This window comes from Gouania willdenowi, chromosome 3, assembly GCF_900634775.1.
Source record: "Gouania willdenowi chromosome 3, fGouWil2.1, whole genome shotgun sequence".
NCBI lineage: Eukaryota > Metazoa > Chordata > Actinopteri > Blenniiformes > Gobiesocidae > Gouania > Gouania willdenowi.
This window is the reverse complement of record NC_041046.1, coordinates 35,674,445-35,796,340: the sequence shown is the minus strand read 5'-3', so window position 1 is coordinate 35,796,340 and position 121,896 is coordinate 35,674,445. Positions and strand designations below refer to the sequence as shown.

General features: G+C 38.1%; 7 protein-coding genes and 1 long non-coding RNA gene across 13 annotated transcripts in view; 4 read left to right on the top strand and 4 right to left on the bottom strand.

Annotated features, from left to right (window-relative positions):
• The first annotated feature begins 11,704 nt into the window (after positions 1-11,704).
• Positions 11,705-16,300, top strand: fgf7 (fibroblast growth factor 7). Of its 2 annotated transcripts, none has more exons than XM_028438411.1 (4): positions 11,705-11,978; positions 12,165-12,778; positions 15,484-15,590; positions 15,716-16,300. In XM_028438411.1, the coding sequence occupies exons 2-4, from the start codon at positions 12,493-12,495 to the stop codon at positions 15,929-15,931; spliced, it is 609 nt and encodes a 202-aa protein (XP_028294212.1). In that variant the 5' UTR covers positions 11,705-11,978; positions 12,165-12,492; the 3' UTR covers positions 15,932-16,300. The 2 variants fall into 2 exon arrangements, with proteins under 2 accessions (XP_028294212.1, XP_028294219.1); XM_028438418.1 differs by having other exon boundaries at positions 11,705-12,001.
• An 8,139-nt stretch (positions 16,301-24,439) lies between these two features.
• Positions 24,440-31,553, top strand: dtwd1 (DTW domain containing 1). Of its 2 annotated transcripts, XM_028438397.1 has the most exons (6): positions 24,513-24,556; positions 27,543-27,680; positions 28,101-28,412; positions 28,562-28,699; positions 29,964-30,243; positions 30,397-31,553. In XM_028438397.1, the coding sequence occupies exons 3-6, from the start codon at positions 28,158-28,160 to the stop codon at positions 30,624-30,626; spliced, it is 903 nt and encodes a 300-aa protein (XP_028294198.1). In that variant the 5' UTR covers positions 24,513-24,556; positions 27,543-27,680; positions 28,101-28,157; the 3' UTR covers positions 30,627-31,553. The 2 variants fall into 2 exon arrangements, with proteins under 2 accessions (XP_028294192.1, XP_028294198.1); XM_028438391.1 differs by lacking the exon at positions 27,543-27,680 and having other exon boundaries at positions 24,440-24,556; positions 30,397-31,551.
• Positions 31,554-31,998: 445 nt separating this feature from the next.
• Positions 31,999-59,252, bottom strand: nnt2 (nicotinamide nucleotide transhydrogenase 2). Of its 2 annotated transcripts, XM_028438329.1 has the most exons (22): positions 59,138-59,252; positions 58,510-58,672; positions 56,351-56,580; positions 55,090-55,289; positions 54,890-54,977; positions 54,714-54,802; positions 54,444-54,631; positions 52,373-52,506; positions 50,465-50,656; positions 49,432-49,582; positions 48,415-48,576; positions 48,202-48,312; positions 47,966-48,111; positions 45,976-46,171; positions 42,419-42,652; positions 40,727-40,887; positions 38,271-38,450; positions 38,037-38,196; positions 33,077-33,158; positions 32,826-32,944; positions 32,423-32,538; positions 32,196-32,342 (listed from the first exon to the last, which is right to left on the bottom strand). In XM_028438329.1, the coding sequence occupies exons 2-22, from the start codon at positions 58,637-58,639 to the stop codon at positions 32,196-32,198; spliced, it is 3,216 nt and encodes a 1,071-aa protein (XP_028294130.1). In that variant the 5' UTR covers positions 58,640-58,672; positions 59,138-59,252. The 2 variants fall into 2 exon arrangements, with proteins under 2 accessions (XP_028294139.1, XP_028294130.1); XM_028438338.1 differs by lacking the exon at positions 59,138-59,252 and having other exon boundaries at positions 31,999-32,342; positions 58,510-58,870.
• A 428-nt stretch (positions 59,253-59,680) lies between these two features.
• On the bottom strand, positions 59,681-71,882 carry LOC114456569 (uncharacterized). Its single transcript, XR_003672845.1, has 3 exons — positions 71,597-71,882; positions 70,203-70,209; positions 59,681-59,690 (listed from the first exon to the last, which is right to left on the bottom strand). It is a non-coding gene; the product is annotated as an uncharacterized LOC114456569 (long non-coding RNA).
• afg2b (AFG2 AAA ATPase homolog B) lies at positions 60,436-68,532 on the top strand. Its single transcript, XM_028438352.1, has 10 exons — positions 60,436-61,211; positions 63,516-63,701; positions 63,800-64,084; positions 64,983-65,168; positions 65,251-65,409; positions 65,977-66,186; positions 66,262-66,489; positions 67,952-68,086; positions 68,157-68,282; positions 68,363-68,532. The coding sequence occupies exons 1-10, from the start codon at positions 60,618-60,620 to the stop codon at positions 68,498-68,500; spliced, it is 2,247 nt and encodes a 748-aa protein (XP_028294153.1). The 5' UTR covers positions 60,436-60,617; the 3' UTR covers positions 68,501-68,532.
• A 702-nt stretch (positions 71,883-72,584) lies between the features above and the next one.
• LOC114456535 (cell surface A33 antigen-like) lies at positions 72,585-83,420 on the bottom strand. The gene is made up of 7 exons (XM_028438377.1): positions 83,244-83,420; positions 80,143-80,309; positions 79,842-80,058; positions 78,733-78,897; positions 76,487-76,603; positions 76,287-76,416; positions 72,585-75,297 (listed from the first exon to the last, which is right to left on the bottom strand). Exons 1-7 carry the CDS (start codon positions 83,278-83,280, stop codon positions 74,859-74,861), a joined length of 1,272 nt encoding a protein of 423 aa, XP_028294178.1. The 5' UTR covers positions 83,281-83,420; the 3' UTR covers positions 72,585-74,858.
• Positions 83,421-91,312: 7,892 nt separating this feature from the next.
• Positions 91,313-104,776, top strand: grpr (gastrin-releasing peptide receptor). Its single transcript, XM_028475357.1, has 4 exons — positions 91,313-91,676; positions 100,831-101,179; positions 101,254-101,367; positions 104,403-104,776. The coding sequence occupies exons 1-4, from the start codon at positions 91,369-91,371 to the stop codon at positions 104,685-104,687; spliced, it is 1,056 nt and encodes a 351-aa protein (XP_028331158.1). The 5' UTR covers positions 91,313-91,368; the 3' UTR covers positions 104,688-104,776.
• Positions 104,777-112,442: 7,666 nt separating this feature from the next.
• vegfd (vascular endothelial growth factor D) overlaps positions 112,443-121,896 on the bottom strand; it is a 10,802-nt gene continuing 1,348 nt past the window's right edge. Inside the window, exons 2-8 of one of the 3 annotated variants that reach the window (XM_028475371.1) lie at positions 118,407-118,623; positions 118,210-118,330; positions 116,822-116,891; positions 116,609-116,736; positions 116,410-116,525; positions 114,685-114,850; positions 112,443-112,730 (exon numbers count right to left, since the gene is read on the bottom strand). In XM_028475371.1, the coding sequence (XP_028331172.1) occupies positions 112,712-112,730; positions 114,685-114,850; positions 116,410-116,525; positions 116,609-116,736; positions 116,822-116,891; positions 118,210-118,330; positions 118,407-118,623 (837 nt within the window). In that variant the 3' untranslated portion in view covers positions 112,443-112,711. The remainder of the gene's footprint in view (positions 112,731-114,684; positions 114,851-116,409; positions 116,526-116,608; positions 116,737-116,821; positions 116,892-118,209; positions 118,331-118,406; positions 118,624-121,896) is intronic. The other 2 variants (XM_028475390.1, XM_028475381.1) reach the window with 2 other exon arrangements.

Sequence of the window (121,896 nt, the reverse complement as noted above, 5' to 3'; positions counted from 1 at the left end):
AACAAAAAAACAAAACAATATTTATACAAAAAGTACACAAAATGATAACAGAAATGCACAAAAATGTCCCCCACAGTACAGCGGCGCATGGACAGCTTTGTCCAGACAGGTTCCTCATGCACCATGGATGAAGCTGCAGGTCTTACTAGATGGTTTTAGAGACGTGGCTACATCTGTTTTATTTATTTTTTATAATGATAAACCTAAGGAAATAGGTAGTATATATTTTTTTCCCTGGTATTTGTTTACTGTTAAGTTGAAGTTTTGAAAAATAATTCTGAATAAAATTTTGAGGAATAACTGACAATTGCTTGCTCATTTTAAGAGGTCATATTCCGTAACACGCTATTGATACAGTTGTTTACAAACACAAAAGTGTAACTTATCTGATTACTCGATTAATCGATGAAAAAATTGACAGAATACTCCAATACAAAAATATTCGACAGCTGCAGCACTAATTAGCACCTCTGAATAATTGCAGTCATAACATTAGGCAGAGAGAAAAACATTGGCTGTCTAAGAACATGATTTAGGAATTGAATGCATGCAAATATAAACATGTAAAGCATGCATTTCATTAAAAGCAGAACTTGTCATTCTTATCAAACAAACAATGTGCATGCTCCAGCACAAAGTAAACAATGCATTTAATTTGATCTTATCATCAATCTTTCAAGACACTTGTTTTAACAGCAGCACCATGTAACACAGCAAAACTGTTTTAAATTAAAGACTGAGCAGAAATGCTGGCACATCTTTTGACATTCTTATGTTTTGCTTTTGCTGCTCAAACAGTACTGTGTGACGGAGACCAAAATGTGCTGCTGCTGCACACAAAAGATAGGGATCCCTTTGCTTATTCCATACCAAAAATGCCTTGATGAGGGGCAGGGCTCCTGGAGCAGTTAAGACACCCAGTCTATACAAAAAAAACCCTCAGAAGAACAATCTATGCTATGATAACTAGCCACTCAATACTCACTATACCTCTCTATTCACAATTCTCTCAATCCAACCTACTCACCACATGTTGCAGTCCACAGGTGCTAGTTTTTCAATAGGAGGGGAGGGGCTAATAGTGACATAAGCCACCAAAACATCACAAATCACCATTCTTAGCTAATAGCAAAATTTGACTGTAGCTGGGTTTCAACCCAGCTACAGCTACAGCTACAACCCAGCTACAGCCACTCTTACATTTTTACAACAAAATACCCCAAACTGAAATACTTTCACTAAAATGTCAAGAGTTGGACGACAATCAACCAACAACACTACATTTGTTATCAGCAGAAAAATTGGAAATTACATAAAAAACATTCACTGTATATGAAAAAGTTGTCTTACAACAATTTTGACTTACAAGACCTGTGTGTGTCTGTGTGTGTGTGCACTGTAATTATTTTTAGATAGTCCTAATGTTGTGAGGCTCCATCCCAAGAGATCCCCAATTATTATGGAATCTAAAAAGCAAAAGCTAAAATCAAACATTGCTAAGAATAGCCTGACCTTAGAGATGAGCCATTCTACGAACATAAATGCACTGTCATGTCACTGGAAGACAGAGTAAAGTGAGCATACAAACAGAGACAGAGAGAAATGCAAAGACACTTCTCTCTCCAGGAATGCTTTTAGAGTGCCGAGAGTCGACACTGTGTGTAGGCAGATGTCCTTGCAGTAATGGTGGAAACTATCATAAATTGTGGCTCTCGCCTCATTGCTTGCACTCAATGAGGTTCTTGAGATACAAGAGAGGAATAAATCAAATTGCAACATTTCCGTCTGGCATGGAAGGAACTGGAAACAACTAATTGTACTACAGGAGATCCCAGAAGTTTTTAAGTTACTGTAACGGAAAATCCCTAGAACCCATGTTGACAGTGCAAAACTGGCATAGAGCATGATAGGTGTTATTTGATTGCTTGCAGTCCAGCTTTCTGTCATGCAAACATGTCATGTTGCTTCTTATTTTTCCACTACCTCTGTGAGTGATAGCCGAGAAACGCGGTGTGGTCAGGCACATTTTTTTGGTCCTTCATTGCAAGTCACAATATTGATTGCAGTGGTTTGAAGCACAAAGATAAAGCCCAAATTATTCTGTGCAAAGTGCACCAACACAGTGTATACTGATAGAAAGCTTCCTGAGGCACAAAGAGTGATGTTCATTCATCTTCTGTATCCACAATGCAATGTTTAAGTCTACTGATGCCTATCAGGCAGAACACGCCATGGGTGAGATGCAAACTCCACACAGAGTAAGCTCAAGTCAACCCCAGGAGTCAAATCAGGGCCGGCTGTAGGCTGGCATATATGAGGGGGCAGTCAGAAATGTTAAGGGGCATCATATGTCCATAAGTCAAAGAGTGTCGGACCTGTTTCTGTTACTGTGATATAACCTGGAACTAAGCATATCAACCCTGGAACAACCTTGTCACTGTGAATGTTCATGGACATAATTTTTTCATTTAAATGTTCACCTATTTGCACTACTCATCAATGCACTACTGCACTATTATCTTATTATTATTATTATTGTATTCTTATTTTATTCATTATTATTATTATTATTATTATTATTATTATTACTATTATTATTATCTTGTTATTTTTATTTAGTTTGCACATATTAGTCTAACTACTCTTATATTTATGTTTATACTTCTTTTTTCTTTTTATTTTTCTTTATTTTATTTCTTTTTCTTTATTCTAGTTGATTGTTATTATTTAATGTTATACTACCTGAAAGAGCACAGGTCACCAAAAGAAATTCCTCGTGTGTATTCATACACCCCTGGCCAATAAAGTTGATTCTGATTCTGATTCTGATGTACACATCATGCTTCAGCACTTTGTTTACCCTGTGCTTATAGTAACAGTGTTTTTTTCATTGGATTGGGTTGTTAGTTATGTGTCCAACCCCAACCTAGAGAAGTGGATTGCACTTAGTCAGGCCTCTACCTTCAGACCTGTCCAACTTAGGTGTCCCACCTGAAGACTAAGCTTCTGCTGGTATAGCTCTTAAGGTCACTGTGGCACACGAACCCCCTGACCACAATAAAGAGGTAATCCGTCAAGGGGGAAACTGAAAAATAAAAATAAAACAAATGAAATATTCCACAATGTATACACAATACATTCATGGTCTTACCTTTACTCTTAGTGTCTTACACATTGATAAAACTCAATTATGTTCTCAGTTTAGCCAACAACAGCAGAAAGGCAATTTTAATGGAAGATTATTCAAATTAAATGTAAATTTCACAGACAATGGAATTTGTATTCATCATCAAATTCTATTAAATTTGTAATAATTACATTTGAATATTTTAGTTAACTACAGCTTGCAGAATTAACCTTATTTTTTACCCCTCCAGCAAAGGGGATTCAACTAATGCAACTGCTACAAAAGTTGGCAACACATTAAATTCTACGGTAGCACTTCCAATGATGAGATGGCTAAAAACAGGAAACCTGTGTGTGCGGTGCTTGGTGCCTCATGGAGCAGTGCCACGGCACTTTCACCCACAAAAAATTGTGGCTGAAAGCCTGGCTCTCCGGTCTGTGACGGACACATAGGTGCGCCGCTCGCGGCTGTCATAGAAGTGGTCTGAGGAATGCGGTGGCGGCTTGATGGGGCCGCAGCAATGTTTGTCACGGTCCCGACGGTAGGAGACCACCGTCCACCCGCCCTCATATCCCTGTTTATCCATAAAAAAACAAGCCGGTAACATGTTTTGGTCCTTAAAAGAACCTTCTTCAGACAGGCTTGCTTGCTAATACACAGCTGATCAGTTGTCATGATTAGTGAGTCAGCTTTGGCTCGGTGTTGGGAAGTCTTTCTACAGATACTGAATAGGTAGTCCCTCCCAATTCTTTGCCACATGCTTTGCTTACTGCCCGTAAACCTCTTGTTTGTTGTCACTCGGTATTTGGCCATAAATGCAGGTACACAGTTTGTGGACAGACCACCATGTTCAACAAAAACAACACAACATAAACAAGTCAAATACTCTAAATAAACAACTTGTGAAACTTCACTTTGATTATCTCTAAACAAAAGTTATTTCACATTGAGAAGATTGGCTTGAGATTAGTAAGGTATGAAAAATAAAACAGCAGATCATGGAATGTCGCTTCTCAGGATCATGTAGCCAAATACAAATCTTGGCTTTGAAACTGGAGCTGCTAGTTAGCCTACTTTTGAGTTAGAGTGGGACTTAAGATCATGGTAAGTCTGCACATTTGCGTGTTAGACAGCAATCATCTAAACCCTTGCATATTTTTTTGCCAAGCATTCATCATACAATTTTACAATGGAATAAAAAAGGAAATAAAAAGGAGTTATATGATATTCAAGGAGAGACTTCCATTTGTCATGACAGCAGACAACTGAGACAAAAAGTAGGAAGGCAAACAGATGTGAGTGAAGGCATTCTGTCATTGAGATTTAAAGAGGTTCACTCACGCAGGTGTAGTATGCCCTGCCTCACGGCCACTGTACTTCCTATGCTACTGTAAACCCCAGACAGCTCTGGGCCTTTGATCCTTGTAGCAGCTATTTGCCCTTTAAAACACACCCTCCAACACACATACTGTACACACACAGGCTAAAAAAAACCAACACATTTCTGAGTGCAGTATATAGGGTACACACTATTCATAATTAAATTTAGGAGCCGAACAACCACTACTCGGACTACCAACAAAAATCAGAAAACTAGTTTTGAATTATAATAATAAGATTAAGAAGCTACATTACCTGTACATTATTGCACTGAGAAATGGTTTTAGTATTTCACAAAAGAAGACTTCCACAGATATACTGTAGCAATATGACATCATTGTTGGAGATGAGGAAACCCCCAAAAAGATAATAAATAAAAATAATGGCGGGTAATAATTTTATAGAGTTATGTAATACTTTGACAGTAAGGATTATAAATAAATAAAAGTCCAAAGCCTCTGTGGAAACTGTAGGACCAAACGTACAAGCTCAAGTGTTCTAACTGAACAGACAACTTGTTGTTTTGTTTTAGCAACAAGGAAAGAAAAACACAATCCCCTCAAAAGCTCTTTGTCAAAGCAAAGGTCATACCAGTAGGCCCATAAAATATGTTCAAAAAAGATAAAAATCTGTCAAGTCCACACAACTTTTTTCGTCTCCACTTTATTATCACATAAGGTTCAGTGATGCAGTACTTAACCTGAAACCTCTGAGCTTCTTGGATATCACTTCACCATGGGGTACGTGTAGCTACTGACTGTTTAACCATCAACACTCAAAATCGTTTTTAGTGACCATAAGCTTTTAATTGGTACACAATTTCATATTTTCAACATTGTGGTTAAATTGAAGATTACTACTTATGTTAAAATACATTTTTTAGCAATACTCTCTTTGCTAGAAGAAAGTGCTTCAAATTCACCTCATCCCTAGTTGAGGATGAGGTGCAGATGGGATGCACTCCCATCTGCAGCCCTCAGGAGCATTTTTCTCAATCTGCCAATCCTGATTGGCTGGTGAAACGTGTACGTCCGCCAGGGACACTCCCACCTCCTATAAGAGGAAGAGGCGGACGGGCACACATCATTCAAAATAAGCATCTCTTCTCACTCGCCAAAGCAAGAAGGGTAGTCTGGTGCTCCTTCACCCTGGACAGAGTGGGGGTATCTGGGACAACAGGGGGAATGCGTAAAAGAAAACACACGGCTAACTGTGCACTAGTGCACCTACGCCGAGGGGAGCATCTGTGCTGCGCAGGGAGAAAATTATTGTGCACTGCAAGTTTTCCCCCCATGGCAAACAGATCCACCTCGGCCCGTCTGTAACGGGCCAACAACTGTTGCATCACCTTCGAGTGTAACATCCATTGCATGTGTACCAGCTTGCCCCAGGACAACAGGTCCGCACCCATGTTCAGGGCCCCCAGGACGTGCGTCGCCCTCAGTGAGAGGAGACGACCACAGTGCTAGAGGATCAGTTTGCATGATAGGATATGCAACCAATGGAAGCGCAACCCGCCCTGGCGGTTGACGTATGCTACGGTCATGTTATTGTCTGTCCTCATCAGGACATGATGTCCCATGAAAGACTCAAGGAAGCGCATCAGCAAGAAGAACATCGTTGAGAGCTCAGAATAATTTATGGCCGCTGGAGGTCCGCATTCCAGCGGCCCTCTTGAACCACACCCCAGCCCATCAGGCTGGCATCTGTGGAGACCACCTCCCTACACGTAATGGTGCCCATGGGTACACCATACGTCAGGAAACCCGAGGCCCGCCATTGGTGCAGAGCTGTGCCAAACTCTGGTGTCCAAAACACTCCGTGCGCCATGACGCACAGGACTCTGCACATGTATGGCCACCCACAGCTGGATATCCCTCATGTGGAGGCGTCCGTGTTTACCACTTTCCTGGATGTGACGGTGCCCATAGGCATCCCTTGCACCAGGAAAAACAGGGTGGCGCCCTCCTTTGGTGGAACAGTGTCATTACCTCCGGGGCGAGCATCGTTTGTTTGACCGGGGGGAGACAGCATGACAAAGGGGGCCCTGCTGCTCCCAACCCAAGGAAGGCAATCCTCCCACCACGGGGAAACAGTGTGAGCAGTCACCGTGCTGCTTATGTGGCAGAGTTTGCTTTCATTTGCTGCGCCTTCGGCCTGGGTGCGACAGTGGGACACACTTTATTATCTCTTATAAAACATGTGTGTGTGCGTGCTTGTGGGCATGAAAAGAAGGGGGGAGACTTCCCAGCTTCACGGCTCGCCGTGAAGGGAGCGCCGTGAAGAGGAAGGAAGGGGTCCTGCTCAGACAGGCTTGACGCACTATCCTCCTGTGGAGGCTCTTGGTAGTGAATGCCGCACAGTATCGACATGAGCAAGGGGCCGTTGACAGCCAGCCTGACATGCTGGTGTGTGTCTTTGGTGGAGATTTTATTGCCACATTGGCAAAGGCGTGTCTCAGAGCCTCCAAGCTTGTCGGTGAGAGGGGTCTTTACCTCCATTTCTTGGTTGAGGCAGGCAGGGAGAACAGGTGGATAGCTTGATGCTACCACATGGCGGCTAGCAGATGTGCTAGTTGGGACATGCGCCAACTTGCACCGAAGAGTCGAAGGACATTGGGGACAGCTTTCGGTCCAAGCAGCCAGCTGGTGTGCCCGGGAGCTCGAATACCGTGGAGTGGCGTTGAGTGTGGAGACAGGCCGTCCACTGGTGTGTAAACGTGAGGAGGCCCAACGTGCACCGAGCACGGGAAGCGTCGAGGGCAGCGCTGGGCTGAAGACGAGAGGTGGTGAGCTTACGTCTGGAAGCTCGGGACCGTGGTGTGGTGTTGAGTGTGGACCTGGGCGTTCCACTGGTGTGTGAGCGTCCGCAAGGTGAGGTGAGCCATCGCGCGCCGGACCGTCAGGGACGTCGGTGGCAGCGTTGAAAGCCGAGCCGTCAGCTGGTGTGCTAATGCCCGGAGCTTCAAGACCGTGGTGTGGCGTCAAACCGGGACAGCACCAATCAAGTGGAAGCAAGGTAAGCGCTGGCTTCTTTTGACCTGGTGTGGTCTACAAAAAAGCAAATGCGTCCAGTCCTATCAGCGTCCATTGACGGAGGCTAAAAAAGATCAGTCTTTGAGCTGGTAGCAGACGCGAGACAGCCTTGAGAGTGAGATTAGGTGTTTGAATGATGTGTGATTCCACCTACTCTTTTTATAGGAGGTGGGAGTGTCCCTGGCAGACGGACACGTTTCACCAGCCAATCAGGATTGGCAGATTGATAAAAATGCTTTTGAGGGCTGCAGATGAGAGTGCATCCCATATTGAGACGTCTCACGAAATATTATGAAATAGAACTAAGCTAGATTAGTCAATGTGCCTTTCCGTCATTGACTTGACAGTGTGTTAACCATGACTTTGTGGGGTGACTTGTCCTTTGTGTCTACTGTCTTACGCCCTGTCTGAGGAAAGCAATGAATGACTCTAGACAGGATGGATGGAATAATGGATGAAAGATGTAATGTTTTTCGATCATTCAGTCCTCCCTTTACTTCTACATTTGGACCAACCAAATGTGAGAACAGGAATCACTGATAATCACTGAGGCTTTGTTTTTTTTATCATTCTGTAAATTGTGATTGAGGGTTGAGAAAGTGCTTTTAAATAAAATGTATTAATATTATCAACTACCTGTACATAATCTAGCTAAATCTATATAGCCGCCATTCAACATGAATACTATCAAAGAATTTGTGTGAAGGGGGACATTTCTTTACCAAAGACAAGCTTGGTTTGTGGTCTAGTAGTGCACAGAGAACATCAAACTGCATCAAACAGGCGGATATGTAAAAACATGTTAACAAAGTCAAGGACCTCTAACCTCCTTTTTCAAGGTGCCAATAATTTAAATGTGGCAGAGCCTTAGGGTTGTTAAAGCAAACTTATGTCCTTTTCCACTAGTAGATCAGAGTCTAGCATCTTGAGAACAGTATAGTGAGTATAATAAGGCAAAAGAAAAAATCCTGCTCAGAGAGCAATAGAAATTAAACAGCTGACTTGATTTAGGCTCACTCATAAAATGAAAATGAGTACAGTTGTTCTGTTTGTGCGGTTGTTCCTAAGCTGGAGCTAACCACAACTACATGAGCATGGTCAATTTACAACACAACACACCCACTCAAGCTCAAAGACGCAGTGTTTCAAAGCTGAGGTCCAATTTGGCAGCAACCTAAATTTGTGGTCCAAATGACATGGTACTTACAACTCATACAGAAAACTCAGTTTACATCAAGTCGAGCTTTGTTCAACACGATAAACTGAGGTCCTCCTGCTTATTTCAGTGATGAGCCAAGTTTCAAATGTGAGCCCAACTAATCATTTCATTTATGTTAAGGCCATTCCATGTGGTTCCTGGTATCACCAAGTCTGGCATTTTTTCTGAAAGCAGCCTGCTTTTCCCGTAAATATCCCATATTTTAATGTAATAATAATGAAAAGATGCCTTACTAAACTGAACGCCGTCACTAGCCTCGCGAGAACTGCCACCTGAAATGGCCTGGCTTGGTGGCAGTTCTCGCGAGATTAGTGACGACAGCAGCAACAAACCCGGAAACAACTCAGAAAAGAGATATGAAGGAAGACGTTCCGCTGAAAAAAACAAAGAACTTGTGTAAATATGTTATGAAATGTGACAGAGAGTTTATCTTCCTAAAGAGCAGTAGGATGGGACACAGTTACACGTTCTGTTAGATTAATAACTGAGATTTTAGTGTCTACCACAGCGGAAGGAACCACGTAAGTCACCATGAAAAATCAGCCAATCACAAGCACCACAATTATACACTGCTTTCAAAAAGTGTTAAAGAATGTAAAGTCTGTAATAAATGTGTCTAATAAGTCATTAGTGAATACCAGAGAACCACATGAGTGAGCATGAGAAACTAAAAGAAAATATGTAATGAAAATAAAATGTTAATGTCTTACATAAAGACAAGCAATGTGAAATTAACAGTAAATATACAACATGTTGACTTGTATATGAACTGTAAGTATATTAAATAAACACATGTGCTTCATATACACATTTATGTTTTTATTTAGGCTGTTTTATAATTTAGGAATTAGGGCTGGGCGATATATCGAGATTCAAGATGTATCGAGTTTTCTATTTTAGTGATATAGAGAACTAGAATATTTAATATATCAATATATATAAATAATAGCTTATTATGTATCAAAATACTAGTTTTAGGAGTCACTGCATTTACTTCTCAGAACAGCATATAAAGGGATTTCTGAGTGCACATATTGTGCAGCTGTTAATAAAGGTTGACCTACCAGATTCTAATCACATAATTGTACTTAATAAGTGGTTGACAAGTGGGTATTTAGATTTATTATACACCTATTTTAAAATACAAGGGATACTGGAGCTTAGTTGGGCGGGTGGGACGGCTCGAAGTGGGCACCAGAAAATTTCCCACATTTTCAAATCCAAAACTTGACAGGTATGCTCTGGGTCAATACAAATCCCTTCACTAAGACAACTAGCTGATTTAAAGATTGTCAAATTGAAAATGTTTAATTTCTAGTAAACCTGAAATTAATATCGACCTGATTAAACTGTGTCTAACAAGATGCAATAGGTCATAAATGTGTCTTGAACTTAAGTTCAAATAGAATAAAAATTTCTGGGGGTTAGATTATTTTTTCCTGGCATCTGCTATTTATGGTGGTTGTCTGCAGTGATATGTTAGGTTTTGTTTCTTTGGCCTGTGCATTTAGAATAACAGAGTGTGAAGTCGTTTTGAGGTGATAGAAGGGACAGATGAGCAGGCCAGAGTGACACCTAATAGATCAGGTCTTTACGACCACCAGTTTAGAGATGAGAAGGAGACCTGCTGCGTCCAGAAGTCCCTCGCTCTCAGGCCTGCAGCCCTAACCTCCCCAGGGTAGCGCGCCATTAGGGCCCATATAAACTTTTGAAGTAGTGAGTCCAAGAAGAGGCCAGGTATGTAAGGCAATAAATTGTGACTTTAAATACAAACACAAAAAGTGAAAGAGTGCATGGCCTCTGACACAAAGATGACTACTTTTGAGCAGTTATGTCCTCTGTATTTTTCCACGTGGATGGATACCTGCCAGCCGTAACTTATTGCTTCCCACTATATCCCAATAACGATGAAAACCCCAAAACCTCTTTCAAGTTCCTGTTTTTACTGAGTTAATAAATCCATACCAAAGATTCAGTGCCACCATGAGCTACTAATTACTAGTGACATTTACAATGATAAGGAGAACATCTTTAAAGGTTTTGCGATAAAAGTAAACGTCCCAACTGTTTGCATGTCAAAACGAGAGTCTAAGGGTACGTTCACACCGATTAATCTAAAAAGGGTTAAAATACTATAGGATTCATTTGTCTGGAAAGTCTCCAGCGTTTGTGCCAGTATGAACATGCAATCTAAGTCTAGAGCGGCTCAGGCATGAAAATTCTAGAGCGTATGTTTTGACCGAACTCAGAGCATTTTACAGTCTAGACCGATTCGGGTGCACTGTAAACATAAATGCTCTCGGCTTGGAACAAACACAGGAAGTACTGAGGGTGAGCAGGAGAACCTGCCACGGTGTGAAACAAGTGAACACAATTTACTGAGATTAAAACTTACTTGGAACAACATGAAGGGGAGGCCACTGATCAACATCTGGGCTGACGAGCATACTTCACGAATGCTAGTCGCGACACACAAGGCAGAATTTCCACGGGCTATTAAACGCTAGCATTGACCAATAGACGAATGATGTTTGTCTGCCCAGAAGTCTCTATTCCAGTAACGGAACCCCACACAAGTAGCTAATGCAACTGAATTGGAGGCTGTTTAGTGCGGATCAAAAGTGTGATGTGAACAAGCCAAATCAAGGTGATAAAATTTACAGCTGTTCTCCATCCAAGTCTGTGAATATCCCGGTGTGAAATCAGTCTAAATGAGATGTGTGTCATGAACAACTTGCGTTAAAGTGCAAGATGTTTCTCTGAAAATGTGCAAGCTTGTAGTAAGTTTTGCAAGTGCATGAAAACATTCTCAAAGTGCTTCAGAGTGCATACCAAGAAGAGCCTGGTATTCCAAGTGTTTATAGCTCCCTCTCATGTCTGGTGAGTGAGTGACAGTGTGAGGCAGGCGGAGGGTGTTCCTCCAATGCATCTCAACCAGGGACAGCTGACTGGTTGGGATATAATTGCTCTCAAGTGAGGTCAGCAGGAGGCATTTATCTAAGCGGAGTGCACAGCGACAGTGGAAGATGCACAGAGTCAGTCTGCCAGAATCAGGCAAACATGCATGGGATTTCAAAGAAGCTCCTATCTTGTGCCTAACTCTCCTGCTTTCCTGGGATTGGTTTGCAACTGAAACTCCAGTTGTTGATGAAAAGAGGCTTCAAATTAAAAGTTCCGACCAAAGAGAACACAAGCGGTGTCAACACTCAGAGCCCACGTAAGTCGTTAAACAGCCTACTGGTAAATTTATTTTCTAAACATTCTATATGTTTGTCAATGTTGAATATGTCTGTCTAAATATTTGTTGAGATTACAACAAGTAATACGTTTTTATTAAATCAAGGTATGCTGTCAGGCACAAAAATCTGCTCAAATAAACTGAACTAAATTTTTCCCCCCTCAGTAACGTCCAGAGCTGCATTCCCTGAACTGGATTATCATGACCCTCATCAACCTAAGAGGATAAAGTATATAGTTTGGTTTCATTGAGGACTAATCATACGGCTTTATCTCTTCCTTCTTTCAATTTTTTTTGACCTACCAACCAACCAATACAACCAGCCACTTGAAGTCACTTTCACTTCAGTCACACCAGGACTTCCAGCAAAAGGAGCAAGGAGCTAAAGTTCAAAAGTCAGGGGCCAGGGGGTCGCTGGGCTGAGAGAGAGCACCAAGATCTTGAACTCGCATTTCAGTATGATTTTCATTGACCCCTCCTGTATTGTTTTATAATGCTCAAATGGATGTTGACATGGAACCTTCAGAATCTTTTCTCGGGACTGTACCTGCACGTGGTCTTTCTGTTTGGCAGTGTGTGTGTGGTCTCCAGTGACTGCACTCCAGGGCAACTGGCCGCTATCATGAACTGCTCCAAACACGAGCACCACACCAGAAACTATGACTACATGGAGGGAGGAGATGTGCGCATCCGACAGCTGTTCAGCCGCACGCAGTGGTTCCTTACGATTGATGACTCTGGCAACATCAACGGGACTCAAGATTCCACTAACTGCTACAGTAAGGATCTCCCTTTTTGTAAAAAAAAAATGATACCTTTAAGTTCATTAAATGTACTTTAAAATGTGTTTCACATTTGAATCACTTGATCATTTTTATTTCAAATTCTGATTCAGTAGAGATTTGTGAAGGTGACAGAAGCACATGAGATGTGTTTTCACACAGAATATAAACACAGCCTGTGTCTCTGTTAGTGCAGCCAGAGTAAGATAAACTAAAGCAGCTGCTGCTGGTGGTGGGGGCTTCAGCTTGTTAAAAGTATAACACCATTTAAATAGGCTTTAATAAACTTAACCCTCCTGGTGACTTATAGGTGCCGAGTCCTTTTAACCCCAAACTCACACCTGCACAGATTCCCATTTGCTGAGTGACCCACCCTTCATCACACTTGAAAAATCAGATGTTTAACGTTAAAATATAAATGAAAAAACCTCAAATGATATTCCCAGAAAATTTAGTTTTGGATTAGCATCTCCATAGTCCAGAATAACTAACTCAACTAAAAAAAAGCAATTTGTAAATTACACCCTCTAGGCACAGTAAACACTGATAGAAAATGCTGCAACAAAGTGTAAAATATAACGTTTTTAGATTGTTTGCATGATCACTGTGCAGCCTGCACTTTTCCAACTTAGTTTATTTAATACCACTGAAAGTTTGCGATTTTTTCCTGATGTTTTAAATTTTGGAGTTAACATTTCCTATCAAACGGCCTGTGGCTGGAATGTTGACTTGAAAGTGAAATGGAGAAAATGCTTGTGCAATAATTGGCAATGAAAGACTGAAAAATTGATACACCCAGTCCCACATGTGGCTGACAACCACACGCTAAAAGCTCACACAAATTTAACAAAAAAATCCTCTGATGAGACCGAGTGCAGATTGGATTAATCAAATAGATAAAAACTATTTTTATTTTACAAATTTGAGTTAAAAAAAAAAAATATATATATATATATATATATATATATATATATTTATATATATGTAAGCTACCGTGTGCTGTGTGCTGCTTAAACCTGGGTTAAAGCTTGAAATTGTTGAATGACAGAGACTCATTTACTTTGTTATTTTGGAATTGTTCTATGCATTATAACTCTTGAGGACAATCACAGCAATAAAGTTGCCCTTTTGACAATATATCTGATGTCTGCAGTCATTTTTAAGCGCATTAAAAAAAAAAAAAAAAACGAAAATCGAATCGAAACTCGAATTTTTTTTTAAAAAATCGGAGATTTCTTTTTTAGGCAAAATCGCCCAGCCCTAATACAGATGTTTACGCAGGAAATCAGTGGCTCATATTTCTGACTGGTGTGAAGAATGAGTGCCAAATTGCGAGTGTAAAGACTTTATAGAAGGAAAAAGCCTAATTTTATTTTAAACGATGACGCTCACGTTTTCAGTCCCAAAATAGAGCAAGTAACACCAGACTAATAATCTGTCCAACAATTTCTGTTAGTATCAGTGGACAGGAAGAGAGAATGAACTCCCTCTTGGGGATAAAGCAGATAAAGTCTTACTTGTGTAGACAAACAAGCACTGTGTGTGTGTATGTAAGTGCACGTGCAGGACTGCATATGCTTCTTATCGCTTTTTGTCCCCACACAGACCACTACATGGCTATGGATCACATAAAAGTTGTTATAACACTCCTTTACTATCAAGTGTTAAAATGCATCTGCAGTCAAATATTCTTCATGAGAAAAGAGATGGTTGGATGAACTGAAATTTTTCAGTAGCCATACTAATTTCAACTTCTAAAATAAGTTGTGGAAATATCAAAACTTGGCGGAGACAGCATTGAAAAGGAAAAAAACCCAAAAAAAACAGCATTCCACATTTGGGTGACTGCCATCTGTTTGTAGTTTAAAAAAACACAAAAATGCAACATGCTCAATGTCACTCTAAGGAGCTCTGATAGAGCCTTCCATTTTTCAGCACCATCTGTCAAATAAAAGAATTTTAAATATGTGAAAAGCATTGTCCTTTCATTTGAATTGTTTACATCTTTGAACCATGCACGCTAATGTGATGGCTTTAACTTGAGATTTAGTAGCAGCAATTTGTTTATTTCTTAAATATTGTGTTGTGTTAGTCATCTAATTGGAGGTGCATCTGTTGCCTAAGTAAGACATACAATTTTATTATAATAATATTCAACTCCTCATCCATTTCAAGTTATATGAAACTGCAGAGAAATATTATTCATTGATAAAGGAGCATAAAGGTGTATGTTGTTTTGAATAATGCACATTACACTTTTTCAATATTTTCTACCAATCAAAACAAACCTCTAAAATGCCTAATGTATGTCATTCTTTTGACCAAACAAGAGCTGTTTGCATTGATAAAGTTTTCTTACAAATTTGAAATTACGTCTTTTTTTTTTTCCTTTATGGTTTGTTTTCCCAATTCCCCAAATTTGAAAGACGTGCCTAAAATGTAGCATGCAAAGTGCATTTTCTCAGTGCCAGGGATGAGAGGCCTAATCTGTCTCCCATATGTGCAATGGTATTGGCTGTGATTTGTGTAATGGCCACCCAGGCCAGTTAACAAGGCTTGAATAAAGCTAGAGAGACCACGGGAACTTCCTTCTTGTTTCTTAATAGAGATGGATGATGAGTGTAGTTTAGAGTGCATTTGAAGGCTAAATGTGTTGACAGTGTTGTGTGTCTCACGTTTCCAATCCTTTCACTGCCTTCCAGGTATCTTGGAGATCAAGACAGTGTCAGAAGGGGGAATCCTGGCCATTAAAGGTGTCAAAAGCCAGTATTACATCTCGATGAGCAAATCTGGGCAGCTCCAAGGCAAGGTAACACTAAGAAATTAGTTGTTGAATGTTTTAAACCAAATGTAAACACTACAATTCGCATCATCATCACATTAAAGACCTCAAAAATAAATTGTAATAATGACTCGAGGACCTATTTGTTCCAGAGGAACTACAATGAAAACTGCAACTTCAAGGAGGTTTTCCTAGAAAACTACTTTAACGCGTACTCCTCTGCAAAGTGGACTAAAAATGGCAGAGAAATGTTCATCGCTCTGACTCAGAAAGGGAAGCCAATGAGAGGAAAGAAGACGAGGAGGCAGCACATAGCATCTCACTTCATCCCCATGAAATGCAGGGAGGAGGAGAGGCGAGTGGACTGAGATAGCAAACGACTTCATTGTGTATGTTTTTTTTTTTTATCCACATAATATATATATATATATATATATATATATATACTGGTATATGTTATCAGACACATATAAGCGTCCCAATCACACGCCAACATTTTATATTTTTTATAACGAGAAGAAACAAGTATCAAAGGAACACAGTAAACAGTCTTCAACCTCGAATATGTTGTTGAAAATATGGATTGGCTACTAAAACTATTCAACGTTTTTATGTTTTGAGTTAACTGTTGTTTTTTTGTGTAAATTGTGTGTAAAGTTTTTGCAAAGCAGGAAATTGTGCCAAAGTCAGGACTGCACCATTTTTCCCCAAAAAAAAAAAAAAAAAAAAAAAAAAAAGCAAGCGGGACTTGTTTTTTCTTCATGGTAGAAGTTCTCAGACCACTGGAAAGGCGGAAGCATTACTAATTTTAACAGCATGTCCAGATAAACAGAGGACAATTGATTTGTGACTGGCCCATTTTAATTTGTATGTCCTTCATGCATTGACGACAAGACTGTGGTTAGACGCACTGTAGCTGCTCTTTAATTCCCTTTTTAATAATAATAATGTGTGATGTTGGAATGCAAGGATATTCTGCTGCTGTAGAGATTAATGGAATGAAATACAGAGTGAATGACATTGAATGCGAATACCATGCAATCTCTTAACTGTTGGAAGTAAATAATCCTGTTCAAGAATTTTTTTTAATTTATTTTTAAGTTTTTTTTTTTGTGTGTGTTTGTTCCTGTAAATGCATTCACATTATCAGATAACAAATATGTCCCAGGGGACACATTCTCTTGTATACCATTCCCCGCCATATGGTAAGGCTGAAACAGTACCTTCCCTTCCATCACAGTAAACTTACATTTATGGTTGTGAGATGTTTGTTTTCTGTATATAAAACAAATATGTTAAGTGACCCTTTTGTGCCTGGTGACTGTTTGATATGCTGGTATATTCTGGGTTCAGTGTCATTATCCATGTGAGCTTTGTTAACTATAGAAAAGCTCCTAAAAATGAACTCAAGACTTTATTCCTCATTATTTTGGCAAACAGGTCAACAGGAGGGGGTAATTAAAAAAACATACTGTAGAGTGTTTGGAATTGGTATTTAAACCTGCCTCATACATTTTAGACAACGAAAAATTGCTTAACCGGGAATTCATAATGTATTTGTATTTTTCATTTTTATCCTCGTTTTATTCCACCACAGATCAACATAATATAAATGAATAAAATAACGAATTACAAAATATATTCATGATTGCTTTGGGTGCCTGGAGGCTGTAGATAACCTATGTTTTCCCCATACAGCAAGCATGTTGAGAAGAGGCAAATTACATAGAAAATGACCAACATTGCTTGTAACGATATAATTCTACTATATAAGATAAATAGATTGATGCCTGATTTGTTAATAATAATAACTATCTTATGCTTTATACTAGAGCTATATATCAATAATTATTTTTTTATAGCTTATTTTATTTTAAGATACTCATTTTAGGAGTCACCGCTTTTGCTACTTCTCAGAACAGCATGAAAAGCACAGTTAGATGGATTGCTGAGTGCGTCTTAACTCAGACCTTCTTCTAAACAAGCCACACTACAGAACTCACTCACATGTGCTGTCTCTTATAGGAGAAAAAGCCAAAAGTGGCACATATTGTACAGCTGGTTGTTAACAAATGTGCCTCTGCAGCATTTTGCATCAGCAAATTTAACCCAGAGTCTGATTTTTATTTTAATTAAAAAAAAAAACAAATCAAGATTTATATCGCTTATCGCCATTTTGAGAAAAGATATTAAGATATGAGTTTTGGTCGATATCACCCAGCCCTAACTCAGTGTCTTTTTCAAAGACATTTTGGCACATAGCCTGAGATTGAAATCCCCAATCATCCAATCAGTAAATGCTGACACTTGAGCAACTTTTTAAAGTCAGTTGTGCTGAAAAAAAAAGGGAATTGGCCCATTGGATTTCAAATTTTAAAGGTCTTCTCCACTTTATTTCCCAGTTTATCTGATTTATTTACAGAGTGATGAAAGATTTTGTCACAGTTTGGGGAAGTTAAATACCGTGATAAAACATTTGAGACATGTTTAGTGTTTTACAACAATCCTGTCAACATTTTCAGATCATTCAATATGATAAGAGATATAATCCAACCTCAAAATATGTGGACTTAATTTAAGCTCCACGTGACTGAACGTTGTGTTGATATTTGTGGAAGTTTACACAATGCAGGAAAAAAAAAAAAAGTGCAGTCTTGTCTAAACAGAAAAAAAAATACTTCAGACATTTTGGTCGAGTGCCTGCACTATACATTCATCCATGAACTCGTACATGTGCAGGCGTGCAACATCACAGTCATGAGCTTTACCCCTTGCCAGGGTTCACATCTGGCTTGGAGAACCCCTGTCAGATAAAGACAGTCAATTTCAGAGTGCAAACCTCTGAAATACATTTGACCCAAACAACATCTGAGCAAGGTGAAGGCTTCTGCCAAGTCACGCAAAGTTAGTCTCAGCAGATAATTTGTAACATGCACAAAATGTAAACACGTTTCAGACTCAAGGCTGTGTATTCCCAGTAGGATGGGGAGCAGTCAAAGCCAACCAGAATGAGGGAGAATTGTCACAGACATGAAGCCGATACTTCAAAGAAAAAAAAAAAAAGACAAAACACAAGGGTGTTAAAATTCATTTTAACTTTTTGCAGCTTTTAAGGGTTTCCAAAAATTCCCAAAACTAAAATTAGCTTGAATACCATCAACCATCATCTCTTAACAAGTATTTTAGCGTAGGTCTTGAAGATAGAGGCTAAACGGAGTTTTGTCAACAATGATTGTGAAAACAGTTGATTTTCTATCCTTTCTATTGTCCTGGTGGGTTAAACCTGCAGTGAATTGTCTCAACTCAACTCAACTTTATTTATATAGCGCTAATAACAAAATCATCCCAGCGTGCTTAACAAAATATATAGTCCATAGTAAAAAAGAAAGAAAGAACCCAACAAGATCCACATGAACAAGCATTTAGCGACAGTGGGAAGAAAAAACTCCCTCTTTTTATGGGAAGAAATCTCAAGTGGAACCAGGTTCAGAGGTGGCAGCCATCCGCTTTGACTGGTCAGTCCATCCGAGTTTCTTCATATGCATGGGACCGCGTTCAAACCGACTGCCTTCTTGCACTGAGGCAGCATTGCAAACCTCTATTCTACTGACTCGTTGTACAATAATTCACAAAAAGTGAATTGGATACAAATAAAAATACTTAATTTTAGGGGTGTTTTTTTAATGTCACAACTTTACAAGTTGAATTCAACCCTTGGGAGTGACTGGCTATTGGATAATAATTTCAGAATAGCTGTTTGAAACCCATCAAAAGACTCACGAGTCCTGTGCTATGAACATGTGTGCACACGTGCAGCATCTACAAGGTGTTTGAAGCTTGTCTCAAACTGTGACCAGCGCAGCGTAGGGGAGGGGTGTTGTGGGAAAATGAAGTGCGTGAAGACAAACAGAACTTGAAGCTGTGGAGTCTCGTGCGATGTGGAGAGGTGGTCTTGGGGCAGCCGGAGAAAGGGGGAGGACCCAAGGGAATGAAGGAACTCGGAAATGAAATTGATACGTCTCAGTGCCGTTACCCTTCATTACCCTGCGGAAAGTCTGTTGTTATGCAATCTGGGGAACTCTGTGTTTGTGTCCTTTAGCACGGAAATGGCAGAACATCAGACCATTAGCAAAACGCTACACCATCAAACTTCTACAGACAGAAGAATAATAACAAACCAAGAGAAAATATGAGCTATGTGACTAAGGAAAGATTTTTGTTATTGCCATAGAGACTATAACAGCCCAGATAAGTTAAGAGAAATATTTCAGATATTTCTGGAATCAACATGCCACTTAAAAGATATGCATAAGGAAACTATCAGAGACCACCAACAAGTAAAACACAAAACATGATTGCCAAATTATAACACAGCTTGAGCACATAAATTTGATAAATGTTCTTGTTTCTACATTAGTGGTAAACCACTTTAGAAGACACAAACATGAACAAAACAAATCCATCTGAGTTTAGGACGGCGCTTAGCTCATTATTGTTTAAAATAGCCAGGGCAGGAATGTCTCAGCTGGGGCCAATGATTGTCTGACTACATGTTGCACTGCTGATGAACTGGTAACACTATAATTATATCCAACATCTCATTGAAAAAATGAATACAATAAGATAGTTATAGACACAAAAGCTGTTTATTAATTTTGTCTTTAAGTATAACGGTACTCAGATTTATGACTTGAATGATGTTTTTGTTGCCCATTTTGTTGATAGTAACAGGATCCTATGAGTGTCAATGATTTGTGCATGATAAATGTTACAGTGGGCATTGACATGTCAAACACATGCATTGTGACTATCCATTAAAATATAGGTCGTTGCACTTTTATTTCTGAAAACTAAAATACATCAACAAATGTAACTTTTTTCAATTTTTGCCTGTAAGAGTAAGTGGGTGTTTAAATAAATATATGCTCTATTAGAGTTAAGATAAGCACCAGCAGTCCACCGTGACCCTGTGAATAGCTGGGCTATTTACTTTTATTCTCAGATGGTCCAACTTTTAACTCAAACAAACTTGAGCAGGGTGAAACATTGATGTGTTATTAAGAAAATAAAATAAAAAATAATAATCTTTAACATTACAAAATTAAAGCAAATGTACTTTTCACAACTTAAAAAAAAAAAATCAATAAAATAACACTTTGGTCATGTTAATAATAATGGCTTGGATTTAAAAAGATCTTTTCATGACACTCAAAGTGCTTTACAGAAACCATTATTCATTCACACCAGTCACACCAGTGGTGGAAAGCTACATTTTAGCCACAGTGGCCATGGGACCTACTGTCAGAAGCATGGTTGCCAATTTGCGCCCCCACAGCCCGTCTAACCATCACCAACATTAAAGCACAATTCATACTCATTCATAGCTGTGGCAGGCACAACAAAATGAAAATGCTACTTTGTTATCATTTAAATTTAAAACTTCAAACTTAATCAAATTCAAAACTCCTGCCTGTAAAATACCAAATACATGTGCAAAGCCATGTATTTATACCTTCCATGGCCTGTACTACGGAGCTGGATACGTTTATCTGGGATATCTCTCCGTTAGCAGGCATCACCTACCCAAACATTCTCTGTCACAGAGCAGCTGTACTACAAAGCAGGTTATAAACACGTTCACTTAACCCAGGTAATTTCAAAGTCGCTATGGGCGCACTCGCATTAAAGGTGCAATATGCGAGATTTGCAAGCAATTTCTGCCACCACAAGGTGGCACATTACTGAGTAAAACCGACACTTCCGCCATATCCGGTTTTTTTTTTTTTAAGTCAAATTTGTTAAGGCACAAAATACATTTTCAGTTGCACTTAAAAAAAAAAAAAAAAGTAACTATTATGCAGTTTTGCATTGTTTACTATAGAACCAGAATTTAAATTAATATGCTTCTTTATTTGTATTATTCCTTTATTTATTTCATTCAAGATTTATTTTTAGTTAAATTGCATTGTTTGAATAGTTTATCAAGGGATTCTTTTGACAAATAAATAAAAAAGGAAAAAAGTACAGTATTTTATTTCCCCCAAAAAATTGAGGAATATTTGTCTACATTCCCATTTTGTAAAATAAATCGTGATAGAATCGTATCGTGAACCCAGTATCGTGAATTGAATCGTATCGAGAGTTGAGTGAATCATTACATCCCTAATGGATACACATCTGTCTGCCATAGTGTGCAACTAGTGTGTGTGAGATATTGTCTGTTTGAGAAGAATTATACCTCAGTGCCAGATACTTTATGAAATTTGATATAAAACACCAGAGTTTACGAAACATTAAACACATCAGGCAATGAACTCAAGTGGCTAAGATAAATTGACTTTTGTAATATCAGCGAAACGGCAAAACACTGTTTAGGAGAAGAAAAAGACCTAAACCTTTTACCACCCAACCATCAATTTAGAGACTTCAAGCAATGTCACATATGCAAAGGACCCAACATGTTCAAGCCTGAAACTTGAGGGGCTGGCAATGCATGTCCACCAGATAGGATGTATAGCAGATGTTATTGTATATTCTTAGGTGGAGCTGTATTACTATACGTACTAAATTTCAGTTTCATATGTGGTGTAGTTTCTGAGATATTGGAAGCTGAAAATGGAAGAAAAATACGAATGCACAAAAATCGACACACCCCCCTTCACTAAATTGACCATATCTAAAAAAATGTACAGTATGTCCATTGAATAATTAAGGAACAGTTTTTTGAGACCAAAGTCCTGGGATGTCCTGAAAATGTGTTGAAATGACATGGAATGATCCTATAGTTTTATTTACGTGACACTGTGTAATATTGATTTATTATTGCAATATTATCAAAAGCAGTTGTGTTTACCTACATATGTATAATATCATGTATCACATTATGAATGATAACATGTACACATATGTAATAAGATTAATAGTTTATTATATTTTCCATTTTTATCATGTAACAATTTAAATATTTATTAATAATGTTCAATGTTGCAGTAGGTCATTAAGTATATAATAAGTGTATAATTGTATCTATTTTATATCACTTGTTGAATTACATGATTTGCTTCTTAAAATAGGGGGCTAAATAATTCATAAAATATCTACTTAATATTTAATTTACAGAATAATTTCATCTTCATTCATATAACAGCCTGACCGTTTGGCGTAAGTTACCATGGAGATTTGCCTCGATAAAAAGTTAAACAGTGTGGTAGTACAGCACACACGAAATAAATCACACAAGTGTGCGTGATAAGAGGAAATCCATCTTCGTAGTACAGGCCTCCAGTGATAAACAGGCAGATTTTGATGCCAACTATGGAAGAGCTCACTGGATACACATCTGTCTGCCATGGTGTGCAACACTGATATAAAACACCAGAGTGTAGAAAACATTAAACACATCAGGCTATGAACTCAACTGGCTAAGATAAATTGACTTTAACATTACTTCCCTCAGTCAGTTTGTAATATCAACGAAGCTGCAAAACTCTATGTTTAGAAGAAGAAAAACACGTAAACCTATTTCCACCCATCCACCAATTTAGAGACTTCAAGCAATGTCACATCCAGTAATACAATATAAAACAATAACATGTAGAACACACTGATGTATTATGTCAACTAAAAGTTCTGAAGGATCAGAATATTAACACGTGTGACACATTTTAATCAGATTAACAAACAGGTGAGACAATGTCGGGAAGAGTCAGTAAACAGCTGTAGCCATGATAATACAGTGAAGAATGGACATATTATAAATATTGTTAGTAAATAAAAAAAACAAGCACATAATTGTATTTACGTGACATCATATAATATTGATATATTATTGCAATATGATCAAAAGTAGTGGTGTTTAGTAGTACATATGATAATATATTGTATGTATTGTATAACAGGGGTTCCCAACTGGTCTCACGCTGGGACCCACATTTTGCCATGGTCATTAAATCGTAACCCACTTTTTTTTCTTTTTTTTTGAGAATTCAACCAACCAAATTTAGTTTTTCAAAAATTGCTGTTGAAAACATACATGTAATCTTTTTAAAAGCATAAATCTATGTATTTTGCTGTGCAACATGCATTTCACAGCATGCCTGTCGAAAGAAAAGTTTCTTTTAAAATAAAAGACAAGTCCAACATGAGACATTAAGTAAGCTATTTATTTATTTTTGACCAGCTGTCCGTGACCCACCAGTTGAGAATCAATGGTATAATATATGATAATCTGCCCAAATGTGTAATGAGATTAACAACAATAATGGTATTCATTTCTTTATCCTATATCAATTGATATTTAATAATGTATTATAATACAGTTTATGCCATAAACAAAATATTAATATAAGTGAATGGTAGTATATATTTTATAGCACAAAAATGAATTTTAAAAAATGTTTCATATTTATTTATATAACAGCCTGACATTTCTATTAGTGACACTTTTGTGTTCCAATAGAACAACACGGAATCGTTTTATTATTATTATTATTATTATTGTGAGTCCTGTTTATTTACAAATTGACAAAAAACAGCTAGCGAGCGTTTTGGCTAAATTGAGCCATTATATTACTATTGCTCAACTCCGGAGGTCTGTCTTAACTTTTACATTTCATTAATTTCCCCCCTTGGTCCAAACACATGACCATATTAGCTATAGCATAGCGTGGCTAAAAGAGCCAGACACATTCATTTTGATTCGTGCTATATTTAATAAAATTTAAAGTCTAAACACTTGGTTTATTGCCCTATTTAAATCACAACATGTGAGTGAAAGAACGCGTACAAGTCCCTTTTCAATTTATTTATTTTTTCCAATGTTTAAAATAGTGTTGCAACGTATGTTAACGTTTTAAAACGTTTTGCTGAGTAAAATACTTACATTAACTGTCCACAGAAACACCGCCGTCAGTGCCTGTCGACGCGTGACGTAAAAGCACTTCCGGTGTAGAAGAAGAAGAAGAGCTGGAGACAACGTGCATCCGTAAACACTGGTACGTGCATTCACAGAAATAAATACATAGACTGCTGTGGGTGAAACTAGTTCAGATTTATATTAATATTTATGAATACAATAGCTCCGTGCTTGGTCCGTTTTTACTCAAGTACATACGTTTGCGCATGTGTGGTTTGAAGAGGCAAAACACAACGTGATGAAGGACTATATTACGTTCAAGTCTACAGAAATGTGATATAAAGGATTAGCCGTATGATTTTTGTTGTATTCACAAACGTATAGGTATCTCCATGCCAGTGTTTAGCTCGTTTTACAACTATTAGGAAGACACTCGAGATGACTACTTATCACAGTGGGGCCACTAAAATGTAATTGTCTATAATCCGAGAGCCACATTATCAATATTCATGTCAGCATTTAGAATATTGACCAATCTGAGCATTAATACAGCAAATAAATGTTTTATTGTGTTTTTCTTGTCGTGTTTTGTGTATTTTTCTATAACTATGTATTTAGTTGTCTTTGCGTGTGTTTCTAGAGTCACTTAGTGTATTTTAGTTGTTGTTAATGCTATTAATCTGTTTATTTTATTTGAGTAGGAGTTGTTAGTCATTACAGCTCAGATAAAGTGCAAAGGAAAAAAAAAGACAACACACAGAATACTAGGGATGTCCTGATACAACTTTTCCCACTTCCGATACGATACCGATATTGAAGCTTTGAATATTGACCGATATCAGCACAAATCATACATACTTTTATTACATATTTTGTAGTGTGGAATGTTCGAAAATGCTTGATCAAGTGATGTTACTCAAACAGACAAAACTGACCCATTTATTATTAACCAATTGGTTACATACATTTTAATCTTCAACATTATATCTACTGTATTCTACATTTTAATAAAATATAATATGTTTTGAAGATTTTAGATGCTGTCTGATAAAATCCGATATTCGTTTTCTGGCTGATATCGGATTCTGGACACCCCTACAGAATACCTTAAAGACACCTGGAAAAATAGTTCAATTAAGGAGATAAAATACAATACAATAATAGAGGCTATACAGTATATAAATAGAAAAAGTATAAAGAATATAAATATATATTATTATCCTATAAGAATACAGATATATACATATTAACAGGCAGGGGCAAGGAGAGATTAGACTGTTTTGTTGTACAGTCGACAACGAGAATTTCCTGACTAAATAAAGATTATTGAAGTCTATTTGATTACAACCCGATTTTTGATTCATTACGATTCAATTTTCAATTATTAATCTTCCATCATAAGTCAGTTGCTGATTTTCTTGACTTCTCTTGTGTGTAACACTTCAGAGCGCCTTCAATATTATCAAATATTCAAATTAGTAAGATTCACACCTGGTTTTTTATTACAATATGAAAAATGTAAATAGATTTTTGGAAATTTAAGGATCAATTAGAAATCGTGATTAACCAATCATCAATTTAGGGGTATTTTTGTAGTCTTGTGTATTTTGATTGTCCAAGTCTTGTGTATTTTTCTGTGGTTTTGTATGTTTATTGGAGTCATTTTTGTGTGTTTACTTTAGGGGCCCCACAAAATTAGACATGTCTACTATGCACTAAACAATAACAGTAGGGATCTCCACATAGTTATTATTTTCTGTTATTTCTTTATTTTTCTTCTCCCCAAACCTTTAACGTAAATGTGTTTAACCCATCTTGATTAGGATGCCACAATGATCAGTCAGTCTGAGTGGATTGGCTCATCATTGTGGCAATCCCCTGTTCTAAATGATGAGGGCCTTAAAGGTGCTTTTTGGTATTTAGGCTACCTAGGGTATATTGTTATTCTCAGGTACATGAAACTATTACTCGTGTCAGTGCCTGTAATCTGCGCATAAAATGCAGCAAACCAGTATATTGTTGACATGAAATATCTTATTTGTATTTTGTCCCTGTATTCCTTACTATACAGTGATTCATCCAGCTTCTATTGCTGCTTTTTCCATGCAGTGTCACCAGGTTTGGGTGGGAGAAAGGTTCAAGTACTGCTATCACTCAGAAAAAGCAACCTGAGTAAACCAAACCGATGCACACTCAAAGAGCACATGTAAACTCTGCACAAAGACACAGAGGCCAGTACAGCTTGAACTCAACATCTCCAACCTGAAGGAGAGAGACACACGTCATTGGACCACAGAGCAGTTCTTTTCAACAATTTCAGAAAATTCTATGTGTAGGGGTGTCCAAATCCGATATTATCGGTTCGTTTTCAGCCAGTAAACGAATATCAGATTTTATCTCCGATATACAGTATATTATTTTATATTTAATAAATTGTAGAATATTGTCGATCCTATGTTCCCAAAGTGGGGTACACAAATTGTCAAAGGGGGTACATGAATCAAAATACAAATTGGAAACTACCGTAGAATATAAATAAATCAGCAGTCAGGAGCCTCTGTGCATTGCCACAAATTACACATTAATCGATGTAAGACTACCCATGGTTACGGATTTTTTTTTTTTTCAATTATCATCATTATATATTATTCCTCAACAGGATAGGTAAAATTCATAGACAAATTTCACTGTCGGAATACATTGTATGTGACATTACATCAGTGGTTCCTAAACTCTTTTGGGTTGTGACCCCATTTTAATATCACAAATCATTATTTTTTTCTCTAGAATTTTCAGCATTTTATTTGAACTAGATTTGTATTTGAGAAAGTCAAAGTATAGAATACAGTTATTTAAGATTTGAGTGTGAATTGAAAACCTCATTCTTTTTCTCAAAGAAATTGCATATTTACGTTTGTTTTAGTGGTAAGCACTACTTTTATTAACTGTTTTGTTAACATCAGATCAGTGCACGGGTAACAAACGAAAGTGAAGGAAACGGGCTCAGTGCAATCAAGAGACCCATTTGATCTATTTACATAATTCATGTGTCAAAAATGAGGATAATCCATGTTATTGTGTAGAAAAAGAAATGTTTCAATGGTGTATTCCTTCCTTTCCTGCAGCTGCAGCAGGAAATGAAGAACGCTGCGCGCAAACAACACTATGTGATCGAACCTGAACACCAGTTCTAAATATCTGTCCAAACCCGTCGGGTCACGTCAGGCTATCCATCCTCTATCCACAGTATCAGCTGTGCTCCGGTAATTAACAGTTGATGAACCCCCACGGTGGCTTGGTTGATGGCTGCAGTTACACTAACCTCCGTGGTGTCACTATGGAGTCTGATTTCTAGATCCTGCCTTATGCTCCTTTAAAGAAGGAAAAATACACAATAGTCACTTAAATAACTTGAAACTGATCAAAGTAATAATAAATAAAAATAAGAAAATTGAAGGCCAGTTTCATTATTTTGTTTTTGAAAATAATTCTGTTGATTTCTGTTTGATTTTCATTTGTGAATTTTCAGTACATTTTTATTTATTACATTTGTCAATTTTAACATGAGTTTTTCTTTCTTAAATGGAAGGGTACCATTATTTTGTCCACGTGTGTAAATTGTGACCTTTTTATTTTAATGTTCTTTAAACATTAATGCTAATTGTCCACGTCTTACCTTATAGATCCTGTTTATCAATAACGGGCCTCAAAAGGAACCCGTCAACCTTTCTTCTGCAAGCATGAGCACTCTGGATAAAGACCAGCATTTCTCTCTTTGTTGCCGTGACAAAACAACAGCCTCCTGTGATGCAACCAATGGGGAACTGGCCAAGCCGCCTCTCCAAGGGCTGCAGTTGGCATCACACGCAGCACTGGAGGAAGCACAGCAGAAGGGCAGGATGAAATGCTCAAAATGTGGAGGATCAAGGATGTTTTTCTGCTACACATGCTGCTCATTAGTGGGTGTGAGCCAGCAAGACGTCCCTTTAATCAAGGTCAGTTAGAGGTCAGAGCTCACCTTATGTGTGATATTATTAACAGAAGCTTCCGAGCAGTGAAGCAATCCTGTTAACAGCTCGTAGTGTTCTTTTTAGTATATGATCTATGCCTTTGTTGCTCATCACATGCTGTGTGTTTGGAACAGCTTCCTGTGAAGATAGACATCATCAAACATCCCAACGAGACGGACGGCAAGAGCACAGCCATCCACGCCAAGATACTTGCACCCAGTGATGTCACCATATACACGTATCCCTGCATACCAGAGTTTGAAACAGATGCGGTTAGTTTTTAAATTTCGTTTTACTGTTTAACAATAACTGTAATCACACTGACCCCCCCCCAACCCCCAACCCAGTTCTCTATTGTCATTTGCACATTTGTTGTTTTTCTTTCTGCTGTGTTCTAATTATTTATTTGTGTCCTACATTTTACAATTTGCACTACTATTCTATGTTAGTATTTTTTTTGGTTTGTTTTTATACAGTGTTGCTGCAAATGTGAATTTCCCCTCTGGGGATCAATAAGGGTGTATTCTATTTTATTCTGAATCATAGTAGACTGTACTGAATATACTGGATCAGTTAATAGAGATAGTTGTTGCCCAATGTTCCCGTCAGCATGAGGCTGAATTTATTCAGGCACTTAAACTCCAGTTATTTTTATGAGCTGAAAGTCCTTCTTCCTGTAAGGCAGCCAGGTACAAGTCAACAATAATCATTTATATATTCTTAAATCTTATGTTCCAATATTTGTTTTTCTATCTACCGCTCGTCTTTTCTCTCCTGAATTAAAGTTGCTGGACACACTTTTTTTGATCCAATAAATCCCAGATAAATAACTAAGATTACTTGCTTGAAAGTTTCTTTCGAGCTCCACTGTTTATTGACATTGGAGGAAAAGTTTTTGCGCATTGCATTGTGGGATGTCGCAGAGACGAATGCATAGAAGTGTTTTTCCTTAATTTCAATATCACGAATACCGGGAACTAAGTAGAACATCTTCTTTGTCTGGCAAAGAAATCACAGTAAGAATGAAGTAAAAACACTTCTATGCATTCGTCTCCGCGACATCCCACAATGCAATGTGCAAAAATTTGTTTACGGTGCTTTTGAGCGGCATTTTCAACCATTTACATCTTATTTCAAGCAAATGATCTTTGATTTATTGAACTACAAGGCCTACACAGTCTTTATCCGATTAAAAAAAAAAAAAAAAAAACTTTAAGGCATCATCTCATCCTAATCTAAAATGCAGTCATGAATTGTTTTTATTGGTGATATTTCTAAGCAACAACTTTCTTTGTCATCTACACAATTAAAGAATTGTTCAGTTGTTTTTTCTTTTTTAGCTCAGATTGAATTCTGCCATTTACCTTTTACATTATGAATTACATGCTGGAGCTTTAGTGTCCTATTTGTGAATTATTTCCATTCCACCTCAGTGTTGGGCAATAATGACTGCACTGTAATAATAACAGACGTGTATTTGTATTCTGGCCCTTATGGGTATGATAGTGTTTCACTTTGTTTTTGTGCTCTCTCCAGGTGGTGTTGGTGTTCCCCGGTCCAGGGTCTGTCTCAGTTCAAGACATGATGCAGTGCTTACGTGACAGGGGGTCAGATGGCGGCTGCCATGAACCCTGCGCAAAGAGGCTAAAAAGTGAGCATGTTCAAGGTGCCACAAACACTGTTGCATCTCTGGAGTCTGGAACGCAGAATGAAACAAAGGGCTGCGAGTCAAAGGTGTATCCCCTACAGAGGGTGGTCTTCATTGACAGCACATGGAACCAGACCAACAAGATCAGAACAGATGAGAGACTGCAGGGTAATTTTGACAGATTGCATTTGTGCTCTTCTTCCAGAGCTCCGAGCTCTGTTTTTCATTAGCTACAACTTGACCTTACCCCTGCCTAATGCTGTTTAACATCTTGCCACTCTGTACTCATGCAATATTCTTGATGTGTTTTTGTTCCTCCAGATTTGCTACAGGTGGAGCTGAAGACGAGAAAAACATGTTTCTGGCGTCACCAAAAGGGAAAGCCAGACACCTACCTCTCCACGATTGAGGCCATTTACTACTTTCTCAGGGACTACCATGAGCATTGGCTTTCTCAAGAGTACGATGGAGAATATGACAACCTTCTCTACTTCTACTCCTACCTGCACACCGTTATCAACAAAGCTAAAACATTAGCAGGAAAAACCTGAGTAGAGAAAACTGAAATATAAAATGACAAGACATTTGTTTTCAATACTCCTAAATTCATTTTTGTGGTAGGTTTTTTTTCGTAAATATTATTTTTGTAATTTACATTTAAAAAGGGTAGAAACCTTTTTTTTTCCTGGAAAAGTTCAAACCTGTTTGATGGCAATGTACATGAATATGGGTTAGAAAGTTTGCTTGTTCTGGTTGTGTTTAATGTTATGTAACACACTTCAGGCACACTTAAGGTTTCAAAATAAAAGCCAGTGCTGATCCCCTAGCTAGCTCTTAAAATGTTCTTGTGGCCCAGTGGTTTGTGAACAACATGTCAAGGAATGTAGAGTTGTTTTGAAAACTTGACTAATAATCCAAGGCTTTGAAAAAGCAACAAACTATTATTTCTAAGATATTCTATAATTTTATTAAAACTGCTAAATGTTTCAGATTTTCACCACTGAAAATAAATGCATGTGATATTAATCATTTCCCATCGTGTTTGGCCAAACAAATCTTTAATTGCCTGTACTAACGAAGCTGGAATTCCTCTTATCGCGCTAACTTCCACGATTTATTCTGTGTGTATTGTACTCATTAACTTCTTACCGTGCTGAATTACCATGGTAACTTAGGCTGATGACTAACCTGGTCGGGAGGAGGTTTTGTTCTGGATAGGATATGAGCGAGTCCAAACATGTTTAGCGTCGGCTGTGTTAAGGAAAGAAAGAACATTAATGGATAAATGCAATCAATCATTTACTTTAATTCATTCATTCAAACATATGCTATGGTCACACTGACATTCTCAGCAGGAACATACTACAGTAAAACAATGCGCTCCCATCCCAGTGTGTGATAAATTGAGGACTACCTGAATAGAAACATGTCTGTGCCTTAATAAAGTAAAACTGATCAGAGCGCTGTCCGTTTATCATCAAATGGATTCATATAATCTCACGATTTTACGCATTAATAGTGTCAACAGCTTTCCGCCTACACTTTTGTTGTTTCTGCTTTTTCTGCAGCAACAATGTTGTTTTTGGTCTGAATTATGGATTTTAATTCGTATTTTTCAAGAATTATTTCTCAATTGTGACGTAAGTTGCTTCTCACCATTTCTCCGTAATTGTGGTTGGTCAGATGCTGCAAACTCCACCCGTATCATGTGAACGCGAATGTTGCCAGGCTGAAATGACTTGGCTTAAGAAGTCAACGTGTTAATAACCAGCTTCGTAGTACAGCAGTTCTGTGATAGAAAATGTTTAGTTAGGTGAAGCCTGCTCATGAAATATATCCCATAAATACTTATGCATCTTCATAGTACAGGCCCTAAAATAATCTGATCAGATAAGGTAAAATGATGCACAATAAAAACCAATGTATATTTTGATCTAAATACTTTTATTTACAAATCAGTGGATCCTCAATTTGTTAACCATATTAGGTTTTTTCCCTCAGAAAAAAGGAAAAAGAAAACCACCTCTACTTCTTTTCAAATGATTAACTCACATGTTTACCTAAAGCATATGCTGCAGATGTCACTGTGAGCCATCTTTAGTGTAAAATGCTATTGGGTCTTAGTAATAGTGCTCCCTGATCTTAGATTGCAGACTGTCGCAGGTCTTCTTGGCATCTCCCAGCAGCATTGATGTGTTAGGCTTGTAGAAAATGGGGTTATCAACTGCTGCGTAGCCCACGCCCAGGGTGCGTTTCATCACTATCACCTGGTCCAAAAACAGTGTTTCAGTTTATTTTGTGTAGCATGCAACAAAAAAGAGAGACTAAAGACCTAACTTGGGCAAACCTGTTTAGACTTCCAAACCTCCAGAACAGGCATTCCGGCTATTATGGAGTTTGGATCTTCCTGTGCTGCAGAATTTACTGTGTCGTTGGCTCCAATGACCAGTGTCAGGTCTGTCTCTGTGGGTCAAAGACATTAACAAGTTTATATACACCGCTAGTGAGCACACATCAAGCAGCGGATAAACTTTTCCTTAAGAAAACAAAATGTGTCTCACATGTCCGGTTGCTAAGAAAACAAAGCCTGTTTCCCTATTAACACTGATGGTCTAAACATGTGCTCGCTGCTCCGCTCTCAGATCAAGGCGTGTGTGTCCATTACAGATAATTGATGTAGTAAAGTCCTTTCGTCTGCCAACACCTGCCCACCCAGCTCATGGTGGAGCAGCAAATAAAGTAAAGCTTGCCTGGAAAGTCGTCATTGATCTCATCCATCTCCAGAACCACATCATAGGGAACACCAGCCTCAGCCAGAAGGACGTTCAACTGGCCGGGCATACGACCAGCAACTGGGTGGATACCAAACCTGTTAAAAGGATGGATGTGAAAATATTACTATTATTATTATGCTTCTGTGTCAGATACAAGTAGAAATATACTTGAGGAAAAAGGCAGTGAATATAAAAAACATCCAGGGAAATAATGAGTAGACCATTACCTGACGGCCTTTCCCTGCTCTTTCAGCATCTTCACCATGTCTGCGATAGGATATTGAGCTTTGGCTGCACACAGACCCCATCCTAATACACAAAAATATAAACACCACATTTATCTTAAAAGGGATGCTTTTTATCCAGGTAAAAGAAAAACAAATTTATGAAGGCCAGTAATGTATTACTTAATGACTAATTCAGAAAAGCAATAGCAAAAAGGTTTTCAGACAAACTTACAACCAGAATGTAATGTACTGAAAGACTTTGCCATGGTGCTTATAATTTATTGCTGTTGGCTTTTATTGTGGAACACTGTTAATGTTCTGCCCCAGACAAAGTTGACATGCATATTTAGTCATCAGACTTTACAAAAAACAAGTCTATAAATACAGTTAACTATTAGTCACTGTATTCAATGACGACCTTCTCCAACACACATTTCTACCAACTGTGTCATAATGCAGAAATCTGAACAACACTAACACCACTGTGCTGAAACATTGAAACTACGTCCCCCAGGACAGGAGCAGGAGACCCTCGCATTAACGCTGGGCTGTGCAGTTGTGTCCTCCATTATAAATTGGGTACATCTCAACTTCTTTCATGTTTTTCTTCAGAAAACTACAAAGGTTTTGAAAAATAAGTGTTGTACTCATGACCAGAATGCACCGAGACAAAGACTTTTAGGAGTCCATAAAAATCCATTTTAAAAACCATGACAAGGTTGAACAGTTAAAGAACGTTTCTTCTAAATAAATTTGACACACAAAAACAAGGAGTCTACAACACTTTCAAAGCTCAGCATGTAAAAATCTCACATCTTGAAAAATTTGTTCAACTAAATTCTTGCAAAAAATAAATCGTTGTACTTGTACTTTAAAGCCACTGATAGTGATAAATGATTTCACATATCTGAAAATAAGATGTTTATTTGTCGGGTGAATGAGGTCAGTCAGTGTTCAGAAGTAAGTTTTCTGTTAAAAAATAACATGGAGTAAAGTCAGAGTTTTTGCAGGTTTTTCACACACAAATTACTAGAAATTATTTCCAAGAAGAACAATCAGTGAGTGAAATTACATTAAATAACAGGAACAGTTCCAAGTACTTCTCATTATTATTACATTAATGAAGTTGAAGAATAGCAGATGGCCTCGACCGGTCTTTATGGGAAATCCCGAGTCAGGCCAGTCCGAGATTGAGACAAAACTTAATAAAAATGCTCTCGAGTCAGAGACGAGACCAAGACCTTCAAAATACGGTCTCAAGACCAAAACTGGTTTTAAATACTACAACACTATAAAAAAAAAGCCACTTGGAGGACCTGGAGGATGAGGCGACTTTCCCACACACCAGTGAACCAGATTTTGTTATCTTTGTCTTTTTTGCCTGTCCTGTCTATTCAGATCTTTGTTTCCCATGTGAACCACCATCAAAATAAAATGCATACATCAATCCATTTTCCTTTTCAGGGTTGCAGGGGCCTGCTGATGCCGATCTCCAGCCGTCAATCAGGCGCTAGGTGGGGGTACACCCCGGACAGGACGACATTCCAAGGAGGGACACACACAGCAGACAACCACTCACACACAATCCCATTCACCTCTACGGGCAATCAATAGACCTATGGGTCCTGTTTTTGGATTGTGGGAGGAAGCTGGAGTACCCAGAGAAAACCCAAGCAAGCACAGGAGAACATACAAACTTCAAACAGAAAGGACCAGAACGTTTCCACCCAAGACCTTCTTGCTGTGAGGCGGATGTGCTAATCATTCCACCACCAACAACTTGGCAGTCAACAAAAATCGAAATATATCAATTTAGAAATAAAACTTGATTGATTGATTGACAAAGTGGTCAACTTCGGTTGTTGTAAAGCAAAGTGCTGTAAACAATAAAATACAATTTAAAAAAGACAATACATAATTAAAAACAGGCCATTATCACATTTACAACAAAAAATACAATTAGAAAATAAAAATAATAAAAAAGGCATAATACAAAATTTGTCATAATACCACATTTTAATAGTCCATAAAATCTCACTATAAATCATTGACAGTGTTTCACGTTTCCACTTCAGAAAAATCAAAGAAAAAAAATCTCTTTCCTCAGTGCCTTGTTCTTTCCTTCCTGTGTCCTCATCTACCACAAATCTCCCTTCTGCATTAGATTATTGTTCTTCAGTGGTGAAAGAAACATTTTTCTAAGGAAAACTTGCATGTATGGTGTGCATTTAGTTACCCTGCGTGCAAAGAGCTCTTTTCCCTGATTCTGGATACCCTCTATTCAACCCTTGTGGTCTGATAGCTCGTTGAGTTCAGTATTGGCCTTAATAGAGTTTCTTAAAGCCTGTCACTTGTATCTTCTAATTCCCCAGACAACTTCTGTTTTCTCGCTGCCGCACTTAGCTGTTGACAATGCCTGGAGTCCTGATTGAGTCTGGACTCAATCGATCTTCAGACATTTCACTAATTCCCTAATCAAACCAGCATGTCAGTCCACACAGCTGTCCACTCATTGGTTTGGAGCCATCCAAAACTTTAGCAATCCAAAAAAAATGCAAGTCACTCAAAGTAGTTTTCATTCTTCTTCTTTTTTTTTTTTTTTTTTTTAAACCACCCAACGACTACTTGTCACACAAGTCTGTCTTTCCCAAGTTTATAAATCACGATGTGGTCAATGTCTCACACTCAGATTAAAGACACCATCTCTTTTTAGTGGCTACAGATCATTTGTGAACAAACTACACCCTCTTGTGGTTTTTGGGATTTAGGATTTCACTTCAAACCAGTTGGACTTTTTATGAGGTAGCACACGCTCAGTTCCTGTATTTCCACAGTCCAGCATGTTTTGGATTGTATAAGGAATGTTTCATTACGCAAATCTGCAAAAGACCCATTAACAATGCCCAAACTATGATCGGGTGTTGAATTTACCACTTGATGTGACAGATGGTAACAATGCAGCTGCATCTCTGTTAGGAAGATTTTGGTTGTCTTTTTGCTCCTATAGTGCAAAATCAAGTAGGTTAGTGGGAGTGCGTGCACGCGTGCATCCCCTTATTCAGGGTTTATTCTTAGTTATCAGAATAAAAACTTCACAGTGTGAAAAATAATTCTCAGATTATCAAATGTTTTGTTCCATATTGTTTGCAGATCAGGTATTTTTTCCAAATGTGCCTGAAAGATGTAGACATAAAAGATGAAAGTTGGAATTCCTCAACAAAATAAAACAAACCACATTTATTTTTTTTTATGTCCTCATTGCAATTAAAGGGCCCATGATAAGCTAAATCTTCTTTCTGAGCTTTAAACATCATAAAGTGCTATTAGGGCTTCATACACATGCCCAAAGTGTTTTTTCATTGATTCCCTCAATCGTTAGTTAGAGGGTGATGTTCTCCTTTCTTACTGCAGGGTGAGCCCAAACACCTCGCTCCAATTTGATGACGCGTTCCCACTTTGATGACAAATTTGAAGTAGAGAATTTGAGCTGGAGAAGCCGCGCCTCCAGGAAGCTCTCTGCCGTGATTGACATGTAAACAAACACGCCCACGAAGGTGAGCATTTCAGCGTCCTTCGCACAGTGCTATGTATGTATTTTCAACAGTCTATGTATGTACCAGCTAAAGCCCCGCCCCCTTGCTCTGTCTCGTGTTTATAAAGCAGCATGAGCTCGGCTACGAAGTGGGTGGGAGGAGGGCGGGCCGTCCTCTGATCCTACGTCACCGTGCAGGGAGGAGGAAGTCAGTGTCCTGTCTATAGACACGCCCACTCATGCATAAGTAGGACGCAAATCAGCCTGTTTGTGTAGAGTTGCTCAGAAAGTGACTTTTCAGAGGCTAAAACTCTGGAACACAGGCGAGTTTGGGAAAATAAACCTCAAATACTATGTTTTTGGGGTTCTTAAAACAAATGGAGATGGAAAAAATAGCAACTGCCCAATGGTTTATCTCTCAAGCTAAACTTCTCCTACTACATTTATATAACATTAGTACATTACAATTACATCTGATATTATCACATGTTGGACATGAACTGTAAGCCTCATCTTTGTCCAATGACAGCGAGAGACCTCACTAGCAGCCACACCTGCCTGTTGTCGTACGAGTAAAAGAAAAGTTTCACTGGTGCTGATTATATAGTAAAATGATAGCTATGTCTAGGTCTGAATCTTGGACCAAATATTAAGTTCATGTCTTTATCTTGGCCCCAGTGAATAGTCGAGGTCTAGATTTTTGTCTTTAGTTATGAGATAGTTTGCTGTACCTCTTAATTTTAGTCTCAATCTTTGGTCTTAGTCCTGACCTTGGCCTTCGGTTAAAGGCAAGTTCTATCACATCAGGGGCCAATAAAATGTGTTTGATCAGTGGGCCACATTGTCAACATTCATGTCAGTATTTAGAAAGACCAATGTGATACAAGAACAAGAACAAAGGGTTTCATCTTTGTTTATTGCCTTTTTGTGTTGTTTTGTGAGGTTTTTGTCATTTTGGAAATTTATATTGTCATTTTGTGCATTTTTCCAAGTCATTTTGTGTGTTTTTGATATGTGTGTTTTCATGTCATTTTGTCAATTTTTTGTCATTGTGTCGGTTTGTCTGGAATTTGTGTGTCTTTGGAGTTATTTTGTCAATGTGTTGTGGTTTGGTGTGTTTTTGCAGTCTGCAGTGTCTGTTTAAGTGGTTGTTATTTGTGTCTTTCATTTTGCGTGCTTTTGTTTACATTTTATTCATTAAACTGCCATTTTTTTTGCATTATGTTGACCATATTCCTTCCAACTACTTGAATTACAATTTTTGAAAAAAATGTTTTGGGGTCAGTTGCCTATGTTTGGTTTAGGGTTTAATCTTAGTCTTCTTTTATCCTCATTGTCAGAAATGTTTTCTCTTTTTGCTAAAGTTTATATCGGTATAAAACCAAAGTGGACCTACATGAGGTCTGACACTGTGTGCACATTGTGTACCTGGTGTGATGATGATGTTGTTGGCTTCTTTAATGATATCAATGGTCTGGTCCACATTGACCTCTGTGTGAGTGCCAACGATCTCCATGGGCTTACCACCCGCTGTGGATGTGGTGCCAAACCCGCCCAGGATCACATTGGGCAGGGAGCGGTTCATGGCCTTCGTGGGAGAAAAGGATGAAGGCTCTGGTGAACTGTGTTTGTCGTTACGCTAACGAAGGTTGATCTACTCACCACACACATGATGTAGGACAGGATAGCACCAGAAGAGCCGATTAGAGCTCCAACAATTGTCATGAGGTTGTTGTCGAGTAAGAAGCCCTCAGCACAGAGAGCCCATCCTGAATAGCTGTTCAACACAGTGATGACCACAGGCATGTCGGCACCTCCGATGGCTGCCGTCAGCGTTACACCCTGGGATAGGATAAAGAAAATGTTATAAAAGTAGAAACTACGCAGTCATGTCAACCGTTTTTAATTGCTAAATAAATGTAGCAATGTCTAAAACTTGTTTGAAAAATATATTTTATGGGAGTTAGTTTATTAAGTCCTAAATATGATTTAAAGTTTTAAAATACAGTAATCTCATAATATTTCAGCATGCATAGTGGCTTAGCTAGAGTGGTCTATAAAAACTTGCAAATTGCTTAAAAGTAAATGAGAAAAGAGTAATTAAAAAAAAAAAAAAAACATGAATAGGTGCATATCGCTAGCTACTGTACAAGTTAGTTGCAACATGCCAATAACCAAAAAATCATAATTGTGATGATGAAACTGATCTTTTGATTAGAACATGAACTGAAAATACAAAGATGAGTCTTGGTCCAACACCAGGCAGCAACAATAAAAAATATAAAATGAATCCATATAGGATTCACTATAACACCGTTTCATTGCACTTATTTACAATGGGATTCTTTAAAATGTGTGTTAACTTGTTCATTCATCATTACGCTCTATAGTTGTTTTTCAGAGTATTCCGAGCAAAATATTGTAGTCGGGCAAAGGGGGTACTTGGATTCGGAAATAAGAGAAAAGGGGACTTGGTCCAAAAAAATTTGAGAACCACTGCATTAAAGAGTACCTGTAATGAATTTTAATTGCAAGATCTATCAAAAGATGGTGTATAAACAGTATAATACAAACAGTTTAGCAAGGTAAAGTTGAAGGTTGTCTCTAGTGATAGTAAGTCACAGGATTTGGATTGGCTGAAGTTGAAGGTTTTGGGTCATGTGATGAAGACAAGCTATCATCAGCGAGTGTTGGGTTTCGTGTCTGGAAAAGGGAGCAGCGTATTGTCTAATTGAAAATAAATAGTTTGTTCTTCTTGGGTTTAAATGCTTGCTTTGTAATGGTAAGTACCAAAAACATGAAAAACCATATTTACAAAGTAATTAAAAAAAAGGAGAGTTTAAGGCCCCGTTTACACAAGGATGTTGTCTAGTGAAAATGCAAACATTTTGTTGTGTTTTGGTGGTCCATTTACAGGGCAATGGCATTTTAGTGTTTGAAAATTAAACTTTTAAAAAAACTGGCTCCAGAGTAGAAGTTTTTGAAAATGCTACCCTCTCAGTCTCCGTGTATGTTCAGGTGATGTGTCTAGATAAGCATGAGAGAGACAAACAAATGAATGCTGAGGTGAATGAAGGCTGTCCTCTACATGAATAAATTATGTCATAAAATGCATAAACAACTCGCTGTGTGTAGTACATATGTAGGAGCAGGTTCCTGAGTTGTGTGTGTGTTGCAGCAGTAAACCGGTACGTAGCATGCAGGATACATGAAGCTGCTTGTTATGTTTGCAGTTTAATGCAGAACGTGTGGCTAACAAAGCTGCAGTATGTATGTTTTTTTTTGGCATCATTTGGTGAAAAAAAAGTGAGGACCGACGAGATAAATTGCGTGTAAACTGAAGAAAAGCTTATTCCAGAAGAATTCATTTTACCATCTGGATGCTGAGTGATTGTTGTCAGTCTGCTCTGAGCGACTGCTGCACAGGAAGCTGAGATCACAGCCCCGTGTTTGCTTGTGGTGGGGACGAGCTGACGGCAGCAGCCGCTGCTCAGGGCAGTAACTACAGTGATACGTGCATTCATGTTTGAGTTCCTAAAACACCAGAAAAATCTCCAATAACAAGATAAAGTCCATACATTTGTCACTAGTCTATACTGGAGAAAAAAGTCGCTAAGAGGGTTCACAAAAGACCCCGGTAAGGGAGGTTCAGTTTCGGTTTCAAAACGGAGCAAAGAGAGGATTCTACAAACTGCAGCTTTAAATAAAACTGTGTTAATAAAGAAACTCAGCTACATGTGCGCGCTACAAATGAATTTCAACAGTGTCGGACAGCAATGGGTTCAGACTTAAAGACAGATCGGCTTTATTCGGGTTCGGGCCATATTCTGATGGCTTCGGGCCAGGTCAGGTCTAACTTTGTAAGCCTGATTAAAGCTTATTACTCTTACTTGTGTTGGGCGAAGTGTCTCTGCGCATGAGCTTATTTTGGTTATTTGGAAAATCACACCACCATCTATTATCCTGGCATATAAACTACATTGTTTTTAATGCTACCCACGGCCCCATGCAAATAGAGATCGTATTGAAAATGTTGCCGTGTGAATGCGGAACTTTTTAGAAACAAAATGTCATGTAAACAGGGCCAAAATTTCCCTTCAAAAAAATTAAACGTTTACCATAACAGTGGAAAGCCCAGACACTCCCAGCAGACATCCCATGCCTGTGGCGTAGTTGGAGCTAAGCATGAAAGGCACCATTCCTCCCACTGACGCAGCCATCAGACCAGCATTCAACGCATGACGTCCAGGCAGCAACAGTGGAGCAGAGTTCAGGACGCCTACGAACAGAGTTTCAAAGCACTCATTTTAAACAAAACAGAAACTGTTGTTGTTCCTTCAGTTGACATTAGAAAACATGTTCTCCTAATCAGTGCTGTGTGTCTTTAAATCCTCAGACTTTGTAAAGTCTTAGTGAAGGTTTCTCATCAGACCCTCTCCTGACCGCAGCAATGACACACTGCTACATCCAACCCGCCACAACTAATTACCAGAGAGCGTCTTATGTGTTCTTCTTGATCAGTTGTTCTAAATTAGAGGCTGCCAAGACATCCACATAAAACCCAGTCCAAGCCAGGGTTTTCCAGAGGATCTCTGGCTTTAGGTAGATCAAAGAGACCATTAGCACCAGAGGGGGAAAGCTTGATGTGTTTATATGTAGATATCAGTGCGCCTGTCTGTGAGCACGTCTAACACGTCACGTCTTTCTGTGTGGCGTTTCAGTTTGCATGTTCTCACCATGCTCGTGTGGGATTTCTCTGGGTATTTAGATTTCCTCCTCCCATCCAAAAAGCATGTCAGTGAGGTCACTAGGAATCTTGAGCTTACCAAAGTGAGTGTAAGTGGTTGTGTATCCCTTTGCATTTGCCCTGTAATGGACTGACACATAAATATACACAATGTCTATCCAAATTGTGACACAGAACTAGCTTTAGAATTAGCCTTCTTAAAAATAGGGTTCCCTCAATGTGAAATTTACATGTTCTTCTGTAGTATGTGTATACAAATGCATTGTATTAAGTAAGTTATTAGGAAACTAAACTGACTGTGTGTGTGTTTGAATGGAGGAAGTGATCTGTGTGTTTGTGCTGATCTGATTTTAAGTTTGACAGTAGTTTATTGTTTAAACAAATTTGATATTTTTCTGTTATATGTACTATTTTCCTGGTTTCTTCTAGTTTTGTATAGGGATGTCCCGGTACAACTTTTTCACTTCCGATACCATACCGATATTGCAGCCTTGAGTATTGGCCAATACCGATATCGATCCGAACGATCAGCACGAATCATACATACTTTTATTACTTATTTTAGAGTGTAGAATATTAGAAAAAGTTTGATCAAGTGATGTTACTCAGAGAAAAATAGTCAACAATTCAAGCTCACTTCAGTTATTTTTTACGGTCAGTATATGGTGAGAACAACTGAGGGCGGGGACACAAACAACAAAAACTTATTGGAGCGCTTGTATCGGAGATTTTAGTTGCAGTTCGATAAAATCCGATATTCGTTTTCTGGCAGATATCGGACCGATATCCGATATCAATATCGGATCGGGACATCCTAGTTTTGTATCAGATACTTTTACCTTTTTCCCTACACAAATGTATTTTAGTTTCCTGTTTTGATTTAACAAAACTATGCACTCTAAAATGTATTTGTTTTATATCTTTATATTTCCTATTGTGAAATAGGTTGAACGGCTTCTTATGAATGAATTGCAAAATAAAAGGTATCACAAAAAAAATGTTTTTTCATCATAATCAAAATAATAATAGCAGGAATATTCCTCCAACTTTTTGCACTTGTTACCTTGAAGCTTGCCGTAGGCCACCAGTGATCCGCTAAAGGTGACGCCTCCAATGTAAGTACCGAGATAAGCCACGGTCTTTAGCACTCCAGCAGCCGGGTGGGTGTCCAGGTGCGGATACTCAATCATGAACTCAGCAACGCAGGTGAGAACAGCCGCCAGCCCCACCAGGCTGTGGAAGGCCGCCACCAGCTGCGGCAGGTCTGAGATTTCAATGCGCTTGGCGATGGTCAGACCTGCAGGCAGGATGTGAACAAAGCTTTCAGTGAGTTACTATCTTTGGCTGAGCTCAGCACCAGAACCAAACGTCTCAGGCATGACTAAGCACGAGGAGAAACATTTAAGAAGAGGGGTAAGAAGATAAAAAAAAAAGGTTACACCTGTTTCAAATTTATGGATTTGATCTTCAAAGCTGATCTAATGATATACTAGTTAAGCATTTCATTGTACTTTTGCAAAGTCTCAAGAACATTGAATTACCACTGTATGAACCTTCAGGCTGTTCCCCCTGCTTACGTTGATCATAACATCATTTATCAACCTGCTTCTTACATTACGATTAACATCTTCCATGATGATGGAAGCTATTCGTCTGTGTATTTGCAGAGGCTGATTGATGCTCTGTTATGAATTAGCCAAAGAGGGAGAAAAAAGGCCTGAGGAGCTGCATGCAAAGCTAGTAGGATGTAACTTATTCAGGATGGTCTTTGAGTTTTCTAAACAAACTATTTTGGCCTTCAAAGGAGCCTGAACATTATTAATTTCTTTTGATGGGGGTGTGGTGGATCATAAAACCAAGAAAGACTTAGTTGTCACGAGTGAAACAGTGACCACTTAAGATAACGGAAAACAACAAGAGCAGCTGTGGTGAACAATAATCAGTGCCAGAGAAGCCCTTTATAGTGTAGCAGGCCTGAAATATCCGCTCAGAACAATACAACACAAGCATAACAGCTCTGAAAAACTAATTTAATCACGGTGAAGTCTTTTTTCAAATGAGAGAAATATTTCATTTAGAACTTTAGATAGATTTATCTATCACAGTGCCTCATTGTCAGGTACATAGATCAATTAATCGAAGATAATTTAGTCAGAAAAAAAAAGTTAAAGGTCAGAATAACCGCACAAAAGTTGGTTTCAATCTCCACTATAAATACTCGCTTTATTTATATTGTTGGAAAAGTTTTGTGCATTGCATTGTGGGATGTGGAGTCCGCTAGACAGATGCAGAGAAGTGTTAATTTCAACCTTTTACATCTTTTTTTTTTTTTTTTAAATATTCTTTGATTTATTTATCTATGAGGCCTTCACTATGTCTTTATCTGATATAAATTATTGTTTACAACAGGTTTAACGCAATAAAAGAGGCCTCCTAAAACAGTATATACATGGGGTTGAAAACCTTTGTAACAGGACGAGTGTAAATTTGAAATTTTCTTCTTAATTTGTGTGCCATTATCAATAATACAACAAAGTTAAACTATGACACAAAATAGAAAAACATTTCCACGTAATGGCAATTTGATTCCAGTCATATAAAGCACAGTTTATCATATTCTAAAGATATTTTGGTATGATCTTTTATCCTCACATGTGTTTGGCCACATGACCACCATGCTGAACAATCAATCTGCCTCGAACAGAACTGGCGCTGAGCACTGTGATAGCTCAGCAGCAAAAGGATACGATGCGAACAAGCTCTTCTGATTCCCTACAGAGCCAAAGGTTTTGTGCATGAGATATTACGAGCAGGAACGCAGCCACAGCGCTGCAGAGATTATGATCATAACCTGTCATTCAAAACTCAAGAAATCAAACCACAGAAGAGAAAAGTTGGGATCGTCATAACACCGTGCAGTGCCAGAGTGCCAGTGTTTGTGTTTATCACCCAGAGATGGGGTCAATTACATTTTAAAATTACAATTACGTCTTTAATTATCCATGTTCAATTACAACTCAATTATAATTACGGTGACTGTCATTTTTTTCCAATTACAATTAAAATTTCAATATAATTTCCCCCTTAAAGTCAATTACAATTATTTTCTCAATTACTAAGGTTTAAATTCTATTAATCACAATTAATAACTAAAATTTAAATAAATACCCCCCTAAAACAACTCTTTCTCTTGTGTTAGCTTTCATTAGCATTTCTTATGATAACATGTCAGTTTTGACCCATGTCTTAAATCAGCATTAAAAAAAACTAAAAAATATTATCCAACATCTAATTTGTTTCTCATCTCTTGGTTACCTTATTAGGCTTCCTAATCAATGATAATATTGGTTTTATTATTTCTGGTGTGGGCGTCTGAGCCTGTTTTGTGTCGGTATACTCCTAGATTTCAACAGGTAAACTTGATCTGAAACATATTTCAATAATTGTTAACGACATATGTGTAAGCCAAAGAACTGTAACATGGTTCCATAGTTTCGTGTTTAATGAAATTGTAATTGACAGTTTTTATAAAAATTTCCATGCCAAAGTCAAGTACTGTATCTGTGCTTAATTACAATTCAATTATGATTACAACAGAAATATATTTTTCCAATGACGGTTACAATCATAATTATAGTTAATTAGCCATTTAAATTATAACTGACCCCAAACCTGGTGCCAAGGGTTGCCGACCCCTGGTCTATACTCGTGACTTTTGAACAGTTCTTTCAGAGATCATTGGTATTCCACTGTCTTATCCGTCTTGCTACCTGTTCCATATCTAACTTAATGGCACATAAATTCTTCACAAAGTTCTTCTACTTCTCACAGTCAACCGCTGCTGTCCTCACTGCTGCCCATGATCTCCATGCTGCTTCTTTTCTTTCTAATCTGTGTCTCCAGAAGCTCTTTGGTATTACTTTCCCTCTCTTCCCTTCAGTCATCCAAATCATTGCTATAATGCAGTTCTTTTGGTTTTGTTTCAGTGTGTGTCGGCAGTGTTAGAGAAAAAGGCCCTGAGTTTTATTTTAATCTGTTTGATGACTGTAAAGCTTCCTGTGCATGTCAAGGCTCTATAATAGGGGTGGGAACCTCTGGGTACCTCACGATATGCGATACAAAGCTCACGATAACAATTATCTCACAATATGACGATACTGCGATTATCGATATATTGGTCAGAAATCAATCTACGATAATCTATGACAAAAGAATAAAAAGATTAAGTGAAAAAACAATTTTTATTTTATATCTCTGAAAGACAATACATTGAAAAAGTGTCCTATGAACAGTGACACTATTTTAGTGCAACATTTCTGTGAATAAGTATCTCCAATAGTGCTTTGTGTAAACAGAAAATAGGGTTTTTCTTACCAGTGACACTATTATAGTGCAATATTCCAGTAAACAATATATTGGTTCCTTCAACAAACAGTGACAGCATTTCTGTGAAGACCTACCTGCACATTTTAGTGAAAAAGCAGAAAAGGTTTTGAAAAAAAAAAAAAAAAAACACAAGATTTATCGCCGTATCAAGATATCGTCACACTCCTACTCTATAATACAATAATAACAATAATACCAAATGAAAAACAACATATACTGTTGATTCGTGCCTACCTAGAGTTCCTCCAGAGGCCATGGCCATGGACATCTGAGACAGCAGCTCTGGTGAGGGTTTGAGGGCGCCGAGGGTGGCGGCGATGCCTCCTGCCACTCCGATCATACCAAGAGAGTTTCCCAGGCGGCTGGTCCTCTGAGCAGAGAGGCCAGCGAGCGCACCCACGCAACACAGGCCAGAACCAAAATACATCATCTAAAGAGAAGGTAAAAAACCAGGTTGTACATACTTTTTTTTTTTTTTTACCATTTTAGGAAATCCTGTCTTGTCCTCTTATTATATCCCAAATTGTCTTGTCTTATTGTTTCTGTACTGATTTGTCTTTCACACTTTACTTGGATTTTTGAGGCCCTTACGCAGGGTGTAATTTAAATGAATTTGGAAGGGTATAGGTTGGTAAAAAAAATTAAAAATACTTTTCTGATGCAATTTGAGGAAAGACTGGTTAGCACCACCTAGTGTTTGTAACTTTCCACTGGTTTGAACTAGCTTGATGGCATTCGGTAGGTATATCCATTTGATCGTGACCAGCAAAAATTTAATTTGGACCTATAACCGAAATACAAAATTTGGCACGTTTTTTCAATTTTTAGCCAAACCACATAGTCTTCAAAAGCGAACTCTTCCTAGAGCACATGTGTCAAACTCAATCCAGGCCCTTTACAACCTTCAATGTGGCACGCAGGAGAAAGTAAAATAGAGACAACATGAATCATCGTGTAAATTACCAACTAATTCAGTTATAGACATCTCAGCCTCTCCAAATAGACAAATTCAATTAAACTCCACAATATGCAATATATGCAAATTTCCTTACATGTTTCCACAAAATTCCATGTTTGTTGTCCTTCCTGATGTCTTTCTAAGCTAGTTTTAAAAAGTTTTTCCCCATTCTATAAATGTCATCCTGTATCGTAATCATGAACCCAGTGTTGTCTATCGTATTGTCTTGTGAACTTTGTATATTGTCCCACTCCTAGTATTTAAGTGTGACATTACACATAGTGTAATCCCAGGATGACAAATCCAGACAAAAAATATGAAGTTAACAACTTTTAGCAGGAAGACTAAAGATACAAGAGGACACAATTTGCAGCTGGTGCAAAAAAAAAAAAAAAAAAAAAATCCTGAGGATTTCAAATGAATCTGGCAAGAAATTACACACACAATCCACTTCTACAGTTAGTCACTGTAGACTGTGTTCTCCACGAGATGGAGGTGTTTTATCATGCACCACTGCATCCTGGAAAATGTCAAAAACGGATACATTTTCTTTCCCTGCCTCAAAAAGAGAGCCAAACGGGATTAATATTCTATAGTTTGGGCCCGAGCACCAAAGGTCCTATCGTTTCTATTAATTATTATTAGTATTATTATTAAGGCCTGAGCACCAAAGGTGGTTCGAAGGCCCTATTGTTTCTGTTTTATGACAGGAACAATTATGGACCCAGATGCAGAGACAGAGTGTGATAAGAAACCAAAATTCCCACAGCCTTTCAAACACATGACCACAAAAAGAATCATGGATTCAAGATTTTCCTAAATGTTTTGCTGTCTACTTTTAATTCTGTTCAATAAATTATCAAGTTTTCTTTTTCAAGATTTCCAACAACAAAACCCTTTAGCCTAAATACATTAAATGCAAAAGGTTTAGTCAGTATTACTTTACATTATTTATAATATTAACATTGCCAATCATATTTAAATATTAATTTATTTTAATTTTAATTAAATTTAATTTATTGTAATTTTAATTTAATTTATTCTATCCTATATAAAGTTACTTGTATTGTGTATATTTATATATTGTATACATCATCTTATAGTGTATATTTGAAATTTTTAGGACAGTTCAGAAACACAATTAAACCTAAAATACACATCATTGTAAAACCCAGCTTGTGTGTGAGTGCGTATGTGTATGTGTTGCTCTAGTCCACACACCCAGAACCCTGACAAAGATGATGGATATGATGCGTGTCACATCACCTGCTCAATGTTGTACCCTGCAGCTACAGAGGCTCCGTAACCTCCAACAAAAACGGCTCCTGGCAGTGCGAACAGGTAGTTGTACTCAGGTGGGTCTGTGGGGCGTTTAAACATGTCCAACATGCGCTGAGTAATCAGAAATCCACCTGAACATGCACAAGAGGAAAGCATCCAGTTAGATGGCTGATCATGGTAATCAGTCATTATGATGTGAGGATAAACGTTGAATGTCGGACCTGCAATGTTGATGGAGGAGATGAAGGCAGCAGCCAAGGCGAGGCTCTCAGGCAGGGAGGAAGGAGTAAGACCTCCACCCATCAGTACCAGACCTCCTACCGCCGTCAGGCCTGAACGAAAAAACAACTTTATAAACAAGTGTTTCAAAGAACAGGAATCCACACATGGACCAGGTTCATGAATCCATTTACAAGCAGTGTGTGAACCCTGACCTGAGATGGCATTGGTGACAGACATGAGAGGAGAGTGCAGAGCGGGGGTCACACCCCACACGGTGTGGTATCCCACAATTCCTGCCAAACCAAAGGTTGTGACCATCTGAGTGAAGGCTGCGTTTGGGGAGATGATGCCCAGAGCCAAACAGGTGGACACGCCTAGAGAGAGAAAGCCCAGTCACACGGCTGCTGACATTTGTCCATCACTTCTTATTTTGTTATCAAAGGGGGAAAAGTTCTAAAAACTGAGCGTTTACAAACTATGTTCAACTGTATTAAGTTTTATATTAAAGTTTGTTTTTCAAATATCTCTTGATTAAACCTTCTACAAACAATTATCCTTTTAAAAACATCTGAACAAAAGTCCTCCTTTTGCTGCCCTTAGAAAAATCTTGAAAAGCCGACAAAGCATCATGGGTTGATGACGTCATCCGGGCGAACTGTCTATTAGTATTTTTTGCTGTTGGAGTGAATGGAGGTGGATATGAGTCTTAAATATTCAATAAGAATACTAAAAAAATTATTGGGTTAAGGTTAGGATTGAAAAAAAGTGAATGCAAACAAATATTTGACAACCCCAAAAAATCTATTTCACTGAAGAAGAAGAGAAGACAAAAATACAGCCAAACATTATTTTAAATAATATTTTTTTTTTAAAATAAAACTTAATTTATAAAATACATAATTCAAGGAATCAGGCATATGCAATAGGATGAAACCTTTTATTACAATTTTTTCAAATTATTTAAATTGTAAACTTTGGCATTATTAGAATAAAAAACATAACTGTATCAGAATATTGAAGATTTGTAATTGTTATTAATACTCATCATCAAATATTTTGCCTACAAAAAATAACCAATTGATACCAAACACTATGTAATGTAAACCTGATTTTGTTATTATTAATTTTTTCATTGTTAAATGATTAAATCCATGCAATCAAAAACCTTTCAGTAATTAGTTTCCGTGTGTGTGTGTGTGTGTGTGTGTGTGTGTGCGCGCGTGTGTAACCTGCAGTGTAGACTCCAGCTGAGGTCATAGTGCGGCTGAAGGGAGTCACCTCAGCTGCTTTCTCAGCTTTTAGCTCAGCTACAGTTTTCTGTTTCACTGGGGCTGGGGGGCTCGTTTTAGGAAGAGGGGATGGGAACATGTTTTTTCCCTCCTGAATCCAGCAGAACACACACAGGGCCAGTGTAAGAATTCAAAGTCAGTTTGCATAAAGAAAAAATGCCAAAGACTCCAAGTTTCTGAAGACCATAAACAGGGTTGGGGTCAATTATTACTGTAATTGATATATAATTACAAGTATGACGGAATTATAATTTTAATCGTAGTTGAAAACACATGTTGCTGTTGTAATTGTATTTGAGTTCAGATAACTGATTTCATTGGCATGAAAATTCCATAAAAACTGTCATTTACAATGTAATTAAATCTAAGGGTATACTGACTCAGACGTCCACAATATTAATAACAATATTTTTCATTGTTTAGGAAGCCTAACAAGGCAACCAAGAGATCAGAAACTAATTAGATGATAGATAATATTTCTTTGTGTATTTTACAGCTGATTTAAGACATGGCTCAAACTGAGCCGTTATCATAAGAGATGCTAACACCTATAAGAAGCTAACGCAAGAGGAAAGTTAAGTTTTATAGGCGTATTCATTAAAGGCTCAGTAATTATGATTGATTGAAATTGAAGTAAGTGAGAACGTGATTGTACTTTACTTTCATGGGAAAAATTATAAATGTAATTTAATTGAAATTGGAAAGAACGCAGGTCAACATAATCGAACTGTAATTGAAAATGGATAATTGAAGACGTAATTGTAAAATGTAATTCACCCCAACCCCGAACATAAACAATACAAACGCAAATTATCTTTTTTTGAAATGTATTCAAATCTTGCCGAAAAAGGCACACTGATAATGTTAAGTTTATTATAATAATATGCCAAATAATGTCTGGAACAACATGTTTTGACAGAAAATGCTCAACAGGTCCAAAGGATTCCCATAGATACCTAGAACAAAGACATACCTTCATAACAAGTGTGCCACGGATGACGTGGTCGATTGTTCCGTAGTCGAACTCTTCTTTGGGTTCGTAGTGGAAGTACTCCTTGTCAGGGCTGATGCCCTTCAGCAGCTTCAGGACGTTGTTTGAATAGAGAGAACTGGCCTGGGTGGCCATGCGGCTGGGCAGGTCTGCGTACCCAATGTGTGTCACTCCCTATATTAAAGAATTAAAGATCAATGACATTGACTACTTTAATTGACTTTTTTTCTTGTTAAATAATACCAAATCTGTCCCTCATTCACAAGTTTTGTTTTTTAAGATTGTATTTATATAAGAAACAATATGCATTATTAAACATAAATATGTATCAATATTATAGCAAGAGCTAGTTTCCATCTTATAGTCGACCATTATAAATACACAGTACATTATAATACAACAATTAATGTACGAGCAGAGGGTATTCTACGTATACGGTACATACTGTACAAAAATATGTATTTTGATTCCAGACCAGAAGTAAGCCACCAACTATAACCCGGATGCTAAGATCAAAGCTAAAAGGGCTAAAGTGCAACACTTACAAGTGTTTGATGGAATTGCACAATGCTGTTATAGCACATTTCCCTGTCGGTAAAAGTTGATATCAGATGATTGTGTAACGCCCTGTTCCACTTTGCTACAGTTGCATGAATTTATGACGTCTACTAAAGAATGTTAGGATAAACCATGGCTCTGTTGTTACCTCTACTTCAAACAAGACCTCACAAGGTGGCCTGGTGTTGCATTTTTTATCATTATTTCCCTCTAGTTTGGTTTCTTCACCACAGACCTTGAGGATTCTGTGCATTAAACATTTTTAATGGAATTTGCTGTCCTTTTTCTGTTTAAAACGTGACAATGACAACACTATTATCCTATATTAGTCTTTATTTTTGTTAATCTGATACTGTGTCACTGCAAATGTGAATTTCCACTCTGGGGATCAATAACGGTGCGTTCTATTCTATTCTAGAAACTCCTGTTGCCCTCCACCTCCCAGTCTTTTTAAGTTCAACTTTCAACCTTATATTTTAATGTAGCTTTCCACCACTGGCAAGACTAGTATGAATGAATATTGGTTTCTGTAAAGTCCTTGTAAATCCAAGCCATTATTATTATATTATTACATATAATAGTCGTTCTTTCATGTGTAGCGGTTGATTGAGGTTGCAGTGTACATCATCCCCTCCCATTAATTTCCCATAATTAGCTCGAGTAGGTTTGTTGTTGGTAAAAGTCAATTTGGAAGTCCTACACAGTCTTGCCAGGTCATTCTCGGTCAATATAAATCAGAGAAACCAATGGCCTGGGCACCTCCAACCCACTCACTAGTGATTCTTTATTCCAGTATACCATGTCAGCCTCATGGTTATGGTGCTTGGGCTTGTTTCCAGTTTAATGATATGACTATTTATCTTTTACTTCCAAGTATTTCTAAGATGACGGCACCTGCCTTAAAGTGTAATCAGTTCACATTGTATTCTCTGTAATATAGAATCATTTTATATACAATATGCATTGTTATAAGAGTATTATTTGTTTACTGTTGTGCCATTGGTAATTCCATTCCTAATGAAACTTAGGGCAGGATTTGTGGAAAAATAAACATTTATGTTACGTCTTTTGATGCTAATGGGTGATGAAGCATTCAAAACTAAAAAGAATGAGCTCACACACACACACATCTCCTTATTGCCTTGAACAGGCTGTGTGATGCATTATTTACTGTTATTCAGGGTCTGAAACTCCCGCGCTGAATGCGTCATTTGACATGCGTTCAACGGCCGTCGTGTCATTATTGAGTCTTATTTCTTGATCCTGCCCTAAGTTCCTAGCAAACACATTTTCCCTGTGAAAGAATGATTAAATGATGAATACTGACTGTACCTTATAAGTGTACAGCTCTCCCGGCCTGGTAGTCTCAATGTTACCCCCAGCCTCTGCAGCCAGATCCACCACCACCGAGCCGTCCTTCATGGAATCCACAAACTCCTTCTTGATCAGAATGGGAGCGCGCTTTCCTGCACAGTATCGGGATCATGGATTAAAGCTGCATAACTCCATGAAACTGTTTTCTTTTGAAAGTGTATGTCATCCAAAGGTTATTCTCATCTACTACTGATGCCAGTGTGACCCCCAAAAACACTAACAAAGGGACATTTCTGTTGTTTTCACTAATTGATATCGTGGCTTCCACAGAAATATGAAAGTACGGCCAAAATCAGAGTCACGACATATTACGGGAAATATGATAAACAAACCACAACAAAAATGTCTTGTCTGGTGAAACACGTGAGAAATCATGGTAAAAACACTTCTTAATGCTGATAGGAATGATCACTGATTTCAATAAAATAAAGAAATAGTGTAGATTTATTGATTTTTAGATGAATACATCTAAAATCAGTTGCTACAAAAAAACTAAAAGAAAAAGGTTGAAACAGTCATTTGAAAGCTTGTTTTGAGCAGCATTATAAACACAATGATATTGTTGGAAAAGTTTCATGTATTGCATTGTGGGATGCAAAGATGCATAGACTGATACAAAGAAGTGTTTTTACTTCATTCGTACCTTGAATTCTTGTGTCTCTTCTCCAGACCACGAGGACAGTGATTTGCTGACACCATTTTTGCTCTAGTTTGTTCCCAGTATTCAATATCACCTCACTCTGCACAACTTTCAATTTGGATTGGATTTGGATCCTTCTGTGTAAGCCTTAACATAAACATCCACCTTTATTTTGCCGCAACTTTTTAGTCCATGAAACACCAGAAATGTGTTGAGGAGTCACATTGGCAGCATTTTTGGGGACAATTTTGAAGTATGCACAGCGGGCGCACTAGTCACACTTAACCACTGCGTGATGCATTGTGAGCGTAACATAAAATCATCCTGGGACTGCCTTCAAGCTATAAGACAAACATCCCCATTTCAAAACAAAAGCATCTCTGAATCATAACATAACCTAACCACTAGAGCGGACATGGGCACGTCATTTACAGACCTTGGAGTTGCTGTTAGCTTACCAATAAACAGGAAAAGATTCGTCACCTTTACAATAAGTGCTGACTAGGCCACTGCGAGTGAGGCCCAAGGCCAATGCAGGCTGTATCATGTTTTTCTGCAGTCAGTGCCTTCTCCTCACCCTTCTCTCTCTTTTCTGTTTCAGGTGTCTTGAAGCTGGAGTTGACAGTTCCTGATCAATGATTCACGGCTCAACTAGTCTGGGACACCCTGATGTTTTATCTCTTTCCTGTTCTGTTCCTTCTGTCCACTAAGCCCAACCAGTCGAAGCAGATGGCTGCCACCTCTGAACCTGGTTCTGCTGGAGATTTCTGCCTGTTAAAAGAAAGTTTTTTTCTTCCCACTGTCGCTAAATGCTAAAAAAATTAAATAAATAGGTCACTTGTTTTAAAGTTAACCGGCCATTTAGTCAGTAGTAGAACGGTGGGTCTCTGAAAATCTCAGAAATGTCAGCATGAAATGCATTTCTGCAAGTTTTAAAGATGAAATGACCACATTTTGATATTGTACTTGGTCACTTTCTCGCTTACAACGCCTTTAGAACTTTCAAAGGTGGCGAATTAACGGAGATATTTAGCGTCAGTGTGCTTCAGGTTTCTGTCGTAGGTTCGAAAGGCATCTTGGGAAACTTGGAAGTATACTTCACTGGGAACGCTCATCATCCTAATCCTCCTAACCATACTTAGTGTAAATAAGTATAGTATATAGTAGATAGTGGACACAACACTATGCTGAGAACTGGAACTGAACCCCACTTTCACCAGTGAGAAGCAGTCTTTAAAACCTTTTAATTGCACTAATTGTTTAACATTATTTAAAGAATATGAATACACATTTAGTCATTGAAGATCTGACTACTTTATTCACTTAGTCTCAATTATAAACCTGATTCAAAGCAAAAACATATTGGACAAGGAGGTTAAAGTGACTGACCTGGAATGAGGGCCGTGGAGATGACAATATCAACCTCCTTACACTGCTTGGCAAAAAGAGCCATTTCCGCCTCGATGAACTCTTTGGACATCTCTTTGGCGTAGCCTCCAATCCCCTCTCCAGACTCTTTGATCTCTATTTCTAAAGGCTCGGCTCCAAAGGACTTGAATTGCTCCAGAGCTGCTGGCCTGCCCACCAGAGACAGATCTGAACCATCATAAATCCCTCTGCACGCCGTGATTTAATATGCATTTTAACTTCATCTTTTACCTGGTGTCAAATCCTCTGACTATGGCTCCCATTGACTTAGCTGCTCCCGCTGCTGCCAACCCAGCCACTCCACCTCCAATAACCAACACCTGTGCACAGCACACAAGTCCATATGAGTGAGCAGCACAGCCACAGAGGAGGAGATACTTTTGTGGCTTATTCAAGATGTAAATTACCTTTGCTGGAGGTACTTTTCCTGCAGCTGTGATCTGACCAGTAAAGAAGCGACCAAAGTGATTGGCTGCCAAAATCACAGCTTTGTAACTGCAAAGCAAAAAAGCTTTGTCATATAGCAAACCCAGGCTTAACTAAAAAGGTTAAACAAAAAAAAAAAAAAAAAACAGCATGCAAATGTGGTAGGAAAGAAAGTACTTACCCAGCAATGTTAGCCATGGAGCTGAGAGCATCAAAGCCCTGAGCGATGGTGACTCTGGGAACCTGGTCCATAGCTAGCACAGTGCTCTGTCTCTCAGACAGCTTTGACATCAGCTCTGGGTTCTGAGCTGGATAGATGAAGCTCACCAGTGTGGATCGAGGTTTCAGGAGCCCCACCTCAGTCAAACTGGGGGCTCGGACCTGAAGATGTAAATTGATTGTGAGCAGTTATAGGAGGCGGAGAAGTGGACATGTTGTTCATCCACTAGTGCTGTGGTTCTCAAACTTTTTTTGCTTAAGTACCCACTTTCTCTTATTTTTTTAATCCAAGTTCTCTTTTGTCAGACTCCAACTTTTTTCCCAGAATTCTATGAAACAACAACTATAGGGTAGGCAGGTGCCTCTGCCTTCATGTAGGGGGCAATTTTATGCAAATACATGTTTGCATATTCTGAGGTTGGTTTTTCTTCATTTTAATCATAGAAAAATATTTTCATATATTCCCTCTGGTTTTGATCTATTTCCATTGATTTTCTATCAAAGTAAACATTAATATGAACAACTACAGTATATTAGTATCCTCCAGATTTGTTGGGAAGTTTTGGGGTTTCCCTCATTGCATGGAGCTGGGAATGTTTTTTAGTCATACTCTTTTGTTCTACAAGTGAATGTCAAACAATCTATTTATCATGGACAATAAACATGGCAGATATCCCACTCTTTAATGCTTTGTGCCATGAAGCAGATGACAAGAACATGGAAACAACAAAATCTCACCCAAAATAAATCTTTGGTTCAGAACGGTAGAGCAAACTTTAGATGATGGAAAAAAACCATTAAAAAATTACAGATAACATGCAATAAATTCATAAAGAAAAAAAGACTACACAATTGCATCAAAAGATGTGTGACAAAAAGGCATTTACCTTTTTATTTATACCCCGCTTCATGTTATTATTTCTTTTAAATTTTATATATAAATATATTTAAAAATGCAGCGTTACAATTAGTTTGTTAATTATTGCAATAAAGTATATAAAAAAGTGAAAGCACAACCCCTAAACTACTACAGTGCATGTAGACACGTGAATGAATTCTGAAATGTCTGCAAGTGTAAACGCATGCAATGGATTGTCTACCTGTGCATCCTTTATACTTGTATCAGAAACTGGTAGCCTGTTATCTTCTCTCTCAGACTTCAAACACCAAAACGAACAGATGTACAGTGATCAGATGGTGGATGGCCGTAGACGTGTACAAACCTTAAGCACCAGGTCTGATCCTAGCGCTCCCTTCTCATCGGTGATGGTGGCTCCTGCGTCTCTGTACTGCTGATCCGAGAACTGCGCCTCATTTCCTGCTCCACTCTCTACCTGTACCTTGAAACCCTGTTTAACCAGCGCCTGCACGCCAGCGGGAGACAACGCCACACGCCGCTCATTCTGCATCACCTCTTTGGGAACACCCACGACAATGTCCTTGTACAGCACACCTACAAATCAAAGCAGATGATCTGGCCTAATAAGCATATATTGTACTTGAAGTTTAGGATTTTAAATCAAATGTGCACCAATCGTCTATATCTAAGAAGTGTGTGACATTATTTTCCAATAATGTAGATGTAGGTGGATCAAAAATCAGTGCATTAACATTCAGGGCCTGTACTACGAAGCTGGATAAGTATATCCGGGATATCTCTCCGATAACGGGCTTCACCAAACCAAACTCTGTACTACGAAGCAAAATAGAAATCCATTCACTCAAGCGAGGTGGGCCCAGTCTGGCTACGTGCGCGACGAGTGGAGATTGCAGCGTCTAACCAACTACAATCACGGATAAACTGTAGAGCAATTTATGTCACAATTGAGTAATAATTCTTCAAAAATATGAAGAACTAAAACCCATAATTCAGACCAAAAATAACACTGTTGCTGCAGAAAAAGCAGGAATGACCGAACACAGGCAAGACTGTTAATGCGTAAAAACGTGAGATTATACAATATTGATCCACACATTAATGCAGCACAGATGTGGTTCTATTCAGCTAGTCCTCCTCAATTTATCACACACACACTGGGATGAAAGCACATTGTTTCACTTAAGTATGTTCCGGCTGAGAATGACAGTGTCACTATAGCGCATGTATAGCAATTTCCCCCTGGGATTAATAAAGGAATTCTGATGTATGAATGAATGAATGACTTAATCCGTCCACGATATGAAGAGTGTCCGACACAGGCTTTATCAGCTGACTGTAGATCAGTACATCAGATGTAAATCTACACCTTTATCCATTAATAATCTTTCTTTCCTAAACACAGCTGTCAGATCTGCACCAACCAGGATCTTCTAACAATGGACAGGCCATTTTCCAAGAGAACTCATTGGTCAGGAGGTGGGACTTTTGTACTCGCTCAGATCTTATCCACTTCATTACCTGGTCCTGACCAGGTTAGGTGTTAATCCTACATTACCATGGTAAGAAGTTGGCCTGCGTCGTAGTACAGGACACACTATAAATCCCGGAAATCAGCGCGTTAAGAGGAAATCCAGCTTTGTAGTACAGGCCTCCAGTGATAAACAGTGCAGCTGTGGCATTACTGACTCCGAGGGGCAATACTGACTCTGAAAGATTTTACAGACTGAGGGATTATACAGACTCTGATAAGTTATACTGATCCCGAAAGGTTTATCTTATGCAGCCTTAATTGCATTTTCTTTACGAAATACAGTTTGTCTCGTTCAAAATAATTCTCTACTTCGTTGTTTGCTGAATAAGAAAATCTCTCATTTTTATACCCATGGGCATATTCAAATAATCTCCTAGTGGTAAAGGCTTGGACCTTTCAGGGTTCAATCAAGCATTTCTTTTGTACCCACAAAACTGGAGCACATGTGTAAAGCAGTGAGGCTGTTGGGATGGAAACAGTGTCAAGTTACACATTTCTCTCCAAACATGGAACGGTGACCTCGCCACCATGGAGATATTATGAGCAGGTGACTGGCATCGGGCCAGCACTCACACACACACACACACACAGAGAGAGAGAGAGAGAGAGAGAGAAGAGATAGAGATAGAGAGGCCTGCACCGGCACACATACAAATTCAAACTTTAAATCGAAGTAACCCTAAAATCACTCAAAAACAGTCGGCAGCATGAGCACACACACCGACGTCTGTCAGCAGGACCCTCCAGCCTACTGTCAAGGTTGTTTAGTCTGTCACCTTTAACTGACCTCTCATGTTAGCTGTGGTTTATGGAACCAGGCCACTATCTTTCACTTCAGTTTGTCCTATTTTGGAAACATATTGAGCAACTTGCTGCCAACAGTTGCCAGGTGGAGTGTGTCCTTGAGAAACTGACTGTGTGGACAACACTTTTAAAGGTGTCCCTGGGAGGATTTAAATGATAGGTCCTACCTCTGGAGGCCTTTTGGTCCCATAACACAGGGAACGTTCGGAAATGTCTCTTTCCAGGTAACTTCTGACGGAGCCCACTGTGGAACAGGGTGGCAGAGGAGCTGGAGAGGCCACGCAGGAGAGCGGCCATGACCCTGAGACTTCCTCTGGTTTGAGATTATGGCTGGAATAAACAGAGATGGTTTACACTTCTATCAAAAACAAAATAACATAGTCAGATCTTGAGGTCTCCAGTCCCACACTCGGTTTGTCCTTGCTGCAAAGGCCTAGGCAGAGAATGACATTTCACACACACACACACTGTGTGGACCCAGGCTTGATTACACACTACGGGCTTCTTCGCGAGATCTGGAATTATGACGGCAGAGGCAAACCGTGCCAAGTCTGGCCCTGATTGTGAGCAGAAGCGTGGAGATTAAACCTGAAGAGGCAGGAGGAAGACAGCTCAGGACTTAAAGCTGAGACAAACACCAGGCCGCACCATCACCAAACAAACAAACATAACATACATAAAAAATACACTTTCTTTATTCATGAAAATAAAAGATTTTAAAACATTTCATTCATTTATTCATTCAGTTTAAGATGACCTTCATTCTGCTATTCATTAGTTTATAAACTGACTCACAGAAGGTGTTTCTCTGCAGCAGGGAGAGGAGGGGTCACCTAGGAAATGTCCTGCTCAAAATGTCTATATGTCTATGTTCAGACAGACAGACAGACAGACAAACAGACAACCTTTTGCACTTTCGATTATCACACCTTCTCCATTTGGTGACTCCTCCCTGTGACCAGTCTAAAAGCAGGTGATCACTGTCAGATTAAGAGTGCATTGACTACGATTTAAAGGATTAACCCTGTGTGCATAAATGACTAGCAGTTGTTTTATTTTGAAAGATTCGAGACAACTAACACGGCCATCCGCTTTATAGTTGAGCTATAAAACAGCATAAAATTTAAAGAGGCAGACACACATTAAATAACATCGATGGTTAGGGTTGAGCAACCTTAAGATGTGTTTTTACTTGTGTGAACACCAGGTGTCGCCAGAGTGCACTAACAAATGTGACAGCCATCATGTTGTTTTGCCATATACAGGTGAAGTAAATAACCTAAAACAATTAATCGTTTACCATCTGCATGTGGATGAGATATAAAAGAAATCCAGGTAATTATTTGTCCTTAAAGGTCATGTTTACAAGTAGAAACAGTATTGGTTTTGGTAATGAAACTAGATTCCAATTTATAATAATAATTTATAACATATACTATGGCATGAATTAAAGGGGGATCACAACATCAAACAACCAAGTGCTGTGTGATCTCATAATTATGATAGTATCTCATTAATATGACTTATATCATAATGACTTTAGAAAAGTTTTATTCTTACTATTATTTTACATTTCCTAGTTTTTTGTTAGTTTCTTTACTGACGGAAATGGGATTTAACGCAATACCCTGACAAAAGTAAAGAAAAAAGAACAACAAATAAATACTCAATGAAATGGGGAAACATTTAAACAAAAATGACAGTAGGACACTATATACTACAGATGCTGTATATACATTTTACATCAACGATTCTCAAATGGTGGATGGGATCCAAAAGTGGGTCGCGGACAGCTGGTCAAAAATAAAGAAACTTTTCTTTTCACAGGCATGCTGTGAAATGCATGTTGCACAGGAAAATATATATATTTATGTTTTAAAAAAGATTATAGGTGCGTGTGTCAACAGCTATTTTTGAAAAACTAAATTTGGTTTGTTGAATTCTAAAATTAAAAAAAAAAGTGGGTTGCGATTAAATGACTGTGGTAAAAACCAATTGAGAGCCTCTTTTACGCGAATGGGTGTATTTTATTTTGGAGGGGCAAGCGGCTCCGGAAACGTTTTGATTGACCATCCCTTTTGGTAGACCACGTGTTTTTTGTAAACATCCTGAGTGGTCTCCCTCAGACATTCGTTCACTATTGCTGTTGTTAATCAATGAAGGTTGTTATACAGTTTGTAAATATTCGGTTAATTTGAACGTCATTGAAACTGACAGCCATGAGTTAGCATGTAGCTGTGTTAGCATCTCACACTTTGACTCACTCTGACGGACTATGGAGTCCCTGAAGCTGCTCCCGGTGCATCCTTCGGACCGGGGTTCTCAGAGGTGCCGTCTGGGTCCTGGTGTGATGTCTGCGCTCGGTCTGGGTCTGGGCTCCCCGGTGCTGGTGTCGCTTCCCGGGGGGAGCTGCCTGTGTACCGCCTGGCCTCGCTCAGACTTGGCTGAAGGGTTCCTTCAGGCGGACCTGAAATGTGTCTCTCCAGGGCTGCTCTCTCAGAACCCCGCCCACTTGACCCTGGACCTGGGTCAGCTCACAGCCGTACCTGCTCACAGGCTGAAGAGTGTCAGAATCACTGTGGTGGTCCAGAACGTGGACTTTAAGAAACGGGCTTCTCCTCGTTTGGTCCATGAGCTCGTGAAGGAGATGCTAGTAGGAGTTCAGCTCCATAAAGGGTTCGTAGTGAACCTGGAGGACTTTGATACAGAGCTGGTCTATGTGGTGGTGGAGAACATCTACCCAGAAGGCACCACTGCTGGACTGGTGACTTCTAGAACTGGTGTGGACATTGCTGGGATACAAACTGTTAGACACTACAGGAGTCAGCTGCAGGACCAGCACAGGGAGCCACTGGGAGGACTGGAGGAGGTAAAACACTATTATAAAATCAACCTTCTAAGGAAGACATTTTGTTTCCCCACATCAATCTTGAATAAAATATTTGAATTTGAATTTATATTTGGTTAAATGAAGATATAGGGAACACTTTAAGTTTTATACATAAGACACTTATTAACAAACAGCTGACACTTTTGGGGTTTTCTCTAAGGGACAGCATGTGTGAGTGAGTTCTATAGTGTGGCCTGTTTTAGTTTAGATGAGGTCTGAGTTAGAACGCATTCAGTGATCATCAAACTGTGCGTTACATGTTCTAAGTATTGAATGAAAGTATTTTAGGACAAAATATGAAATTTAAATAAATTGATATTGGTGATATTGTAGTTTTCTATATTGCCAAAATAGTAAACTTGATTCATTTTTGGAGTCATTCCATGTATTCTTGTTGTTGAATTGTTAATTTTTATAGCAGGTTTGTGTGTATTCAGAGTAACAGGTTTTTTTTTTTTTTTTTTGCATTTTTCTTTATTTTTGAGCCATTTGGTGTATTTTTGTTGTCCATTTGTGTATCTCTGGCACTTTTATAAGCAAACAGCTGCACAATAGGAAAAACTAAGGGACAGCACGTGTGAGTGAGTTCTGTCGTGTGGCTTTTTTATGGAAAGGTCCGAGTTAGAACGCACTCAGAAATCCATCAAACTGAGCTTTTCATGCTGCTCTGAGAAGTAGAGAAAGCAGCGACTCCTAAAACAAACAATTTAAAACAAAATTAGCTGTATATACAGACCCTTTTCAAAAAATTAGAACATCATGGAAAAGTTGTTTAATTTCCATAATTCCATTCGAAAAGTTCAACTGTCATAGATTATAGATTCAGGGCCCACAATTTAAACTATTTCAAGTACTTACTTGTTTATTTTTACATAATTTGGGCTTCCAGCTCATAAAACCCACAAAAACAAGATTTCACACTGGACCTTAAGCAGCTTGGGTTCTGTTCCTCACCCCGTTTTGCGCCAAACCCTTGGACGTTGATTCCAGAATGAAAGACACTTTACATTATTCAGAAAGGAAGACCTTGGACCACTGGCCAACAGTCCAGTCCTTCTCTTTTTTCCTGCAAAAACTGAAAAGTAAATGGTGCTTTTTTTTTTCTTCACAGTATTCTAATTTTTTGAATTCCTGTTTTTGTGGGTTTTATGAGCTGGAAGCCCAAATAATGTAAAAATAAACAAATAAATATTTGAAATGGTTTAAACTGTGGGCCCTGAATCTATAATCTATAAGAGTTTAACTTTTTGAATGGAATTATAGAAATGAAACAACTTTTCCATGATATTCTCATTTTTTGGAAAGGGTCTGTATTAAAAAAAATAAAAAAAACTCCATATAGGTGATATTGTAATGTTCTAAATCGCCGAAATAGAAAACTTGACATGTAAATATTCGATCGGGCAACCTTAATTTTATAGGGCTTTCTCCTAGTCCCAAAGTTATTCACTCTAGGTTCAACCATGTGGGATTGTTTAGGGTGAATAAGGACTGTTGGAATGTTGAGTTTTGAACAAAACTGTTTATTTATATGATTGACTGAAGAAATATTACCATCAGACAGACAAAGGTTGGTTCTTTACTTTTGTAATGAACCTTGTGTTGTCTATTAAAATAGTCTGTTATTGTATTTGAATATTAGGGACGGGAACCTCTGGGTACCTCACGATACGCGATACAAAGCTCACGATAACGATTATCTCACGATATGACGATACTGCGATTATCAATATATTGGTCAGAAATCAGTCTACAATAATCTGACATAAGAATAAAAAGATTGAGTGAAAAAAATACAATTTTTATTCTATATCTCTGAAAGACAATGAATTGAAAAAGTGTCCTGTGAACAGTGACACTGTTTTAGTGCAACATTTCTGTAAATAAGTGTCAACATACCAATGTAAATAAATAAGTATCTCCAATAGTGCTTTGTGTAAACAAAAATAGGGTCTTTCTTACCGGTGACACCATTATAGTGCAATATTCCAGGAAACAGTATATTGGTTCCTTCAACAAACAGTGACATTTGTGTGAAAACTTACCTGCACATTTTAGTGAAAAAGAAGAAAATGTTTTGAAATAAAATAAATCTTAAATCCCAAAAAAAACCAAAAAAACGATACTTGGCACGAGCATATCGATAAATCGTGCAAAAAAATCGCGATATATCACCATATCGCCACACTCCTATTGAGTATAGTGAAGTCTAAAGTATAATGTTTGTATAATGAAAGTAGAAGGTATTTGCCTGTTAAACGACTCCTGTTTGTTATGTTTCAGGTCAGCGCTGCTCTCAGAGAGATGCTGCAGCTGCCTCTGCTCTACCCGAACACACTGCGCTCTCTGGGACTCTCCTGTCCCAGAGGAGTGCTCCTGGTGGGGCCACCCGGTGTGGGCAAAACCCTGCTGGTCCGGAGGGTGGTGCTGGAGGTGGGGGCTAGCCTGGTGGTAGTGAAAGGACCAGAGGTAAATTTAGAAAAACAAAGGAATATTCAGGCATCTATCGGCCTCTGAATACATTTAACATTTTGTTCCATGTTACCAGTGAGTAATTGTCGTTGCAGGTCGTAGGATCACGTCCAGGTGAGAGTGAGGAGACGCTGCGTTCTGTATTTGCTCGGGCTCGTTCTGCAGCAGAGGATGGTCCCTGTGTTTTCTTCTTGGATGAACTGGACTCTCTGTGTCCAAGGAGGAGCAGCTCTTCTGCTCCAGAGAACCGTGTGGTTGCTCAGCTCCTCACGCTGATGGACGGCATGAATCGTTCAGATCGTTTCCTCATCGTCGCAGCCACCAACCGGCCAGACAGCCTGGACCCGGCGCTGCGCAGGCCAGGGAGGTTTGACAGGGAGGTACGTAGAGTCTGTCAAGATATTTGACCCAGGATTGATGCAATTCATGGTGTATCAAAAAGTTGAGAAGTTCCAGAATCTCTGAAACATAAAATGAACGAATGAAACAATACGTTTAACCTTCATGATGTTTGTTACTTCCAAAGGCTTAAAGCTATGCTTAAGCTTACACTTATATAATTATTCCACACTTATATTACAGTTATACACACCTACGTTGCAGCTGGCACATATGATTAAAATAATCTTTGTTTTGATTTGCTAATATGGTTTAATTACATTTACTGTAAGAATTCAGTGTCAGAACTTTGAAATAAAAATTATATTAAAGTTATTTGCTTGTTTGTGACTAAGGTTTTTTTTTCCCTTACACATTTTAAAATATTTCTTAATAGATGATTATTTTTTTGTTTTATTTACCCTGTTAAGGCTTTAAATAATTGTGTTTCTCTGGTTGTATCTTGTTGGAAAAGTGGTTGTGAAAAATGTTTGTTTTAAAATCTTGTAGATATCTTAGTCCCTGAAAGAGCTCACATATTTCCCATGTCTTTATCACATGACAACCATTTTAAACATCAAATAAGTGAGTACTCTCGATTTGTTCAAAATTGTATAATTTTCCTCAAATTATTCAATAAATTTCCCCAAATTTGTTCAGAAAAGTGTGGATTCTGCAGGAACTGATATCTGTCCCTTATTGCTTGGATATTTTTGGTGTACTTTACTAATACTAATGTACATGGAAGTGAAAACTTGGGCAAATTAATGATAAAATTGCTTGTTTTACCGCCTCTGATCTGTGGCCTGCTTGAGATTAAGCTGGTCTGTATTTGGCCCCTGAATGAGTTAAACACCCCTGGTGTAAACAAACAATTCAGGAGTCTTTCTGTCCCTTCAGGTCATTATCGGACCGCCCACATCACAGCAGAGGAAGGAGATTTTGTCCGTCCTGTGTGAACGGATGCCCGTGTGTCCCAGTGTGGATCTGTCAGAGCTCGCTCAGAGGACCGCGGGATACGTGGGAGCGGACCTGAGCGCTCTGTGCAGGGAGGCTGCCCTACACGCACTGAGAGAACGCTCCAAGGTCACCAGAAAGGAAACAGTGTACATTAAAGTAAAACATTCTTTTTTTTTATGTCACCTTTCACTGACTCTGTTTTCTGCAGGAATCAGGAGAACAGACTGTGGGTATGAAGCACTTTGAAGAAGCCCTGAAGGTGGTCTGTCCTTCCTGCCTGAGGGGCAGCTTGGGTCGGACCGAGCTCTCCCCCGTGCCCTGGGAGCGGATTGGAGGCCTGGAAGAGATCAAGCTTAAACTCATACAGGTAGTGTGGAGAGGCTGCTCATTTCTCACATTTCAAACAATATTTAATCATTACAGTTTAACACATAAACCATATCAAATATGAGTTTATTTGGTATTATTATTCTGTCCATCATCCTTTATTAATAAAGTATGAACTTAACATAAAACTAAGTAGTAAATCTAATCGTAGTCAATATTCACTCAAACATTCTAGTGTCAAAATGTGAAACTCAGAACTGGATGTAATCTAGTCTAATCCTGGACTCAATCCACTTAAACATTAGGACAGCACTTAATCTCATTAAACATTTGATATGGCGTGTTTGTGGATTTTTAGATTTGGTTCCATTAGTATCGCTGTAAATTCATAATTAATCAATAATTACATTTATCACCTTTTTTCTTGTCATTCATTATTTGTACATATATTTGGCCTTTAGTTTATTATAGAAATGTTGTTCAGTAGTTTGTTTATGTTGCACAAATATTCACCTATAGTCTTCAGTTTTTTTAAGTGTCATGCAAAAAAAACCAAGTAATTAATATGATCCTAATCTCCACCTGTTCCTCTGTGTCACCACGTCAGAGTATTGAGTGGCCCATGAGGTACCCGGAGGCGTTTGTGCGTCTGGGTCTGAGTCGACCTCGTGGCGTGCTGCTCTACGGACCTCCAGGATGTGCAAAGACGACGCTGGTAAAGGCCGCGGCGTCGTCCTCCCACTGTGCTTTCCTGTCCGTTAGCGGCGCCGACCTTTACTCGCCCTACGTCGGAGACTCTGAGAAGACGTTAGCACAGGTACGCAACGTCTCTGCCATGTTTTTTATTCAAGTTTGTTTCTTCAAACACTTCCACCTGTTTGTGCACGTGCAGCTGTTTCGCCAGGCCCGAGCCTGTGCTCCCAGTATCCTGTTTCTGGATGAGATCGATTCTCTGATTGGCTCGCGGTCAGGCTGTCAGACACCAAACAGCGTGCAGGCACGCCTCCTGTCTGTGCTGCTGAATGAGATGGACGGTGTTGGACTGAAGACCGTGGAGAGACGAGGGACAGAGCAGGTTCTCCAGGCTGACGGAGGCGAGGAGAGTCGCACACAGGAACAGGTGAGATGATTCTGGGCAACGCTTAGTATGAAATGTAAACAAAAAACCTAACGCTATCGCATCATTTTAAAACCTGAAGCTCTTTTTAGAGCATAGCATTGCATTAAATGGGTTGGAGGTAAAGATCTTCTGTAACCAGTGTCAGGCTCCAAGCTCATTCCTGTAAGCCATGGGTGTCAAACTCATTTTAGTTCAGGGGCCAAATACGGACCAGTTTGAATATAGGTGGGAGAAAAAAGCAATTTGAACATCACTGTGCCTTAGTTTTCACCATCAGTTCAATTCACTTAAAAACTATTGTATTTGTGTACTTTAGAGGAATTTTATGGAATTGTTTTTGAGAAATTGCAAGATTTGTGGAAAAATTGAGTTCTTGACTCTTTTCTACAATTTGCGATTAAAAATGACTGCATTCATGTGATATAAACAAAGGAAAAATACAAACCCCTCAAAATATTGTGGAGTTTCATGAAATTGGGAAATCTGAGACATCAACAACTTAATTATATTTTTAATTTACATAACAGTTTTTTTCTGTCATTTTTTACTTTCTCCAGGGGGCCGAATTGGATGCTGTAAAGGGCCGGATTTCGCCCCCAAACTTTGAGTTTGACATTTGTGTTGTAAAGGCAAATTAAGTGCAACGATCATCTTTTACAAGCGCGCTGACTTTTGCCGCGTACCTGGTGTCACACAAAACACTGCTCTGCATTGTATCGACCCACATTCAATGTAACACTGGCCTGCATTTCATCACCTGGTGAAATGGGTGAGAAGGGTCGAGCTGCAGCCACAGCCGCTATAAACCACACCCCGTACTAACCATCCTCCCCTACAAAATATGCCCTAATGATCCCCCTGAGCCAATACTTGGACATGAACCTTTCCACTAATTTCAACCACATCCACCTCCACTGTTCTGGCAAATTTGGAACTTTGCAATACTTATCTTTATTTTTTTACTAACTAACCCCTTCTGACTACACTTCCTTGCTTAATTCAACGTTACATTGAAAAATAGCTTCACCGGCCACCGTTGCACATGTGGGCGTTCTTTAACGGCTCAGCGCATTGAAAAATTGCTTGCATGGGCGTGGTTTGTAGGCGGGGCTGGTTTGTTGGAGGCGTGCTTGTACTGTACCCGTGGCTGCAGTTGGATATACTTGAAACGAAGCAGGAGAGATGAAGACGAGCTTAGAGGAGACTGGTAGACGAGCTACAAAAGTACAGACATCTTTAAAACACGTCATAAAATGAGTATAAGGACTACACAGAAGCAAAAAAGGATTGTGGGAATTGTAGGATTTTACTGGATGCTACTATGTGGCGGTGCGCTCTAGTATGAAAGCTCTGAGGATTGCAGACAGTCTAATGTCTGCCCGAGTATGTTTGAACCTTAAGATTAATGCTACTTCCTACATTTTCCCTGAGTCATGATTGGTCTCCTTTCATTCTGTGACAGCTCGACTGCCAGGAAGTGTGCAACAAAGACGTGATGGTTGTCGCGGCTACGAACAGACCTGACTGTATAGACAGCGCCCTCCTCAGGCCCGGCAGACTGGACCACATCATTTATGTTCCACCACCGGATCAACAGGTTTGAAAAGAGCTATAATAACTCGAGGTAGGACTCCATTAAAATATTTTGTATCGTTTTGTGTTCTTAGGCTCGATTAGCCATTTTGAAGGCATGTACAACCTCCATGCCTGTGGCTGCTGATGTGCGTCTGGACGAGCTGGCCGCAAATACCGAACGTTACTCCGGAGCTGATCTGGAAAATCTGTGCAAAGAGGTAACATGACTCTTAAAATAAAACATACGTTGGTTTTCTCAGAGAAATGCTATTAGGTTTAATGCCCTTTCCCCCCCCAGGCGGCTCTTTTGGCCCTACTAGACGAAAACATGGAGGCTACGTCCATCAAACACACGGATTTCCTCCGATCCTTCACCAAAATGAGCCCCTCGCTCACAGCCCAGCAGATCCAGACGTATCTATCATCACCCAGATGACAAAAAAAATCATAAATTGTATCGTAACACAAATAATAAAATTATTCAAAGTCAATCTTTGTTCGACTTTTACTTTCAAATTATCATTAACAAACGGATGTGTTGAAGGATGTGAGCATCAAGTGGTGCATTTTAGAGCAGAAAGAGTGTGTGTGTGTGTGTGTGTGTGTGTGTGTGTGTGTGTGTGTGTGTGTGTGTGTGTGTGTGTGTGTGTGTGTGTGTGTGTGTGTGTGTGTGTGTGTGTGTGTGTGTGTGTGTGTGTGTGTGTGTGTGTGTGTGTGTAGAAATTTAGTGCAAAAAGTCACAATAATTTTCTGTAGTTGTGGAATTGTTTTTTGTACTTGAAGGGAGGGTTGGGGTCAGTTACATTTTTTACTTACAATTACGTTTAATTACCTATGTTCAAATACGATTACAGTAACCAGCATTTTTTCCAATGACAATTGAATTAAAATTATATTTATTCTCAAAGTCAATTACAATTACGTTCTCAATTACTAAACTTCAATTGCAATTATTCAGAATTACTGAGCCTGAAATAAATAACCTAATAAAAGTTAACCTTCCCTTTTGTGTTAGCATCTCTTATGATAACACTGTAAAATACACTAAAAACAAATCAAAACCATCATCTAATTTATTTCCTATATTGGTTACCTTATCAGGCTTCCTAATCAATGAAAATATAGATTCTAATATTTTTGGTGTGGGCGTCAGAGCCTTTTTTGTGTCAGTCAATTTCAATTTATTTTAAATGGTTAAACGTGGGAAAGCTTGATATGAAACATTTTAATAATTAACTACATGTGTAAAACTCTACATAGAACTGTAATATGGTTCCAAAATTATAATTGACATTTTTTTATATAATTTTCATGACATTCACAATTAAAGTCAATTATCTAAACTCAATTTAATTACGATCAACCGATTTTTAAAACTACAATTACAATCATAATTGACCCCAACCCTGCTTGAAGGTCTTTTATTTGTGATTTAACAAATGTCTTTTTTTTTAATTTGTAAAAGACGCTGTATTTGTCTGATAGGTATGTTTCTTATTTGCAAAACAAAATGCCTTTGTTTAAGGAGGTTTTGTATTTGAAAACCCCACTAAGTTTGTTTTCAAATTGTTGGACGCGAGTAAAACATGTTTTTGTTTATTTGTGAGGTTTTATGGTATGATGTGAACTCTGTATTCCTCCACCCTGTCCTCAGGGAAACCTAAACATCACATTAACAGAAAGCAATAAATGATGATCGTGACGGTAACATATGTAAATCCCTATCAATCATTATTTTATTCTATAATAAACATTACCTTCAATCATGTTATTTTTCTAACATGTTCATATCAAAGGCAGGAAAAACACCTTTTATTCCAGCAGTGGTTGACAATCCTTCAGGAAGACTGAACGCCTGGGATTTATTGATGTTCTCACATCTTGAAATATGAAGCACAAAACCATGTACTTTAATCCAAAACCCTCACAAGCTTCAGATGAATTGCCTTCAACGTTGCCTTTTTTAGTGTTTGGGACTTCACACCACAGCCTTTAGGGAGTTTCATGGCCAACAAAGCACCGTGATAATTGCTGGAAGGTTGTGGGTTTGTTTCCAGGCACAAAAGTAACAACAAGCTAACAAATCAGAGCTGTTCAACATCTGAGCCACAGATCCAGTCCAGCTCATCAGATGCTACACTTTGACTCCTGGTCCCAGGGTCGTCACATTTATTCCAAAATATACATTATGTAGTCTCAAACTTAATATTATTTATATATAATGAATTCAATTCAAAATAAAAAAAAAATTCTCAGACTCTAAGAATAGCTTAATTTATGAACTTATAATTTACACAGTAACGGTTTGGGGTAAAAATTCAACAAATTACTTATTTTAAAATGTCCTTAAGTACAAGTAAAATGACTGATTTAGTAATATACTCAAAGAAGTACAGGTACTATTTCATTTAAAGAAGGTGAGTAATCTTTTACTTTCACCTCTGGACATAAATCAACAATATTTCTTCACTTCATAACGTTAATATAAAATAAATCCCACACTGAGGAACAGAAAAGTATAAACAGTCTTACATGCTATAGAGAGAAGAGCTGCTAATGCTGCTGCAGATACACCTGTGATCTACTCACACCTGAACACAGTTATTATCGCTTCTTGAGAAATGTACCAACTTTGACCACCAGATGCCGCCATTTGGACAACATGGTAGAAACAATATAGACCCTTTGATTGTTTGTAAACATTGTGACGTACTTTGTTGGGCGGGGCTTAGCCTGGTTGTCTTTGTTTTTTCTGAGCACGAGTGTCTGCTGGAATTCTATAAAACGTTCATTTACGTTCAAAAACGTTATTCTTCCTATTTCAACAAAGCTGTAACACTACAAGCCTCCATTAAGGGGTCCATACTGTATATTTTATTAATCTAAATAGATGTTTCCTCTATGGTCGAACAAGACCAAAAAGCTACACAATGCATTTAAAACTATTTCCAGTATTGACACAGACATGTCATCGTGTATGAATGATGAAGTTTAATTTTGATAGATCCTTATAATGTACCCATGACATCAACTCAGTGTGTTTAAAGTTTTTTAAGTTTAATATTGACATATTGTACGAATATAAGCAAAATCAACATTTGGTGCATAATACAAATATAAACAAGGCTGTATCAGATTTGAGTAGGTTTGGTTTTGTGTGGTTGTGTTGCCATCAAGTGTTCAAAAGTCTGATTAATTTAATGTTTTATTTATTTATTTATTTAATTTTAAATACTTTATTAATTATGTTACACTCTGTTAATTTTAGGGACATGCTTCTCACACACACATGCACAAACAGGACCTGTGAACATGCATCAATGGGGCTGCTTCCACAATGAAGGGAGCACACCAGAGCAGTGTTGGGGTTTGATGCCTTGCTCAAGGGCACCTCGACAGTGCTCGAGAAGTGCCCTGGCACCTCTCCAGCTACCAGAACCACTTCTGTATTTTGGTCCGCATTGGGATTTGAACCGGCCACCCTCCGGTTTCCAACCCATGTCTCTATGGACTGAGCTACTGCCGCCCTCACCCAGTGGTTCTCAACCTTTTCAGCTCCCAACCCCCAAAATAAAGGTTCCAGAGACCAGGGACCCCCACTGTACTGAAAGTGGTTGAACACAGACATGAACATTAAAGAACAGTCATGAGGAGGCAGGACCATCTACAAGGGGGAATAAAGGAGAGAGTTTAATGGGGCTCATCTATAAAGTCAGTTAAATGATGGTTCATTGTTCTATGAATCTTTATTCACCTGGAAAACACCCACTGTTATCCAGGAAGTTCAGTATTGATTAGGCCATAGTATAGTCATCTTAAAGATGTAAATCCTTGTTTTAATCAGAAATAAAATTGGTTAAAAGTGACCAACAATGGTGGAAAAGGTGGTGAAATGGGGTTCTAAAACCCCCAGAAATTGGTTAAAAGTTGCAAGTTAGAGTGGCCAAAAACAGACAGATAAAGTGGTAAAAATGGTAACAAGTGGTAAAAAGTAGGAACAATTGGTTTACTTTAAACTGGCAAATAATGGGCATGACAAATTGTGAATGTGGTTACATTGGCAACAATAAGCATGACATATCGTGAAAAGAGGTTAAAAGACAATAATGGATCAACATATATGCAACATTAGGTGGGAAAAGTGGTGGAAATGGTTTCTAAGTGCTGAAAATGTCTTGAAAGTGGAAAAAAAATGTGCAGAAAATGCATTAAAATCTAATAGAAAAGTGGCAGAAATGGGAGTAATGTCGCAAAAATGCATTAAAAGGAGCAAAAATATGGCAAGAAAAAGTGATGAAAATAAGTTAAAATATGGCAAGTTTGGTGTAGGTGCAGAAAAAGGGTAAAAATAAGCAAAAATTGTCAAATGGGGGTCCAGACTTTGATCGAACCTATTCATCCCTTTTTATACAGTGTTACAGATTAAAGAAACATATCTGAGTAAAGCAAATACTTCTTGGTGACATGACGAAGGCACACAATACATCTGTTTTTCAAGTTACATGACAAGTACACCAATAAAAGTTTAAATGTACTTTTTATTCATGTTTTTAAAAAACCTAAAAAAAAAAAAAAAAAGATACCTAACACCAGCTTTGACACAATCACCCTAACAATTAGGAGGGAGAAGGGATCTGGTTTGGCAAAATATGTGAAAAATACAAAACATTTAAACTACTTTAAAACTTTTATTATTTACAACAAACAGTGATTTTCTCCCTCCATAAAACATTTGAATAAAGATCAGGAACAAAAAGAACATAATGGGTAGGAATGCAATTTGCTGCTGATTTGTAAAAAAACAAAAACAATTTTAAACCAGTTTCTAAATCAGGCAAATTAAAAAAAAAAAAAAAAAAAAAACATTATTTATCATCCAACGTCAGGGAAAATATCACGTATGCAATTTGATTGGGGCTGAGTGATCAGAAATATATTACAGTCAGTCAAAAAAAATTCAGATCTAGTCAGCCAATTTTCAGTTTTATGTAAGATTTAAAGACAATTATTTTATTTATTTATTTTTTAAAAATGATTAAAAACAACTGAATCAGCACTAAAGCCATGTTTGAAACTGAAAAGGCCTCCAGAATTAAAAGCTCTGATTCACACACTCAGCAGGAAGTGAGTAACCGGAGGAATGTTTTAAACAAGTCTCAGCAAAATGCAACCAAACCAGATATACATATACTGTATATTTTTGTTTTTAAGTTTTTTTTACAGCATTTTAAAGTCACTGATGGACTTTACACACACAAAAATAAAATGCAAAACAGAAAACTTTTAGTAACATTTTATCTGTGTTTCATGGCTACTAGTAAACATGGAACATTTAGACAGCGACCTCCAAGCTTTGTGTTCTGTACAACTTAAAAAAGACATAAAAACATAAAATTAATACACCAGTTTGTATAACAGGTGCAGAAAAGTTAACTCAGCTGTGGAAGAGACGTAATAAATTAGTTGTTCATGACAATGTTCATGTTCATGACAAGATGATGAAAGATTATTTGTTCGTACTGTTTCTAATAGCGGTGATGAAAGCACAGATGTGAGTCATTATGTTTATATTATAACCAAACTACTTTACAGATCTGAGGAGCATTTAGTTTAACGCTAACGCAAGGTACACACAAAAGGATTTTCTAGTTTTTTTTCTGATCTGAAGAGATATTTTATCAGTTACAGACTGAATATTTAAAAAAATCAGGCATAGTCGTGATCGTACTGTATGTGGTGAGCTCTGATAACAACAACACAGCACTCTTAAAGGCACGGCATGTGAGTCGACTAAGTCACAGGAGCATCAGGAGGCTTGTCACGTGGATAAGCCTTTTATACACTGGGCATGTGCCACCTGCGGGGTCATAGGTCAGAGGTGTAAAAACGTCAACAAGCATGATCGGTCTGTTGATATTGCCAACCTAACAGCGTTAGTGTTTTAATAGTGTTTATATTATTCATAATACACAAATTCGGACTCTGGGGGACCAGGGCTTTCCGATGATACCACTTTCAGCCCCAACCGAGCACGTTTAGAAACCGATGGGAACAGCAGTATTAAAGCAAGGGCAGTCCCCTCACTTCCACACAGGTAACCCCTGGTCGACAAAAACACTGACTTCCAGGGCCTCCAGCGGTCGCAATTGGGACTCTACCCAGTAACGACGCATATATTCGGACTCGTGGGGGGAGGGAGGACCATAGCTATGGGATAAACAGTATCAAAGCGACAGACCTCCCTTGCTTCCACACTCCTCCCAATCTTTTAACTTGTGATTGTTATGTATTTGTAGCATGTTCTGTTATTATTATTATTATTGATGGGACAAGTGAGTGTGGAAAGGCCTATTACAGTATAGAGTTCTCACTTTGAGAAGGTACACCATTCACTAACCAGGTCCATGATTATTTTTATGAAGTTATCATTTTATTTCTATTTACAAATTTGAAGGAAGTGCACAAGATGGACATTAAACAGGCCGATAAGTGAAGCAGCATTTATGAGCTGATTCATGTTTACAAAATTTGACTAACCTGGGTTATTGTTTGAGAAGTCGGGAAAAACCCTGAATTTTCAGCTCATGTGCAGCATTAGCTTTGACAGCCATGGCAAGTTTACACCTCTGACCTTTGACCTCATGGCCCAGGTCGTCATTGTAAATGAGAACTGGTTCTCAACTGACCTTACCTGGTAAAATAAAGGTAAATAATGAGCGAGAACTCAACGAGAGCAAGATTTCCGAGTGTGAAAAGGCTTATTCAATAGGACAGGAAGCTGTGGATCAAGCATCCTAATCTCTCCGGGGTTTATTGGCTGGCACCTGTGGTCGGCTATCATAGGAGTTGTCGTAGCGGTCGTCAGCATTGTCGCGGTCCCTGCGGTCGTCTTCATAGCGGCGGTCGTCTTCATAGCGGCGGTCGTCTTCATAGCGGCGGTCGTCTTCATAGCGGCGGTCGTCTTCATAGCGGCGGGCACGATTCCCATCTCGTTGGCCTTCATAGTCGCTCTGCCTATCATCATAATCACTGCGACCGTCGATATAATCACTGCGGCGCTCGTCGTAGTCGCTTCGCCGTTCGTCGTAGTCGCGGTGACGGTCGTAGTCGCGCTCGCTCCTGTCTTCATACTTGTCTCGTGTATCGCTAGTGCTCCTCACTTCGTTCACCTCAGTGCTGCGTGCAGAGTCCTGCCTTTCAGGCTCTCGGTCAGTGTACTCTTCCTCACGAACTCTAGAAAAAGACAACAAAAAAACATCAGACATGCAGCAGGAAACCAGATGAAAAACAAAGATTTTGTGTGATCCATTCGTCCATCCATTTTCTGACGCGCTTGTTTTTAATTTTTTTGTATTTGGAAATAATGATACTAGACCCTTTTTTTTTTTAATAGTATCTTTGTCAAAATCTAGATACTGGTTAATCTCAATCCGTGTATCATTGGTTCATTCGTTTTTCATGTTTTTGTTACATAATGAAAAACAAATGAACCAATGATACTGGAAAACGCCTTGTTTTTCAAATTCAAGCTTTTTTGCTTCGGTACAGAAAACAAAAAAAACGAACACCTTTATTCATTTTCTCCATTACCGATTTGCCAAAGTACGTGACCCGGAAGTGAAACGTTGCACATTCCGTGATATTTTTAGTCTCTCAATCCTCCGTGAGGAGGTTCTGTGCCCAACACCAGCTAAAGCGAAAAGGATACGTTTCTGATGCACAGTTAGAAGCAGCAATCTTGTCAGGCCAAACTCTCGTGAGCATAGCTGTTAGCGTTGGATGAGAGTACACTTCCGGGTGTTACTTTGGCCAATCGGTAATGGAGAAAACAAATAAAGGTGATCGTTTTCCGTTTTTCTTTTTCTGTACCGAAACAAAAGAGCTTGAATTTGAAAAACAAGGCGTTTTCCGTTTTTTCATTTTGGTTTTGGAAACAAATAATGAGTGCTTTTTTTTCGTTTTTCATGTTTTTGTTACATAATGAAAAACAAATGAACGAATGATACACGAATTAATCTCCCTTATCTGACCAAAAAAATCATTTATTTTATCACTGTGGAGAGCAACAAGCAAATAGTTACTTGTTGAAAAAAGGATTAAACAGTTTTAGTAGAAATACAAAACTTATTTTGGCATTTAACTTTTTGTTGGACTATATATTTGCTGCTGATAAAATCCACACATGTAGTTCTCAGGTGCCAGTTTGTGTGCACATGAATTACCCCATGGCATATTTTTCATTTTCCTCCTTCTTCTTTCGGCAGCAGCAGCAATAAATAGTTACTATGAGAATAATCAAAGCAGCTGCAACTCCAACGATAATTCCTGCAGTAGCACCAATGTTTGAGGATGCTGTAGCAAAGAAAAAAGTCTGTAAGTCTTTGGTTTGTCCTTTGATGAAATCATTGCTGTGATTTCTTACGTGGCATGACTGAGAGGGTGACGTTACAGAAAGCAGAGCGAATCTTGTTTTTGGAGGTGCAGGTGTAGTATCCAGATGATTCCTTGGAGATATTAAACAGAGAGAGTTTTCCTCCACCTGGAAGACAAACACACCCATAACACACCACACTCAGGGCTGGATTCACACAGATCTGAAATAAAGGGTGGTAATTCAGTTGCTTCTCTAAATCCTTTAGTGATGCAGTTTCCTCACCTGCTGCGCGGAATTCACTAAGATCGCAGCAATCATTGGTGCACGAGCAGAACTGGTGCAGAACGCCCCTATTTAAATGAGCATTTGCTTGTTTAATGTAGAGACATCAGTGCGCACAAGCATTGATATTTGAGGAAGTTAAATTTGAGGCAGATAGACTGCTGCACAAACATTTAATAATGTAGAAATAAAGATTTGTTTTTCTTTAAAACAACAATTTTAAACCTAGTGATATTTTTTCCCCCTCATTTAATGTGGGTGCTCCGTTTGGTCCTGTAACTTTGCTCCGATCAGTGCATGCAAAATAGGCAGATTAGGACAGAAACCATCCTATTGATCTGTTGACGCCATTGATCTGAGTTAATACAGTAACACAGTGTCAATCAGTCCGCAGATGACCTGGAAGATGATGTACTGACATCTGAGTCCCTGAGTAGCTATGTGTCACCACCACACTCACATATGCGCTCATTGTGCCATCGTGCGTAAATACGCATCTCTGATCAGCTGATTCTGGCCTGACATCAACGCGACACAAGACATTGATGGTCAAAACATGGAGAGAAAGACGAGGTCACTGGAGCTGTGGCCGAAGCGACATCAATCTATGATCACATTCATGGATCTCCGCGCACAAGAGCGAACACACACGGAAACACACGGGCTGCAGGCATCCAGCTGTCTCTCTCCCTCACACACTTTAATCACGCTTTATTTTCTATTTCAGTGGATGTTAATATTATTGACTATTGTTTTATTTTAATTATTTTCTTGCAACAGAAAGACAAACTGTAGCCTGTTTCATGGGTTTTCTGTCAACTGCGTGTGTCTGCAACTACTTCCCAGTCGTACTATTTTTCCGTACAAAAACTATCACCGCAAACAGATCCAGATTTCATGAATCGCATAGCGCCCACTGCAATAATTTATTTGCATTTCCTCCTCCGCTTTTTTGCTCCCTTCGTGAGATCCGCCTACTATATATATTCTATAGAGGGAAGCGCGCTAAATGGATTGAGGGCACTCTGGAATGTGCAGCAGCAGCGTACTCCTGATTCTCTGGGGAATTACGTTTGCTCATGTTTTATTACCCCTAAACCTTTGGTGAATCCAGCCCTCACTGCACTGGTTACATGCTAAACAAACTGCAACAGAAACAGACAAACAGAGGCACCCACACTCGATGACATGATGGTTCATTTTGAACATTATTGAACTTAATATATATTTGTACAATATGGAGGGAAGCCGGTAATTTCAGGAAGGACTTTTAATTTGAAAGAGAAATCAGGAAAACTGCTTAAATCTATGAAAATTCCTTTTATTTGCTGCCTCCTACACCTTCAGAATCAGTAGCACTTTATTTATCCCAAGGGGAAATTACTTATGTCACAGACACTCTAGAAATATTACAAATGAAAAGAATAAACACAAAACAAAGAAAGTAAACGTACATAATTAAAAGACTGTACATTTAAAAAAGATCATCAGAACATATTCGTATCCTACCACACCATACCTTATATTTTAAGGTATTTTATGCATTTTTATTTCATTTTGTAAAGTGGTCTTGAGTGCGATTAAAGGCACCACTGCATAAACTGTATTATTATTAGGTATAATTATTTTAAAAACTGTTAATCACTTTATCCATCAGTGCAAGCAGATTAACAATTACTGCTTGATAATTTTTAATTGACTTAATTTGTTACTCCTAAAAATCAATGTTTTCCATATATTTGTTTTAAAATGTAATCATAAGATGGTTTTAGTACAGCTGAAATAAGTTAATACAACTGATGTGACAATGTATGTCAGTGGTTAATATTTTGTACTTTTTGTCGTAAGCAGTGGATTTTCTGCCACTTTCTAAAGGTCTGCTGCACTCTTTAAGGCTGCCACAGTAGGAACATTTAATATGATAACCCATACCCATGCCATATCCTTTAAGCTACTAGTTTTACCGTTATTATTATTATTATGGCTGATTTGAGAACATCCTTTCTACTTACTCTGAGTGGTTCTGGGTTCTTTAAGACGAGGCATGTTTCGTACGTCTTTGCTGTCCCATGAGTATTGAGGAGGAGGAGAACCTTCTGCAGAGTGACAGGTCAGGTTGATGTTCTGACCGTACTCTGCTTTTCCCTGGATCCCACAGACGGGTGTGGATGGAGCCACTGAAAAATGGAAATCCAAATATGAAGTGTTTCCTTTTTTTCTTTGAGGATATAAACCAGGGTTGGGGTAATTTATCATTTTAATTGTGTAATTGGAAATAATTACAATTATGACATAATTATAACTGTCATGGTAATTGGAAAAACATGTTGCTGTTGTAATTGTAATTGAATTCAGATAATTGACTTTGTAATAGTAATTGGCATGAACATTTTATAGAAACTGTCAATTACAATGTAATTGAAGACAAAACTGGGGAACCATGTTACATACTTAGTTAACAATTATTAAAATATCAAGTTTACCTGTTGGTTCTCTTGAGGATTGTTTTAATATTTAAAAAATAGTTTGAAATCGAGGGGTATACAGACACAAAAAAGGCTCAGACGTACACACCAAAATAATTTATACCAATATTTTCAATGATAAGGAAGCCTAATGCGGTAAACAAGTGATAAAATACTAATTTCAGGATATGTAATTGTTTTAGTGGGGCGACCGTGGCTCAGGTGGTAGTGGGTCGTCTTCTGATCGAGAGGTTGGGGGTTCGATCCCAGTACCTGACTATGTGTCGAAGTGTCCTTGGGCAAGACACTGAACCCTAAGTTGCTCCCAGTGGTCGACTAGCGCCTTGCATGGCAGTCCTGTCCCACTGGTGTGTGAATGTGAGAGTGATTGGGTGAATGCGCTGATATGTAAAGCGCTTTGAGACTGCTTCAGTGTGGGGATAAAGCGCTATATAAAATCAAGTCCATTTACCATTTAGTGTATTTTACAGCCGATTTAAGACTTGGGTTAAAACTGATCCGTTATTACAAGAGATGCTAACAGAAAGCTAACACAAGAGGAAGATTCAATTGTATGGGCTTATTCATTAATGGCTTAGTAATAGTAATGTTCCAAATCTGTTTGACTCTAACAAATGTATTAAAATACTAGTTACCCAGGACGATCAGACGGGCAGTGTCCTTCGGCGTGCCCTCATCATCACCTGGGATCTGAACGCGGCACTCGAACACTTTATTGTCAGCCAGAGTGATTGACTTGAGTTTCAGGTTAGCCTTCCCTTTGAGGACGTCAATGTCCACGGAAGCTCGACCTTCATACAGTGACTTGATGTCTGTGATTTTGCTGGGATAGTAGTGGGTGAGGATCAGCGTCTGTTTTACAAAAAGAAAGAGTTGAAGGAGCGTTGTCGGCAAACTGATTTAACTGCTGTGACTTTGGTTTATAGAGAAACTGACCTCCTCAGCACCAGCTTGTACTCCTTCCACAGACCATGTGATGATGACAAGTTTGGGAGGGCTAATTTTAGTTTTGAAGAAACAGGGTAGAGTGATGTTGTCGCCTCTTGCATACTCGTACTCTTTTTTTTCAATAGTGACCTCAATGGCACCAACAGCCAACAGCACTGAAACAAACACAAACACAATCATAAGAATAACATTTAACTGCCTGAAGAAAGCGATACCTGGATGACTGAGGTCATTTACAGTTGATAAGAAATGAAAATAATGATAGCCTTTGTAGGCCTGGGCAATATAAGATTCATGATATATCGCAAGTTTTCTATTCTGTCTCTATTCTATTTTTTAATAGCGTATATTACTTGATATTAAAAAGTAGGAACAATTAGTTTAAACTGGCAAATAAAGGGCATGACAAATTGTGATTGTGATAAATGGGAAAGAAATGAGCATGAAATAAGGTGAAAAGAGGTTAAAAGTGACAATAATGGGAAAGAGAAAATGTCTTGAAAGTGGAAAACGTGCAGAAAAGACATTTAAATTTGATAGAGAAGTGGCAGAAACGGGAGTAATGTATTAAAAATGCATTAAAAAAGCAAGAAAAAGTGATGAAAATAGGTTATAATATGTAAAGTTTGGTGTAGTGGCAGAAAAAGGGTAATAAATAAGCAGAAATAGGCTATTTTTGTTGTTGTTGTTGTTTTGTTTTTCGTATTTTATCGAAGCGTCTCACGACCCCAAATGGGGTCCTCACTCCCGAAATTGAAAATTGAAAATTCCTGCCCTAAACAAGCCATACTAAAGAACTCACTCACACACGCTGTCCCTTTGCATCAGTGAATTTAACCCAGAATTGTCTTTCTGGTGAGACTTTATTTAGAAATTTATATCATATATATCTCCATTTTGAGAAAAAATATTGAGATATGAGTTTTGATCCATATCGTCCAAACCCATAAGCTTTTGTGCTAAAGTATCAATTCCAGGGAATTCAAAGCTTTTTCCATTATTGAGACACCACTGCTCAGAATGTACACTTGGTATTTGTCGCTGTGGACTAATGAATACACAGACTTGTGGTTGTGGAGAGCTTTCAGACACACCCACACCTGCAGCTCAACAACACACAGACGGGTAATGTATGTCCACACGAAAAACCACCCACAGTCCCATGAATATGTTTGGACTTGTGTGTGCACGTGACGTGAGCACCAGTGTGTGAACATCACAATGGAATGACTTTTGAATGATACAAAAATGCACACCAAGAGACAATACCCATAACTTACAAACAACAATTAGATATACTGATTACAACTTCTATACCTCTAAAAAATCACACGAGTGTGTGACAGACTAATCAAATATAGCAACTTCTAATAATTATCCGCTTGTTATGTGCACAACGTTCATTGTGTAAACACTCAAACAATGACACTGCCGTTCATTATGATTTTCTTTGCATGGAAAACCCCAGAATAAAAAAAAAGGTTTGCAGTTCTTTTTAAGTTACGTATCATAGTGCTGGGCATTATGGACCAAAACTCAAATCTTGATATTTTTTCTCAAAATAGTAGCAATATACGACATAAATCTCGATAGTTTTATTTCAAATGAAGTCTGACCAGAAGGACAATTCTGGGTTAAATTTGATGATCCAAATACCACACAGGCACATTTATTAACACACAATTGCACAATATGTGCCACTTTAGTCTTTTTCTCCTCCAAGGGACAGCACGTGTGAGTGAGTTCTGTAGCACGGCTTGTTTAGGGGAAGGTCTGAGAGTTAGGACGCACTTGGTGATCTATCAAACTGTGCTTTTTATGCTGTTCTGAGAAGTAGTGAAAGCTGCGACTCCTAAAACAAGTATTTTAAAACAAAATAAGCTATAAAACATATACATATACTGTAGATATAGGCGATAGTCATTTTTTTAAACCCCCAAAAAAGAAAACTCAATATATCTTGAATCTCGATATATCGCCCAGTTCTGACATATCACATGTTCATGCAAAAGATCCAAATAAAACATTTTGTATCGATATAAAACTTCTTATTTACTGACATAAACATACAGTCAGTTTCTATCCCTTTTTTTTTAGTTTTAGTTTCATCAGGATTATGGAGGATGTCACAGACTGATAATTGACCTGAGAGCTTGTGTAATAGAGTGGATGAAATAAATACCTCGCCCTCTCAATCAGCAATTACACATACGCACACGCAATAGGAAGGGGGCAGAGCGGGGGGTGCAACATATACTGTAACTACATGTACTTAGATAAATGCTTGGGTGCCTTTAGTTATAATTGGTGGAATTATAAGGCATTATCATCCATTTATAAGCCCAAAGAACAACTTTTGTACAATATAAAGGTGAGGTGAAAGCTTGTGTGACAATATATTGTGATATCAAAATGTAACAAGATCTATTATAGACGATAGGGGTGGTATTGATTATAGAGAGGGGAGGGATTATGTGGATCTACACAGCCCTTACATCTGGGCTGTGTAGACTGTTCTAGTTGTATAAAAAACTTTGTAATGCAATGTTCACTTTAGAAGAATGTCATAATAGCATAATTTGTCAGTCTCTGTTTTAAAATTGTAGTTACGGAGAAGCACTTTTTGCACTTTAAATAGGACAAAATAGTCTTATTTATGTTCACATTGTTTATTTTATTTTCTCTTCTCCTTTTAAGTTGAAAAAAAGGGTCATACCCAGAGTAAGTAAGTATGCCCAGAGATGAAATCAAATAAAAGTGTTTATTTTTGAAAAAGCAATCTTTTTATATATTTTTTTCCTGATCGTGAGCTCATTAAGGTCTGTCGTATCGTATCGTGAACTTTGTCTATCGCCCCACCCTAAATGTTTGATATAAATTTGATTAAAACATTTTTTTTTAATTATTATTATTATTATTCTCTCCTTTTATCTTCAAAGATATCGTAAATAAATGTTTACAGAGAGGTTTCCTGCAGAAACAGGCTTGTGAGGCCTGCTCTCTGAAGGTGAGCCTGGGTCGGTGTACAGTAAACAGGTGTGGCCGTTTAACGAGCACAAATAACTTTGAATAATGAATTTACGACTCACCCACACACAGCAGAGTCAGTGTAACGACCTTCTCCATGTCAAATATATCTCTTGACTTAAACTGCGCTTACAGAGCCCGGTTGGTGTTCGTCTGGTGTTCTGCAAAGAAAAACGGAAAAGTGGAGAAGCGAGCAACAGCATCGAAACCTGAGATTCTCGGTACTGATGCGCTCGCGGGGTGCGGCCGCTGCTTCTGTGTGACGGACTCTGGTTTCCACCAATCAGCGCGCTTCCTGCCACGCAGGTAACATATTTGTCCCGCCCCCTCCCGGACGTGTTTCAGCCTGTTTTTGTTTTTTTTTTTTGCTCTACCTTTGGAAAAATATCTGACTCATTTTCTTTGGCCAAGGTTTTCCTTTCCAGGCCATATCCCTTTGATTTAAAACATATTTTACTCCAAAGGTCGCATTTGAATGACTTTATATATATTGATGATATGATAAAATATTCTAAAGTCACATAAAACATGGATGTTTCACTATATTCATATGTATTTTTTATTTGAAACCTCCATTAGAGTGTTATAAATAGACTTGGAACTGTTTAACATGGAGCCATAAAGGACAAAGCAAACAGGAACAGGCAACATACAAAAAAAAAAAAAAAAAAAGGAAGAAGAAGTAGAAAAAAAAAAAAAAAAAAACAGACCCGTGTTTGTGAAGGAACAGTTTTTCATTTTTCTGTCAGACTGGTTTGACAATGATTTGTAAGACACGTATCCACTTACTGGTCTATGCACTTACCTGTGCGCGCTCTCTCTTTCTCTCTCAGAAATAGTTTCCTACAGAGGAACATCAGGGAGGATTTGGTTCAATATGTTTCTAACGTGGCTCAACATTTAGTGTACGTATTAGTGTATGTTGTTTCCCAGTAGAATCACTTTACCTTTCTGATGTGTGGGAGTGTGTCTCCTGAATGCATGGAAGCAGTGTCTACTCCTCACCTGCAGTGTACAATGCAGTCTGAATGCTGTAACTTCACATATATAGTATATACTAGGGCTGTGTATTATACATTCTTATTCCGATACATAGGTCACGAAGGCGATTATTGTGATTTTTTTTTTTTTTTTTTTAATATCTGACTTAAGAAACAATTATTCTGTAAATATGTACACCTTAATGAGAACATTATGTATGAAATATATTTTACACTCAAAACATTGGCTTTAACATGCCATGTGTCAACAACTTAAAATTTAAAAAAAAAAAAAAAAACATACAATCTGCCTGTGGCTTTTAAACCATCTTTGACTTTAGTGCAACTTAACTGAGGTATATGCCTAGAACAGGGGTCTGCAACCTTTACTCTGAAAGGAGCCATTTTGCCTCATCTCACCTGGATTAAAGTCCTCCTGGAGCCAAAAAAATACCTTCTCAATGAAGACAATACAGTGTATTAAATTCCATATTGTTAAAATTATATAGAATAATGTTTGATTTATATTGATCATGTAAATGGCAACTTAAAACAGTTTAAAATACAATAAAATGAATTGACATCAAGAAATAAAACAGTATATTGCATCTTCAAATTCTTACACATGAACTCAATGTTATATAAAGAAGTGTTTTTTTTAGTTAATGTATTTGAAAGGCTACAAAAGTAACTTGAATTTGATAACACATGATCATGTGGTCAACACATGCGAATTGCTTATTTCTTACCACACATAAAACATGCATATTTAACCGGCAAATTGGTGGTTAAATGAATCTGTTCCCACACAATTAAAATCTCTATTTTCTTCCCAAATAGTGTTTTTGTTTTTTTAGTTATCTTACCAGGGATTTAAAACTTAAGATTAACCACAGGTGTAGGAAAGTTGATGTTGCAGGAGGTGAAGTAGGAAGGTGCTGAGTCTTTGCACAATGTAATTTATTTTAGGTAAACAAATTATTATATCATGATTTTACTTGTCATTAATCATTAATAGCATCTGTAAAAAATGACTTTATTTCAATAGTTTTTTTTAAGCTATAGGGAGCCATTGCAAAAGAGTCAAAGAGCCGCATTAGGCTCCAGAGCTGCAGGTTGCAGACCCCTGGCCTAGAACAACAAAATAAATGCAGAAAGATACTTTCTTTTTAGGTTTTATTGAAAAAAAAATACAAGCTGGTCAACATGCCCAGGTTTCAGCGCACTTCTTTGTGCAGTTACAATGTCTCCTGCAGTGAAAAAGACTTTCCAGGTTAAATAAAAGTTAGAAGAAAAAAAGAAAAAAAAAACTTTTTTTAATAAAAAAATAAAAAATATCGATATGGATGCATTTTGAATCGACTCGGGAATCACACAACATAATATTGCGATATATTGCCGAATCGAAATTCTATCTTCTGCTGCCGTGGGTTCAAATCCTGCTTTTGTCATATATATTTTTTCATTTCAACATATTTAACACGGCAAATTTCACCTTTAAAAATACATATACAAAATCAGTAAACATTTTAGGGTGTTTCCTGGATTAGGGTTGGGGTTAGGGCTAAAATGAAAGGGTTAGCGAGACAACTAAAAATAAATATGAGCTAAAATAAAACTGACAGAACTTTAAATCAGGTGGTGTACCTATCACGTCACCTAAACGGGCCAATGAGGGGCACTGCGTATGAATAGATTGGCAGTCTATTCATACGTTTCCGTATCAATAGTCACGGCCAAAATCTAAAATTCTTTTTCAGAATAAAATAACACCAATTAATTCAATTCAAATTGAATACATTCTCAGGCTACATTTATATACATCACACATAGCTACATTTATGTACTTAAAAATATTTTCCTCTGAAAGTCAATTACAATACAAAACGTAACCTTCCTCTTCTGTTAGTTGTTATGCTGCAAAGAAGTGGAACAAACTGCCAGCAGAGCTGAAGTCAGCATCGAATGTGAACCTTTTAAATCAAAGTTAAAGGCACTTTTTTTCTCTACTGCATATGATTGAGAGAGAGATTTTTTGTCATGTTGTTGATGTCATGATGATTTTACTGATGATTTTAATTGATTTTACTGATGATTTTAAATGTTCTTATTGATTTTAAACAATTGAATGTTTTATCATGTAAAGCACATTGAGTTGCCTTGAGTATGAAATGCGCTATACAAATAAATTTGCCTTGCCTTGCCTTGCCTTAGCATCATAATTAATAACTGGTCAGTTTGACCCATGTCTTAAATTAGCTGTGAAATACTAAAAAATATTATCTATCATCTAATTTGTTTCTTATCTCTTAGTTACCTTCCTAATCAATTCAAATATTGGTATGTTATTATTGGTGTGGGCTTTTTTTCTGTCAGTAAAAAAAATGATAAAACTATCCTTAAGAGAACTGACAGGTATTTGATCTGAAACATATTTTAATAATAGTTTACTACGTATGTTTAAGATAGAACTGTAACGTGGTTCCACAGTTTTGCGTTTAATGAAATTGTGAATCAGTTTTCATAGAATTTCCATGACAATTACAATTACAAAGTCAATTATCTGAACTCAATTACAATTAAATTACGATTACAGCAGCAACAGATCTTTTCGATTACAACTACAATTGTAATGAAGTTATAATTGTAATGAATTGCCAATTATGCAATTACAATTATAATTGACCTCAACTTTGAGTACAAGTATTTCCATCCGTTTGGATCAATGAAGAGTATTTTTTAAGCAATGTCACGTTGTTATTTTTAATCTTGTGCATTAATCTCCACCTCTGCCTGTTTTCCACTGACAAGGCAGCAAACTGTTGAATCACAGCAGATATTTTAAGATTGTTAGAAGATCTCAACATTTTGCACGTACATCCATGAACAGCTTTTATGATTAGAAATGTTATTTCCCCCTCACATGAGCCTCTTTGTTATCGATTTTACACCTGCAGCTCTTTGTTTGTGATGTCTCTGTGATGTCTGTGATAGACAATTCAATACTCAGTACATTAGCTGCCTCTGTGCTTGAGTGCCTGCTGACTAGCTTTTAGTCTTCATTTTGACCATCCAGTGTGTAGTTTTATTATCATTTAGCAGTCGAGGGTCCTCAGACTACACCTTTCTCCTGAAAGCAGCAAACCTTTGAATTGGATCCAGCAGGACATAAGATAAGTACAGCCTGTCATACTGTGGCATCACAGAGAAATGGGCTAAATGCACTGGAACCATTAACACACCACACGAGTCAGACTCTAAAATTACGAATTAAGGGGTTATATATTATTTTTTTGCTATTTCTCTCAATTTCAGTTTGAAACATTTTGAATTTTTGACACATTATAAGATTAGTATTTGTTGGAGCACTTGTGGTGAGCACTTGGGGACTGTTCTCTCACCCAAGGGGTTGATGGGTAGGAGGTGTGGTTTTACGGTGTGGTTTTACGCCCTATATGTGTTGACACGCTTTGTATCATTTACTTGTGTGATGCTGCTGAACTGATTAAAAGCTGTACTAACCTCTCCCTGAGTCGTTCCTCATCCTGCCACAATATCATATATTCACTTGTGATGATCTGCTGAAAATCTGCCGTGACGTATTTGAAACACTGACATGAAAAGCTTGTTACTACACTCTGGGTCAGATTAGCTAAGATCTTAAATAAAGGGCACTCAATCACCTGCGTACCTCAGTACTTGGGTGAGGAATTTACTAAGATAGCAGTGCAAATCGGTGTGCGTGCAGATGTGGTTAAGACCGCCCTATTTAAATGAGAATTTTGCACGTGTTCTGTTCAACATGGAGAATGTAGGACAGCTGAGTGCACAAAAGTGACAAAATTACCAGTAAATTTGAAGAAGTTGAATTGGAGGTGATTTTGCAATTGAGCAGCAGGAGGACTTCCCTGTCTGTTGTCATTCGCTTTCACTGGTGAAAGCGAATAATTTCACATGGCATTTCTGTAGGGGGAGGGTGAGACAGTGATTTTCCATACATCTTCTCTGACACAAGTGTTGCCTGAGCACCTGTGTCGAGCAACATTTGTACTTCTTTGCCTTCTGTCTCATCCGGGATGTGAATGCCACATGATTTGCTGTTGGCGGTGTACACTGTGCATACATCCAGCTCATCATTGTCCTCTTCATCACCTTTTGTTCCGTCTTGTTCTTGTACATATTGTGCCCTTTTATTCCTACATGCCTGTGCAATGTGACCAACTTTTGAGCAGAAATGACCTTTTTCATTTTTGAATCTACATGTCTGTGCAGTGTGCTAACCCCCACAGTGGTAACACAGCCTCATCATTTTTCTGTGAGGCTTTGACATTCTTTGGTTCATTTGGTGATACTGAGAATTTATTTTTCCATTTACTTTTACTTTTCACCTGGTGCACTTTATTTATATTTCCAGCATCTTTAAATTTTCCTGAAAATTCTTGTGCATTTTGTGAGGCAGTTTCATTGCTGCTGCCGTCTCACACACATCCTGAAATGTCAGCCGTTGTCTTGACAGAAGTCTCTTTTGCACTTCCTCACTCTTCAAGCCACTGACAAAACGGTCATGGAGAGCATCAATAAGATGTGCACAATATTCACAGTGTGTTGAGAGTTGCTTTAATGCCACTATATAGTCAGCCATTGATTCCCCATCGTTTTAATTTCTCTTTTGGAACCGAAATCTGTCCACTATTGCAATGGGCTTTGGATAAGTGCTCTCTCAGTGCTGTGCACAGCTGCTGGTATGTTTTTGTGCTCGGTTCATCCGGACTTATTAGGTTTTTTAAAAGCCTGTATGTGTCAGTTCTAACTACTGCAGGAACACATTGACTTTTTTTTGTCATCCTGCACATTATTAGCAATCATCCACATGTCCAATCTCTCTAAATGTGATTCAAAATCTTCTTGTCCGTCTAATACTCTTCAATTTTGGGGTTCTTTTATGAAAAAACAGAGGGCACGGACTCCACGTGGATTCAGCTCGGACTTTTTATTCTTGCATTACTGCGGGCCACACACACTTCCGCTTATCGCATAAGGTCCGTAGTTTATGTAACCTAAATAACATCAACAGATTTACCACTAACCAGAAGAAATAATAATAATACACTGGGAATTTTTCATTATGATGAAACAATGTATTAATATAACAATAAATTACAACAGGCATCTTGGCAAAGGCCATGATTACATTGATCTGCTTAATAAAAATCAAAAAGTTTTCTCAACCATATTGATGTGATGATAAGGGATCCTGGTGATAAGGAAAGAAATAGTAAATGCTCTGTAAATGGATGAAGTGATAGACAATGTTGTTCAGCCGTGAATATGGTTAAGAAATGTGATTTCCAAAAAATCTATGTAGCGTATTTCATAAGGCAATTCAATGTGCTTTACAAAATCAAAAAGTGCAACAGAAAAAAATCAACAGCTTGAAAATCAATAAGAACAAATAAATCAGTAGTAAAAACATTTAAAATAAAAAAAAGAGTGCTTTTAACTTGAATTTAAAAATGTTCATATTGGATGCTGACTTCAGCTCTCCTGGAAGTTTGTTCCACTTATTTGCAGCATAACAACTAAAAGCAACCATGTTTGCTGTGAACTCTGGGCTCCACTATCTGACCTGTGTCCATAGATCTGAGAGACCTGCTGGGTTCATACCTGACTAACTCTCACTGATGGATTCTGGACCAAACCCATTCACAGCAGCAGAACTTTAAAGTATATCCGGAGGCTGACTCATGGACTCATGGAAGCCAAGGAAAAAGGTGCTTTGTTCAAATCAAAACTCAGTGCCACTTCATGGTATAATTGTAAACACTTGAGGCCATGGAAAAGAGGACTGGCTACCTTTTGATTGGGTGTCAATAACTGCTGATAAATAATCTCATTTTAAGACCCATAAATGACCCATAAATTTTTCTCCCCTAATTTTATAACAATATTAATGTTGATCCTGTAAACTTCCTGTCATTTTCCATCTTGCCTTAACTCTTACACCTAAAATGCCTCAACTCAAATAGCCCATTTGTGTCCCATGTCAATTACTCAAGTGACATTGGATAAAGATAAGACTTCATTTATCCCATTGGATGGATCATGTCAGAATGAAAGTGAAGGTTTAAAAAGCAGAAAAGTGAAAGACATTACTTTGGAAGCCCGTTTCCACCACTAAAAAAAAAATAAAGAAATCACCAAGGAAAGTCACAATTATGAAAAAAAAGTCATAATTATGAGTTAGTAAAGTCATAATTATGAGAAAGAAAGTCATAATTATGAGGAAAAAAGGTCATAATTATGAGTTAGTAAAGTCATAATTATGAGATAGGAAGTCATAATTATGAGAAACAAAGTCATAATTATGAGAAACAAAGTCATAATTATGAGTTAGTAAAATCATAATTATGAGAAAAAAGTCATAATTATGAGTTAGTAAAGTCATAATTACGAGTTAGTAAAGAAACAAAGTCATAATTATGAGAAACAAAGTCATAATTATGAGTTAGTAAAATCATAATTATGAGAAAAAAGTCATAATTATGAGTTAGTAAAGTCATAATTACGAGTTAGTAAAGTCATAATTATGAGATAGAAACATTTTGGTACATCCATCTGTACCCATGGCACTGACCAGAAATCTCCATTAGTTGTTCAATAAACTGAGCTACTTCAGCCACATCAGTTTTATGCTTTTGATGCCAGAGCCTCTTTTTGCTTAGTATCTTTTCAAGGGTGCGTTTACTCAGCATATTTCTATGTGAATTTGCAAGCAAACAAAGTATTTCATCATTTGTAAAGCCCTGTCTAAAGTAGTCTTTGATAGTCTTATCAGCATCTCTCAGTGTCAGCTACTCACCACATGAACAAGCTGCTGTAAATGTGTTTAAGTATCTCATAATTATGACTTTTTTCCTCATAATTATAACTTTCCTTGGTGATTTTTTTATTTTTTTAGTGGTGGAAACGGACTTCCTTACATTACTGTAAAATAAGAATAAGAAAAAACGTAAAATATGAAAGAAATAAAACCCTAAACGCTGATGTGCACCTGAGAGTGACAGTCTGAGGTGCATGCTTCACTCATTATTGGCCCACAGAGGCTCATCTGGTCATGACTCGTCAGTTGCGCGTCAGTGGATGGCGCACAAACACGCTCCAAAACGCGTCTCTGAGCATCGCTTAACTTCAGCCCTAGACACGGACGATGTGGCTCATCGGTGTGTCCATCGCCTCAGTTTACGCTGTGATCAGCGTGTTGGGGCTGATCGGAAACATCACGCTTATCAAGACATTCTGCTCAGCAAAATCCACCCGGAACGTCCCCAACCTGTTCATGTCCAGCCTGGCGCTGGGAGACGTCCTGCTGCTGGTCACCTGCGCTCCGGTGGACGCCAGCCGGTACCTGTCCGAAGTGTGGCTGTTCGGGAGGGTCGGATGTAAAGTCATCCCCTTCATCCAGCTCACCTCCGTGGGGGTCTCCGTGTTCACCCTCACAGCTCTCTCTGCAGACAGGTCAGCCCTTACTACTTCTCTTGTTTAATTATTTTATGTGTTTCAAAACAAATGTTTTTTAATGACAGCTGGATAATCCAGATACTTATATAATCAATTCCATGTGCAAACTTCCATTTGTGTAAATATTTACATATAGTATCGATCAGGGGACTATTACGCACGTTGGACGTGAGGCTGCGCTGCTTGTAAAGAGATAAATGTCACTGTTTTTACCTGCATTGATCCATTAGTCGATATATAATTACCTTCAGAAAAAAGAAGTTCACCGTTTTTGACACCTCATATTGACAGATAGGTACAAATGAACAAAAGAAAACATTAATAGCCAATGCATGAAGTGCATAAATAAAACATCATGAAGAAATGTTTCCCAAACTCAACCTGTTGCTTATTTGTATAACTCGGACCCTGCACAGTTTCACTTGAATGTAATTTAAGTTAAGCTGTAATTATATTGCTATAGTGACGTTATTTTTCTTTCTTTTTTACATCAGCACAAGTGACAATGGCCAAGTAAATAAACTGGGCTAAAAATGAGCTTTTAACTGGTCTGGACCCACTCTCATCCAATAACAAACCATGCACCAAATTAAAGAAAAATGTAAAATGTCTTTTAAAACTTTTTGTTTTTGTTTAGATAAAGGGGAAAAATATTAAATTTACTGTTTGAGTATCTATTTTTTAATTAAGAAAAAATGTAAAAGGCATCCTAGAAACAATAGATACAGTAGCTCAGATGAGAAAATGCTGAACCTTGGCCTCAATCGATGCATTTCAATGCACTGCATCAATGGAGCTGTAGGAGCCATAATGTTGCACGTGTGTTTATGTGGGACGTCATGTTTGGTTGCTGTGGTAACGCACTGGAATTGGGGTCACGTGAAGGACGTGAAAGAGGCGTGTTTTCCGGGTTTGTCAGCAGTAGAGAGGGGAGCTGGGTTGTGGTATTTCCTGTTGACTGCTTTGTTGTGATGGTGAGATGAAGCCTCATGAGGCATCAGACCAAGCCAATTGCTTTGAGAAAGGGTTCACCTTTCGAAGCTTCATGTCCACACGAAAGCACGTCCTGGCCAGGTTTATAATCATAGGTAGCTGTATCTTTACCACGTATAGTGGTAGACTACATCTGAACTATCAAAATGCTATGTGAGTACAGAGTCTGGTATCCAATCTATATAAACTATCAGAACTTTAAACTAACTACAACTCTATCAAAACCCACATGTTTAACAGAGCCTGAAGGTTTTATGTTGCTGCTAAATCTTCTGACAAACTCAGAACCGCTTCCTGAAGCTGTCACATGGTACAGCGAAGCTTCGCTCGTCATTATTTTCGGCTCCTCTTTCTAATAAAGCAGGCCTTTGAGGAAACGGCCCCTCCATTACTCAAAACACGCGTCATACACTTGACACATCTCGTAACATCACTACGCTTTGTCTCGCTTCGATTCCATGCTGTTACATGTTTCACCTGAACGTCGGCCACGTTTACATGGGAGCTTTAATTTCTCTTTAATTCAGAACAAAAGTGAAACCCTCTTTACACTGACCTTGTAAACAATTCCGAATGCAAATCTAATTCCGAATTAAACTTAAATCCAAATTAGGTGGCTGGTTTACTCCGATTTCAATTCCAAGTGTAATAATTGCTCTATCTTGTAAATGTTTAATTCTGCTTTGTTAATTCCAGACATTCTGCACATGCTCGGCCAGTGACGACATAATCCAAGATAGCGGCCCAAACTAGAGCCGAGACTATTTTCTTAATAAGAGCCTTAGAAGACATTGATATAATGCAAATAGTGGATGGACAGTAGCATAAACGTGTGGAAATTCACACAGATACACAGACTTATTACACACTCGCAGACATAGGCAAATGGAACAGGCTTCTTCGGACCGGTGATACTAAAACCCGGTGACGGAGTAAATGCATCCCTGTACTGCATGTACAGGTTGTAATATCACCAAGTTTACCAGTGTACCAGTTAGAGCGACTATCTTTACAAGGGGGCAAATATTTATTTCTGGTTATTGATTTCTGGCGTTTTGCTGGGCTTTATTTACAGGTGATTAGTTCCTATCTCCCTTCTCCTGCTTAGCGGACCAAAATAGAGATGCTGCTTCAAAACTACAATCAAAATGAAAGTGAAAACGGTTATCATGTGGTCTTCTATGTTGTAGCCAAAAGAAAGGCTTTGTTGTGTGTATTCTCCCCCCCTGTCCAATCAGAACACTTCCCAGCCCCCAGACCTAAACCTGGATTGAATAAAGCCAAATAAACCTATTTTCCATGTAAACCTCAATTCGGAATTACCATTTCCATTTAAACACGAAGCAGAACACTTTCATTTTGAATAATTTAATTTTGAATAATTCATTCCGAAGTGAAAAACATCGCCACTCTGCTTCCTTTATGAAGGCGGTAGAGCATCTAACAGGTACAGGACCCATTCTATTTTGGAGTCACTACATTTTGGCATTTAATGAAAGCAATTGCTCACAATGCAAGCCATGAATGAGCCACAGGATAACACAAGGTACCGGTAAGTGCGTTAGTGCCATACAGTAAGGCCCGGCACAGTGCCACACAAACATCATTATATGAAGAATGGGTATGCAGTCCGTTTCTGTGTGCATTAAGGTTGGAGGGTCTTTGTTTGGGAGCCTCTGAATAAATAAATGCTAGTCGGATAAGTCTACACGCTATGTTGGCTACATGCAGGCTTGATTGACGTCTGTATATTGTGGAATAAAAAATGCTATGCTTCGGAGTTTCAAAGGAGTTGACGGCGATGCGGTTTCATTGAAACTAAATGCTCTATACAGTAAGCACTGTGTATGTGAATGTATTTGATGCAATGTTTCACTGAAAAGACTGGAAAGAGGTCTGAATGAGTCAAACAAATGGTGAAATCTTGTGCTCTGAAACCGAGTCTGGGAAAGAGAGAGAGAGCAAAACTTACTGGAGAGGCCTTGATGTATAAAAACTGCAAAATTAGTGCAAAGGTTTTGTAAATAAAATGAAAACCTTACAGCTTTGATTGTTGTAAAAAAGATTCACTTTGAGTTACTAACAGTGCTATGTCATTCCTCAGGACTTCCCCATATACAATCAATTCTTTTTCCTCCTAGTTCAGGAAGCCCAGACATACATTCTAATTTCTAGCAGAACAGAACTCAACCACATTTATAATTTCCCCTTTTCCTGTTCATCCTTTTTCAAATAATCGCTTGATTGTTTGATTGATAAGTCAATTTAAATTTATACATATTTATTTGTATATCTGCACGCTACTGTAGATATTGTTGTTGTTGTCTCTGTCTTTATAATTTAGCAATTCTACATTGTTGTGTTTTTTGTGTTTGTAAATGTTTCGGGCAGAGAGAACAGTAATTTTGATTCTCTACATGTCTTGTACATATAGTGAAATCGACAAGAAAGCTGACTTTGACTGAACTCACTGAAGACAGATAGATATGAATGTTTTATCAGTGACCAACAGTTGTTGATTCGAAGTGCTTTGAAATTTTCCTGACTCATTGAAGTCATGTGACCATTCTTATGTGTAATTACAGCCACAAAAAGCGGCAATAAGCAAAGTAGTTTGTAATGATCCACTGTAATTATAGGAGCAGGAAGAGTAATTTTCATCAAATAAATATAGCATGGGCTGATTCATTATTTTTTTGGGGGGTATAGCAGAGTAAAAGGTTAGGAGAAACCTTGTACACATTTTAAAGACATGACAGGCTAGTTTAGCACATCTGCACCAGATTATTAGTTCTCAACTAAATGTACACTGTGGCACAGTAGAGTAGCATGTCCTAAGCATCAGATCAGAGTCTTGTGGTTGTAAAGATATTTTGCCCAGTAATTGAACAGCAGTCAATAGGTGGAAGGACGGAAAAAATCTGGAATGGTAAAGATAATTGGTGCCCCACTCCCCTCCTTGCAAGACATATACTGTACATCACCCGCCTCACCAGAAAAGCTACCTCGATTGTGAGAGACGCTAGCCATCCCGCACATAGTCTGTTCAGCGTCCTGCCTTCTGGGAGAAGGTATAGGAGCCTCCGTGCCCGCTCCACCAGACTCACCAACAGCTTCATCCACCAAGCTGTCAGGAAGCTGAACTCTCTCCCCTCTGTCACATCCACCAGCTGAATCCTTCCCCCCCCCCCACCAAAATAGCAAAAAGACTGAAAATGCTGTTATTTATTACTGTTTTACTGACTGCTCTTTGTACTATCACTCTTGCACTACTACTGTATATACAGAATTTTTTTTTATGCCGCCAAAACCGTTTTGCCTTTGCACTATCATAAACTATATAGGAACTCATGCTGCTACTCCCACCTACACACTGTATTTATATATTAGTATTTAGTATTTATATATTAGTATTAGTTTTAGTATTTGGTATTAGTAAATGTTTGATCTGTTGTAAAAATTGTATGTCTACCTTTAGTATAGGAATGTCTTTTCTGCTGTGCCTGAGCACTTTATCTGTTCACCGTGGGAAGTGAGAAACGTCTTCTCGATTCTCTTGTATGTTTGTGCATGCAAAGGAATTGACAATAAAGCTGACTTTGACTTTGATATCCATTTGGTCTCCCCCTATAAGGCTCTTGAATATGCTTTAATTTTACAAGGATGAGCAATAAATAAATTAATGGTCTTTTGTATTGATTTCTCTTTGAACCTTCCCAGCTTTTACATCTGCATTATAGCAGCTCATGAGAATTTATAACACCTTTCACTTGACATTTCAAAGACAAAACTTTAATTAGGTCTGTTCTCACTCACGCATGCTACCACAATGCTCTGCTTAGGATATAAGGAAAGCATTGTTCGGATAAAACATTTTGTTATTTTTTTTTTTACATCCTTAATCTTCTCCTCAATAACAATCATTGCATGTCTGACCTTTGTCAAACTTAATGCGTTTTCAGTTTTTTTTCTGTACAAAGTAACTTACTAATGGGCCAACTGCATGAGCAAATTGTCCCAAAGTACACCACAATGTCAATCATAATCACTGAGCCATCATACACTTAAACACAAATGGTGATAGACTGAGGTTGACAGGTATGACCTAGGCCATACATGGAACATCTAGTCCTCAATAGGAAGCATTGGGCCTTGGCTAAGAAAACTTAAGTATTGAATTCTGGCATTGGGAGCATAACCAATAATGATCTATGAATGAACATATAACTTAGTATAATTTTTGAATGATAAGAAGCTCTACTTTATGGTTTCCTCTGCAGAAACATCTAAATATCTTTAGTTACCTGCACCAAGGAAGAAATATTATAAAAAAGGCATTTCTGTATTTATTTTTCTGTTAGCAGGATTACATCAAAAGTATCTAACAGATTTTGACAAAACTTGAACCAAAAACAGAACTTATACCATAAAGGATTCCATTACATTTTGGAGGGGATCCAGATGCTGATTCTGGATCAGTTTCAAATATCTTATCATTAGTGAAATTTCAAGATTTTACTCATGTTTACATATTTTTGGTTGGTTCTTCAATTACCCCACGGGTTTCATTCAGATCAGATCCGGATTGTGCATTTCATTGATATTTTTTCCCAAAAATATGGAGGTATCGTTATGAAAGTAACTTCGGGTAACGTGCCACGAGGGGGGAAATTAAAGAAATTAGATTATGGGTGGGGCTCCTGGAGCAGCTAAGACACAGTCTATACTAAAAAGAAAAGCCTTAAAAAAAACTATAGGTTATTTAGATAACCCCTGTTCTCTGAGTAATATGAGTGAGATGTCTCACTATAGGATATATGCCTCCAAGTCATATTAGTGTTCTGTTCAAGACCACACTATCCAAGACCAAGACTTGCCCGAGACCAGAATGCACCGAGACCAGACTTTCGGGAGCCGTGACCGAGTCAAGACCAAGACCGAGACAAGCCGAGACCGAGACAAAGACCATAAACATTTTTTTTTTCAATTTAAAAAAATATATAAATAAAATTATGACAAGGTTCGACAGTTAAATAACATTCTCTCTTTAATTTTAGTTTATTTTAAAAACATTTGATGGACAAAAAAGGTGCCTGCAAAAAATTAACTAAAATATTAAAACTACTACTGCTACTGATAAATTCACAATTATTCTACATATTTGAAAACAAGATTTTTTTGTCAGCTGAATGTACAGTTTGTACAAGTGTTTAAAAGCATTTCTACCAAGAAATAATGATTCTTGATTCCGATTCTTTGAGTTGTGCAGGTCAACAGGTCACAGATTTCACAAGAAAAAGCCTTTACACATTAATTTGGTTGCTGTAATGTAACTACGATATTCAATTAACAAAGGTTTCCAGCTGCAACTGTAAAAGTGAAACTTTCTGAAATAAAACTACAAACAAGTTGTCAGCGTCTAAAAACAAAGAGCTACAGGTAGATGTGAAACTAAATAAAGCAAACTCAAACCCTGCAACAGTCATGTGACAAATCAATCAATACTTCTTGTTCAGAATTATTATTATTATTCTGGATACAGTGGAAACATAAACTATAAAAAATAGTTTCTGTTGTGAACCTGTTTATATTGTAGGGAACATATGATATACATGAATGTAATTGGAGTCTAAAGACACAAAAAACACCACTAATATAAGACCTCTTTACAGTTATTTGAGTCCAGACGCGCTGGTGACGACATAATCCAAGATGGCGGCGGCCCGGACTACAGCCGACACTTTGTAATAAAAGCCTTAAAAGATATGGATGTAATGAAAAGAGTGGATGGACAGAGGCATAAACATGCAGACTTTCACACGGACACACACGGACTTATTAAACACACTCGGACCTCGGTAAACGGAACAGGCTTCACCTGTTACCTGGCACTAGGACCCAGAGGCGGAGTAAATGAGTCCCCCATACTGCTGCACAGGCTGTAATATCATCAGTTCATCATTTTACCTGTTGTTAGAGCTACTGTCTTTACCAGAGAGATAATATTTATTACTGGTGATTTTTTTCGAGAGTTTTACTGTGATTTTTTTTACCGGTGATTAGTTCACATCTCCCTTGCGCTCCACGGTCCAAACTGAAACCGTAGCCAGACACACACACGTCACTCAGTCACATTAGGGAAGGTTGTGGTCATTATACGGGGTGGATTAAAGAATGAATAAAAGATTGTTTTATGCCGTTCTTCTCCGTGTTATTATCACATTATAAAAAAGTTTAAAAATAGCAGGAATTAGTGCTGGTCTCGAACGGTCTTGACGGAAAATCCCGAGTCCGAGACAAGACCGAGTCAAAATGCTTCAGAGTACGAGACGAGACCTTTAAAATTTGGTCTCGAGACCAAGACCAGTCTCGACTACCACAACACTACGTCATATCACAGAAGCCCTTTCTCATAAAGCCAACCTGATTGGCTGGTGAAATGTATTCATCCGCGACAGGTAGTCCCACCTACTATAAGTAGAGTGGGCGGAGAATACATTGGCATTCAATAAACAAACCTCTTCTCACTCAGGCGGCAAGAAGGCTCGTCTTTGTGAGACATCTCACTCATATCACTCAGAGAACCGGGGTTATGTAAACAACCTATAGTTCTCTTTCATAAAATTTGTTCCGATATCTCAGTATGGAATATTGTAGCTCCTGTATTGCAGACAAGCCTATTGCACGCTACACCATCCCGCAGGGCAGTACTGTACTAATCAGTACAGGAGAACCGCCCGTGCCACACACGAAGCAGAGACATCAAGACGGTAAAACCAGACAAAAGTGAGGGTTGTGGACCAACTTGCCACTGCACAAATATCCTGAACAGACACTCCCCTGAACAAGGCCCAGGAAGTGGCTAAACCCAGAGTCGAATGTGCACACAAGCCCACAGGCGGCTGCAGACCTTGACTAGAATAAGCCAAAGCAATCACCTCCACCATCCAGTGTGACAGGCGTGGCTTAGTAACGCCAAAGCCAGCAACAGCACCACCTTTAGGGACACAAACTTCAAGTTTGTGTGCCCCATTGGTTAGAGGACGTTTAAGTGCCTCCGGGACCACAGCCAAATCCCATGGTGGCACCAGCAGCTTGGCCAAGGGAGGAGCCTGTGTGCCCCTTTCAGAAAACAAACAATCGGTGGATGCTGACTCGCCGTTTTGTCCCCAAAGCCCACATGACAGGCAGCGTTAGCCACCAGATAGACTTTCACTGTGGAGAAACTCCTCTGTTTGTCAATCAGCTTCTGCAGAAATGACAAGATCACTCCCTCGGAGCACTGAAAGGGGATGTGTCCCGTATGGTGAAGTCCCCACTCCCCTTAACACAGTGCACCCCCGCACAACAGGTCTGCACCGGAATTCAGGGCCCCCGGAATGTGTGTCACCCTGAGCAAGGAGAGGCATCCGCAACTCCACAGGATCAGCCTGCGAGCCAGCAGGTGCGTATTGTCCATCCTCACCAGGACATGGTGGACATGGTGCAAGGAACACCGCTGAGAGTTCCAAGTAATGGATGTGGGATCGCTGGAGACCAGCATCCTCTCACCGATCGCCCCTCGTGCATCACGCCACAGCCCATCAGCAGTAACCAGCGGCTCTTCCGGAGGCATGTGGAGTAGGCCCAGGCCCTCCATGTCCTTGCAGTCCGGAGAAGCATCCGGTAAACCACACCCCTGTTAGTGAACGGCCAGTCCTTCCAGGAGCGTGCCACCTCATCCAACAGCTCTGGGAAGACGGGGAGCAGCTGTTTCGCCTTACCCCTGGTTGGCGAGAGTCGCTTCCCCTCATACCGGGACCTGGTCACTTCAGTCACGACTTGTATTATTTTTAATAAAAATAATACAAGCACAAGCATGGAACCTGTTTAAACTATAGGATGCAGGCTTTAGGCAAGAGTTGTGCAGCTGAAAAGAACATAAACTTTGAGGTTCATGATACGTTTAGATTCATTATGCTTTTTAGAGATAATGTATGTATTTAGTAGAAAACAAGTGGTTTTAGGGTGTATTTACACTTTAAGTTCAAAATGCAAAATTCCTGACTATGTTTTGCTGGTAATGGCAACAGGACACACTGGATTGGAATGTAATATTTGTGACGCAGTTCAAAATACCTCCAGAACTGTACGTGATTGATTGTATTGTGTCTGTCAGATATAGGGCCATTGTGAAGCCCTTGGATGTCCAAACATCCACCACCAGCGGTATTTTCCTGCGGGCAGCTCTCATCTGGATGGCCTCCCTGATCCTTGCCATACCCGAGGCCGTGTTCTCTGACCTCCACACCTTCAACATCCCCTCCACCAATGAGAGCTTCATCACCTGCGCTCCTTACCCCCATGCAGGGAAACTGCACCCCCAGATCCACTCCATGGCTTCTTTCCTTATTTTCTACATCATTCCCCTGCTGGTCATATCCATGTACTACACTTTTATTGCTCAGAGCCTGTGGAAAAGTGCCTCTAATATGCCTGTGGAGGGGAACATGCATGCAAAGCATCAGGTCAGCGATAACACTCTGGATTTACAGTGATAACATTTGCAGATTAATTATGTTTTTTCCTCTTTAACCAACAGGTTGAATCAAGAAAGCGTTTGGCCAAGACGGTGCTGGTGTTTGTTGTTCTCTTCGCAGTCTGCTGGTTGCCCAGTCACGTCATCTACTTATATCGCTCCTATCACTACTCTGAGGTAAATACGAGTTGTATCCTGTCCCAACATGATCTCACATGGGATTGTGAAACTATCACAGTAATTCATTTAGGGCTCTATTCTCCCATGCGCGTGAGTCAAAGAAGCCACACAGTGGTGCTGTTTTTGACTGCGTGTTACATTTAATTATATTTTATCCGTGCCGTCCACTCCATGTCCTGGAAGGGGGTGTGTCGCGGAGCTGATCAGTTGTGTTCCGTGGTGTGCACGTCAACTGCTGCAGCTTGGTAAAGGAAACTCTGACAGACGTCAGACTGATTAAACTATTTTAACACTGCGTGTAACGTAAAGCCACAGTTTGATCACACTACAAGAGTAAATAGCAAGTGAAACATTGATGACAGACGATGATGATGACGACGAATGCGCGCTGATCATTTTTGATTGCAGGAATGTAAGAAGTTAATAAAATCAGGCTTTCCACACAAACAAAACTTAATCTGTCATTAATATGAGGAGAAAAGACTGTGGCTCAGACAGAAAAATATGTCCGATCTTCACCTTGTGGTAATCTGATCAAATCAACGAAGGCGTGCGCTTCATCATTTTCACGGATTTCAATGACATTTATAAGCTTTAGGAAAACTCCATGTTCCATGATTATGTACTTTAATGTCCCAAAATTTTCACTTTACACAACATATAATTTTGAAACGGCTAATTTTCCTGCCAAAAATCTGCAGCCCACTTAAGATCAAATGACTTCATATTTGGCCCTTGAAGTAAAATGAGTTTGATGCCCCTGATCTAATGTTTTGTGCTTACCAACACAATTTCCTCCAGTTTTTTGTGCTGCTTTCAACAAATTTCAATCTGTTGTATGTCAATTGGAAGTTATTACATGTGGCCCTGCAGATTTAGAGTCCAGTTAGGTTTGAAAGCCTGGGTTTTATAGTTTATGCAAGATTCAGGTTAGGATTTAGATTCAAGTTTAGGGTTAGGAGGTTGGTGGTTAGACTTAAAATTTTTTTTAAATTCTTCATTAAAGTTTGTAGTTATGATTAAGATGTGTTGAAATCTGTTCAATGCCGCACAGAAAAATATTAAAATAATGTTAGGGTTAGGTTGGAAAATGGATGGATTACTTTACATGACATGTTTCACAATCTCCCATGAGTCCAGCTTGCTTGTACAGTCTGTGAAGTTTTGTCTTAGCCTCGTAGAGGATCCAATAACCTCTGACTCTGGAAATAATGAAGAAGGTTGGATAAATGCATAATTTGACAGAAAACATTAAAACAGGCCTATATTGTGCAGATTTGTACAATATTTATTCATTTTGTCTCTAGTTTGCCAAGTAATAGATATGTATTATTGTGAGTTAGGATATTCAAATGTCAGATGCCCTAGCAGAGCGTGCAGAGAATGTGAAACCCAGACTGCATGCATTTAGATTGTCATAAATAGTAGCCTTTGCAGAGTGAATTACGTTTTTCCGCGAGTTATCCACCGCAGGGAAGATCCTGTTATGCATCTTGATTAAGCTTCTGGCAGTAATGGGAAAAGTGATTACCTTTAAAAAATTAGTAATATAAATAGATTTTAATTTTGTCCTTCAGAAAAATGAACATTTATTTAATTTAGAATTGTGGGATTATACACAGGTGGTACATTTCCAGCAAGTTGATGTCATTTATATCAATAAATGCCAATTGGCGATAAAGTCATTACAAACCTCTGTCTCCTGGTGAGTTCAGGTCAGACTGCCCTAAGCAGGCCAGATACCACAGCACACCGATAGTGCACGCATGAACAGAGAGGCTGGTTTAGAGGTGTAAATTATACTGCTATATCATACTTAAGTAAAAGTACTGTTTCTTGATTTAAACTCTACTGAAGTTCCGCACAACTACAGGAAAATCCTTCAAAAAAATACTCAAGTACAAGTGAAAATAATCCCAATTAAATAGTACAAGTTAGTTTCACCCCCCCATGTTTATTTTTAGTCATAAATCTTGCCAGGGTTCCCTTGCATACAGTAAACATCTCATGTATAAACTTAAAAAGGAAGAGACCAGATCTTGCACAATTGGACCTTAATTGATTTTCCACAAAGGCACATCTATAAAATAAAAGGTTTGTCAAAATGTATGATTCTTTTTGAAATAAAAATAAAACCAATGAATTCAAAATAATAATTTAAAAAAATGCTCAGGCTCTAAGAAAAGGTAAATTCATGAACTCTTAAACAGTGCCATGGTAAATGTGCCATGTGAGTAACAACATAATAGGTAGAAACCCCAACCTGAACACAAGAAAGTGGCTCAGTGTTGAGAACATACAGATCATATTCAATGACCATGAAAAGGAAATAGAAAGATAATCACAAAAAATATGAATTTACTCTGTAGGTGTAGAAATGTAACAAATTACTTTACTTCTTTTAAAATATACTTGAGTACAGGTAAAATTACTGATTTAGAAATATACTCAAAAAAAGTACAGGTACCGATAAAAGCAACTCAATTACAGTAACGCGAGTACTATAATCGGTTACTTTCACATAATAAACCCTATGTCCACATCTGACCAGCAACCCTAAAGCTTGACTCCATCTCTATTTATCCAAACCTCCATAACAGTTGGATTAAAATATAATGAGAACAGACAAATACAGTGGAAACAACATTAGATTCACTATAATAATGTTCCAGGCTTGGAGTCACTAAATGTGGTTGGAATTGATTCATATTTATGACTCTTTCTGACCTCATAGTGCTGCCTAGAGACAGGGAGAAGAACACAATTAACTAGTCAACTGATGATACATTATTATAAAACTGAATGACCAACCTGTAAACAGACTAATTAATTGAACAAACAGCAGGAATTAAATGTTGAAGCACTTGTTTGCTGAATTTAAGCCACCTTGACTTTCTTTATGTCATGATGACATTTACAGATTAATGTGTTCCGATTGATGAAAGAAATACTTCACTCTTTTCTACAGACACAATTGTGCATTGACCCCACCACCACCCTTCCAGTAACTGTTGCTCCTCTATTATATCCAGGTGGACACTTCAATGCTTCACTTTGTGTGCAGCGTTGCGGCTCGTATCCTGGCCTTTACCAACTCCTGCCTCAACCCTTTTGCACTTTATCTGCTTAGCAACACCTTTAAGAAGCAGTTTAACAAGCAACTGTGCTGCTGCTGGTACATGATAATCAAACGCTCCTCACAAGGTCAGAGCCGCTACAGCACACGTGTCACTAGTGTCCGCAGCACTCATCCATCCGTAGCCATTAGTCTGCCCATGATCAATGAGGGACAGATTTGCCAGGAGAACTGTGTGTGACAGGTGTTCACTACTTTATATAAAAACCATAACTACTGTAGATCATCATCTATTTATTCTTCACTTTATTTATTTTGTTTGTATTTGTGTGTGCAAAATTGCAAATGATGTTAAATCCTAATTGTTTTGTGTTGTCAGCTCACACAGATTTTTAAAATCTGTGATTTTCTTCTTTTAAAAGAAGAACAGCCAGTGTTTCTGTTTGTCTAAACTACTTGATCTGATTATAGAAAAAGGACATCCAATGAAATGTGATTTAAATACTTTTGTATTGTATTTAATACTTAAATGTGATGTTTGATGACACAATGTTGTTGTAAAGTGCGTATAGCTTACAATGACAGGTGTTGTGATACTGTGAGTTCTGTCATCAGCAGGTTTTAAATGTTTGTATCTACAAATACTGAAAAATACACATAAGTGCTTTAAAATGTTGTATATGTAATCTGGTGGTGAGTCTTGCCAAGCTGCAGGTCTATTTGTATTATGTGTATCTGTATTATTTAACAAAGATATTAAATGTGCTCTTACGGCCACTCATGGACATAATGTCCTGTATTTGTCTCATTTCTATCAAAACCAGCAGAAGTCCTTGAGTAATTTCTGCAACAGCAGCTCGTAGAACCAAAGAACTTACGTTTTTTTTTTCTTAAGTAAAAAAGATCAAGTTAGAGCAACATATGGCCCTGAACACAAGTGACCCACATTAGAAATGTGGTGAGTTGCAGCTCTAGGTTGCTTAATTCTTAACACTTTCTTTAAATTTATACTATAACTATAGGGCTGGGCGATATGGAGCAAAACTAATAGATATTTTTTCTCAAAATGGCAATATTCAATACAAATCTCTATATTTTTTAACACAAGGTCTTACCAAAAAGACAATTCTAGGTTACATTTTCTGATGCAAAATGCCACACAACAGCTGCACAAAGTGTCACTTTTGGCTTTTCCTCCTGTAAGGGACAGCACGTGTGAGTGAGTTCTGTTGTGTGGCTTGTTTCGGGGAAGGTCTGGATTAGAACGCACACAGAAATCCATCCAACTGTGCTTTTCATGCTGTTCTGAGAAGTAGTGAAAGCAGGAACTCCTAATGTTTTTATTTTAATAAAAAAAAAAAAAGCTATAAAATAAAAAATATATTGATATAGACATTATTTTCTATATTGGCAAACAAGTAAACTCAATATATTGCCCAGCCTTAACTGTAACACATGTAATTTGACACAAATTAGTCTCGCTGCCCTGTCACCTTATTCCCGAGGCTGCTATTACCTGAAGATTGGTAAAACTTAAAGCATCAAAGGGGATTTAACATGTACAATTGGGCAAAGATGCAACTTTTATCAGGGCGGGGCCACAAAAATATGATTGTATGGTCTGAGGGCCACATTATCAAGATCATGTCAGCATTTAGAGTAATGATGACCAATCTGAGCATTCAAACAGGAAAAACACAGTTTTGTCTTTGTAGTCCTTTTGTGTGGTTCTTTGTTTTTAGACATTGTGTGTTTTTAATTCATTTTGTCCATTTTCTTGTCAATAAGAGTTTAACGAGTGTGTTTTTGTGGTATTGTTGTCGTTTTGTGCAATTCCATTGACATTTTATGCGTCTTTGAAGTCCTTTTGTATGCGTTGTGGTTTTTTTTAGTCATTTTATTTCATGCGTCTTCATTTTGTGTACCTTTGTTGACATTGTGTGCGTTTTGCTATATAACTTCCAACTTCATGAATTACAATTTTGTTTTGGGGGCCACACAAAATTAGACCGAGGGCCGCATTTGGACCCAGTTGCCTATGTCTGCAGTAGGGCTTATCAATAGTGGTTTGGATTAGGAAAACAAAACAGCCCAGAAAAAAACCTGAGAACCTTCACATTATGACAAATGCATTGACTCTGACCTGCACCATATGTACAGTACAAGTAAAGAACCTGACAGGAGGCTGTAGACATCACGGCCGCCTGTGATTGATTTCCCTGTGATTTGAATGGAAATGTGTCATCTTCGGTCTGAGTCATGATTTCTGTGAGGAACAAGTCAGATTGACCCAACAGCTGACTCATACAATCAATCAATCTTTTATTTGTATAGCGCCAAATCATAACCAATGGTATCTCAAGACACTTTACAGTAGAGCAGTCTTAAGGACGGACTCTTCATTTTATGGATACATACATATGTATCCCACACCCAACATGAATTCATCATGGCGGCAAGGAAAACCTTCTGTTAAGCAGCAGGAACCTTGTGTGGATCCCATTCCTATGATGAACAGCCATCCACGTTATGCTGTGTTGGGTGTGTGCAGAGGAAAGGGTGGACACTTACTTTAATCAAAAATTTATATTTTCAAAGAAAGAAAAAAAAATGTTCAATTGCTAAAGAATATTTGAGACCCAAATAATTGCATTTGAACACTTTTTATTTGAATGAAATGCTTTATTATTATTTTTTAATTTAATAATAAAGACCCATTACATGGCCCAAATTCAAAAAATTTTACTTCAATCAAAAGTAAATATTTATAAAGACAAAGTGTTTGAATGCAAATATATATAATATATATATTTGAGACCCAAATAATTGCATTTGAACACTTTTCTTTGATTGAAACGCTTTATTTTTAAATTGAATAATAGACACAAATGTACTACCTGTTATTTGTCCCAAATTCAAAAAGATTTACTTCAAACAAACAAAAAACAAAAAACAAAACAAACATTTTTCAATCAAAGAAATAAAGTGTTCAAATGCAATTATTTGGGTCTCAGACAGTTTTTTTTCCTTGATTGAAAATATGTATATTTTTTTTTTAACCATTTTTTTTTGGATCGAATAATGAAGACGCAACTTTACCTCCATAGAATGATGATCATGGTAACGCAGATAATCTGTAAACTAGATGAAGTGCTTAAATATAGGGAGAGTTAATGAGCAGATGAGACACAGCTGAGCAGGTAGCAGGAGTAAAAGTGGCACAAATTACCCAGGGAGGAAAACGGCCTTCAGAATAAAAGCCCGGAGGCAGCAGGTGTGATTTTTCCCTAAATAAAAACATCAGACATGTTGGCGTTGCTTCAAGTAGTTTCTTAGCAGAGATGCTGCACTCACTAACGTCCCCTGTAATACAATGGAAGAACTGATAGTAGTGTGGTAGTAAAAGGCTAAACATGACTTACAACTCTTGATAGTTGTGAATTACCTCTTCTCCTGCATGTTAATCTTCTTTTTGCCATCTTTTCCTCGAGGCAGTACTTTTCTAAACTCAACAGGTTTCTTGTAGACAGTGCAAAGCTCTGCAGCGCTGCTTAATATTCACAACACGTGAGAATGTGTTCATGTTATGAGCCAGCCTCCTAAAATCTGTTTTATATCCATTAGCTCTGCCATGGAGGTCATATTTTCACAGGCATTTATTTCATTGTTTGTTTGTCTGTTTATAGGTTTACGTCAAAGGTGAATGAATTTTGACTAAAGCTTAGCCAAAGATAGACCTTGTGCCATTACAGATTCCATCTTTGATTCCTTCAGTTATGAGGCTGTAGAATGGCAATTTTAATGAGTATACTCGTGCTCTGTCACTTTATTATTATTCGATTTATTCATTCATTTGCATATTGTACATGTACAAAATATTGCCGCTGTGAAACCATTAGTCCAACTGCTTTACTGACAGATGAGAGTTGAGTGTTGGAGTCGTATGTTTAATGAATGACTGTTGTGCTGCAGAAGCAACATACCGGTACATGTGCTTTTTATTTTTATTTATCAAACTGGGAGATGTCAACTGAATGGCCTGTATGGGTAAATAAAGTTTTCTGATTCTAATTCAATTTTGGAGAAGATCCAAATTAATCTACTGATTCTGGATCAGTTTTAGAAATTAGATCCTCATTGGCAATGTTTCAAAATTTCCCATTTTGGTTTGTAATTGACTGCTCTTTATGAAATTTGACTCAGTTATGTCGGTTTGGTTTTTCAATTCAGATTGCACATTTCATTCATTTTCAAATGTTTCTCCTTTCTTTAAATGGGGGTGCTCATACATTTGGACCTACTGTATTGTTATTAATATGGATATAGAATTCTTCCTAGGCTTAAAAGTGTGAATGATCATGGTACCAATACCTGGCAAAGAGGAGATTTGGCGCTTGGCGGAGATTTATTTGCCCTTATTGTGAATTGTATTTTATTGTTGGTTTTTAAACTCAGTCTGCATGTTTATCACATCTAATTACTTTGCATATGAAATGTGCTTTACAAATAAATGTGCCGTACCTTGCCTTGCTATGTCTAAATGAAGAAAGAGCTGCATAGAAATATACAACATGACATTCTTAATGTACGCTTTGTGTCCTATGTGTAGAAAAAAGGTGGGAAAAAAAAACAACACATGCACTCATGGGTTGTTAAACGTGTTTAATGCCGCTATAAGAGCTAACAACCCACCACTCACTTCCATAAGTGCAGCCTAAAACACTGTGATGTACCAAAGGTAATGAGGGTTGAAATCAATAGTTTCAGTGAAAACAAATGACGCACATTTATAACACACTTCCTTCTTTACATTTTCCAGATCCCTGGCTTTTCCTTCAACGTAATCAACTCCACGTTAGGCCAAAATCAATATACACGAATGACTATATGCAGTCAAGCACATCACCCGAAGGCATAGCAGTTTTTTTGGACTAAAAGATACCCTTAGCAAAAAGTAGTTTACTCAAGTGTATCGACAAGTATACTTATTTTATACTAAAACTGAGGCAGTATACTTCAATTCAACTTTATTTATATAGTGCAAATTACAACAAAGTCATCTTTAAGCGCTTAACAAAAAAAAAAATAGAGTCCATAGTAAGAAAGAAAGAACCCAACAAAATCCACAAGCATTTAGCGACAGTGGGAAGAAATCTCCAGCGGACCCACGTTCAGAGGTGGTAGCCATCAGCTTCGACTGGTTGGGGTTAGTGAACAGAGGGGCAAACAGAACAGGATAGAAGGATAGTCCATCCGAGTGTCCCAGACTAGTTGAGCCGTGAACCATTGTTAATGTTAAAGTCACCTACTATGATAGCTTTATCAGTGCTCAGCACCAGATCAGTAACAAAGTCAGAAAATTCAGAAAGAAACTCTGAATATGGACCAGGAGGACGCTAAACTATATCCAATAAAGTGGGTTTTTCTATCTTGTTTTTGGGATTACAAATGGTTATTATAATTGGGAGGGCTGGCTTCATTAAGAGCAATAAAAACTTCATTTTTGAGCCAAGTCTCAGTAAGGCATAATAAACCTAGTAGATGGTCAGTTAAAAGATCACTCACTGAAAGAGATTCAGACAAAAGTGATCTGATATTTAATAGTACACATTTATTGGTTTTTTATTGTTTTGTGTTCTGTTCGTAGTTTTCATTTTAATGAGAATTTTATGGTTAACTCCTCTATTGAAGTGTACTTTTTATATACTATATTTTATATACTTTAAAAAAGTATAGTGAAGTATACTTGGCTTCTACTGAAAAGTATAAAGAATAGTCTAGGACTATATGCATTAATACTTAGACTTACACTTATACTTTAATACTAAAGCTTATACTTGTAAATTAGTATACTTTTTTACTTCTTTTTGCCAGTAAGTACTAATATTTAGTATAACTTGATCCAAGTACAGAATAAGGTCACGTCATTGACTAGTGCTTACATTTAATTTAGCAGAATAAAAACGTTTTTCACTACACACATGTGCTTTGAGGAATTACCCTTGTAATAAACTGTTGAAGATCATATAGTGTTGGAGTTTAAAAGTTTACAGTCAATAGTTTGTGTGCTCAATTGCATTATCTTTATCTCTATGTAGTTATTAATGTTTTTCTTTTTCTGGCCATTTTACAACTTCGTTTGTCCAATTTTTCCCCTTCTCCAAAATATTTGACACTTTTTTTTTTTTTTTTCAGATTATAGCTTCCTGATACCCCTTTTCCTCATTTTTGCAAGTTCTTTTTGACACTTTTATCCAAAATTTGTTACTTCTTTAACCATTGTTTTGCTACTTTTCCTCCAAATAAGCAACCTTTTTTCCCAGTAAATATTAATTGTTTCCTTTTTCCTTACATTTTGCCTCTTTTTGTTCCACATTTTTGTCCTTTTTCACTATTGTTTGCCACATCTTACCACGTGTTTTCTCTTTTTTTTTTGTCAATTTTTTTTGCCACTCTTGACTGCTTTTTCACTCTTTTCTTTCCACTTTTGGACCAGTGTTTGCCTCCTGTTACTCATTTTTTTTCACTTTACACTTTACTCATTGCTGTGAACTCTTTGTTTACCTTCTTGGAACAGCGACTTTGTCAAATGGCTGGCTGTGATTGTCACCATTTAATTAACCTAACTGGACCAATACGTTTTCAACAAAGAATCCCTCTATGAAAAGTGAGGGGGATGAATTTTTGTTTTTATGAAAGTGCGGGTGTCGCAGCCCCCTCTTCCCCCACGGGTGAGACGCACCTGTGGAGGCCTAGAGCATTCTTTTGGGGCTACGATGCAGTCAATACTCCAACAAACCTCTTTAAACACATGGCATTTGAAACTGTTGGAACATAAAGCACAGGAGCAGCTTATCACAGTCATGCATCATGTTTTCAGATCATCACAGGCCAACAAACCATCAACTTTAATTTTCCACATTAGATGCAGTTTGACAATAGAGGGCGCTGAGGTGCTAACATTTACTTAACATGGTGTTACACACAAACTGGCCCAAAAAGTGGGTTTGCCTGAGTTAAACTTTGTTTTTGATGAAACCTCGTTGATTTCTATTTTGTTTAAATGACACAATAACTTCAGTTATTCAGATTTAATAACACACACACACACACACACGTTAAGATAAGCTTATTCATGTGATGACATTTGAAACGATATGTAGCTTATAATGCTTAGTTTTTTTTTAATATACATATGTATGTTTTTAATAGGCTTTGAGTTGCTTTTTGTAGATGAATTCCAATATCAGCTTGAATCATTCCTACTTATTTTGTAGTGTGGAAAGGTAGAAAAGCCTTTAACAAATGATATTACGGAAACAGAGAACAATAGTCAGCAACTGTAAGTATGAGGAAAAACTGACCCATTGGAGAATTAACTGATGTGTTACATACATTTTCACGTTAAACATAAGAATATTCGACAATTAAATAAAATAAATACAAAATTATTAAAATACCAACAAAAAATAACCTAACAGACCTAAAAAATACACAATAAAATATACATACAATTTTAGATGCAGGCGATATAATCTGATACTTTATTTATTCAATGTTGATATCGGACCGATATTCAATATCAGTATCGGCGGTGGACACCCTAGCCTTATTGTGCAGAAATGATACTGTGTTTTAATATTGTGTAGAGCAATATTCCTCAGTAATAAGTGATGGTAGGGATTCTTAATGGAGGTATTGGTATTGTGTCCTATTGCTTTTACTTGGTAATTAGTTACATCATCCACTTGGGGAATGGAAGTGACTGTTTTACTGGCAACTGGTAAATAATCCCAGTCTTCGTTTCCTTTGAGGCTTAATTTCTCTGATGTAATTTATTATTATTATCAGTTGTGTAGTGAAATACACACTGAAAATTGTTTAAAATCACACAATTTAAAGATGTCTCATATATGAGAAGTAAATATTGAAGTTGTTTTTAGTTAAACAAAGTTTAAAATATCTTAAAAAAAAAAAACAATGATCAATACTTTCATTGAAAACAAACATATAAAAATATTTTTATTAGATTTCACACATTCAGTGCATAGGAAACAAATATACAATTTATTTCCTTTACAGACAGATTGTAACAGCAAGTAAGCATGTTAGAAAAATCAATCATCGTGGTCAGTGAATTGTCAATATAATTTGTTAAAATGATCAGCATAAATAGGACTGTAAATAAATTATGAGCTTTTCCTCTCTGCCTGCGATCATCTTCGATGAGGAGGCGGTCGTACGTTGTCTCCCTATAGCTGACGTCTACTTGGACCATCTGCATCTGCAAATAAAGGACAGATCACTTAAAGCACGTGTCAAACTCAAGGCCCGGGGGCCAAATTCGGCCCGTCAGAGCATCCGATTCGGCCAGCAGGAAAAAGTGAAAATGACAGCGAAAACATGAATTATCAAATAATTTAACTGTTAATTGTTGTTGAAAGAACTCATTTTTTTCCTCCTAAAATTCTTCAATTTTTCTCAAATTATTCCACCAAATCTCTCCGAATTAACCCTCCTATTATCCTCAAAGATTACTAACACATTTTACCCTTGGGGTCAATCTGACCCCAGGAATATTTGCCTCCAGAAAATGATCTTCAGAAAATTGTTGAGCAAGTTTTTGTGTCAGGCACTTTGTTGAATACATGAATAACCCCTTGATAATGAAATCTAGACCCAAAGAGTTAGTGTCTCTTCAAAACCTTTCATCCAAATCTTCTCAAAAGTATCAACTCTGCACCTGCAGGTGTGGGGATGTAAGGTCACACCCGTTTTACACAGCTGAAACAGCTTGGGGTCAAATTGATCCCAGAGGAACACTGATGCATACAATATGTGTTCAGCACATCGAAAAAATATCATCATGATAATTTTATGCTTAATCATTTGTATCGATCAAATAAAAAAAAAAAGCCATATGAAGCAAAAACAAAATAAAGTCAACTATTATTTTTTTAAACGATGAACATTAAATGGGGTCAAATTGACCCCAAGGATAATAGAAGGGTTGATTTAAAAAAAAAAAAAAAGTCAAAAAATAAATAAATCAAAGGACATTTAAGTATCTGTCACTTGAATCAGTGGTTCTCAATTTGTTTTTGGCTCAAGTATCCCCTTTCTCTACTTTCTGAATCCATGTACCCTCTTTTACCGACTACATTTTACTCAGAATTCTGTGAAAAAACAACTATAGAGCATAATGATGGAATGAATGAGTGTTAAAAAACATTTTAAATAATCTCATCATCATTTACGGTTATCTCCCACCTGATGTGGAACCAAGACTGACCCAGTTTTCAGTTCATGTTCCAATCAAGATCATTTCATTTCATCAATTTGTGTGTTTTTATGTCATTTTGTCATTGTTTGTCTGTTCTTTTTATTGTTCAGTATATTTTCCTCTTATTTTGTGTATTTGTGTCGTTGTTTTGTGAGTTGCTGGTAATATTTAGTGTGATTATCATTTTTAGCTAAAAATAAACATTATAAAATCTCTCTCTGCTTAGATATTCTTGATGCCTTCCATACTTTGGCACATTAACGTTAAAATGGTTCTTTTCCCGCCACGTGTGGTTGAACTGATCCGTAATTAGCCCTATAGAGACCTATAGAGAGCAGTGGTTGAAGAGGTGAGCGTCACTGACTGCTTTCACCCCAAATAATCTTTAACTTTTATCCAGTTCCTTTCACTGCTAGTTTCTGAAAACTCAACTTCAAACAATTTCTTTTCAACCTTCAAAATTCATTTTTCTATAAAAGCTTTATTGTATTAACACAAGTGTTAGATTTCAGACCTTTTTTTTTTAAAGTTATTTCTACTGGAGTGACCGAGGCAAGCTTTTCAGAAACTCTCAATGGGTGAAAATGCAGAAAATTGCAGTGCAAACTATAAAAACAAAAAGTTACCTAACACTTTAGCAGCAGCAGCGCAAGGAAGAAAAATACAGGCAAGTACAAAGGAAACCACAGCTATGACCAACTACTACAAGATGAAGTACATGAAAATCATCCCTTTTGGTTTGATACAATATAAATGTGATGAATAGCTTGCTGAGCAGACGTCAAAAACTTATCAAACACCCCACAGTTAATGTTTTAGAGTGGGAATTGAAATGGATTGAAAAGAGTGTGGAACGTGGTATAATCAACTAAACTTCCGGTTTTCTTTTAAAGGTTCAATCTCACAAAGTACATAGAGGCAATAATAAACCTTTGATGTTTGAATCCTTTCATACCTGCAGGAGTTCTGATCAAATTGTTGATGCCTGTGAGCACAGATAGAAGAGTTGAGGTGACAGCGAGGAATGGGTCCATGTGATGGAGTGGGCATTGGTCTGGGGAGGCAGCTGCAGTGCTCCACATCTATCTCACAGTCGGGCATCCATGAAGTGAAAGGAAGTTCTGAATGAAAACAGGATGAAAATAAGAGATTGCAGCAGCAGCATGTTTTCACCTGAATGCCAACAATGTAAGTTAATAGTATCCAACTTTCACAACACACTTCCTTCTCCCAATACTGTTGCAATAATAGGTGGAGTTTGAGATTCTTGCCGGGGGGGAGGGGGGCAAAAGAAAAAATAAAATGAAATATATAGACCATCTTGAGATTCGCATACGTATTCGTATACGATAATGCAAAAATGATTAGTAACATAATTGGTAATGATGACTGCAAATATTCTGCTAGCCTGGAATCCATACTAATCTCCTTGTATTAGAGGTGTCCCGATCCAATACTGATATCGAATATTGGTCCGATATCAGCCAGAAAACGAATATCGGATTTTATTGTGCTGCATCTAAAATCACCGATATAAGCTCTCCGATAAAATTTTCCGCCCCAGCACTTCTATCCATAGGTGACTGTGCTTCAAACTCCAACAAAGTAACCTACTGCTGCTGACTATTGTTCTCTATTTGAGTGACATCACTTAATCAAGCCCTTTCTAACATTCCACACTACAAAATAGGTAATAAAAGTATGTAGGATTCGTGCTGATATTGGATTGGATCAATATCGGTATCGACCAACACGCAAGGCTGCAATTTCGGTATCATATTGGAAGTGAAAAAGTTGTATCAAGACATCCCTAACTTGTATTATTCATTATTTAATACAGGCGATTAGTCTGGAAGTGCTCTCAAGGGGTTTGAGTTCTGGGGGCTGAGCAGGGTGGGACAAACATACGCAGAGTAACCAATCAAACGAAGAGCGGGCATGACGAACATAGCGCGACAAGCAGAGGAAGATTAGTACGGTACAAATTGACAGTTTTAAAGCCTCATCTTGTTGTGGTTTCAACAATATATCCAGGTATTTTAAAACCAAGCAAAGCGCAGCGCTGAACAAGACGTCTTCTCTGTGGTGGGCACCATGTTTGTTTTGACACTGCTTGGTGCAGGAGATATCACGTTCTTTCTGTACGGCTCTGATTAGCTCGGTTTCTTTCGAACCGAGGAAGTGAGCAGAAACAGTGGCAACACCCACTTTCTTACAAAAAGTAAAGAAGTGGGTGTGGCTTATCGCCAGGTTAACTTTCTGCTTCATTTTTGCTGCAGTACCATACATGAACTGCTGGGCGCAGTGTCATTTCAATATTTACATTGTGACGGAGAATTGCGCAACCGAAGAAGAACCAACCTAAAGTTTCAAAAGTTTGGGACCATTTCACTGAAATCGTATACTACACACCTGAGGTAGAACTAACATCTGTGATGTTAAACTAAGAGAAATATGTTAGAATCAAAGCAGCAGAAAACTATTTTATACGTATGGAAAAAAAAAATCTCAATAACATTTCAACATGGTTTCACTGCAGGGAAACTGTAATGAAAGCTTTTGACCACTAGGGGCAACAATGCTCCCCTCCCCCACAAACTCTGCGTATGGTTGCAATCCTGGGATAAACACTGGATGATAGTGGTCGATAAAATGGCCTCAATGTTCTGTTCATACAAACCTGGCGTAATGGAGGGGAAAGGTATACATCTCTCTGTTGAAAAATCCCAAATTAACCCTCGTGCACAAAGTCTCCTGGAGTCCTCCGCCTCTGACAGTTGACCCATCAATGAGCAGCTGCAGGTAAAACAAGTTGTTTTTAAAATAAAGAGGCAAAAATATACAAAATTTAGCAGAAAAAAATGAAGTCTTGGACTGACCCACTGCTCCTGTGAGGCTGAGCATTTCGTCGTATTATTGCGGGCTCCATGCACTTGCACTCTGTGTGGTTCGCCACCTTTATTAGCACAGGCTCGGGTACAAATTTGAAGGGAATCACACTAAGGACCTGTAATACAAAGTCACATGCACACAGGTGCACAATTAGCTCCTGATTATTCCTGGAGATTTTCCTCTGCGATGCTGCTGCTCACAGTTTTATTCACATCAACAGTAGTCGTGTTTCTGCAGGTGACGCCTTCTTGATTACAGCAGCCACTGCACCTGTTAGCGGGACGATAATCACACATCAGGGATCCAATGTCACAAGTCTGTGGCAATTAAGGATGTTTTGTTTTGGGGTTTTTTTTACGTACATGAAAGAAAGAATAATAAATACTGACGTTTTTGGATTTCAGGGAAATCAGGCTAAAAAGTACATTTTCGAATTCAAATCTTAGTATTTGAAACCATAATCAGCAGGTTTTAACACAGCTGTGAGACAAAGCTACACATTTACCCTCATTGCTAATGCTAACTCAGACCAATCCTATGGAAACAGGAAAATGCATCATAAAACATATACTATTGTTATTTGAAGCATGGAGTGCTTTCTTCATGACTTCAACTATAGCAAACTTTGTAAAAAAAAAAAAAGAAAATCAATGTTTTGTGTGTTTTCTCGGCTTGTGTGACGCCGACTTGTTCCTTCTTTTCTCGTGACGTTAAATGCCTCTGCGACCAGGATAAACGACTGCAGGTGACGAGCGAATTAATGACAAAACCTTGATTAAACATTTTTTTGAATATCATTGGCTCAATGTAAGTTTTCCTATAATGGATCAGATGTACTCTATTGTTTTAACCTTAATGGAGTGTTGGCCTAAAGGAAAAGGAAGCAAGCTTGTAAACGGAGGGTAATCGGTTCAAATCCACTGTGGGACATTGAGCAAGTTCCTCTCACCCAATACCTTCCAGGTTGTCATTGCAAATGAAAAGTTTCTCTCTATGACTTATGTGGTTAAATAAAATAAATAAACTTGGTGGTCTGTATTTCCCCCAAAAAATGTAAGTGAGGATGCCTAACCCGTCAGCATACCCCTCAGAGTCAATATTACCCCTCAGAGTCAATATAACCCCTCAGAGTCAATATTACCCCTCAGAGTCAATATTACCTCACAATATCCTCACAAATCTAAAAAAAAAAAAAAAAAAAAAAACCTGAAAAAACTCAGGCATATAAATAATATCGGCAGTGGCTATCCGTACGGTTGCCATATCAATATACCGACATTCTATCCGTATGCAGCGCCCCTCATTGGCCAGTTTAGGTCATGTGACTAAGACTATACCTAACCCTAAAAATGTACGTGTACTTCGGTAACCATACCAATAGCACCGGGGGTTGTCCATACGGCAACCGTACAAATATACATTTTCTATAAGATATACATCTGTCGAGGCAATTTTGTCTTACATACATAATAAAAAAGTGTAATAAGATTGAACGTTTTGCCAACTTAAGTAAAATAAGTTGACTGTTGGGATGATTCATTGCAAATGTGATTTAGTTTGTTTTCCTGAGGTTTCATGTTAAACTAACCTGTGGACAGACACACAGGGAGGCTTGAAGAACATGGAGGGGTCAGTACCAAGCTCTTTGGCCACATCCATACATGTTTCCCTGGGCATGCACTGAGTACGCTGCCACTCTTCATCTATAGCTACACACAAAGACAAAACTCATTAAATCTCCATCAGTCACATTCATAAAACCTTTGCCGTGCGTTCCGTCCCAACCTTTGAGTATCTCCAGGCTGTAGGATTCAGCGGCGTAGCGTGTGGAGCGGTGTGAGCCCACTGAGGGTGGAGATGAGAGGGTCTCCATCTGAGCGTCTGGCTGCTGGAAACGGAGACGACACTTCCACAGCTTCCAGTCAGGAAAGTCAGCCAGTCTCAGCAGCTCGTCCAAACTGGAGGATGAACGGACTTTCCTTTCCCACTGCTTCATCACCTGCTGACAGAGGAGTAAAGAGTACAAATACTGTATATCCTACTCAAGTAGAAGTACTGTTACTTGATTGAAACTGTACTCCAGTACAAGTAAAAAGTAGCTCAATTAAACAGTACTCAAAGTAAAAGTTACTAGTTACTTTCACCCCCCACATTTATTTTTTGGTAATAAATCTAGCAACGGTTCCCTTGGATACAGTAAACAACTCATGTATAAACTTAAAAAGGAATAAAAATCAATTCTCAGTTTCTAGCTGCATTTATGAACTCTAAAACAGTGCCATATACCAAATGTGTCTTGTGGGTAACAACACAATAGGTAGAAACCCCAACCTGAACAGAAGACAGTGGCTGGGCGTTGATCAGAAATGGCACGACTAATAAACATATGAATTATGTTCAATGACCATGAAAAGGAAATTAAAAAAAAAATATCACAAAAAAATAAAAAATTACTCAGTAGGTGTCGCATTGTAACAAATTACTTTATTTCTTTTAAAACAAGCACAAGTTAAATTACTGATTTAGAAATAAAGGAAAAAAATTCCAAGCTCCTATAAAAGCAGCTCGATAGCAGTAACGTGAGTACGTGTAATCCGTTACTTTCACAGACTTGGCTTTATACCCACATGCAGAAAATGTTTGATTTGTTTTGAAATGTTTAAGCAGGTTTTAGGCCTATTTGGTCTGCCTTCAAATACAATAACTGAACATAACATTAATTTAGAATGATCAATCTGCCACAGTGCTGGTTGGTTTCACTCACATATTTTTTTTTACAATTATTTCATGGTTTGATTTCTTTGACTGCTCCCTACACTATGGGTCCTCCAACTCAAACCTTCACAATAATTTTAACATTTGATCGCTGGAACAACACTTTATTTTTTTTTTAGAGCTTAGGTTGATATTTTGCGAATTTGCATATGTCCAGTCTTACATTATCCCTAATGAGAGAAGCTGGAATTTGAAGAGTAATGCGTGTATTCCAGAACTACAGGTTCGTAACACTTACTTGATGGTTAAAAAACAAAACGAAACAAAAACTAATAATAAGGTACGTTTAAAAAGGAACAATCTGATCCGGATAGAAACTTTTCACGATCACCAAATCTAACCAGTGCTCATCTTTGTTTTAAGGGGGCACTTCAAGCCTTTGGAGACCCTGACCAACCTCCTGCATTCTGCCAGAACCAGAACCAGAACCAGCAAACAGGGACACAATAGACATTAGTTCTGATTTCGATTTGTTTTGGATTTCAAAAACCAGTTATGCCATTGCTTTATCATCCTGTTTTATCATGGCCTGCATCACTAAAAAATAATTTAAAAACAAAACAACAATATTTTTGATTGTGATGAATGTACATCAGTTAGTGACAAAATTAAATGTATTTTTTGTGGTTAATATTAACAGCTGTTTGGGGATTATTTGATGACCAAGCTCTTTCATCTTTGCTGTAGGTCTATACTGAAAGGCTAAATACATTATAGCCTACCTAATGACGGAGGAACAAATCAAATGAAAACCTTATGAATAAATGTGTTATCTTGTAGGCTATACTGCATGATCCAAATATAGTATTATTTGATACACTTTTAAAGTTTCATTACAATTTTGGCCTGAAATCCACACAGAATCCTACCTTTTGATGGAATCAGAGATTAGTTTGGATCAAAGTAAAGAATTACGTGATGTAATCCGACTACCTAATCTGTTTCTTCTTTTGAAAAACCCATTTTCAAGATTTCATAAAATCCGTTATCCAGAATCTGAGCTGATAAGTTTAGAAAAACCGAGCCCAGAGGATGATGATAAGAACTGGCAGAATAAACAAACACCTACAAAGTGCATCAAAATTCATTCCCAGCACATCATCTCTAACTCTTTTTTTTAATTGGTTATTTCGAATTTGGGAAGCTTGCAAACAAAAGGTCATGAACAGTCAAGGTTGCAAAACAATAAACAGAGAGGGCTGGAAACAGAAACAGAGCCATTCCTCTGAAAGCACATGCACGGTGTGTACACTTGCTCGAATATATGAATGCATTATGGAAAGCCACGATTGTCCTTGACCTCTCTCACTGCAGAAGAACTGCAATGCAAGGGTGGGAGACAGTGATAAAGCCAAATGTCAGGAGAACTCAGAAGGGCAAAGTTTTCACCATGACATTAACCCAAAGAAAGGAGAGCAAATGATTTAGAGCTGTGTGGATTACACAAGATATGCAGTGAAATGGACAAAGGGTTTCTAGCTTAATCAAATTTACAACACTGGCAAGATTATTATAGATTTCATCGCATGGTTTTGTGAATCGACTGAAATGTCAAGATATGTTACGATACCAAGGAGATGTGTCCTTCATGCAGGGGCAAGGCTAAGATTTAAGACTTCCCAGTGTCATTTCTGAAGTGGGAAAGCCAAAGCCTGATACCAGATGGTGAGTCAACGACTTGGGTGGAGACGTGACAGACGAGGCTGGGCTGTCACGGACAGCACATGCAGCATTTGCTTTGTATCCTCTAGACAACTGTAACAACTTCATTTCTGTGTTGTGTTCAGTGTGGTTTTAAAATCAAGGGCAGAACGGTGCAAACTGCTTTCGCTCAAATCTGGGAAACAAGCTAAAAAAAAAAAAAGAAATGGGGAAATTTCTCCACCACAATTGTTCAACAGAAAAATCCTTTAATGAGAAACAGAGTGGGAGATGGCAGGGATTCAAAGGGAGGTGGGAAAGTCCTAGTGCTGAAATGGCAGAGAAGTGAACAGTTGACAAGAAATAATGGAAAGACGAATAAACGTGTTAAGTTGAGGTTTTGTTTATTCAGACAAGGTTTTTTAGGATTTTTTTTTTATCTCCCTACATGTTTCTACTGTCATCTGCAAATCTTCGTCAGAGGACGGATGGAAGTCAAGTGAAACTTCAAAGGAACCATCAAAGGCCACCAGCAGAACTCCTTTGATATAAAATATTTCCTGAAAAACTTTGTCTGAATAAACAGAAATTCAACTTAACATACAGTTGAAAAAGAAGAAAAAATGAATCTTGCTGGAACTTAACGGTAACATCTTTATGAATGATTCAGGAACCAATGACAAAGATGTTGTAAGAATTGGGTTGAATGTTAGACAAGTTGTTTCCTCCTGAACCTACCAGTACATGAAAGCGCACACATGGCTGCTGTCAGCACTGGTTTTGGTGGACAGATCCAAGCAAGCACATGTGAATAATCTCTTATTGCAGAAATTGGGCGGTAAGCACTTCACTGGGGAAT

Excerpts from the sequence above, each read along its gene's own strand:
- grpr (XM_028475357.1), top strand. The coding sequence starts at position 91,369 with ATGTGGCTCATCGGTGTGTCCATCGCCTCAGTTTACGCTGTGATCAGC. Across the intron at positions 101,180-101,253 it reads ACATGCATGCAAAGCATCAG|GTTGAATCAAGAAAGCGTTT; the intron begins GTCAGCGATAAC and ends TTTAACCAACAG. Across the intron at positions 101,368-104,402 it reads GCTCCTATCACTACTCTGAG|GTGGACACTTCAATGCTTCA; the intron begins GTAAATACGAGT and ends TATTATATCCAG.
- nnt2 (XM_028438329.1), bottom strand. The coding sequence starts at position 58,639 with ATGGCCGCTCTCCTGCGTGGCCTCTCCAGCTCCTCTGCCACCCTGTTC. Across the intron at positions 54,978-55,089 it reads TCCATGGCTAACATTGCTGG|TTACAAAGCTGTGATTTTGG; the intron begins GTAAGTACTTTC and ends TTTGCTTTGCAG. Across the intron at positions 48,313-48,414 it reads TGTCACCAATGCCATCTCAG|GCCTGACGGCGGTAGGAGGT; the intron begins GTCAGGGTTCAC and ends TTTTTCGTTCAG.
- fgf7 (XM_028438411.1), top strand. The coding sequence starts at position 12,493 with ATGCTCAAATGGATGTTGACATGGAACCTTCAGAATCTTTTCTCGGGA. Across the intron at positions 12,779-15,483 it reads AGATTCCACTAACTGCTACA|GTATCTTGGAGATCAAGACA; the intron begins GTAAGGATCTCC and ends ACTGCCTTCCAG. Across the intron at positions 15,591-15,715 it reads CTGGGCAGCTCCAAGGCAAG|AGGAACTACAATGAAAACTG; the intron begins GTAACACTAAGA and ends TATTTGTTCCAG.
- dtwd1 (XM_028438397.1), top strand. The coding sequence starts at position 28,158 with ATGAGCACTCTGGATAAAGACCAGCATTTCTCTCTTTGTTGCCGTGAC. Across the intron at positions 28,413-28,561 it reads AAGACGTCCCTTTAATCAAG|CTTCCTGTGAAGATAGACAT; the intron begins GTCAGTTAGAGG and ends TGTTTGGAACAG. Across the intron at positions 28,700-29,963 it reads CAGAGTTTGAAACAGATGCG|GTGGTGTTGGTGTTCCCCGG; the intron begins GTTAGTTTTTAA and ends TGCTCTCTCCAG.
- afg2b (XM_028438352.1), top strand. The coding sequence starts at position 60,618 with ATGGAGTCCCTGAAGCTGCTCCCGGTGCATCCTTCGGACCGGGGTTCT. Across the intron at positions 63,702-63,799 it reads TGGTAGTGAAAGGACCAGAG|GTCGTAGGATCACGTCCAGG; the intron begins GTAAATTTAGAA and ends TTGTCGTTGCAG. Across the intron at positions 66,187-66,261 it reads CTGAGAAGACGTTAGCACAG|CTGTTTCGCCAGGCCCGAGC; the intron begins GTACGCAACGTC and ends GTGCACGTGCAG.
- LOC114456535 (XM_028438377.1), bottom strand. The coding sequence starts at position 83,280 with ATGGAGAAGGTCGTTACACTGACTCTGCTGTGTGTGG. Across the intron at positions 80,310-83,243 it reads ACTGACTCTGCTGTGTGTGG|TGCTGTTGGCTGTTGGTGCC; the intron begins GTGAGTCGTAAA and ends TGTTTGTTTCAG. Across the intron at positions 76,604-78,732 it reads AGAACCCAGAACCACTCAGA|GTGGAGGAAAACTCTCTCTG; the intron begins GTAAGTAGAAAG and ends TTTGTCTTCCAG.